Below are 144,179 nucleotides of genomic sequence, written 5' to 3' on the forward strand. Positions count from 1 at the left end.
ATAACATAGGAGAGGGGTAATGAAGAGACACGCTTATTGGGGCATGATCTGACATTACGATATCTTCCATGTTCGCATTTTGTACGAAAGAAAAACAAGGATTCTCCTATTAATATACAATCAATCTGTGATAAGGAACAGTGGACAGCAGAGAGGTGTGTATAAGAAAGATCGGTGGGATTAAGTATGCGCCAAGAATTGACTAGGTCACACGATGTCTTAAATCTAGTGAGGTGTTGCCAAGAAGAGCTTCGCAGTGAGGCAGGGGGGAGACTTATCGATATGTGGATCAGCCACTGTATTAAAGTCACCACTCACCATTAGGCCTGGGGTGTCTCATTGAGCTAAAAATTGGGACAATTCTACTAAAAATTCTGCCGGGTTATTTGGAGCATAGATGTTCAATAGAGTATATTTGACTTCATGAATATGTAAATCTAAAAGAATAAACCCACCCCCTGGATCTTAAAATTGATCTAATATCTGATAATTGCAATGAACAGTTCAGTAATATTGCAACTCCCCAATTTTAGTATAAAAAGGAGCAGAGATGCACTCCTGGATCCAACCACCCCTTAAAGTGGAGTTATCTCCAGCCCTCCAGTGAGTCTCCTGCAAAAATACTATCTGTGCCTTAAGGCATTTTACATGTGTGCTAACTCTCTTTCTTTTGTTAGGTGAGTTAATACCTTCCATGTTCCATGAAACTATATCAAGACCTGAGCTCTGAGGCAAAGATAACGGATCTTGCATCAAAGGACAGTATGTCATCCTACACCCTTAGAAGGGAAACAACCATTAAAGATAATTAATGTAAAGTAATACATCACCCCGACCAAGCTCTCGGGGAGATCCAGCCATGGTAAGGGGCCCACACAGCACATCACCCCAACAACAATAAAATTCCATAGAGAAAAATTATACAACAATACTATACAATGAATCCACAAAAAAATAATGCATGACCAGTAAAAAAATAAACATGTCTCTGAAAACACCAATTTTCTAGTTTTCCAACCAAAAAAATTGAAATGCCTCCCTCAAACAGGGAGAGAAAAATGATAGGTAACAGTATTACTAACAAAAAAACATAAAATTTTCCAAGTAATAAAGTACTGGCTGAGACCAGCCTGTAAAACATGAGATAGGAGCACTCCAGACTCCAAATATTAAAAAATCTAATACAGATACAATTATGAATACAATATATAGAACCATACAGAGTAGTAATAATTAAGATTAAGCTTCAGGGTGATGAGCAGGCGACCGCAATGTGGGAGGATTATGTAAAAAATTAGCTTTGGCCCTATCTGGGTCAGTGAAAAACTTTGTTTGGCCATCTATGTCAACTCGAAGTCTTGCAGGGAAGAGAAGAGCGAATCTAAGGTTGCTCTCTACTAAGTGGCAACAGACCGGAGAGAAGGCCTTCCTTTTCTGTGCCTCCGTGGCAGAGAAATCCTGAAAGATTAATATACGGTGATCTTCAACTATTATTTGAGGGCATTTTCTAGCAGCAGCTAAAATTTTCTCTTTGACCCTAAAGTCTAAAAATCTGGCAAAAACAGGATGTGGGCGGTCGTTGATTCCTTTCCTCTCCAGGCCTAAGCAGTGAGCCCTTTCAATTTGAGGTGGGGTGGCATCCGTAGAAAGGTTCAAAGCACGAAGTAATTTAGTGCTTAAATATTCCATTAGTTGCAGACTTTTTACTGATTCGGGGATCCCAATGAAACGCAAGTTGTTTCTTTGATTCCTATTTTCTAAGTTGTCTAGTTTGTCAGACATCGAGTTCTGGGATTGAGTTTGGGTTTCAACGGTGGCTTGTAGAGAGTGTATAGTGTCTACTGCATCACTCAAATGTTGTTCAAGGCCCGAAATGCTGGAGGTATTAGAGTCAACTTTAGTCATGGCCACATCTAAGAAGGCTTGCATAGCATCAAACTTCTTGTTTATTTGAGGAAGAAAGGTCTTGGTCATTGCCTCCACCATCTCTGCAATTGACGCAGAAGCCGCAACAACCCCCTGTTCTGAGTGAGTAGAATCTGAAGTGTTAGAGGAACCTGAAGCCCCTTGTGAGGATGAGGCTTTATTATTAGCTGTTTTATTTCTGCCCATTTTTTATGGAGTTTCCTGCGACAGATCACCGGGTTACGTTAGTTTATTAAAATATTTATCGATTCCACACTGACTGACCAAAAAGAGAAAAAAATATATATATTGTGGTCACCTGCTATAATTTTTTTTTTTTGAAAAGGTAAGAATTTATGGCATGACAAATATTAAATGAGACCTGGAGTATGAGCTCCCACCTAAATCTGTTAAATCACTTCATAGGTCTCGCTGTCAAAATACAAGACCACCTCATTTGGGTGCAGCAAAAGGGGTCTCCAGAGTAAAAGGTCAGGACATGAGGGGACCATCAGTATCAGCACAGTTCCGAGGGCTGCAGCAGACCTCCAGGTATGTATTACTCCTCAGCAGCTAACCACCGGTGAGAGGCAGCCAGATCCCCGGCTGTAATGGCAGCCAAGGTGGAGGTCTTTTATAGAAGCAGCAATGAAGGTGCCAAGATGTGTGTTCTGTAGCAGAGGCGCCATGAAGGAGGATCTCCCCGGTGAACAGCAATGCAGGGGATTCCCGGGTGCGCACCGGACAAGTGCGGCAGTCACCCCCACTGCCGATGCACCACGTGGACACCAGTCAGAGACTCCAGGCTTTCAGTCTTTGATGCACAGGTAAGTATATGGAGAGGGGAGCAGGTGTCTGGCTATGGAGACTCCCACTAACCACAGTATAATTCCGGAGAAAGCAGGGTAGTAGTCCAAAGCCGTCAGCTCCCAGGCAGAGTTGATTTATAAGCTCTCCACTCCAGGCAGTATATTAAGAGACTCTGGACACAAACTTCTATTAGGAGGAGAGAGGTCCGCCATTCACACTAAGGGGAGCAAGGACGCATGTCCAGCATAATAAGAGGGGCACTCCGAAGGCATCCACTCGGGGGTAGGAGCCCCTTACAAGCTTTTCAGAGCAGGTATTATATACATCACAGCGAACAGATCCTTGGTGTGTTATATCCCGCCAAAATGTGGGCAGTTCAGCTGCCTCACAGACCTTTTGCGCCAAAAACTTGGCCAGACTCCGGGGAATGAAAAAGCAGGCTCTGATCTGCAGAATGATTAGATCATCTGAATCCAGCAGATGTCTGCCACTAAATTCTGAGTTTCACAGGCAGCTATGCTAATTTTAAATCAGGAATAATAGCCTAAACCAGCAGTGAAAGACAGAGCCTGAATAAATAGTGGCCATCTTGGATGCCCCGTCCCAGGAAGTCGCCTTGGTACTTTTAAAAATTTGTTCGGTGTGCCACAAGTTCAAAAAGGTTGAAAATCACTGGTCAAGATGGTCATTATTATTTGATCGGTTCAATCTGGCAAATACCTACCATCCAGTTAACAAAAACACTAAAGCCAATGGTTTGTCCCGATCATTCAGTTCTGCTAAGGTTGAAAAGGAATGGGATTACAAGCCCATTTAGAACCCTGCAAACACCAGCAAGGTCAAGATTCCACCAGGGAAAACATTCATAGCAGTCAAACTTAGGCCTAAACCACTTCAGTGGGCACATTCATTACTCTTCACTGGTCATGCATGTGTGAGAAGAACTCTGGAACTAATTCTCAGGAACTATTGGTGGCCATCTGTGCATGGTGATGTCAAAGACTTTGTGCCAGCCTGTACTACCTGCACTCAACACAAGTTTACACCTCTTTCTTCCTCAGGATCTTTATGCCCACTATCAGTGCCTGATCACCTGTGGTCCCATATATCTATGGGCTTTGTCATTGATCTACCATCCTATCAAGGCTTCAGTACCATATGGGTGGTGGTGGATAGATTCCCTAAGGTTTCTCATTTTGTTCCATTAAAAGTCTAACCCTCAGCTCCAAAACTAGCTGATGTGTTCATACAGGAAATCAGACAATATCAGGGTAAGGAATGAAGCCATGGTCACACGGGTTCACCAAGGACATTGCTTTGGACTGTGGAAATTGACCTGTAAATTCTGGAGTTCATTATGTAAGTTCTTTGAGGTCAACCTAAGCATCTCACCACTCTTAGTTCAATGGTCATATGGAACAAGTAAATCAGAACCTGAAGAAGTTTATTCAGATGTATGTGTATACCAATCAGGGTAATTGGGTCTCCCTGTTGCTATGGGTTGAATTTGTCCACAATAATCTGTTTCATGAGATATCAGGTCATTCTCCATTTTTTATTCGGTACAGCCTGCATCCTGTTCTACCAGAGTTACTAGTCCGTATGTGATTGCATTTTGTATTAAACTTGGAAAATGTGGAAATGAAATTCGTGTAAAGTTAACCTTCTGTCATTTTGCTAAATCTCCACAGCTTTGGCAATGTTATCAGCGGTGGATGGTCTATTAGAATGCACTTCATCAGTCACTCGCATATTATCCTCTTCAAAGTACTTCCACCAACGAAATACTGCAACACGGCTCATTGTTTTTCCAATGTATGCTTGCCGTAACATTTCATGAGTTTCATTTCTGCTTTTTCCAAGTTTAATACAAAATTCAGTCACACATCTCAACGCATTTCTCCGCTGTGAATATTGGCGGTTTCATCAGACACCCTCTGACAAAACTGCCAATATTCACAGCGGAGAAACACGTAAGGGTTTCCCTTACATACCTACCAGCTGGTTTCTTCCACACTTTGCCAACAACGTATGTTCCAGCAATCTCCAGGGATACACGTGTGAGACCTGTCACATCAGCCCAACTGAGGTTAATGCGGCTTTGCGAGTGATGACTGGAGAATCCCGTCTGTTTTCTGCTGACGGCAGGACTTTTTGCGTAATGGCCAGCCGGCGGTAAGACACATTATTACAACTGATTTATGGGAACCAGTCTTTAACACACGTGTATGGACAGTACTTTATCTTACTGTGACTAAGGTTCATACCAATGAAGATATGCTGAAGAACCTCAGAATCACTTGCTACAGATGACAAACATTAATTGGTGCTTTGTTATTAAGTACCAACTTCAAAACAAACGTATTTATACCTTCAAGGGTGAGATTTAAATTATAGTGACTCTGATGTCTGAAACACATTACCTACCTGGATAATCAAAACCATATGGTGGAACTGTTTTTTCTTAGGGCAATTTTTGAGATACACCAACTGCAGAGGTGTACCCAATTTGCTTAGTTAGACTATTCTCATATTTATCACCAGCTTTGTGTAAGTTTATGTGTGTGTTATTGATGTGTTATTTTTATGTTATTTTTATCTAATTATTAGGGGTGTGCACCGGCCACTTTTCGTGTTTTGTGTTTTGGTTTTGGATCTGGATCTTTCTTTGTGTTTTGGATCTGGATTGGTTTTGCCAAAACCACCCTTCCGTGTTTGGGGTTCTGGGTTTTGTGTTTTGGATCTGTATTTTTTTTAAAAAAAGCATAAAAACAGCTAAAATCACAGATTTGTAGGTTTTTCTGCTCCTATGCTATTATTAACCTCAATAACCTTAATTTCCACTCATTTCCAGTCTATTCTGAACACCTCACACCTCACAATAGTGTTTTTATGTCCAAAAGGTTGCACCGAGGTAGCTGGATGACTATGCTAAGCGACACGAGTGGGCGGCACAAACACGTGACCCATCTAGGCGTGAAACTGCAGTGGCAGACAGGATGACAGTTTGAAAAACTAGGCCCCAAACTGTACATAATGCAAAGAAAAAAAAGAGGTGCAAGATGGAATTGTCCTTGGGCCCTCCCACCCACCCTTATGTTGTATAAACAGGACATGCACACTTTAACAAACCAATCATTTCAGCGCCAGGGTCTGCCACCCAACAGTGGCTGAAATGATTGGTTCGTTTGGGCCCCCACAAAACAAGCTGGCAATTAATCTGTCCCTGCACAAACTGGCTCTACGGAGGCAAGATGTCATCCTCATCCTCCTCATCCACCAATTCCTCACCCTCTTCAGTGTGTACATCCTCATCCTCACAGAGTATTAATTCATCCCCGCTGGAACCACAGGTCCCTCTGTACGTTCTGGAGGCTGGTCTCCCTGGAAGAGTTGATAATTCATTTTGTGAACATCATCTTCTCCACATTTTGTGGAAGCAACCTCCTACGCCTTTCGCTGACAAGGTTCCCGGCTGCACTAAACACTCTTTCGGAGTACACACTGGAGGGGGGGCAACACAGGTAAAATAGAGCCAGTTTGTACAGGGACCTCCAAATTGCTTCTTTTTCCTGCCAGTACAGGTATGGACTGTCTGACATGCCTACTTGGATGCTGTCACCGATTAAATCCTTTAACAGACAGACGCACGCTTGTTGCTGCTGCTTTGAGGTTGCAAGTGCGGCTACAGCCCACACAATTCACAAAGACAGAAGAAAAAAAAGAATATTTTTATTGTTTGTGGAGCGCACTTTGAGGGTTACACCACCCTTTAACAGACAGACGCAAGCTTGTCGCTGCTGCTTTGAGGATGCAAGTGCGGCTACAGCCAACACAATTCACAAAGACAGAAAAAAGAAGAAGAATATTTTTATTGTTTGTGTAGCACACTTTGAGGGTGTCACCACCCTTTAACAGACAAACGCACGCTTGTCGCTGCTGCTTTAAGGATGCAGGTGCGGCTACAGCCCACACATTTCACAAAGACCGAAAAAAAAGAACAATATTTTAATTGTTTGTGTAGCACACTTTGAGGGTGTCACCACCCTTTAACAGACAGATGCACGCTTATTGCGGCTGCTTTAAGGATGCAGGTGCGGCTACAGCCCACATATTTCACAAAGACTGAAAAAAAAAGAACAATATTTTTATTGTTTGTGCAGCACACTTTGAGGGTGTCACCACCCTTTAACAGACGGATGCACGCTTGTCGCTGCTACTTTAAGGATGCAGGTGCGGCTACAGCCCACACATTTCACAAAGACCGAAAAAAAAGAACAATATTTTAATTGTTTGTGTAGCACACTTTGAGGGTGTCACCACCCTTTAACAGACAGATGCACGCTTGTCGCGGATGCTTTAAGGATGCAGGTGCGGCTACTGCCCACATATTTCACAAAGACTGAAAAAAAAAGATCAATATTTTTATTGTTTGTGTAGCACACTTTGAGGGTGTCACCACCCTTTAACAGACGGATGCACGCTTGTCGCTGCTGCTTTGAGGATGCAAGTGCGGCTACAGCCCACACAATTCACAAAGACAGAAAAAAGAAGAATATTTTTATTGTTTGTGTAGCACACTTTGAGTGTGTCACCACCCTTTAACAGACAGACGCACGCTTGTCGCTGCTGCTTTAAGGATGCAGGTGCAGCTACAGCCCACACATTTCACAAAGACCGAAAAAAAAAGAAAAATATTTTTATTGTTTGTGTAGCACACTTTGAGGGTGTCACCACCCTTTAACAGACAGACGCATGCTTGTCGCTGCTGCTTTGAGGATGCAAGTGCGGCTACATCGGAAACAAGTCACAAACACATTACAAAAATAGTTTTTTATTTTTTGGAGCACTTTGAGAGTTACACCATCCTTTAACAGACAGACGCACGCTTGTCACTGCTGCTTTGAGGATGCAAGTGCGGCTACAGCCCACACAATTCACAAAGACAGAAAAAAAAGAACAATATTTTTATTGTTTGTGTAGCACACTTTGATGGTGTCAACACCCTTTAACAGACAGATGCATGCTTGTTGCTGCTGCTTTGAGGACAGTATCATATGCAGTGACAGTAGTCTTGTCAGAAATTGTTGGCACGTCCTTCAGTCCGGACCAGATGTCCAAACCAGCCCTTGACTTATGACACAGGCGCACGCTTGGCGCTGCTACTATGTTGATGCACGTGCGGCTACATCGCACACAAGTCACAAACACATTAAAAAATAGTTGGTTTTTTTTGGAGCACTTTGAGGGTTACACCACCCTTTAACAGACAGACGCATGCTTGTCGCTGCTCTTGAAGATGCAAGTGCGGCTACAGCCCACACAATTCACAAAGACAGAAAAAAAAGAACAATATTTTCTTGTTTGTGTAGCACACTTTGAGGGTGTCACCACCTTTTAACAGACAGACGCACGCTTGTCGCTGCTGCTTTAAGGATGCAGGTGCGGCTACAGCCCACACATTTCACAAAGACCGAAAAAAAAAGAACAATATTTTTATTGTTTGTGTAGCACACTTTCAGGGTGTCACCACCCTTTAACAGACAGACGCATGCTTGTCGCTGCTGCTTTGAGGATGCAGGTGGAATCTAGATGGGATTTGGAACCGGGGACACACTACCTCCATCAATTGTCTAAATCCCACTGCACTAATGGTGGATACCAGATGCACGTCTAACACCAACATAGCAGTCAAGGCCTCAGTTATACGTTTTGCTTCTGGATGACTGCTGTCGTACTTCATCCTCATTGCTAGGGACTGTTGGAGGGTCAATTGTTTAGTAAAAGTAGTGATGTTCCTTCTTCCTCTCTGGGATGATGAACAACTCCGAGTCTCGCGGGTTTTGGATCCTATATAAGGTACCGGCATCTGCGCCATTTTCTCACTCGGCTGTGGACAGTGAAGAGGGAGGGTGGGAGTTAGTGCTGGCTGGGCTGTGTAGTGTAGTGTAGTGTAGTGCAGAGTAGTGTTGTGCTGTGCTGCGCTGTGCTGATGTTGTCCACTACTTCAAAGTCCATAGGGGCTGGCTGTGTTGTGCTGTGCTGCTGTTGTTAATAGGGGCTGTGTCCACTACTTCAAAGTCCATAGGGGCTGGCTGGACTGTGTTGTGCAGTCAGTTCTCCATAGGGGCTGTGTCCACTCCAAAGTCCTGTGCAGTGTCCCAGTCCTAAAGGGGTGCTGTAGTGTTGTCCAGGGGGTGCTCTGTCCATCAGCGGTGCTCCCCCCAAGTGATAAAAAATTAATATTTTTTGTGTGTTTGTGAATTGTGTGCGCAGTAGCCACACATGCATCAACAAAGTAGTGCCAAGCGTGCGCCTGTGTCATAAGTAAAGGGCCAGCTGGCTTGACCGTTAAAGGGTGCTGTAACCCCCAAAGTACACTCCAGTCCAAACCAAAAAAAAAATTATTTTCTGTATTTGTGAATTGTGTGTGCAGTAGCAGCACGTGCATCAACAAAGTAGTGCCAAGCGTGCGCCTGTGTCATAAGTAAAGGGCCGGCTGGCTTGACTGTTAAAGGGTGCTGTAACCCCCAAAGTACACAACAAACCAAAAAAATATATATTTTCTGTGTTTGTGACTTGTGTGCACTGTGGCTGCACGTGCATCAACAAAGGAGCAGTGCCAAGCGTGCGCCTGTGTCCCATAAGTAAAGAGCCGGCTGGCTCATTTCTTAAAGGGTGGTGTAACCCACAAAGTGCACTACTCTCCAGCAAAAATAAAAAAATATTTTCTGTGTTTGTGTGCGCTTTAGCCGCACGTATATATCAATATAACATAAATGGAGGACCAAACTTTCTCCGATAAAAATAAAATAGGGAAAGATCAAGAACCACTTCCTCCTAGTGCTATTGCTGCTGCTGGGAGTTGTTCATCATCCCAGAGAGGAAGTAGGAACATCACTACTTTTACTAAACAATTGACCCTCCAACAGTCCCTAGCGATGAGGATGAAGTACGACAGCAGTCATCCTGAAGCAAAATGTATAACTGAGGCCTTGACTGCTATGTTGGTGTTAGACGTGCGTCCGGTATCCGCCATTAGTGCAGTGGGAATTAGACAATTGATGGAGGTAGTGTGTCCCCGGTTCCAAATCCCATCTAGATTCCACCTGCATCCTCAAAGCAGCAGCGACAAGCGTGCGTCTGTCTGTTAAAGGGTGGTGACACTTTCAAAGTGTGCTACACAAACAATAAAAATATTGTTATTTTTTTTCTGTCTTTGTGAATTGTGTGGGCTGTAGCCGCACTTGCATCCTCAAAGCAGCTGCGACAAGCATGCGTCTGTCTGTTAAAGTGTGGTGTAACCCTCAAAGTGCTCCAAAAAATAAAAAACTATTTTTTTAATGTGTTTGTGACTTGTGTGCGATGTAGCCGCACGTGCATCAACATAGTAGCAGCGCCAAGCGTGCGCCTGTGTCATAAGTCAAGGGCTGGTTTGGACATCTGGTCCGGACTGAAGGACGTGCCAACAATTTCTGACAAGTCTACTGTCACTGCATATGATACTGTCCTCAAAGCAGCAGCGACAAGCGTGCGTCTGTCTGTTAAAGGGTGGTGACACCCTCAAAGTGTGCTACACAAACAATAAAAATATTGTTCTTTTTTTCTGTCTTTGTGAATTGTGTGGGCTGTAGCCGCACTTGCATTCTCAAAGCAGCAGCGACAAGCGTGCGTCTGTCTGTTAAAGGGTGGTGACACCCTCAAAGTGTGCTACACAAACAATAAAAATATTCTTCTTCTTTTTTCTGTCTTTGTGAATTGTGTTGGCTGTAGCCGCACTTGCATCCTCAAAGCAGCAGCGACAAGCGTGCATCTGTCTGTTAAAGGATTACATCGGTGACAGCATCCAAGTAGGCATGTCAGACAGTCCGTACCTGTACTGGCAGGAAAAAGAAGCAATTTGGAGGTCCCTGTACAAACTGGCTCTATTTTACCTGAGTTGCCCCCCCTCCAGTGTGTACTCCGAAAGAGTGTTTAGTGCAGCCGGGAACCTTGTCAGCGAAAGGCGTAGGAGGTTGCTTCCACAAAATGTGGAGAAGATGATGTTCATAAAATGAATTATCAACTCTTCCAGGGAGACCAGCCTGCAGAACGTACAGAGGGACCTGTGGTTCCAGCGGGGACGAATTAATACTCTGTGAGGATGAGGATGTACACACTGAAGAGGGTGAGGAATCGGTGGATGAGGAGGATGAGGATGACATCTTGCCTCAGTAGAGCCAGTTTGTGCAGGGACAGATTAATTGCCAGCTTGTTTTGTGGGGGCCCAAACGAACCAATCATTTCAGCCACTGTTGGGTGGCAGACCCTGGTGCTGAAATGATTGGTTTGTTAAAGTGTGCATGTCCTGTTTATACAACATAAGGGTGGGTGGGAGGGCCCAAGGACAATTCCATCTTGCACCTCTTTTTTTTCTTTGCATTATGTACAGTTTGGGGCCTAGTTTTTCAAACTGCCATCCTGTCTGCCACTGCAGTTTCACGCCTAGATGGGTCACGTGTTTGTGCCGCCCACTCGTGTCGCTTAGCATAGTCATCCAGCTACCTCGGTGCAACCTTTTGGACATAAAAACACTATTGTGAGGTGTGAGGTGTTCAGAATAGACTGGAAATGAGTGGAAATTAAGGTTATTGAGGTTAATAATAGCATAGGAGCAGAAAAACCTACAAATTCTGTGATTTTAGCTGTTTTTATGCTTTTTTTAAAAAAAATACAGATCCAAAACACAAAACCCAGAACCCAAAACACGGAAGGGTGGTTTTGGCAAAACCAATCCAGATACAAAACACAAAGAAAGATCCAGATCCAAAACCAAAACACAAAACACGAAAAGTGGCCGGTGCACAACCCTACTAATTATGCATTAAATTGATTTTTATTAGAATTTAGTGCTCTTTGTTTGGCTGGTCAGAGTTGTCAATTACACTACTGATATATCAGTTTTTATTTATTCAATACTGACTATAGATACAGATTTTTATTGTTTTAGTATATTTAGGTGTGTAGTACAGATTACCACATTAGGAGCTGCTTTCTTCTTTTTAGACATCATCAAGTATATAGTTATTTTTTATGAGCGCCTGAATATTATAGACCTCTGGGGCAGCAGGTAAGTAACTGCTGGTGCACAAGAGATGACGTCATGATTCTAACATGTTGAGATTTCACCACTGTCTACATGATGAATGTTGACATGGACAATGTTGACATTATGACCAAGTTGACATTCTCCTGCCGACATCAAAAATGTTGGCATAGTATATCCAACCCGGACAATTATTGCAGTAAATATGTTCAACTATTAATAAGGGAGAAAAATTTAATGCACCCTTTATTTTTGCATCAACAAAATATGTTGCTGCCATAAATAATAATTTGGATTTCTGTTTTATACTCATTATACAATTGGTTGTATAAAACTGCTATAAGTTTAAAATAATTATGTGCAACTGTTAACAAGGGACAATTCATGTATAATTGATTTAGCATCATTTGAAATGCTTCTCTGTCATGAGAAATGATTGGGAAGCTCGGCTCAATAAACTCTCATACTTGCACATATTGAGAATGGAATAGGTTTGATATACCACTGGATGGGATGCCAGTGGCATACCACTGGATGGGATGCCAGCGGCATCCCGAACTTCAATAACCCAACGGGGGCATGTAAATACCCTGACCCTACTCTGATGGTGCCTAACACTAACCTCCCAAGTGGTGCCTAAAAATAACCCTCCCTTCCCCTACTCTATATCTAGCCCTCCCAGGGTGGTACCTATCCTCCTCCAAGTGGTGCCTAACCCTAACCCCCATTCCTGCAGCCTAACCCTCCCCTAACCATAACCTACCTCGGGAGGTCCCTAATCCTAACCCCCCCACCCCCAAACTAATGCTAGTATACTTATCTTCAGGATACTGGCATGCGGGATACCAGCGTTTGGGGTGTCGACATCAGTATCTTGATCCTTTCTGGATTGCGGCATCGGAATTTAAGCATCGGTATACCGACATCCAGCATCCCATCCACTGGCATCATAATCGCATCCTTTGGGAACAAGTAGTGATTTATTCATTGGGAATCCTATACCAGTGGGTCCCAAACTTATTTGAAACACTGCACCCTATAGTATCAGCATTTTTCTTATGACTCCCTTAGGCCAAAAGATTTTTTATTAAGAAATTCAGCAATAAATATTACATTAAGTAAATTGTTCTTAACTGTCATTGTTATGTTCACTTATGTTGTGAACTCATCCTTAGGTTTAGTTACTGTATGTGGTGGTAGACAAGGTTGCACTTCTCTTTGGACATGTATTTTATGATTGGCGGTCACCAACCCGTGGCATTCCTGCAAGTGCATCCAGTTTGGATCCACTGGTCTATACTCATTATAAAATTGGTTTTATAAAACTGCTATAAGTGTGAAATTATTATGTGCAACTTTGAAAAATTCATGCACAGTTTATTTTGCATCATTTGAAATGTATCTCTGTCATGATAATTGATTGGTAACCTTTGCCCTCACTCATAATTATATTATACTTTATTACTATTAAATATATGTAAGTAATGATTTACCTAATCTGTATATCTGCTCTCTGAAGTGGGATCCTCCCTTTATGTTGCTCAATACAGTGCTATTGCTGAAAGCAAATGTACATCTTTATATGTTTTGTTGTTTTCATTATATCACTGTCTATTTTTCTGCTAAATATTCTTGTCTGAAGTGGTACCCTCATTACTCATAGCTATAGAAAGTGGAATGAAGCTCACTCCTGCTTGTACATAATTGCTATGATTTTGTGACCATGTTTGAGCTCTCTATTTGATTTGCATATAGAGAAACACTTTTTTGTGATCTTTTTGTATGTGTCATATTTTTCCATTATAGATATTTATACATCCACGATAGAAAAATTACTTTTGCCACAATTCATTTGATGTATGATATTTTTCACTAATTATTGAGTAATTTTGTAAACAGCATTACATTTTCAAGCTGGATTTAAAATAATATAATTTTCTCTGTACAAAAAAATAAATGAGACGTGTTCATATTAAGAAATTATTGTATTATATATAACCGCCATTCACAAAACCTTTTTTTTCTTACCACTATTAAAAGTTGTTTTAATTAATTATTTATTTAAATAATTAATCAGGTAATCCCTTAGATCAATGTACAACCATGCTCCTAAAGCTGGCCATCCACTATTCAATTTTCTGTCAGATATCTGCCCAATCTGGCTGGTTGGAAAGAAAACCTGGTAATGTATTTGAGCAAATGACATTCGTCCATTTGCTCACAAACACTGGAAAATAGCCAAAAATGGTTGTTCAGACAAATTGGTTAAAACACACGAATGTAACCAATTTTGAATTATTTTTTTTATCCTTTTGTCAGTGTTTAAAACCTTATGATCGACTGTCATTTGCTCCCATACATTCCCAGGTTTTAATTCCAACCAGCCAGATTGGACAGATATCTGACAGAAAATTGTACAGTGGATGGCCAGCTTAACAAAGAGTCTTCTTTTGTCACCATGTCTGGAATCTCATATTCCTACTCTAGGGAACACCACCAACTACTTTATCTAATATTCACTGGGCATTTCTTATAATTATACATTTAATAGTTGTTTAGACCTAGAGGATTTTGTAGACAGAGTGCATTGAAAGGAGCTAGCATGCTGAAGACTAATTGAAACAGAGTCGAATATATGAAATGTCTTTTTTGAAAGGGATATTTTTGACCAGAGGGGCAGTGTGAGCTGTCATTGAGGCAAGTGATGCAGGTGAAAACTCTATTGGACCAAAAGTACAGTGCAATCCCAGCTTTCAGCCAGGAAGAAACATGGATTTTCAGATATGTGTGTAACAGGAGAGAAAGGAGTAAAGAGGTTGAATTTGCCAGTATCCTGACAGCCGCCATCCCGATCATAAGTATAGTGGTGCGCCTTAGTCGCTGGGGGGAGGGTTAGGTTTAGGCACCACAGGAGGGTTTGGGTTAGGCACAACTGTGGGTTGTTAGGCACTAAGGGGGGATGGTTAGGTTTAGGCATCAAGGTGGAAGTGTTAGGTTTAGGCACTAGTGGTGAAGGTTAGGGATAGGGTGTAGTCTGGGGAGGGTTAGGGTGCAAGAAGAGAGGGTTAAGGGAGAAGGGGGCAGGGTTAGTATAGTTACCTGACCCCTATCAGGATACTGAGCATCGGGATACCTCTGTCAGCATTTTGACAGCAGGCATCCCAACTCCCAGTATTTCATAGTCAATCCACACTGGGATTTGCATTACCAGTTATGCAGGATTTGCTGGTTTGAGCCAGGAATTGCTGGAGCTAACAATAGCATTAGAGTCTATAGGCATATCACTTGCTGGAGAGATTCCTAGTGCAGGCAGGGGTGTAGCGAGTGTGGTTCCAGTGGAGCACGAGCTCTGGGTGCCAAAATGGACAGAGGGCACCATCCAGGGTCCCGGAATTAATGGGGCGCTACTCAGTATGACGTCCAACTGTTAGTTTTATCTCGGTTTCTTTGCTCTATATCCTAAATGTTATGGATCTGAGATCCATTTCTACAATTCATGCTCCCTCAAACTGCTCAGATTGCCTCCCCTCCGGTCCTGCTTCCTCTGTGATCATCTTCTGTCACCTCTCTTTTCCTGTCAGATTGATTACATTCACTTCTCATCTCTTTAATTCCCTCCCTTCTCTACCCTGTGATCAGCTATTTGTCCCTGTCCACTCATTTCTTATTGGCTTCTGTCACCTCCTCTCTCCTATCCTTTCTTATTGGCCTCTCTCACCTCCCCTCTCTGATTGGCACTTTCTTCTCCCCTCTCCTCTTTGATCCCCTCCCTCCTTCTCTCCTCATTCTGTGCTTCAATGGACTTAATAGTTACACATCTGAGGTAAAATCCTAAACTTCAATTATAAGGCATGAGTTTAAAAAAAGTCACTGCTTTGCTATTTAAAGTAATAGAGGTGTTCCTAGGCATGACCAGAAGGTGTTATTTGAAAGGTCTGAAATAATAATAATGGTGGCAGACAGAACATGGGTAGTAGTACTCATATTAATATAGATGTACTGTATATTTGCAAAGTAGGAGCATGACTGATAAGGGACCTTCCCATAGGTGTTCCCACTCCAGTGATAGCTGCTCAGGGCAGTAATTAGCTGTGCACCCAGTGGAATCTCACTCTAGCACATGTATTCTGTCAATTTAAATTAAATGATCAGAATATATAATATAATCTCCTCTATTGACTAATAACTGATGCAAAGGAGATAAAAGTCAGATCCTAGGTGCTATACATTAATAAAGCAGTGCCAAAGGAGCTACCCCTTAATGTCAGATAGTGCATCACTGAATAATTCTATTCCCCCAATGGTACCTCAATGCCCAGCATGATACTGCCACTGTTTGCTGTTTTTCTCTTCACTTGCGTATTCCCCCACAGGCTGGCAATACCCCACTGGCACAGTTCAGTACAGGGAGGGGGATGCTATGACATGCTGTTTCTCCAGGCACCATGGTTCCACGTTACTCCTCTGAGTGCAGGATACAGGAGGACTAAAGACAACAAAGCACTGGCAAGCAGGAAGTGCAGTTGGACTTCCTTTATTACCCTGGGTCTCCAGTGATAGGCCACTCCCTTTTCTCCAGCCATCTGTCTCTCACCATTGGAGTACTGTGATCATTTGAGTCAGGACTAATGTAAAGATAAAAATACTCCCAGCACTGAATATACCCAAATGATGGGAACCTCCACTAAAGGGGCTAGATCAGTGTGATTGCAGCATAGACTACAAACAAACTCTGTATAGATTTGTAACAATCACAACCTTATAAATAAAAAAACAGTCTGCGCATCCACTGATACTTAACCCTCTGTATGTGCCCTGATATGTGTGGAAATCGATTGACAAAGGAAAATGTATCATGAACTGTTGTGACTATCTAATGGTGTCACAGTATTATTATTACTGTTATCCTTTATTTATATGGCGCCACAAGGGTTCCGCAGCGCCTTACATAGTACATAAACATAGTACATAAACATAGTACATAAACATAGTACATAAACAGTTGAGCAGAACAAGAAAACAGTGTCATACAGTTTAAGACAATGCAAGACAAGTACATGGTATATAAACATTGCTGCAACAGTAGCAGTATGGCAAATGTCACGGGTTAGGTGCTTTTGAGTATAGAGCAGATAATATAGGTAAAGAAAGGATAAGCACAAGAGGAAAGAGGGCCCTGCTCGTGAGAGCTTACATTCTAGAGGGGATGGGCAAACAGACAGGGTTGACACAGATGGGATAGACAGTGAGCATGGGACAGAGGGTTAGGATGACAGATGGGTGGATTCCTATTTTACAGTATGTGTGGAAGTCATTTGGATTAAGATTTACACCCCTGACATTCTACTTTAAGAAGCAGTTTTTGTAGGTGTCTGTGGAAAGTCACAGTTGTTATTTCAGTTTATGTGAAGTTTGACGGGTAGCTGAAGCCACTTCATGAAGGGCTATTTAGAGAGTTTGGTTAACGTGTGAACCAGCAGTCTCAGGTAAATGTAGAAAGTGGTGAAAGTAGTTATTGTAAAGAGATGTTCAGATGTAAAATAAAAAGTTGTGATCAAGTGTGAATTCTATAAGGCACATTTATTGATTTGGAGGGTGATGGGAGACATGTGAGGTTTGCAGGATATTTATTCCATAGTAAATCCGCTGTATGTGTGTGGGACCTGGATTTGGTGATATGTCACCAGATAATAAAAGCAGAAGGATGAAGAAGTAGAAATAGTTGTAGGTGTGTAAAAGTTTTTTATAGTGACACAGGGCCTAATTCAGACCCGCTCGTGAGCAAAGGATGCTCGCAAGCGGGTCGATGGTGCCCTAATGCACATGCGCACAATGGAGGGAGCTCCGTCGTGCGCATGCGTGAGACCCGGCAAGCGACGGAGAATCCGTCGCTCGGGGTCTCGCACCAAAGGGGGCGTGCTGTCGATGGTGAGTGACAGCATGCCCCCTTTGGTGGGCGTGCCGGGGGCATGGCTGCCAGACAGAGGCATTCCCATGGGAACGCCATCCGTCTGAGTCCGGCCCCATTGACATCAGTAGTGATGTCAGTGGGAGTGATTTTGGCACTGATAGAGCCAAAATCACTCCAGGGCTTGCGACAGCGAGACTCTACCACAGGGTCTCGTCGCAAGCCTGATGGTCGCGATGGTCTTGACCATCGCGACCATCATCATGGATGCTCGCTATAGCTGTGGGTGGTAACCCACAGCTATGTGAGCATCCATGAGGCCACTCCAAGAACAGGTAGGAGGGCCATGATTCAGAGCGAATGCTCTTGTCAGAGCGTTCGGCTCTGAATCAGGCCCACAGTGAGGCTGTAATAGTAAATTTTTGATGAAAAGAAAGCTCATTAGTTTTTAGAGGAGGTGAGTGAATCAATAGGGCTGTAATGTGCCCAGAGAGGTGAGATGCAGGGAGAGTTAAGGATTTTATATCCTTAGAGAAAATACAAAGGAGGGTGTTGATAAAAAGAAATGTGTAGTACATGGTGAGTTTTAGGTTTGTTATTTTTAGACAAATTTTTAAGCAATTAGTTTCTTAATCTGAAATTACCTTAGATGTTGGTCAATGTTTGTTCAACTGTTTGATTAACTGTTATGTAATCACACTTTGTGCCTTTAACACTTTGTGCTTTTAACCCCAGATGCCCCTAGACCAGGGGTGGGTTGGGAATTTAAATCAGCCATGGAAAAAACTGTAAAAGTGGCCCTTTGGTGCACCCAAAAAGTGGGTGTGGCCTAGCACAGCATGGTCCCATTCAGAGATCATCCCCCCTTAGCACAGTATAACCCCCCTCCCCCAGGAGATCATCATCTCCCCATAGCACATAATTACCCCTCCCCAGGTATAGATCATCATCAACCCTAGTAGAGCAGAACCCCATTCCCCTCAGACAATCATTTGTCCTTAGCAAAAAATAGATCCCTCCCCCACAGACAGATCATATTAATATAGAATAACCCCCCCCACTCAGATCAGCATTAATTCCCCCCACTCCCTCAGACTGATCTCTATCAGCCACAAAAAAAAAAGAGACCTGACTCCTGCATGCAGGTGCCGGTTTAAGTCTCCCAGCCAGCCAGCCCTCCCCCTTTTGTTTCCACTGTGCTGCAGTTAGTTTATTAAACCCAGGTCTCCCAGACAGCCAGCCCTGATTGTCTCCTCTTCACTCTGTCCCTTCCCCAGGCTGTGAAGTTGACACTTCACAGCCTGGGGAGGGGACAGAGTGCAGAGGAGACAATCGGGCTGGCTGCTTGAGCATCCATTAACTTACCCCACCTGCTGCTGGCTGCGAATCCGCGTGGCGCCTGAGCACTCTTCCTCCAAGGTGCTCGTGCGGGGTGTCTGACATAGTCAGTCCCTCCTGTAAAGCGGCAAAGCCTCTTCTTGCAATAGAGGCAGGCCGCAGGGAGTTGACAGCGGGGCTGTACAGTGAAAAAAAAAGAGCCGTGTGATGCGATTCTGGGGGCGGGGCACAGTTGAGAAGCGGCCCCAAAGACCAATCGGCCCACCGGGATTATCCCCGCTAAAGGTAACGGCCAATCCACCCCTGCCCTAGACTGAATATAAAGGAGTGGTATCCTTGGAGCAAAAACCAGGCCAGATATATGCCATAAACTATGCTTCACTGACCAATACAGACTATACAGGAAAAAAAAAACAAATCTATGCAAGAGAGACAGTCACATACATTTAAATCTGCACACGATTGCATGAAGTTCTATGCAGAATATAGATGCAATAAGCAGGATGAGACAGTCACATACATTTAAATCCGCACACGATTGCATGACGTTCATGATTCTATGAGTATATATAAGTAAAAATATCTAGTGTGCTTCACAACACAAACATAGGATTGTCAAGACATCAAAAAATATAATTTAATTTACCATAAAAACTAACATATAAAATAAAGAATGAATTAAAATAAAATAAAATAAGGAGAAAATACACAAGTAGTATCACATATTAAAAAACATATTACCCTAAAGACCTCTTGTAAATATTAATTGAAAAATTGTTGCAGATCTCATGAATAACAAGCAAAAAAGATCGCTCTCAGGATTAAAGTCCAGTCAATGTGGATACTTTTCTGTGAAAGTGTATCAAAGAGTACTCTCCAGCTATATACATATAAGTCAGACCAACAAATTGGTGAAGGTAACTTGTCACAGGTACATATAGGCCTTCCTTGCGAGTAAATTAGTGGAAATGTCAAGCATTGACCTATATAAGAGGTGTAAGGTTACTCATAGGATCTCCTCCAGTCTGGAACAGTGGTGACCGTTTACATCTATATACTTTAATATACTCACAGTTGCCGTGGCTCTGATCCTTATGTTAGGCAACTTCCCCCACCTCATCTCCCAAGTTAGAATTTAAAAAAGAACCCATGCAAGTTAATCGCTCTTGATTGTCTCAAGGAGAACGGCATAGATGTTGAACAGAGAATCTTTGCTTATATTGTGCTGCTCCATCTCATCAAATTAACACCTGTCCAAAGCGTTTGGGAAACTCCCGCTCCTAACTCAGCAAGGAGAGGCTAAGTTGGGAGTGATGCGATCCTCTCCAAAAAATAAAGACTGTAGCATTCCAGTTTCTATTCAAGTAAAAAAGACATTCAAGCAAATCTCAGCTTTATTAGATTCCGGTGCAGTTGCTTCGTTACATCTGAATGGGTTCAGTGATGGGCACTGCCGACTGAGAACTTGTCCAGTCCTATTTATCTCACTGCTGTGGATGGTATCCGTATTCCTGGAGGTAGTATTACTCAGAAAACACTCCAACTGCCTTTCAAAATTGGTGCTTTGCATTCTGAACTTTTACAATTCCTTGTGATACCCAGGGCTTCACATTCCATTGTTCTGGGCTTACCCTGGCTCCGTATACATAATCCGCAGATTAATTGGCAAACCTCTCAAATTACTGCGTGGGGACCTTCCTATTTTGATTCATGTCTTCAGAAAGTTCTTCCAGTGTTTTCTGTTGTACCATCTCATCCAGATGTTCCACCTTCTCCTTATCAAGAATTTACTGATGTTTTCAGCAAAAAAGCAGTTGATGTCCTTCCTCCACACCATGAATGGGATTGTCCTATTGTTTCTGGAAAATCTGCTCCTAGAGGATGTACCTATCCTCTATCTATACCAGAGACTAAAGCCATGTCCGATTATATTGTAGATAATCTAAAAAGGGGTTCATTTACCCCTCCACTTCTCCTGCTGGTGCAGAATTCTTTTTTGTCATGAAGAAGTATGGTAGACTACAGAGGATTATATGAAATCACCATTTCAAGCCGACACCCTCTTCCACGCATTTCAGAACTCTTTGATCAGGTCAGTGGTGCCACCATCTTTTCAAAATTGGACTTACACGGTGCCCTTTGGCCTCAGTAATGCTCCTGCAGTATTCCAGCATTATGTAAATGAAATCTTCCATGATCTACTATAAAAACATGTGGTTTTGTACCTTGATGATATTCTCATATTTGCCAACAAAATGAAAGAACATCGTCTTCAAGTCAAGGAAGTTTTGTCACGTCTTAGCACTCATCATCTCTATTGCAAGTTAGAAAAATGTGTCTTTGAAGTCAAGTCTGTTCCATTTCTGGGTTACATAATTTATGGCTCTGGTCTCAAAATGGATCACATTAAACTTCAACCAATTCAAGATTGGCCTTTACCCAATACACTCAGGGCTGTTCAATGCTTCTTGGGTTTTGCAAATTACTATCATAAATGTATAAATCATTGTTCTACTATCATTGCACCCATTACTGCCCTTACCCGAAAAGGTGCCAATCCATCTCATTGGTCAGAAAAGGCTATTGAGGTATTTCAAGAAATTAAACTACTTTTCATTTATGCTCCTGTTCTTTGACAGCCTGATATCACTTTGCCATTTGTCTTAGAAGTCGATGCTTCATCTGTTGGAGTTGGGGCAGTTCTCTCTCAACAGACAGCTGATAATCTTCTCCATCCTTGTCAGTTTTATTCCAGAAAGTTTACTCCAGATTAATGTAATTATTTCATCAGAGACCAAGAACTTCCTGCCATCAAGTTAGCCTTAGAAGAATGGTGCTTCCTGCGAGAAGACAAGCCAGGTGGGCCTTATTCTTTTCCAGGTTCAATTTGAAATGATCTTTCACCCAGGAGACCAAAATCAGAAGGTCGATGCTCTCTCTCGCTCTATGGATAAAGAGAATGATAATCAATCCAGTGAAAGACATCTAATCATTTATCCACTTGCATTTGTTCCTGTTGGGAAAACACTTGTTAAACCAGCCCTGCACAAAAAAACTGTTACATTTGGCTCATGCTTCCCATTTTGCTGTTCATGCGGGTATACAAAAGACTTTTGAATTTATTTCCAGATCTTATTGGTGGCCATCATTAAAAAAAGATGTTAAAGACTTTATTGCTTCTTGTAAAAAATGCACTCAGCATAAAATTCCTTGACAGTCTCCAGCTGGACAGTTTTTTACTCTCTAAATTTCATATCAACCCTGGTCTCATCTTTTAATGGATTCATTACCGGTCTCCCAGTTTCTAATAAATTCAATACCATATTGGTAGTGGTGGATTGGTTTACCAAAATGGCTCACTTCATACCTCTAATCGGTCTTCCATCAGCTCCCAATTTAGCTCAGATGCTCATTCAAGAATATTTTAGACTTCATGGCCTTCCTCAGGAAATAGTTTGAGACTGAGGAGTGCAAATCATGGCAAAGTTTTGGCTGTCCTTATGCTCAAATTCTCCACTGCATAATATCCTCAATCCAATGGTCAAATGGAAAGAGTCAATCAAGATCTGGAAGCTTTTCTTAGGCTGTACATTTCATCCTCACAAGATGACTGGGCTGAACTTCTTCCTTGTGCTGAAGTTTGTCATAATAATCAGTATCATTCTTCATCTGGAACCACACCTTTCTATGCCAATTATGGTCTCCACCCTAGAGTTCCTGTTTTTCAACCCCTCCCTGCATCTCAAGTTCCAGCTGCAGTTTTCAAAAGTTTGGAAAGAAATCCACTCTTCTTGGTGAAAGCTTCTAGCCTTTACAAAAAAATTGCTGAAAAACAGAGAAGAGCAGTTCCTAGTCTCAAAGAAGGTGATAAGGTTTGGCTTTCCACTAGAAATTTGCTTTTGAGAGTGCCATCCATGAAGTTTACACCCAGTTACATTGGACCATTTGCTATTGAACAGGTGATCAACCTAGTTTCCTTCAAACTCAAGTTACCATTTTTCCTGAAAATACCCAATTTGTTCCATATTTCTTTATTGAAACCACTCATACTCAACAGATTTCATTCTACACTTCCAAAGACTCCCAAAGTTCAAAGTCATCATGGAGTAGAGTACGAGGTTGCTAAGATTCTGGACTTTCATATTCATTATGGATTAATTCATTACTTGATTGATTGGTATGGTTATGGCCCTGAAGAATGCTCTTGGGTTTTTTTCTGATGTGTGTGCTTCTCAGCTGATCAAATCATCCCATGCCAAGTCTCCACACAAGCCTCAACGGTGTCCAGGGGCCATTCTTCAAGGGGGGCTGCCGTCATGATCCAGAATGTGGAAACATGCTATTTACCTTTGCGGTGTCTATCCTGGTGGGCACATAGGAGATCCCAGCTCTTGTGCTGCATCTGGATGGCTGCTGAGCATAGGCTTGGTGCTCTGCATTCCTGTAGTTCCAGGCATGCTTCTGTCTCCTGTCAGCATGTAGGCCACACGCTGGCCTTACCTTCAGAGCCAGGTCATGGGCATGGCCATCTTAGACTCTGTCACATTCACTCAGAGCATGGTCTGTGGGCCTACTGACTGTACTGACCTATCATCTGGAGTCCAGCCCTATAAATTCCTTCCATGGACTGGACTACTCTGCCAGTACACCATTGCCTCCACTGAAGTAACAGCCCCTGTGCAAATCTCCTTCTATTGCTATTCTGGATGGTGCAGTCCATCCAATTTGATTACCTTCATCTTCAATAAACTCCAGCATCAATTGTTGCAGTCTGGATTTGCCATTGGGAATTCTCTCTCATTTATTAGCTGCAGTTTGGATTTACCATCGGGAATTATCTTTCTGAGTTCAACCATTAGAGTTTGGTTACCACAGAACATTAATAAATTTATCATGAATTCTTTTCAAGCATTCATCTCACTTCTCATCAACCATCATGTCATGAGCCATATGGGAAAAGCCAGGGGGTAGGTTGGCTAGGGAATAAGCAAGTAATTGACAGCTAGGTCTCCCTATTGTGGCCAAATCCTGGTTTGGCTAGATCTGCCCAGAGGTGCAGAGTCTAACTCACTTGGTGGTCTTCACCAGTGTCCCCTCAGGTGGGATATGGGTTTCGCTGCACCAACTGAATACTTGAACACAGGAGTTGAACTGAATACTGGAACACCGGAGATTAACTGAATACTTGAACACAGGAGACAAACTGAATACTTGAACACGGGAGATGAACTGAATACTTGAATACATGAACCCAGGAGTTGAACTGAATACTTGAACTCAAGAATTGAACTGAATACTTGAATACAGGAGATGAACGGGATACTTGAACACAGGAGAATGTACTGGAATTGGTAGAGGTCCAGCTGAAAGCTATCTAGCAAAAACATGAAACCTGACACCACAGTAACATAAGGAGGCTGCAAGAAAGCCAAGCAGCACACTAAAAAACAACATAGGAAATTACAGGAAATCCAGGAGTTCTGTGAGAGCTGAAGTAATATGCAGGGAATTAGCATGGGAGCGAATATAAGTAACACTGGTGGTCAGCATGAGGGCTGAAACAACATACTGTAGATACTTCATGGGAAACACCAGAGAGCATGATAATCACTGGAACAGCAAAGTTGCACATCAGTTTCCTGTTCCTGGAGTCAGACTTAAATTCCCCTGGGTAGCTGGTCATTGGATCAGAGGATAAGATTAGTGACCACTGGACTACCATTGGGAGAAACAAGTCAGGTGATATGGACCAACATGGCAGCACCCATGCCCGGCACCCCAGAAACCAGGATGCATGCACGGAAGCCCTTGCAGACCCTGGGGAGAATACTCAGACACCAATCACCTCCACTCCAAGCGATTGAACACCTAAGCCCAAGGACACCAGCACAGAGGTGAGTAGTGGCCAATCCCTGCCTGCATCCTGACAGTACCCTCTCCTTTCAGGGTGGACTTCAAGAAGTGCACTGAAAAACTTCACATACTCAAAACTTGAGTCAATAGAAAAAAAAAGATTCCAGGAAAAAATGTAAGACTTGGTATGAGGAACTTGAAAGTTTACCAATCTTCAGCAAAACTTCAAAAACTCAAAAGTTTGATACACCAGAAAAAAAATAAATTTCAGACTTGGTATGAGGAATTTGTAGATTTACCAATCTTGAGCTGATATCTAGTATGAAAGGATGTTTTTTTTCTTCCGGACTGATAGATCCTGTACCATATTGTCTTGTAAAGGGAGATAAGCAGTATATCTGAGTTTGATGTCTATAGGTGGTGAAGTCAAACTAGAACCTTTGTCAGAAATGGTAACTGAAGACGTACCCAAAGGAGCAAATTGTTTAATCAGAGCTGAACTGAAGGCCATTACATCTTGTAGGATTGGATCCTTGGACTCAATAAGTGGGTTAGCCCACTCCAAAGTGATACCAAAAAATGGATCAGTTCTCACTAGTGTGTCATAATGCTTGAATAATGTGGTGTATTGGGGCACTTCTCCATCAAAGACTATAGGCACCAATGCAGCAGATGAGTCCTGAGTTACAGAATTCTCTTTAAAGACAAAACCACTTAGAGATTCCTTCAAGCAAAATTGGGTGACTCAACTAAACTTGATTGAAGCTCCTCACTCAAATCAACATAAGAACCAGAATGAGATTCAGGAGAATTGGAGTTGGTATTAGATGAAGAAGCCAAAGAACATCTAAGTAATGCAGAATTTGGACCAGAGACATCAGAAACTGTTGGAACTAGAGAAGGTAAACCTTCAAGAGCACTAGAATGGGTAGCACCCAGTGACAAGATAGAATTAGTATTAGACAATTTGTTGACCACTGAGATGAAATTCTCTAAAGATGACTTCCTGTTGAATGAGGTATTTATTAATTCAAATAAGCTGTTTTCATCTATAATTTTAGTCCCTAAGCTCTTTGCTTTCTTTCGGTTGGACTCTCCACCATCATGACCCATGATGAGGCAATTGATTTTACTACTAATATTCTCAAAGACTTTGCCTCCATAGCCTTCTATTAATGTCTTTGCTTTGTTTTTTGATATGGACTCCAAAACTCCTGTAAACATGAATGTTAGAACTTCCAAGCATTTATCTGCACCTTGGGGAATTTGCTTGGCATCGAAAGCTTTAGCTTTTGAACTAGTTTTTCTCTTCAGGAAAATGATCTGAAGAACATGAAATTTTCTTGGTCCTTAACCTAGAACCCTTTCCTTTCTGAAAAATGGATACTTCAGATGAAGTGGACATACAGACTGGAAAGGACAAGACACTTGAAACTTCCTTTAGGGGAGAGATGCTTGAAGACTTCTCCTGAAGAATAACACTTTTAACCCCCTCTTGGGGCATGATACTTGAAATCTCCTCCTGGAGAATGGCACTTGAAACCCCCTCCTGGGGTAAGACACTTGAAATCCCCTCCTGAGGTACCGCTTCAGATAACTTCTCTTGGGGTGAAAAGCTTGATACCCCCTCCTGGGGAATGACACTCTAAAGCTCCACCTGGGGTGTGAGACTTGAAATTCCCTTTTGGGGTATGACACTTGAAATCCCCACCTGGGGTGTGAAAATCAAAATGAAGGCCCCCTCCAGGGGCATGAAACTCAAAATGAAGGCCCCCTCCTGGGGCATGAAACTCAAAACGAAGGTCCCCTCCTGGGATATGAAACTCGAAATGAAAACCCATTCCTGGTATATGAAACTCGACAACTAGACCCCTTCTTGGGGTGTGAAACTCAAAACAAAAACCCCCTCCTGGGGTGTGAAACTTGTAACCCCCTTTTGGGGTGAGAGACTTGAAACCCCCTCTTGGGCTATGGGACTTGAAACCCCCTCTTGGGATGAGACTTGAGACCCCATCCTGGGATGAGAAACTAGAAACCCCCTCCCGGGGTGAGAGACCTGAGACCCCTCCTGGGGTATGAAACTTGTAACCCCCTCTTGGGGTATGAAATTTGAAACAGACCCCCCTTCTGGGGTATGAGACTTGAAACCATGTGCTGGGATGCGAGACATGAAACCCCCTCTTGGGGTGAAAGATCTGAGACCCCCTCCTGGGGTATGAAACTTGTAACCCCCTCTTGGGGTATGAAACTTGAAACCGAGACCCCCTCCTAGGATACCAGACTTGAAATGCCCTGCTTGGATGTGAGACTTGAAACTCCCTCATGGGGTGATAAGCTTGAGAACCCCTGCTGGTGTGAGAAACTAGAGACCCCCTCCTGGGGTACAACACTCAAAAACCCCTCCTGGGGTATAGCACCTGAAGACCCATCCTGGGGTAAGACACTTGGAAACCCCTCCTGGGGCACAACTTCAGATAACTTCTCTTTGGGTGAGAAGCTTGCAAGTCACTCCTGAAGTGAGCAAGTAGAAACCCCCTCTGATGGTGAGGACACAGGAATGGTTCCTGGAGTTAGCTGAATGGATTTGACCACAGAAGATATCTGCTCAGATGTTTCCTCCAAAACCTTTAAATCAGATTATTTTTCCATGGTTAAAGAAACTGGCATCTTACAGAAACTGAGAGAAACACAATCATCACCGGAGTTGGAACTAGAAGAAGCTTTACCTGGACTGTGACCGGAATATACTGGAGAAGATATACTAACTTTAGGTGGTTGGAATATTCTGCCTAACTTCCCAAAATGAGAGTAGATGCATCTTGTAACAGGACCCCAATCGTAGACTCGAACCTTAGCCTGTGGAGATAATGTCTCCTCCTTGCCCTGAGCAGAAGAAAGAGAAGCTGCAGAAGGCTGCGGGCTGGAACCGAGAGTGTTGACATAGGAAGTTTTACAGTAATTATCCTTACTGGGCTGACAAAGGAGTCAGGGCATAATTCAGACCCGCCCGTGAGCACTGAGCGCTCACAAGCAGGTCGATGTTGGCCCAGTGCGCATGCACACGATGGACCCGGCTCCGTTGTGTGCATGCGCGAGACCCGGATTGCGACGGAGAAGCCGTTGTTCCAGGTCTCGCTACAAAGGGGGCATGCTGTCGATGTTGAGTAACCCACAGCTATGCAAGTAGCCAAAAGCCTGCACTATTAAAAAAAAAATGCCCTGAATCAGAGCGGGCGCTCGTTCAGAGCATCCGGCTCTGAATCAGGCTCTCAGTCCTTAATATAGTGATCTGCCTTTCCACAAAATAAACAAAGAAAAAATTCCCAGTGTCGCTGTCGTTCTGCCTCAGTAAGCTTCGGGCATGGGAAGCTACGATGTCTTACTTTATCTTCCATGAAAGGAGGCACAGAAGGCACAATTGAAACAGGGATGGCACTTGACAGCTTGGAAAATATTTGGAAAAATTTAGGGAGGAGATCTTGAAGTTGCCCTAGAAGCTGGTAGAAACAAATGAACTGCACCGGAGTACAGAAACTGGAGGATTCAGAGACCAGTGGACTACTGGAAGGTTGGTTTGTACAGTCAGGAAGGTATTCTGCAGTCAGAGTAAACATTTCTTGGGAACTAGGCTCAGGAGGAAGGGGCCTAGAAGAATTTACAGATGAAACCTAAGATGAGGTTGGGGATGAAGTGGTAGCAACAGAATGAATGGAACTTAATTGAGAAAAAAATAATTTTAACTGTAGACCCATGAGTTGCTGGGCTGTCTCTTGTGCAGTCACATGAAGGAGTAGATTTTGAAAACTTGCTTCACCCTGGAACCCGGCGGCTTGCATATTTGGGCTGTTCAAACTGTCACGAACTGTATGGGAAAAGCGAGGGGGTAGGGTTCTAGGGAATAAGCAGGTGAGTGACAGCTAGGTCTCCCTATTACAGCCAAACCCAGGTTTGGCTAGACCTGGCCAGAGGCGCAGAGTCTAACTCACTTGGTTTTCTTTACCAGTGACCCCCCCCAGTTTGGATATGGATTTTGCTGTACCAAGTGAGCAGGTCGCGACCCTCTGGACAGGTACCTGGGAGTGGAAGGAAGACCGGAACTATATTAGAATGAATGCTTGAACACAAGAGAGGAACTGAATACTTGAACACAGGAGTTGAACTGAATACTTGAACACAGGAGTTGAACTGAATACTTGAACACAAGAGATGAACTGAGTACTTGAACACAGGAGTTGAACTGAATACTTGAACACAGGAGATGAACTGAGTACTAGAAAACAGGAGTTGAACTGAATACTTGAACACAGGAGATGAAGTGGATACTTGAACACAGGAGAATGTACTGGAATTGCTAGAGGTCCAGCTGAAAGCTATCTAGCAATTAGCATGCAAGCTGGCACCTCAGTAACATAGGGAGGCTGCAAGAGAGCAAAGCAGCACACTAAAAAATAACATGGGAAATTACAGGAAACACTGGAGATCTGTGGGAAACACCGAAAAGCACGATAATCACTGGAATGGCGAAGATGAACAGCAATTTCCTGTTCCTGGAGTCAGACTTAAATACTCCTGGGTAGCTGGTCATTAGATCAGAGGAGTGACCAAAGGACTACCATTGGGAGAGACTAGTCAGGTGATATGGATCAACATGGCTGCACCCATGCCCAGCACCCTGGAAACCAGTATGCACGCACATAAGCCCTAGTAGACCCCAGGGGAGAATACTCCCAGGCCACATCCCGACACATCAATATCAAGTTCATTCACCGGTCACTATCCAGTGCCAACATCGGTCTTTATCGATTGTTATGCTGATCCAGTATATTTTACTATGGACTTTTACTATTATTATCAAGTTAGCTACTCTTGTGGACTATTATCATTGTCATTGTCTCTTCTTGACATCACAGTCATCACCTCTACCTCATGTTCCTCTATGAGAAAGACCTGGGTTCATCCACCCAGTTTTGTGCTTTCCTCTTCAGTTACAAATGCCTTCTCCAAGCCAGATCTTACTGCAGGTGTGACACTGGGTTTCTGCAACTTCTATCATCAGTTCATTGGGATCTACTCTTATTTTGCAGCTCCCATCACTGCTCTTACCAAGAAGGTTCATGACACTCGTCTGTGGCCTCCCGAGGCAGAGGAAGCTTTTTGACACTTCTAAAACAGTGTTTTATTTCAGCATTCATTCTAAGACAACCTTACTGTAACCAACCTTTTACCTGAAAATAGACGCTTCCATGTTTGGAGATGGGGCAGTCCTTTTTCAGACAGCTGAAGAGGGCAAGTGGTATTCCTGTGGGTTATTTTTCCATAAGTTCTCCAGAGAAGAATTATGCTGTTGTGGATAACCAACTATTAGCCATCAAGTTGGCCCTTCAGGAATAGTGAAACCTGTTGGAGGGTGCAACATTTCTGGTGACAGTTTATACAGATCACAAAAATCTGACTTTTCTCAAAACAGCTCTCTGCCTCAATTACCATCAGTCTAGGTGATCATTATTATTTGATTGGTTCAATCTGGCAAATACCTACCATCCAGGTAACAATAACACTAAAGCCAATGCTTTGTCCTGAGCATTAAAATCTGCTGAGGTGGAAAATCATGCTGAGTGTTTGTTTTTAAGCAAACACTGGCAAGATGAAGATTCCACCAGACAAAACATGGCCTAAACTACTTCAGTGGTCACATTCATCACTCTTCACTGGCCATCTGAGCATGGTGATGTCAATGTCTTTATGGCAGATTGTACTACCTGCACTCAACACAAGTTTCCACCTAATTTTCCCTAAGGATCTTTATGCCCACTATCGGTGCCTGATCACCTGTGGTCCCATATATCTATGGTCTTTGTCACTGATCTACCATCCTGTCAAGGCTTAAATACTATATAGGTGGTGGTTGTGGACAGATTCCCCAAGGTTGCACATTTTGATTCATTAAAAGGCTTATAATCAGCTCCAAAACTAGCTGATGTGTTCATACAGAAAATCTGACAATATCATGGTAAGGAACGAAGCCAAGGTCACAAGGGTTCCCCAAGGACATTGTTTCGGACCGTGGGGTGAAATTAATCTCTAAATTCTGGAGGTCATTATGTAAGTGCTTTGTGTTCAATCTAAGCTACTCACCACCCTGAGTGTAATGGCCAGGTGAAATGAGTAAGTTATGACCTGGAGTAGTTTATTCAGATGTTTGTGTATGCCAATCAGTGATTGGGTCTCCCTGTTGCCATGGGCTTAATTTGCCCACAATAATCTGTTTCATGAGACTTCAGGTCGTTCTCCATTCTTTATTCAGTACGGCCTGCATCTTGTTCTTCTGGAGTTACCAGTCCTTGGGTCAGTGTCATTTTCAGCCGTCTGTGGTATGGTGAACCAGTTCTTCAAGAAATGGAAGGAGGTAAAAAGGAATCTGTGCAAAGTATAAATTGCGGTCCTTAGCTGAGGGCTGGTGACAAAGTGTAGTTGTCAACTGAACACATGCGATTAAAAGTTCCTATCATGAAGTTCACTCCCAGATTCATTGGTCCCTTTCAGATTCTGCAGGTGATCAATCCAGTGACATTCAGTCTAAAACTTCCTGGCACTCTCAGAATACCTAATGTATTTCATGTCTCTCTTCTCAAACCTCTGGTGCTTAGTCGATTTTCAACACCTTGCAACTCTTCCTCTGCAATTCCAGTAGACCATCAGCTGGAATACAAAGTGAAGCAGGTCTTGGACTCCAGGGTTTCTTGAGGATCCTGGTGGATTGGAAGTGGTATGGTCCTGAGGAGTGATGCTAGGTCATGGATTCATATATTCATGCGTCTCAGCTCCTCCAGAAGTTCCACTGGATGTTTCCTAACAAACCTTTTGTGGGGTTTTCGGTGCCCACCCATAGAGGAGGGGGTAATGTTGCAGTCCACAAAACACCGGCTGTTACTTTCCAAGTCTGACAGTGCTAGGGTCCCAGCCAGCGACAAGCAGCAGGTGGTGAATCCCCGGCACCCTCTGCTGGTGTCCGCACTACTGACTCCCTCCTTCAGCAGCATCAGTGTACAGGAAGCAGCAGCTCCCTAAGGGATGTGCGCACTGCTGTGTGTAAAATTTAATGGGAGAGACGCACCAATGAGGAGTGCAAATTCTCTCACTGTGACTTCTCCCTATATGAGGGCTGATTGTATAGTAATGAGACTGCCTCTGTTTTTCTGTCCAATAGGTAGAAGTGACAACACTATGCTGGTTATTGTGAAGCTCATACATTGATGTGTCTGTACCTGCGGTTGGACTGCCACAGTCTTCTTTGTTTGGTCACAGTGAGTGGAAGATCTTCGTGCATTTCATCATGAGGGTGAGAAAGACTTTTTTCTGTGAGATTATGTCAGAGATATGTGATTGCATTTTATGTTAAACTTTGAAAAGCGGAAATGAAACTCATGAAAATTTACAGTAAGCATACGGTGGGGAAACAATTAGACATGCTGCAGTATTTTGCATCAGAAGCACTTCAGAGAGGAGAATATGCGAGTGACGGATGAAGCATGTTCTGGGAGACCATCTACTGCAGTTACAGATGTCATTATTGACAAAACTGCGGAGATGTTGCACAATGACAGAAGATTAACTTTACATGAACTCTCATCACATGTCACAATTGATATCAGGAAATAGGCTATCCTATTAGACATTTGAAAAGAGGGCCTGATTCAGACCTGGTCGCAAGCGCTGTGCGCTCGCAAACCGGGTCGATGATGGGCCAGTGTGCATGTGCTCGACGGAGCTGGCTCTGTCATGCGCATGCGCGAGACCCGAATAGCAATGGGCACTCCGTTGCTCTGGGTCTCGCAACAAAGGGGGCGTGCTGTCAATGTTGAGTGACAGCACGCCACCCTTTGGTGGGCAGGCCGGGGGAGTGGCTGCCCAAACTGAGGTGTTCCCATGTGAACACCTCTGTTTGGGGCAGCCCCACTGACATCACAAGTGATGTCAGTGGGAGAGATTTTGGCTCTGTTAGAGCCGAAATCTCTCTGGGGCTTGCGGCAGCGAGACCCTACCACAAGCTATGTGAGCGGCCAGGGGGCCGTTCTAAAAAAAAAAAGACCAGCCCTGATTCAGAGCGAGTGCTCTGTCAGAGCGTCCGCCTCTGAATCAGGGCCAGTGTTCTTGCACGATTCAACTCGTCATTGCATCTGCTCTTCTGTGAGAATTCTGGGTACCCACCTGGCACACACGCCATACATTTTCAGTTCCATTGTTGCAATATTCTGAACCTGTTTGAATGAGATGCCAAATGAAGCTGAAAGTTTGCATAAAGTTTTGCTAAATCCCCACAGCTTTTTGTAATGTTGATATCTGTAACCGTGGTGGATGGTCTCCTAGAATGTGCTGCATCAGTCACTCATTTATTACACTCTTTGAAGTACTTACACCAAAGAAATACTGCAACACGGCTAAGTGTTTCTGCAGGTTCCGACACATCGATGTATGAGCTTCACAATAACATGAAAAGTGTTACCACATCTACCTATGAGACAGAAAATCAGAGGCACTCTCATTACTTTTCATTCAGCACTGATATATAGGAGTCTCTGACCACTGAACAGTGCTGGATTATAGGCTCCCAACCATACACCAGCGTTCCTTAATCATGTGATTCTTACTGCTCATCCCTGACCTTTGGCTTGTCCGTGACCTGATTCCACCTCCTCCCTGGTACTGCGCTTGGTAGTCCAATTCTGACCTTGGCTTTGTTCATGACACTGATATTGTCAGATTCCTGGTACAGTCTTGTCTGTTTGGTTTTGATCCTGCTTGTCAACTATGTTTTGTATGTCTTTATTGTACACCAGTGTAATCCAGAGTAAACCAGCATCTGCACTAGGGAACCAGGTCTGAGGGCCATGACCTGCTTGTCAGATGCACTTAACTCCAAACCTTCTTGTGGGGGTCCATGGTGTATACCGCTGGCACATTAGACTCAGTGCCTCAGCAATCCACTACCTATCAGTGAGTTGTGAGGCACTAGAGCAAGGGTGGGAAATAAGCGGCCCTCCAGCTGTTTGCTGAACTACAATTCCCAGCATACCTTGCAACAGTTTTAGCATGGCCAAATAGCAAAACTGTTTCAGTGCATGCTGGGATGTGTAGTTCTTCAATATCTGGGGGGGGGCACGAATTGTCCACCTCTACACTAAAGCAAGGGTTCAGAGTAGGAATTAGGGATAGGGAAGAAATACTCACCCAAACGCTGGGTGATTGGTGGTCTGACACGAAACTGACATTCACATTACTGCTAGTACCCAGGAGACACCTATTGGGCAGCTGCAGCCAATGAGAGCAGGTAAGTAACCGCTGGGCCACAAGAGATGATATGTCAACATTCTAACATGTTGACATTTCACCACCATCTACATAATGAATGTTGACATGGACAATGTTGACATTATGACCAATTTGACATTCTCTTGTCGACATGATAAATGTCGGCATATTATTCCCAACCCAGACAATTATTGCAGGAAATATATTTAACTATTAATAAGGGAGAAAATGTTCACATGATTTATTTTTGCATCAACAAAATGTATTGCTGCCATACATAATAATTGGGAATTTCTATTCTTATACTCATTATATAATTGGTTGTGTAAAACTCCTATACTGTAAGTGTAAAATTATTATGTGCATTTGTTAACACGGGAAAATGCATGCACAATTTATTTTGCATCATTTGAAATGATTCTCTGCAATGAGAAATGATTGGTAAGGTTTGTCCTCACTCATAAGTATATTATGTTGCAATAAACGCTCATACATGCACATATTGAGAAGGGAATCGGTATGCTATACCGTTGGATGGGATTTTGGTGGCATTCCTATCTTTAATATTCCGACAGGGGCTGGTAAGTACAGTAACCCTCCCCCCCTAACCCTCCCCTGGTTGTGCCTAACTCTAACCTCCCCCTGGTGCCTAACCCCAACTTCCATAAAGTGGTGCCTAACCCTTACCCCTCCTCTCTGCAACCTAACCCTAACCCACCCTGGGAGGTCCCGTAATCCTAACCCCCCCCATCCCCGAGCTAATGCTAGTATACTAACTTTCGGGATGCCGGCATTCTGGATTCCTATGTCGGGATTGCGGCGTCCTCTTCCTGATGGGTGCCATGATTTTGGCTTCTGTATACTGACATCTGGCATCTTAACTGCATCCCTTGAGAATAAGTAGTGATATATTAATTGGGAATCCTATACAATAATAGTACCAGTGGTTCCCAAACTTTGTTGAATCACTGTGCCCTATAGTATCAGCATTTTTGTCATGGCTACCTTAGGCCAAACGTTTTTTTATTAAGAAATTCAGCAATAATTATTAAATTAATAAAATTGTGCTTAACTGTCATCCTTAGGTTCAGTTATGTGGTTGTAGACAAGTTTGCACTTCTGTTTGGCCATGTATTTTATGATTGGCAGTCAACAACCTATGGCATTCCGGCAAGTGCATCCAGTTTGAGATCCACTAATCTATACTCATTATAAAATTGGTTTTATAAAACTGCTTTAAGTGTGAAATTATTATGTGCAACTTTTAAACATTCATGCACAATTTTTTTTTATCACCTAACATGAATATCTGCTCTCTAGAGTGGTACCGTCCCTTTATGTTGCTCAATAGAGTGTTATTGCTGACATCAAAATGTTCATCTTTATATCTTATGTTGTTTTCAATATATTACTGTCTATTTTTCTGGGCTGAAGTGGAACCCTCATTACGCATAGCTATAGAAAGTGAAATTAAACTGACTTCTACTTGTATATGATTGCTATGATTTTGTGACAATGTTTGAGCTCTGATTTGAATATAGAAGCACTAATTTTTGTGTTCCTTTTATAGGTGTGTGTCATATATTTTCATTATAAATATTTATTTTATACATCTATTATTGAAAAGTTACTTTTGCCACAATTCATTTGATGTATGATATTTTTAACTAATTATTGTTTCAATTGTTTTTGTAAACAGCGTTATATTTTCGAGCTGGATTTAAAAAAAATATAATTTTCTCTGTACAAAAAAATAAATGAGATGTGTTCATATTGAGAAATGATTTTATTGAATATAACCTTCGTTCACAAAACCTTTTTTTTCTTACAACTAATAAAAGTTAAGTTTTAATTAATTAATTAGTCAATCCCTTCATCCAATGTACAACCGTGCCCCTAACAAAGAGTCATCTCTTCTTGCCATTTCTGGAATTCCATATTCTGATACAAGGGAACACCACCACCTACTTTATCTAATATTTATTGGGCATTTCTTCTAATTATACATTCAATAGTTGTTTAGACCAAGATGATATTGTAGATACAGCACATTGAATGGAGTCATCATGCTAAAGACTAATTGAAACAGAAGTCAATATATGGAGTGTCTATTTTGAAAGAGATATTTTTGACCAGAGGGGCTGTGTGAACTGTCAGTGATGCAGGTGATAACTCTATCAGACCAAAGTGCAGTGCAATCCCAGCTTTCTGCCAGGAAATTATTTATTATTACCAGTTATTTATATAGCGCACACATATTCCACAGCGCTTTACAGAGATTATTTGGCCATTCACATCTGTCCCTGCCCCAGTGGGGCTTACAATCTATATTCCCTATCACATGCGCACACACATACACACTAGCGTTAATTTGTGTTGGGAGCCAATTAACCTACCAGTATATTTTTTGGAGTGTGGGAGGAAACCAGAGTACCTGGAGGAAACCCACGCAAGCACAGGGAGAATATACAAACTCCGCACAGGTAGGGCCTTGGTGAGAATCGAACCCACGACCTCAGTGCTGTGAGGCAGTAACGCTAACCATTACACCATCTGTGCTGCCCAATGATTTGCAGATATGTGTGTAACAGGAGAGAAAGAAGTAGAGAGGTTGAATTTAGCCGCATGTGTGTCCTGCACGTTTAGTGCAAACCTGGAAATGGGCAAAAGAGTGACATACTATATGCACAAGGTTCTGGAAGGCTCCACATGAAAAAAGGTAGGTTATAGATATATGATGAGCTGGTGGTCATATCATCTGGAAATTTGTGCATGGAAATACAGAGCAAGATTCCAATGTTACGTTAGGGAGGTCCAGTACTGTCATGTCCTGGTCAGATTTCTCATGTTAATTCTGGGCACTGCATTCTTTCTGTATCTCAGGTCCCAGGTGAAGCTAACAGTTCCTATTTTTTATTTATAGGGCGCCACAAGTGGTCTGCAGCACCGTACATACAGTAAAGGGTACACAGAACATTACATTACAATACAGTAACCAAAATATGAACAGAACACAAGTAACAATTAGCAACACAATTCTCCATACACAGTACAGCTCTGAAGGTGAAGGCTGTCATAGAAGTCCTAGAGAAGAAGGCTGTGAGACAGTGGGGAGGAGGACCCTGCTCCTAGGAGCTTACAATCTAGGGGAGACAGACAGATGACATGAGGCATGAATGTAGGAAGTCTGCAAGGTAGAGATGGCTGAGGCAGGAGGGACAGATCTGTTAACATGGTTATGTGGTGGAAGGGAATGCTTTGGTGAACAGGTGGGTTTTCAGTGCACGTTTGAAGCTCTGCAAGGTCAGGGAGAGCCTGAACGAGCATGGAAGCTCATTCCAGTGGAGAGGAGCTTCATGGGCAAAATCTTGGACACGAGCATGAGATGAAGAAACCAGGGTGGAGGAGAGTTAACAGTCATTGGCAGACCGCAGTGAGCGGAAGGGAGTGTGTAAGGAAATGAGGTTAGAGATGTAGGGAGCAGTAGAGTTAGAGAGGGCCTTGTATGTGAAGGTGAGGAGTTTGAAGAGGATTCTATAGGGGAATGGGAGCCAGTGAAGGTTTTGGCATAGGGGAGCAGCAGAAGTGGAACAGCAGGAGAGGAAGATAAGTCTAGCTGCAGCATTGAGAACAGACTGGAGGGGGGCAAAGATGGCAATGTGAGAGGCCAGTAAGAAGGTTGCAGTAGTCAAGCCGAGAAATGATTACTGAATGAATAATCAGTTTACTTGGAGTTCCAGGAATGATGATGTTCGTCCATGCAAGATGACGTTTTGCCTCTTTCTGAGTTCCATTTTTTTGGAGGGAAAAATCCAAACTCAACGTGCAAACTCGAACCTATCCGAGCCTGCACATCCCTAATATAAATACATAATAAATATTTAATATCCACTAAAGATGCCACATAAAATCAATAGCAAAAATAAATACATATAACACTTTAAAAAATCAATCTAATATTGTACTTTGAAATAATTATAACACTGTAACTATTAAATGTATTGAAACAAAAGTTGCCAATAGCTGTAGTCCAGCACAATAGAATAAAACACGTATAATAGATGCTGAGAGCTGTTTGGTGTTTCTACAGGCCAGATAGTAAATGCTTCCACAATGAAGATAATGATGGCTAATTGATTTAGCAGGTGGAGAAAAACAGTCCTCAGTGTTTTTAAATAAGAAAAGTCACATATGGTCATATGCAGTGACCCGTAAACTTAAAATATTGTGAGGCACATAAATGATATCGATCTCATGCTGTAGTCACCAGCTCCAAGTATGATTGCGCAAAAATACAGCTGTATAAAATACTCCAAGAAGCAACCACTTAGCCAGGCTATAGAAGGGCTATAGAGGAGGCACATGTTTGGGGGGGGCTCGGCGCGGGCCTTGTGCTCTACGTACACTATATTGATTATTTATTTTTTGTTTGGGATTGTGCTGCACATTCACTGTCACTTTTTATTACACAGTTAAATTCTAATAATTTTAATTTAACTTTCACTAGCACTTATCACCCCTCTAGTATATCTTTCCTGGATATCACACTCTATGTAGAGAATGCTAACGTTCTTACAAAAACATTCAGGAAGTATGTCAACACTTAATTATTTACATTATAAAAGCTTGCATTATCAGCCCTGGTTACAAAATACACCATATGGACAACTGAGGAGAATACATCGCAACTGCTCAAGCGATGCTGTTTTTGAGAGTCAAGCGGTGGAGATGCTTGATTCTTTCAGAGAAAGGGAATACCCTGATACCCTTTTAAAAGTAGCACTCGAGAAAACCAGATCACTTGATAAAATGACCTTTTGGCAACTAAACCGAGATGTACTTGCGGGTCAGATCACCCCAAATTCATATCTAAATACAATAGCTGTTCCAACAAAATCAGAAGGATCATAGCATCACATTTTCAGATCCTGCTTTCAGATAACATACTAAAAGACAACATTCCAGTTAATCCATTGATTGTTTTTAGGAAAGCTGACAATCTAAGAGACATATTAGCACCTAGTTTTTTTAAAAAACAGCTGCTCCATGTCAATAGCACTATTGATAAGAATGGCTGGTTGACTGGTAAACCCAAAGGCTGTTATAAGTGTGGATGCCCTTTGTGTATCACCTGTGATTATATTGTTAATAGATGTTGCGAGATAACATCAAACTATTCGAATGAAAAATTTCTGATAAAGAGTTTTATTAATTGCAACACATCTTATGTGGTATATATGTTGGAATGTACTTGTGCGACCTAGTATATTGGGAGAACCATAAGACCACTTAGATGCAGATTTCTTGAACACAGGAGACTTATTATGAAAAGTAACACCATGCATAGCATCCCTAGACATTTTACCTGTACCCATCGGTCCAACCCGAAAGACATTAAAATCACATGTATAGAGTATATTCCACAGACAGATCTGGGAGGGGATAGGTTCTCCAAACTCAGCCTGAGTGAAAATTTCTGGATACATAAGATGGGCACGTTATCCCTTGAAGGTTTAAACGAGAACATTGAAATTGACCTTTAGATCTGGATTATCTATCCTTCATTATGCCACAATGTTTGATGTGCCGTCTGGGACGGTCGAGGGTGGGGGTGGGATTTGTTTGTCGGGGACCCTTGGTCCAGAGGGACCTGAGATACATTCTCCTTATCCCATCTTTTGTTATTCCTACAAGAGCACACTGAGAATCTTAGTCTTTTACTGGATCTGGTGTTTGTATTAGTACCAACCATTGGTATCACCTAGTGCAATATTTTCTCCCATTATTGGTTTTGTTAAATCTATCCCTAGCATTTTTTTGTTTCTCCTCTCTTCCCCTTATTTATTATTTCTTAATTTCTTTTTTAGATATATTTATAATATATTTATATAGCGTTGCACTGAGATATATGTTATTATAAATATTTGATTATAGGTTTAACATCAATGATGGTCTCTATGAGTCCTAAAGGCTCAGGTACATTACTACACCTCTACTGCCATGATTGATACCCTTATCTCAGCAGGTGTAGCATTTTTTGCTCACATTGATTGAGTATATATGGGACATTCTTAGAACAGGCTAACTTTCTAAAATTTTTGATTCATAACTTTTAGGATTTATAGACTGGATTACCTAGCAACTCTCAAGGCTGTATTATTGTTCTTTGCCTCGCTTTCTTGTTCACCTCATTTAGCACCTATATTATCATGCTGCTGTGACCAATGAGGCATACAACAGCTACTTTTTCCTGTTAAAATGTGTTATTTACTATAGTATTTTTTTCTTAGATTATATTTTGATACTTTAACCTCATTGGGTAAATATAATTTAAAGTTAAGGCTGAGCTTTCATTATTCAGTACTTTATATTATTAAGAACTATTTTGTAATGTCCGATCTATATCTGTAGGATGTTAATATTATATTTGTATTATTGGTCAAATATTAGAAATTGGTTATGATCTAGGTGAGCATACATTATTATGATTATTATTTTTATATTTCAACATTACGTTTGTATTTATTTATTATATTATTTCACTATATATATTCCTTATTTTAATTTAAATGTATTTTAATTTAATTTTTTTATATATATTTTTTTTCATCTATGTTTATATGCGATATGATTATACTAAATGTTCGCAAAGCTGTGATCACTTATAATATCAAATATATTTTCATACATAGAATTGCAGTACTATATTTACACACTGTTATGCTGGAAATTGTGCAATGTTCATAAAGAATACAAACACTGATATATAACAATGCGTGATATTAAAAAGCAATATTTAAGTATATGAAAATTATAAAATATGATTTTAACATACAGAAAGTTTTTTATTATTGCACTTTATTCAGTTTTGGTATTTGACTTTGACAAAGCAACAAAGCAATGGTGTTAATACACATAAAAATCTCATGCAGTTTAGGAAATCAGTCACACAAAAAAATTGAACCCTAGCTGCCACATTCCACTCCTGACTTATTTCCTCACAGAGCATCATAATTCTGAAAAATACTTAATTTTCATGCCAAAGCTTCAGCAGTTTGATCTCGGCATTTATCAAACATTTAAGCATAATCTTAACTACATTGTAAATACAAATTCTAAATGTTACTCTAGGGTATATAACTTCACTCTAACCCTGTTTATGTGTCCTTTGATGTTAGTAGAGCTCAGTCCAATAATCTGTAGGTGAGTATGTGGATCAAACAAGGAATTTATGACTCAAGTATATGAACAGAACATACTGTACAAAAGTGCTTGGTTTGTATATTTTAAAGATTATAAAATTCATCATAGAACCCAACCCAAGGTACATGGGAATGCATTTCCTAATTAGTAATGCTATATAAGGAGATTCCAGGAACCACCAAGCACATCTTGATAAAGGCAGCGCAAAACACGTTGGTGGTAAGAGTAAAAAGCACTACTGCTCCCACGGTTTGTTAAAGGAGTCCACAGCTTCAAGGAAGAGGTGATACACCCAGGTTTTTACCATTTTACCCTCATGCTTAATTATGTGCCTTCTCTAAAGGCCATTTGCAGTACGCAGTAACTTTTTAAGTCTGGTGGTTCATTTATGATTTTAAAAGTGTTAATACTTGTTTTACACTAGGAGAGGCTCTTTTCTATTCTTTTGAGGGACCATCTTACTGTATATCTGAAATCATTAAGAGGAGTGGAAAATTTAGAAATAATAACACCTCTAATGAAGGGTCTTGAAAGGAACTTTAATGAAACTGTTGGAACTGTCTGACCTAAGCAATTGAAACGTTTATAGATTGGTATTATGTGTACTTATTATATATTCCATAATTGGTGAAGTGCTTGGTGAGATTTTTATATTTCATGTAATTGTATGGAGGGTGATCACCATTGTATGAATGCAGTTGCACTCTGTCTTTGAGCAATGGCGGTACACTTTTTGTTTTTTTTTGTATTACAATCAATGTTGCCAATGAGCTTTTATCCACCAGCCAGAAGCCAGGAATCTAGGGCACATATAACTCCCATTTATAACTTTTCCTATGTTTTTATCAAAATATATGTGAACCTTCTTATTCACTTAACAAAACATTCATTCACGGAATCACACTTGCAGCTTGTGAATGCCAAGAAACATAGAAAACCCAGTGTGCTCCATCTTCTTTTCTGTACAGTACATCTCAATCTTCTTGAATCTTCTTGGACATCACATAATATAAACAAGTCTCAAAGCATTTGTTACAACTTCAGTATAGTCACTGGGCTTCTAAAACTTGATACATGTCCACTTCTGAATAAAAATCTCTGTATCTGTTCAATACAGCATTTGTCCTCCAACTTCTTGGTAGCAAGGTATCAATCAATATTTTCTTACTTGTGCAGCTGTTCATTCAAAGTACAGTACATATGACCTTCTTCAATAGCTAGCAGGGTATTCCAATATTTTAGCTGACAACCTTTTCAGCTCTGCATAATGTATCTGGCTATGTTTGAATAAAGGAAATCCCTTTAACTTCAGCTTGTTGAAATGTAGCTCCAGTTTCTTCACGGCTTAACAGTTCTTTCAGTCCTTGAATCCTAGCACCATCAGAGATTTCTCTGCAGCAACTTGCTCACCATGTAGTGTAATCAGTTAATTTGCTTGCTCTTATTGGTGTGTGCATCAGCATGTCCAAAATCAATCTTCCAATGATGGACATCAGTCCATACAGGTTTGACAATTGTCCAAATTTCATTGTGAAGGGCTAGAGGGGCTTTAGTCTTTTTAGCGACTTGGCAAATAGCCGGTAGTTGAATGAGTTGGTTAGCCCCTTCTTTAGCAGTCTGAAATAAAACAGTATTGATAGATAGCTGCATTACTGCAACAGAGGTCCACAAAAGTTCTTTATCTGTGACTGCAGCACAATATTCCATTAGCAAATACTGTTCTCTGTCTTCTTCCCACAATGGAACTTTGCTCATAGAGGAATCCAATATATTGTAGACAGATCTGGTGTATTCTGGTATCATTGGCTTGAATATCATACGTTCAGGAGCTATCTGCGGTACAATATAGGTGTCTTGACCTTATATCTGTCCCCTTTCTTATGAGTACTATCTTCCATTCATTGATGTGTATTTCTGTGCCATTCTGTTATGCACAATCAGTCTCTCCTCCCTGAACATTTGATATATCAGATCTTTCTGTTGCTGGTGGTAACATCCAGGGGCATAGAGAGCCGGCCCAGTGGAGATGTGGCCCACTTGTGGGAGATGTGGCTACACCCCATTAGAGGGAAAAAAAACCAAAACACTTTTTGCAATGCTGCATAGCTCTGTGAGCCCCTCAGCCTGGTGCAAAGCCTGGGGAGGGGGGTGAGATTAGTGTGCTTGCTCCCCCCCTGGCTTCAGGGTTACAAAAAATGTAAACTATCAGTTTACCAGTGCTTGGGGACCCATGTTTCTTCTCTATTGCAAAGTACCAATATTAGATTTTTTTTTCATTTACAGCACAAAATGTCTCTCACAGACATTCTGCCTGCTAAGAACATAGAGGCTGCACTGAAGAGTGTAGAGAGTAAGTTACAGACTTCAACTTCTTCTAAAACACAACCAAAAAGTGATGCATATTGCTTACATTATAGTAGTAAAGGAAGCTTTAATTTAATTGCAATATATTTTGATGTAATTTTGATGTAATACACTATTTGTCTTGATAAACCATGATTGATTAAAATAAAATATGCATATATGGAAAGGTTGTATTAGCTCTGTGCTTATAGTACACTAGAAAGATAGTCTAAATAATTTTATATTTCATAGTTTTATTTTACTACGTTACAGTGATAGATATCACACTAATTGAAAATACTTTAGATTTTTTTTATTTTTAATGGTAAATAATGCCTAAAAAAACTGCTTATTTTCGCAGTGGAGGCATTATGTCATTATAGATCAGACTTACATTATATTTATAATTTTCATGTAAACATAATACAGCACCTAGAAAGTCTCCAGAAAATACAATCAGTTTATTTCTGATGGTATTAAAGGGTTGGTTGTGAAGATGCTTACTGTATGTGGAATAAAACTTTATTTTTTATCAGAAGAAGACTCATTTGAGTACAAGGAGTTCTTTACGTCAGTTGGTCTTAGTGGCAAGTCTCCTGACCATGCCAGAAGGGTTTTTGAAATGCTTTATAGAGACCTCAGTGGATCCATTACGGAAGAGACAGCTGGGTAAGGATATTAATTTGAATTGCAATTTATCTCAAAATAAATCCATCTCTAATGATTACACCAGTTGGCCTGTAAACAGAACACTTAAAGTCTAGTCTAGAATACCTGAAAATGTTATTTGCAGACACAAAATAAAATATAAATAGGAAATTTTTTTTTTTTTAAATGCATCACACTAATGCCTAACCATAATCCACACAATACTGCAATATCAGGCATACAGACATAGAGATATCTGACAACTCAAATGTGATAGCTTATACATCCTTCTTTTTACCATTAGAGACTTCCTGCAGAACTTTTCCGATAAAGCCAGAAAATTGACTCCGCAGGAAATCAAAAAGTTCATGAAGGATGGTGACTTTGATAGAGATGGCAAGATTGGAATAGATGGTAATCTTAAGATTACAGTTTTCCAAATTGATTTCTTGATTCTTCTTTAATAAGGCCCATAGGAGCTCTTTTAACAATGGTGATTCAGCAATTGCTAATTTTTATGTGGGCCCTCTCCCTCTGAAAAATTATGCATGTGCAGAAGATAGTAAAGACTTTGCCAAAGTTATTGCTATCTTCTAAACATGCGTGAAATTTCCCAGGATTTATCCACAAATATCTATGAAAAATTGCAGGAAAAGTGGCATCTGTTTCAGCATCTGGATCCCCATCTTGGGTGCAGGGTGAACCAGGAGCCCTTGTGCACCACAATCCCTATACGCATTATAGATATGCTTATGTCTTGTAAGCATATAGTATATATTTGCTGCTTAGCAATGAGTTTTGAATATTCTCAAAAAGTTTACGGCTCAGACAAATCAATTTTGTAGTCACAATTGCTTTGCACATGTACACTATAAAGTTCCAATTTAAGTCTTATAAAAATATAAAAAACAGATGTTTATTCTAGCTATAATGCTATGCTAATTTAAAAAAAAAACTCAAGGATCTCTGCTTGAAACTGTCCTTTGGTGCTAGGGAATAGAAATCCTTCTGCTGAATAGGTTTTACTATTATACTTCTTTCTATTGTTTTGAGTATACCTCTGCTCTTATATTTCATCTTGGTTCTACAATCTTAAATTTAGAGCAGAATCCAACTTTTAAAAAAAATAATTAATTCAGTCAAAATGTGAAAAAACCTCTATTTTATTTAGAATGTAATTTGTAGCACAAATAGACAAAAATGCATGTTAAGAGGTATTTAAAGAATGGTCTTCCCCCCACCCCCTACCCCCTCTCATTTCAGATTTTCAAGCTATGGCAAACAATTAAAACAGCCAAAGATTAAAAAACAAGGACTGAACCCTCAATTTTCATACATGGCTGGCACTTGTTTGTTAAATTTTATACTGTTTCATGTTATTGGAAAAATGCTTGCTTGTTTACGGTTTTGAGGACTATTGCAATAACTAACAATGTTCAGGTATTTTGGTCATTTATGGCGCTTGGTGATTTTGACCAATCACAATGTTAAAATTGGTTTTCTTTGTCTCTGGTAGCATAAAAGAGCGTCTCAGACCGCACTAGCTATCCACACTGTGAATCTGCTACTTAACTGTACGGACTTGCTGCTCGGATTGTCTCATCGGCACGTATCAACAGTACGAACAATTGAGATACTGTACTACTACCTGCAACGCTGCCTGACTTCTAAGTCGCTGTTGTTGCTGCTCATTACCGTGATCTACCTCTGCAACACTGCCTGACTTCCGAGTCACGTTTGTTGCTGTACCGTGAGCTTCTACAGCTGTTTCCTACAGTATCAACTCACTGGTACTTTAAGTACGGTAGCTTGCTATGTTTTTGCAGTTTGCTGTGTTAGACGCTGATTTGCGTTTCCCGTGACTGACCGCCGCCATCTTGTTTTGCTCGGCGGCCATTTGTTTTTTCAGTCGCAATATTGCTGTGTTTATTGTCCCGCTGCCTCGGTATGCCCCGTCCTTCACCCATCCCCGTAGAGGCTTACTTGTGAATCCAGTAACTATCACACACACATACCGATCGTTCCTAGCCTCCCGTTGCCCCTCATAGTTTCCCGTGACTGACCGCCACCATCTTGTTTTGCTCGGCGGCCATTTGTTTTTTCAGTCGCAATATTGCTGTGTTTATTGTCCCGCTGCCTCGGTATGCCCCGTCTTCACCCATCCCCGTAGAGGCTTACTTGTGAATCAAGTAACTATCACACACAAATACCGATCGTTCCTAGCCTCCTGTTGCCCCTCATAGTTTCCCGTGACTGACCACCACCATCTTGTTTTGCTCGGCAGCCATTTGTTTTTTCAGTCGCAATATTGCTGTGTTTATCATCCCGCTGCCTCGGTATGCGCCGTCCTTCACCCATCCCCGTAGAGGCTTTCTTGTGAATCCTGTAACTATCACACACACATACCGATCGTTCCTAGCCCCCCATTGCCCCTCATTGTTTCCCGTGACTGACCGCCGCCATCTTGTTTTGCTCGGCGGCCATTTGTTTTTTCAGGCGCAATATTGCTGTGTTTATTGTCCCGCTGCCTCGGTATGCCACGTCCTTCACCCATCCCCGTAGAGGCTTACTTGTGAATCCAGTAACTATCACACACACATACCGATTGTTCCTAGCCTCCCGTTGCCCCTCATAGTTTCCCGTGACTGACCACCGCCATCTTGTTTTGCTCATTGGCCATTTGTTTTTTCAGTCGCAATATTGCTGTGTTTATTGTCCCGCTGCCTCGGTATGCCCCGTCCTTCACCTATCCCCATAGAGGCTTACTTGTGAATCCAGTAACTATCACACACACATACCGATCGTTCCTAGCCTCCCATTGCCCCTCATAGGTTCCCGTGACTGACCGCCGCCATCTTGTTTTGCTCGGCTGCCATTGGTTTTTTCACTCGCAATATTGCTGTGTTTAACGTGTGTTTGCATTATTGCACCAGTTTGCACATTTAACTTTGAGACTAATGGTTTTAATGGTCATGTACACACTAAGTTTTGATTTATGTAATAAAAATAGCAAATTTGGCGCTGTACTTTACAGTACTGTACTGTATATCAGTTGAGATATTCACACATTTTATTACTGTTGAGCTGACACCTACTGTACCTTACCGTACAGTATATAATTACGGAGTGTTTTTTATATACCTGTATTTATCATATTTATTATCTTGTGCCTCTATACAATCTCACAATAGTGGTTAGTGCTTTAACAGTTTTAGCGCTGTGTAATCTCCTATATTTACCTGTATATACTGTATAACACACGAACAGTCTTAGGAGACAGAAAGAGTACTGCAATTGTTTACAGTGTTGTAATGTGAAACATTTACTGTATACAGTACATGTACAGTATTTCCAGTATTTTACTTAACATTGTATTTAGTGTCTTTATACTTGTGTATTTCAGAGTGCACTGAACTGTCAACAAGGTGAAGAGCAAAGGTTTTTACAACGGAAACAAATCTTGCCCACTTCCACTGACCAAAAGGCTGAGTGCACTGGTCCCACAACGGTCTACCAGCAAACCTTCCAAGAAGAAAACAGGTAAGGAAAATTTACAGGTACCTCTTCTAGTCAAGGCAAGGAAGAATGCAAAGGTGAAGAACAACACTTTGCAAGTGGACATCAGAGAAAATGGACCAGGGAACGTGGAGCAACCCATGAACGTCCCGAACCAGGAGGAAACACCAGTCATTTATGGGCCAGAAGAATTGGACAACTTTGAGCCTCTTGTTGAAGATGTATATTGCTCACCAACTCAGCAAAAACTGTCATTCCAAGAAGATAACGCATGCAAATGTAGCTGTGCCAGGATGGTGAGAGACCTCGTCGGAAAAGTTGGTCAACTGGAAGCTAAAATTGACAACTTGAAAGAAGAGCTGAAGGAAGGACTGATGGACACCATTGCAGAAGCAATGAAAGAAGCAATCCAGCAAAGTAAAGAAGAATGGCAAGAGGCCGCTGCCCAGAGTACCAGGAAGAGACATGACCAGGCAATCAAGTATGAAATGGTCACACCGGATGAATTTGAGCCTGAGGAGAACGACGATGATTTCAACTTGGAGACTGACCCATCCTTCCACTTGCTACATATGGACAATACAGTGGCCTCAGAGCACTTGGACATGACACCAGTGCCATCATACAGCCTGCCTCAGTGGGAGAGTACACCAGTGGCATCACATCGCCTTCCTGAACGGTCAGTTGAGGAATCAAGGATCAACAATGCAAGCATGCCTGTACTTTCACCAGGAATGCCTGTCATGTCGAGCACGCCAGCACCACTGACTGTATTTGGAACACCATTACCGGATATACCACTGGCTGTGATCAACGTTGAGAAGGACAATGAAATTTACAGAGCTGTGAATTGTGATATGCGCAAGCAATATTTCAGGAACACGTACCCTACGACCTGTATTGCAATTGGATGAAGCGGGTGAACTTTGATGGAAGTTGGAAGAAAGTGCCAGTCCCCAACAATTAGAGAAGATATCCTCTCAAGATGCCGGACAAGATTCAGGATTGGAAAAGAAGAACTTACTCTTATAAAGGACATGCTGAATGGGGTGCTGCGCATGCCAAGGAAACATGCATGGAGGACAGTCACGCATACAAGTACAGATCTGCATTCAACAAACACGACTTGAAGGGACTTGTCAGAAGACAGGAAGACCCAGCACCGCCGCTGTCCTGGACGTGGCAGCGGCAGAAGAAAGAAGCTGAGGACTGGAGAGGACTAAAGAGGTGGAAAGCAAAAGAGCTAAAGAAGTTCCCCCCCTCAAAGCCTCTTCCACCATAACAGATAGGCCCTATGTGAGGCCAACAGAACATTAAACCAACCTACAGTAGACCAACAGGTCTGAAGAGAGGAAGACCCATGTGAAGAGAAAAGCGGAGGACAGGAGAGGACTAAAGGGGTGGAAAGCAAAAGAGCTAAAGAAGTTCCACCCCTCAAAGCCTCTTCCACCATAACAGGTACCGTTAGGCCCTCTGTACTGTACATTAATTTATATTGTAGTTTGTTAGGCTGCTGAGATACAGTAAGGATGATATTAATGTTACAGTAGATTAGTGTGACACTATTAGAGCAGGAAAGGGCCTTGCATGGCATATTGTCTTTCCTACAGGGACCTCTGTGTGGGATTGAGCGGAACAAAGAACAAGAGTATCTCCAGTGATTACTGTACCTGTGTGTCTGTCTTTTACTGTCTGTTTGTCTCTGCCTATCCTCCTTTCTTCCGGGCGTACAGTGGACCTTGCACTCTGATACAAGGTAGAGTCTGCACCTGGTATAGGTGAAACTCTGCATCTGAGGCCAAAAGTGCCAGTGATGATTTTAACTTAAAAGCAAACTCTTTTTGTGTAATCATCGGTCCAGTAGGGCATATCGGTTGGCATTGAGTAAGGACTGTTCTCACGTCATCTCTTTCCTCCTAGGTACTGAAGAGTAGTCATGTCCGTGTCCAGCTTGGAACTCCATGACATGCCAGCGGCAGAAGAAAGAAGCATGTGACAGTAGAGGACTACAGGGGTGGAAAGCTAAAGAAGTTCCCCCCCTCTGTAAAGCATGTTACTGTAGGTTAAATAAAAATTGTCATTAATTTATACAATTGGTGTTTGTACTGTATGTAATTCAGTCTTTAAGTGCGCCTGAGACCCAACACGTGCATCTGTAATTAAAAAGGTACAAAAAGTCAATAACACACAGATGCAGAGGTGTATCGTCCTATTTGCCAGGATTTCACTCACAAGGGGCGCGCAAAAACACGTGATTGGCTAAAAAAAGTTTACTGTTGTCGTGTATTTATTAAGTTAAAGCTCAGACAGAGATAAAATTGTAGATACAGTAAATAGCACCAAACAATCAGATCCTAACTGTCACTGTACAGGGTGTGTTTGAAAAATGACAGTTACAGTAGTAGCTAATTGGTTGGTGCTACTGTATTTACAGTTTCTCCAATTTTATCTCTCTCCAAGCTTTATGAAATCACCCCTTAAGAGTGGTGTGCAATTAATAAAAGTACAGAATGGGTGACTTACTTTTTAGTTGCTACCGTATCAATAAATTTCAATACAGTATACTGTACTTTATCCACAGAACCAAGTAAAGACAGAAAACGTTGTACTAAATAAAAGAAATTTTAATAAAAATCGAAAATAAACAAAAATAAAGTGAACAAAAAATTAAAAAATAAATCCACCAGGTGGTGGGCCATCTGGCGATATAATGCCAAAAACATGATTATTTGTTCTGTAGGGAGAAAAAAAAGGGTACAGTATTACAACACTAATATACAGTACAATATTGTACAATCTTGACACTACCATAAATACTGTACTCTACCTCGAGTCAGGCATGGTCCCTGCCTCCCTTGGGGTCCCTGCCTCCCTTGGGGTCCCTTACTGAAGACTGTATTGGAAAAAAATATATTCACATTAATAGTCCTATATTTACTGTACAGTCTAAACATTGCTACACCAAAGGTCATTATACTGACTGAAGCTTCAGGCTGGCAGATAGAGGGATACTTTAGGTGCAGTGTAGATACAGTACAGTAATGATTGATGACCCTGCACTGAACTACTGCTTGTTCAGAGTAGGCTCATCACTTACTGTACTGACAAACGACTGCACGATTAAAATGTCATAATCATGCAGTGGTTGTCATACCGGTATTTTTAAGTGGATGGGCACCTTTTAGAGTAATGTCCTTTATAAAAAAAAAAAAAAACACAAAGTGTGGAAGGAGAAGAGGTTGGAGATGCATCTTTGTAGTACAGAAGAGAGAGAGAGAAGCTGTGAAAACAAAAAAAGGATAGAGAGAGACAGTACAGAAGAAGACAATGTACAGTTGTGTAGGGTACAGTACTTACACGGCCTGTGAGGCCTGCTTCGCCCTGCTTCCAGCAACTGGCCGGTGGGGTGTTGTGGATATGGCCTTCCACGTTCCCACACTGTGGGGAAAAAAAAAATATTCCAGTAACACAAGTAGAGAAACAATTAGTGTGTAAGGAGAAGAGGTTGGACATGGGTCTTTGGAGTACAGGACGAACAGAGAGGCAGTGAAAAAAGGAGAGCACAATGTACAGTAGTGCACGGTACTTACTCAGGGCGGCAAGCCGCATTCTAAATGATGAAAATGAAACACCCCTGGAGGGTGGAGGTGCTGCTGTTTCTGCCGCGGTTGGTGGTGGTGGTGGTGGTAGGACTGTGGAAAAAGAACAGTTTCCATCAAAACCATTTGGAAACACATAAACTGTGTAATGGTGCGTACACACTACACGATATGCTCCCTGAGTCGTCCACTTTATCGCCTAGTGTGTACGCACCATAAATCTTGAACAGAGCCTCTATAACAACAAAAAACAAACACAGACAGAGGGAGAAAAAGAGAGAGGGAGGGGGAGAGAGAGGGGGATAGGGAAGGAGAGAAAGAAAGAGGGAGAGAGACAGAGAAGGAGAATATGAAAAGAGATAGAGAGAACAATGCACTGTACTTACGCAAACTGTCGCTGGGGCTGGGTGGGGGTACGGTCTCTGGTGATGCTGTTGAAAAAAATGACAGTACAGTATGTTACAGAAAAGAGAGAAGACGTTGGAGATGTTTTAAGAGAGAGAGAGAGAGAAACACAGGGAGACAGGGAGAGGGAGGGTTAGAGGAAGAGAGAAAGACAGAGAGAGAGAGAGAGACTGACAAGGTTAAAAAGGAGAGCGATACAGGGCTGTACAAAACAATGTTGTGTACTTTACTTACGCGGCATGGAGACGCGAGTCGGTAGGGGTGGTGGTGGTGGTGTTGCCACCATTGTTGGCGGTGGAATGACTCTGGACAAAGAACAGTTTCCATCAAAACCATTTGGAAACACATAAACTGTGTAATGGTGCGTACACACTACACGATATGCTCCCTGAGTCGTCCACTTTATCGCCTAGTGTGTACACACCATAAATCTTGAACAGAGCCTCTATAACAACAAAAAACAAACACAGACAGAGGGAGAAAAAGAGAGAGGGAGGGGGAGAGAGAGGCGGATAGGGAAGGAGAGAAAGAAAGAGGGAGAGAGACAGAGAGAGAGAATGAAAAGAGATAGAGAGAACAATGCACTGTACTTACGCAAACTGTCGCTGGGGCTGGGTGGGGGTACGGTCTCTGGTGATGCTGTTGAAAAAAATGACAGTAAAGTATGTTACAGAAAAGAGAGAAGAGATTGGAGATGTTTTAAGAGAGAGAGAAACACAGGGAGAGGGAGGGTTAGAGGAAGAGAGAAAGACAGAGAGAGAGAGAGAGACTGACAAGGTTAAAAAAGGAGAGCGATACAGTGCTGTACAAAACAATGTGGTGTACTTTACTTACACAGCATGGAGACGCGAGTCGGTGGGGGTGGTGGTGGTGGTGTTGCCACCATTGTTGGCGGTGGAATGACTCTGGACAAAAGAACAGTTTCCATCAAAACCATTTGGAAACACATAAACTGTGTAATGGTGCGTACAGACTACACGATATGCTCCCTGAGTCATCCACTTTATCGCCTAGTGTGTACGCACCATAAATCTTGAACAGAGCCTCTATAACAACAAAAAACAAACACAGACAGAGGGAGAAAAAGAGAGAGGGAGGGGGAGAGAGAGGGGGATAGGGAAGGAGAGAAAGAAAGAGGGAGAGAGACAGAGAAGGGGAATATGAAAAGAGATAGACAGAACAATGCACTATACTTACGCAAACTGTCGCTTGGGCTGGGTGGGGGTACGGTCTCTTGTGATGCTGTTGAAAAAAATGACAGTACAGTATGTTACAGAAAAGAGAGAAGACGTTGGAGATGTTTTAAGAGAGAGAGAGAAACACAGGGAGACAGGGAGAGGGAGGGTTAGAGGAAGAGAGAAAGACAGAGAGAGAGAGAGAGAGAGACTGACAAGGTTAAAAAAGGAGAGCGATACAGTGCTGTAGAAAACAATGTGGTGTACTTTACTTACGCGGCATGGAGACGCGAGTCGGTGGGGGTGGTGGTGGTGGTGTTGCCACCATTGTTGGTGGTGGAATGACTGTGGACAAAGAACAGTTTCCATCAAAACCATTTGGAAACACATAAACTGTGTAATGGTGCGTACACACTACACGATATGCTCCCTGAGTCGTCCACTTTATCGCCTAGTGTGTACGCACCATAAATCTTGAACAGAGCCTCTATAACAACAAAATGCAAACACAGACAGAGGGAGAAAAATAGAGAGGGAGGGGGAGAGAGAGGGGGATAGGGAAGGAGAGAAAGAAAGAGGGAGAGAGACAGAGAGAGAGAATGAAAAGAGATAGAGAGAACAATGCACTGTACTTACGCAAACTGTCGCTGGGGCTGGGTGGGGGTACGGTCTCTGGTGATGCTGTTGAAAAAAATGACAGTACAGTATGTTACAGAAAAGAGAGAAGACGTTGGAGATGTTTTAAGAGAGAGAGAGAGAGAAACACAGGGAGACTGGGAGAGGGAGGGTTAGAGGAAGAGAGAAAGACAGAGAGAGAGAGAGAGACTGACAAGGTTAAAAAAGGAGAGCGATACAGTGCTGTAGAAAACAATGTGGTGTACTTTACTTATGCGGCATGGAGATGCGAGTCGGTGGGGGTGGAGGTGGTGGTGTTGTCACCATTGTTGGCAGTGGAATGACTCTGGACAAAGAACAGTTTCCATCAAAACCATTTGGAAACACATAAACTGTGTAATGGTGCGTACACACTACACGATATGCTCCCTGAGTCGTCCACTTTATCGCCTAGTGTGTACGCACCATAAATCTTGAACAGAGCCTCTATAACAACAAAAAACAAACACAGACAGAGGGAGAAAAAGAGAGAGGGAGGGGGAGAGAGAGGGGGATAAGGAAGGAGAGAAAGAAAGAGTTAGAGAGACAGTGAGAGAGAATGAAAAGAGATAGAGAGAACAATGCACTGTACTTACGCAAACTGTCACTGGGGCTGGGTGGGGGTACGGTCTCTGGTGATGCTGTTGAAAAAAATGACAGTAAAGTATGTTACAGAAAAGAGAGAAGACATTGGAGATGTATTAAGAGAGAGAGAGAGAGAGAGAAACACAGGGAGAGGGAGGGTTAGAGGAAGAGAGAAAGACAGAGAGAGAGAGAGACTGACAAGGTTAAAAAAGGAGAGCGATACAGTGCTGTACAAAACAATGTGGTGTACTTTACTTACACGGCATGGAGACGCGAGTCGGTGGGGGTGGTGGTGTTGCCACCATTGTTGGCGGTGGAATGACTGTGGACAAAGAACAGTTTCCATCAAAACCATTTGGAAACACATAAACTGTGTAATGGTGCGTACACACTACACGATATGCTCCCTGAGTCGTCCACTTTATCGCCTAGTGTGTACGCACCATAAATCTTGAACAGAGCCTCTATAACAACAAAAAACAAACACAGACAGAGGGAGAAAAAGAGAGAGGGAGGGAGAGAGAGAGGAGGATAGGGAAGGAGAGAAAGAAAGAGGGAGAGAGACAGAGAGAGAGAATGAAAAGAGATAGAGAGAACAATGCACTGTACTTACGCAAACTGTCGCTGGGGCTGGGTGGGGTTACGGTCTCTGGTGATGCTGTTGAAAAAAATGACAGTACAGTATGTTACAGAAAAGAGAGAAGACATTGGAGATGTTTTAAGAGAGAGAGAGAGAGAAACACAGGGAGACAGGGAGAGGGAGGGTTAGATGAAGAGAGAAAGACAGAGAGAGAGAGAGAGACTGACAAGGTTAAAAAAGGAGAGCGATACAGTGCTGTACAAAACAATGTGGGTTACTGTTTTAAGAGAGAGAGAGAGAGAAACACAGGGAGACAGGGAGAGGGAGGGTTAGAGGAAGAGAGAAAGACAGAGAGAGAGAATGAAAAGAGATAGAGAGAACAATGCACTGTATGTACGCAAACTGTCACTGGGGCTGGGTGGGGGTACGGTCTCTGGTGATGCTGTTGAAAAAAATGACAGTACAGTATGTTACAGAAAAGAGAGAAGACGTTGGAGATGTTTTAAGAGAGAGAGAGAGAGAAACACAGGGAGACAGGGAGAGGGAGGGTTAGAGGAAGAGAGAAAGACAGAGAGAGAGAGAGAGAGACTGACAAGGTTAAAAAGGAGAGCGATACAGGGCTGTACAAAACAATGTTGTGTACTTTACTTACGCGGCATGGAGACGCGAGTCGGTGGGGGTGGTGGTGGTGGTGTTGCCACCATTGTTGGCGGTGGAATGACTCTGGACAAAGAACAGTTTCCATCAAAACCATTTGGAAACACATAAACTGTGTAATGGTGCGTACACACTACACGATATGCTCCCTGAGTCGTCCACTTTATCGCCTAGTGTGTACGCACCATAAATCTTGAACAGAGCCTCTATAACAACAAAAAACAAACACAGACAGAGGGAGAAAAAGAGAGAGGGAGGGGGAAAGAGAGGGGGATAGGGAAGGAGAGAAAGAAAGAGGAAGAGAGACAGAGAGAGAGAATGAAAAGAGATATAGAGAACAATGCACTGTACTTACGCAAACTGTCGCTGGGGCTGGGTGGGGGTACGGTCTCTGGTGATGCTGTTGAAAAAAATGACAGTAAAGTATGTTACAGAAAAGAGAGAAGAGATTGGAGATGTTTTAAGAGAGAGAGAAACACAGAGAGAGGGAGGGTTAGAGGAAGAGAGAAAGACAGAGAGAGAGAGAGAGAGAGAGACTGACAAGGTTAAAAAAGGAGAGCGATACAGTGCTGTACAAAACAATGTGGTGTACTTTACTTACACAGCATGGAGACGCGAGTCGGTGGGGGTGGTGGTGGTGGTGTTGCCACCATTGTTGGCGGTGGAATCACTCTGGACAAAGAACAGTTTCCATCAAAACCATTTGGAAACACATAAACTGTGTAATGGTGCGTACAGACTACACGATATGCTCCCTGAGTCATCCACTTTATCGCCTAGTGTGTACGCACCATAAATCTTGAACAGAGCCTCTATAACAACAAAAAACAAACACAGACAGAGGGAGAAAAAGAGAGAGGGAGGGGGAGAGAGAGGGGGATAGGGAAGGAGAGAAAGAAAGAGGGAGAGAGACAGAGAAGGGGAATATGAAAAGAGATAGACAGAACAATGCACTATACTTACGCAAACTGTCGCTGGGGCTGGGTGGGGGTACGGTCTCTTGTGATGCTGTTGAAAAAAATGACAGTACAGTATGTTACAGAAAAGAGAGAAGACGTTGGAGATGTTTTAAGAGAGAGAGAGAGAAACACAGGGAGACAGGGAGAGGGAGGGTTAGAGGAAGAGAGAAAGACAGAGAGAGAGAGAGAGAGAGACTGACAAGGTTAAAAAAGGAGAGCGATACAGTGCTGTAGAAAACAATGTGGTGTACTTTACTTACGCGGCATGGAGACGCGAGTCGGTGGGGGTGGTGGTGGTGGTGTTGCCACCATTGTTGGTGGTGGAATGACTGTGGACAAAGAACAGTTTCCATCAAAACCATTTGGAAACACATAAACTGTGTAATGGTGCGTACACACTACACGATATGCTCACTGAGTCGTCCACTTTATCGCCTAGTGTGTACGCACCATAAATCTTGAACAGACCCTCTATAACAACAAAAAGCAAACACAGACAGAGGGAGAAAAATAGAGAGGGAGGGGGAGAGAGAGGGGGATAGGGAAGGAGAGAAAGAAAGAGGGAGAGAGACAGAGAGAGAGAATGAAAAGAGATAGAGAGAACAATGCACTGTACTTACGCAAACTGTCGCTGGGGCTGGGTGGGGGTACGGTCTCTGGTGATGCTGTTGAAAAAAATGACAGTACAGTATGTTACAGAAAAGAGAGAAGACGTTGGAGATGTTTTAAGAGAGAGAGAGAGAGAAACACAGGGAGACTGGGAGAGGGAGGGTTAGAGGAAGAGAGAAAGACAGAGAGAGAGAGAGAGACTGACAAGGTTAAAAAAGGAGAGCGATACAGTGCTGTAGAAAACAATGTGGTGTACTTTACTTATGCGGCATGGAGATGCGAGTCGGTGGGGGTGGAGGTGGTGGTGTTGTCACCATTGTTGGCGAGGGAATGACTCTGGACAAAGAAAAGTTTCCATCAAAACCATTTGGAAACACATAAACTGTGTAATGGTGCATACACACTACACGATATGCTCCCTGAGTCGTCCACTTTATCGCCTAGTGTGTACGCACCATAAATCTTGAACAGAGCCTCTATAACAACAAAAAACAAACACAGACAGAGGGAGAAAAAGAGAGAGGGAGGGGGAGAGAGAGGGGGATAGGGAAGGAGAGAAAGACAGAGTTAGAGAGACAGTGAGAGAGAATGAAAATAGATAGAGAGAACAATGCACTGTACTTACGCAAACTGTCGCTGGGGCTGGGTGGGGGTACGGTCTCTGGTGATGCTGTTGAAAAAAATGACAGTAAAGTATGTTACAGAAAAGAGAGAAGACATTGGAGATGTATTAAGAGAGAGAGAGAGAGAGAGAAACACAGGGAGAGGGAGGGTTAGAGGAAGAGAGAAAGACAGAGAGAGAGAGAGAGAGACTGACAAGGTTAAAAAAGGAGAGCGATACAGTGCTGTACAAAACAATGTGGTGTACTGAACTTACACGGCATGGAGACGCGAGTCGGTGGGGGTGGTGGTGTTGCCACCATTGTTGGCGGTGGAATGACTCTGGACAAAGAACAGTTTCCATCAAAACCATTTGGAAACACATAAACGGTGTAATGGTGCGTACAGACTACACGATATGCTCCCTGAGTCATCCACTTTATCGCCTAGTGTGTACGCACCATAAATCTTGAACAGAGCCTCTATAACAACAAAAAACAAACACAGACAGAGGGAGAAAAAGAGAGAGGGAGGGGGAGAGAGAGGGGGATAGGGAAGGAGAGAAAGAAAGAGGGAGAGAGACAGAGAAGGGGAATATGAAAAGAGATAGACAGAACAATGCACTATACTTACGCAAACTGTCGCTTGGGCTGGGTGGGGGTACGGTCTCTAGTGATGCTGTTGAAAAAAATGACAGTACAGTATGTTACAGAAAAGAGAGAAGACGTTGGAGATGTTTTAAGAGAGAGAGAGAGAAACACAGGGAGACTGGGAGAGGGAGGGTTAGAGGAAGAGAGAAAGACAGAGAGAGAGAGAGAGACTGACATGGTTAAAAAAGGAGAGCGATACAGTGCTGTAGAAAACAATGTGGTGTACTTTACTTATGCGGCATGGAGATGCGAGTCGGTGGGGGTGGAGGTGGTGGTGTTGTCACCATTGTTGGCGGTGGAATGACTCTGGACAAAGAACAGTTTCCATCAAAACCATTTGGAAACACATAAACTGTGTAATGGTGCGTACACACTACACGATATGCTCCCTGAGTCGTCCACTTTATCGCCTAGTGTGTACGCACCATAAATCTTGAACAGAGCCTCTATAACAACAAAAAACAAACACAGACAGAGGGAGAAAAAGAGAGAGGGAGGGGGAGAGAGAGGGGGATAGGGAAGGAGAGAAAGAAAGAGATAAAGAGACAGTGAGAGAGAATGAAAAGAGATAGAGAGAACAATGCACTGTACTTACGCAAACTGTCGCTGGGGCTGGGTGGGGGTACGGTCTAAGGTGATGCTGTTGAAAAAAATGACAGTAAAGTATGTTACAGAAAAGAGAGAAGACATTGGAGATGTATTAAGAGAGAGAGAGAGAGAGAAACACAGGGAGAGGGAGGGTTAGAGGAAGAGAGAAAGACAGAGAGAGAGAGAGAGAGACTGACAAGGTTAAAAAAGGAGAGCGATACAGTGCTGTACAAAACAATGTGGTGTACTTTACTTACACGGCATGGAGACGCGAGTCGGTGGGGGTGGTGGTGTTGCCACCATTGTTGGCGGTGGAATGACTGTGGACAAAGAACAGTTTCCATCAAAACCATTTGGAAACACATAAACTGTGTAATGGTGCGTACACACTACACGATATGCTCCCTGAGTCGTCCACTTTATCGCCTAGTGTGTACGCACCATAAATCTTGAACAGAGCCTCTATAACAACAAAAAACAAACACAGACAGAGGGAGAAAAAGAGAGAGGGAGGGGGAAAGAGAGGAGGATAGGGAAGGAGAGAAAGAAAGAGGTAGAGAGACAGAGAGAGAGAATGAAAAGAGATAGAGAGAACAATGCACTGTACTTACGCAAACTGTCGCTGGGGCTGGGTGGGGTTACGGTCTCTGGTGATGCTGTTGAAAAAAATGACAGTACAGTATGTTACAGAAAAGAGAGAAGACATTGGAGATGTTTTAAGAGAGAGAGAGAGAGAAACACAGGGAGACAGGGAGAGGGAGGGTTAGATGAAGAGAGAAAGACAGAGAGAGAGAGAGAGAGACTGACAAGGTTAAAAAAGGAGAGCGATACAGTTCTGTACAAAACAATGTGGGTTACTGTTTTAAGAGAGAGAGAGAGAGAAACACAGGGAGACAGGGAGAGGGAGGGTTAGAGGAAGAGAGAAAGACAGAGAGAGAGAGAGAGAGACTGAAGGTTAAAAAAGGAGAGCGATACAGGGCTGTACAAAACAATGTTGTGTACTTTACTTACGCGGCATGGAGACGCGAGTCGGTGGGGGTGGTGGTGGTGGTGTTGCCACCATTGTTGGCGGTGGAATGACTCTGGACAAAGAACAGTTTCCATCAAAACCATTTGGAAACACATAAACTGTGTAATGGTGCGTACACACTACACGATATGCTCCCTGAGTCGTCCACTTTATCGCCTAGTGTGTACGCACCATAAATCTTGAACAGAGCCTCTATAACAACAAAAAGCAAACACAGACAGAGGGAGAAAAATAGAGAGGGAGGGGGAGAGAGAGGGGGATAGGGAAGGAGAGAAAGAAAGAGGGAGAGAGACAGAAAGAGAGAATGAAAAGAGATAGAGAGAACAATGCACTGTATGTACGCAAACTGTCACTGGGGCTGGGTGGGGGTACGGTCTCTGGTGATGCTGTTGAAAAAAATGACAGTAAAGTATGTTACAGAACAGAGAGAAGACATTGGAGATGTTTTAAGAGAGAGAGAAACACAGGGAGAGGGAGGGTTAGAGGAAGAGAGAAAGACAGAGAGAGAGAGAGATAGAGAGACTGACAAGGTTAAAAAAGGAGAGCGATACAGTGCTGTACAAAACAATGTGGTGTACTTTACTAACACAGCATGGAGACGCGAGTCGGTGGGGGTGGTGGTGGTGGTGTTGCCACCATTGTTGGCGGTGGAATGACTCTGGACAAAGAACAGTTTCCATCAAAACCATTTGGAAACACATAAACTGTGTAATGGTGCGTACACACTACACGATATGCTCCCTGAGTCGTCCACTTTATCGCCTAGTGTGTACGCACCATAAATCTTGAACAGAGCCTCTATAACAACAAAAAACAAACACAGACAGAGGGAGAAATAGAGAGAGGGAGGGGGAGAGAGAGGGGGATAGGGAAGGAGAGAAAGAAAGAGGGAGAGAGACAGAGAGAGAGAATGAAAAGAGATAGAGAGAAAAATGCACTGTACTTACGCAAACTGTCGCTGGGGCTGGGTGGGGGTACGGTCTCTGGTGATGCTGTTGAAAAAAATGACAGTAAAGTATGTTACAGAAAAGAGAGAAGAGATTGGAGATGTTTTAAGAGAGAGAGAGAGAGAAACACAGGGAGACAGGGAGAGGGAGGGTTAGATGAAGAGAGAAAGACAGAGAGAGAGAGAGAGAGACTGACAAGGTTAAAAAAGGAGAGCGATACAGTGCTGTACAAAACAATGTGGGTTACTGTTTTAAGAGAGAGAGAGAGAGAAACACAGGGAGACAGGGAGAGGGAGGGTTAGAGGAAGAGAGAAAGACAGAGAGAGAGAGAGAGACTGACAAGGTTAAAAAAGGAGAGCGATACAGGGCTGTACAAAACAATGTTATGTACTTTACTAACACGGCATGGAGACGCGAGTCGGTGGGGGTGGTGATGGTGGTGTTGCCACCATTGTTGGTGGTGGAATGACTCTGGACAAAGAACAGTTTCCATCAAAACCATTTGGAAACACATAAACTGTGTAATGGTGCATACACACTACACGATATGCTCCCTGAGTCGTCCACTTTATCGCCTAGTGTGTACGCACCATAAATCTTGAACAGAGCCTCTATAACAACAAAAAGCAAACACAGACAGAGGGAGAAAAATAGAGAGGGAGGGGGAGAGAGAGGGTGATAGGGAAGGAGAGAAAGAAAGAGGGAGAGAGACAGAGAGAGAGACTGAAAAGAGATAGAGAGAACAATGCACTGTACTTACGCAAACTGTCGCTGGGGCTGGGTGGGGGTACGGTCTCTGGTGATGCTGTTGAAAAAAATGACAGTAAAGTATGTTACAGAACAGAGAGAAGACATTGGAGATGTTTTAAGAGAGAGAGAAACACAGGGAGAGGGAGGGTTAGAGGAAGAGAGAAAGACAGAGAGAGAGAGAGAGAGAGAGAGAGACTGACAAGGTTAAAAAAGGAGAGCGATACAGTGCTGTACAAAACAATGTGGTGTACTTTACTTACACAGCATGGAGACGCGAGTCGGTGGGGGTGGTGGTGGTGGTGTTGCCACCATTGTTGGCGGTGGAATGACTCTGGACAAAGAACAGTTTCCATCAAAACCATTTGGAAACACATAAACTGTGTAATGGTGCGTACACACTACACGATATGCTCCCTGAGTCGTCCACTTTATCGCCTAGTGTGTACGCACCATAAATCTTGAACAGAGCCTCTATAACAACAAAAAACAAACACAGACAGAGGGAGAAAAAGAGAGAGAGAGGGGGAGAGAGAGGAGGATAGGGAAGGAGAGAAAGAAAGAGGTAGAGAGACAGAGAGAGAGAATGAAAAGAGATAGAGAGAACAATGCACTGTACTTACGCAAACTGTCGCTGGGGCTGGGTGGGGTTACGGTCTCTGGTGATGCTGTTGAAAAAAATGACAGTACAGTATGTTACAGAAAAGAGAGAAGACATTGGAGATGTTTTAAGAGAGAGAGAGAGAGAAACACAGGGAGACAGGGAGAGGGAGGGTTAGATGAAGAGAGAAAGACAGAGAGAGAGAGAGAGAGACTGACAAGGTTAAAAAAGGAGAGCGATACAGTTCTGTACAAAACAATGTGGGTTACTGTTTTAAGAGAGAGAGAGAGAGAAACACAGGGAGACAGGGAGAGGGAGGGTTAGAGGAAGAGAGAAAGACAGAGAGAGAGAGAGAGAGACTGACAAGGTTAAAAAAGGAGAGCGATACAGGGCTGTACAAAACAATGTTGTGTACTTTACTTACGCGGCATGGAGACGCGAGTCGGTGGGGGTGGTGGTGGTGGTGTTGCCACCATTGTTGGCAGTGGAAAGACTCTGGACAAAGAACAGTTTCCATCAAAACCATTTGGAAACACATAAACTGTGTAATGGTGCGTACACACTACACGATATGCTCCCTGAGTCATCCACTTTATCGCCTAGTGTGTACGCACCATAAATCTTGAACAGAGCCTCTATAACAACAAAAAGCAAACACAGACAGAGGGAGAAAAATAGAGAGGGAGGGGGAGAGAGAGGGGGATAGGGAAGGAGAGAAAGAAAGAGGGAGAGAGACAGAGAGAGAGAATGAAAAGAGATAGAGAGAACAATGCACTGTATGTACGCAAACTGTCACTGGGGCTGGGTGGGGGTACGGTCTCTGGTGATGCTGTTGAAAAAAATGACAGTAAAGTATGTTACAGAACAGAGAGAAGACATTGGAGATGTTTTAAGAGAGAGAGAAACACAGGGAGAGGGAGGGTTAGAGGAAGAGAGAAAGACAGAGAGAGAGAGAGATAGAGAGACTGACAAGGTTAAAAAAGGAGAGCGATACAGTGCTGTACAAAACAATGTGGTGTACTTTACTAACACAGCATGGAGACGCGAGTCGGTGGGGGTGGTGGTGGTGGTGTTGCCACCATTGTTGGCGGTGGAATGACTCTGGACAAAGAACAGTTTCCATCAAAACCATTTGGAAACACATAAACTGTGTAATGGTGCGTACACACTACACGATATGCTCCCTGAGTCGTCCACTTTATCGCCTAGTGTGTACGCACCATAAATCTTGAACAGAGCCTCTATAACAACAAAAAACAAACACAGACAGAGGGAGAAATAGAGAGAGGGAGGGGGAGAGAGAGGGGGATAGGGAAGGAGAGAAAGAAAGAGGGAGAGAGACAGAGAGAGAGAATGAAAAGAGATAGAGAGAAAAATGCACTGTACTTACGCAAACTGTCGCTGGGGCTGGGTGGGGGTACGGTCTCTGGTGATGCTGTTGAAAAAAATGACAGTAAAGTATGTTACAGAAAAGAGAGAAGAGATTGGAGATGTTTTAAGAGAGAGAGAGAGAGAAACACAGGGAGACAGGGAGAGGGAGGGTTAGATGAAGAGAGAAAGACAGAGAGAGAGAGAGAGAGAGAGAGAGACTGACAAGGTTAAAAAAGGAGAGCGATACAGTGCTGTAGAAAACAATGTGGTGTACTTTACTTACGCGGCATGGAGACGCGAGTCGGTGGGGGTGGTGGTGGTGGTGTTGCCACCATTGTTGGTGGTGGAATGACTGTGGACAAAGAACAGTTTCCATCAAAACCATTTGGAAACACATAAACTGTGTAATGGTGCATACACACTACACGATATGCTCCCTGAGTCGTCCACTTTATCGCCTAGTGTGTACGCACCATAAATCTTGAACAGAGCCTCTATAACAACAAAAAACAAACACAGACAGAGGGAGAAAAAGAGAGAGGGAGGGGGAGAGAGAGGGGGATAGGGAAGGAGAGAAAGAAAGAGTTAGAGAGACAGTGAGAGAGAATGAAAAGAGATAGAGAGAACAATGCACTGTACTTGCGCAAACTGTCGCTGGGGCTGGGTGGGGGTACGGTCTCTGGTGATGCTGTTGAAAAAAATGACAGTAAAGTATGTTACAGAAAAGAGAGAAGACATTGGAGATGTTTTAAGAGAGAGAGAGAGAGAGAAACACAGGGAGAGGGAGGGTTAGAGGAAGAGAGAAAGACAGAGAGAGAGAGAGAGAGAGAGACTGACAAGGTTAAAAAAGGAGAGCGATACAGTGCTGTACAAAACAATGTGGTGTACTTTACTTACACGGCATGGAGACGCGAGTCGGTGGGGGTGGTGGTGTTGCCACCATTGTTGGCGGTGGAATGACTCTGGACAAAGAACAGTTTCCATCAAAACCATTTGGAAACACATAAACTGTGTAATGGTGCGTACAGACTACACGATATGCTCCCTGAGTCATCCACTTTATCGCCTAGTGTGTACGCACCATAAATCTTGAACAGAGCCTCTATAACAACAAAAAACAAACACAGACAGAGGGAGAAAAAGAGAGAGGGAGGGGCAGAGAGAGGGGGATAGGGAAGGAGAGAAAGAAAGAGGGAGAGAGACAGAGAAGGGGAATATGAAAAGAGATAGACAGAACAATGCACTATACTTACGCAAACTGTCGCTGGGGCTGGGTGGGGGTACGGTCTCTAGTGATGCTGTTGAAAAAAATGACAGTACAGTATGTTACAGAAAAGAGAGAAGACGTTGGAGATGTTTTAAGAGAGAGAGAGAGAAACACAGGGAGACAGGGAGAGGGAGGGTTAGAGGAAGAGAGAAAGACAGAGAGAGAGAGAGAGACTGACAAGGTTAAAAAAGGAGAGCGATACAGTGCTGTAGAAAACAATGTGGTGTACTTTACTTACGCGGCATGGAGACGCGAGTCGGTGGGGGTGGTGGTGGTGGTGTTGCCACCATTGTTGGTGGTGGAATGACTGTGGACAAAGAACAGTTTCCATCAAAACCATTTGGAAACACATAAACTGTGTAATGGTGCGTACACACTACACGATATGCTCCCTGAGTCGTCCACTTTATCGCCTAGTGTGTACGCACCATAAATCTTGAACAGAGCCTCTATAACAACAAAAAGCAAACACAGACAGAGGGAGAAAAATAGAGAGGGAGGGGGAGAGAGAGGGGGATAGGGAAGGAGAGAAAGAAAGAGGGAGAGAGACAGAGAGAGAGAATGAAAAGAGATAGAGAGAACAATGCACTGTACTTACGCAAACTGTCACTGGGGCTGGGTGGGGGTATGGTCTCTGGTGATGCTGTTGAAAAAAATGACAGTACAGTATGTTACAGAAAAGAGAGAAGACGTTGGAGATGTTTTAAGAGAGAGAGAGAGAGAAACACAGGGAGACTGGGAGAGGGAGGGTTAGAGGAAGAGAGAAAGACAGAGAGAGAGAGAGAGACTGTCAAGGTTAAAAAAGGAGAGCGATACAGTGCTGTAGAAAACAATGTGGTGTACTTTACTTATGCGGCATGGAGATGCGAGTCGGTGGGGGTGGAGGTGGTGGTGTTGTCACCATTGTTGGCGGTGGAATGACTCTGGACAAAGAACAGTTTCCATCAAAACCATTTGGAAACACATAAACTGTGTAATGGTGCGTACACACTACACGATATGCTCCCTGAGTCGTCCACTTTATCGCCTAGTGTGTACGCACCATAAATCTTGAACAGAGCCTCTATAACAACAAAAAACAAACACAGACAGAGGGAGAAAAAGAGAGAGGGAGGGGGAGAGAGAGGGGGATAGGGAAGGAGAGAAAGAAAGAGTTAGAGAGACAGTGAGAGAGAATGAAAAGAGATAGAGAGAACAATGCACTGTACTTACGCAAACTGTCGCTGGGGCTGGGTGGGGGTACGGTCTCTGGTGATGCTGTTGAAAAAAATGACAGTAAAGTATGTTACAGAAAAGAGAGAAGACATTGGAGATGTATTAAGAGAGAGAGAGAGAGAGAGAGAGAAACACAGGGAGAGGGAGGGTTAGAGGAAGAGAGAAAGACAGAGAGAGAGAGAGAGAGACTGACAAGGTTAAAAAAGGAGAGCGATACAGTGCTGTACAAAACAATGTGGTGTACTTTACTTACACGGCATGGAGACGCAAGTCGGTGGGGGTGGTGGTGTTGCCACCATTGTTGGTGGTGGAATGACTGTGGACAAAGAACAGTTTCCATCAAAACCATTTGGAAACACATAAACTGTGTAATGGTGCGTACACACTACACGATATGCTCCCTGAGTCGTCCACTTTATCGCCTAGTGTGTACGCACCATAAATCTTGAACAGAGCCTCTATAACAACAAAAAACAAACACAGACAGAGGGAGAAAAAGAGAGAGGGAGGGGGAGAGAGAGGAGGATAGGGAAGGAGAGAAAGAAAGAGGGAGAGAGACAGAGAGAGAGAATGAAAAGAGATAGAGAGAACAATGCACTGTACTTACGCAAACTGTCGCTGGGGCTGGGTGGGGTTACGGTCTCTGGTGATGCTGTTGAAAAAAATGACAGTACAGTATGTTACAGAAAAGAGAGAAGACATTGGAGATGTTTTAAGAGAGAGAGAGAGAGAGAAACACAGGGAGACAGTGAGAGGGAGGGTTAGAGGAAGAGAGAAAGACAGAGAGAGAGAGAGAGACTGACAAGGTTAAAAAAGGAGAGCGATACAGTGCTGTAGAAAACAATGTGGTGTACTTTACTTATGCGGCATGGAGATGCGAGTCGGTGGGGGTGGAGGTGGTGGTGTTGTCACCATTGTTGGCGGTGGAATGACTCTGGACAAAGAACAGTTTCCATCAAAACCATTTGGAAACACATAAACTGTGTAATGGTGCGTACACACTACACGATATGCTCCCTGAGTCGTCCACATTATCGCCTAGTGTGTACGCACCATAAATCTTGAACAGAGCCTCTATAACAACAAAAAACAAACACAAACAGAGGGAGAAAAAGAGAGAGGGAGGGGGAGAGAGAGGGGGATAGGGAAGGAGAGAAAGAAAGAGTTAGAGAGACAGTGAGAGAGAATGAAAAGAGATAGAGAGAACAATGCACTGTACTTACGCAAACTGTCGCTGGGGCTGGGTGGGGGTACGGTCTCTGGTGATGCTGTTGAAAAAAATGACAGTAAAGTATGTTACAGAAAAGAGAGAAGACATTGGAGATGTATTAAGAGAGAGAGAGAGAGAGAGAGAGAGAGAGAGAAACACAGGGAGAGGGAGGGTTAGAGGAAGAGAGAAAGACAGAGAGAGAGAGACTGACAAGGTTAAAAAAGGAGAGCGATACAGTGCTGTACAAAACAATGTGGTGTACTTTACTTACACGGCATGGAGACGCGAGTCGGTGGGGGTGGTGGTGTTGCCACCATTGTTGGCGGTGGAATGACTGTGGACAAAGGACAGTTTCCATCAAAACCATTTGGAAACACATAAACTGTGTAATGGTGCGTACACACTACACGATATGCTCCCTGAGTCGTCCACTTTATCGCCTAGTGTGTACGCACCATAAATCTTGAACAGAGCCTCTATAACAACAAAAAGCAAACACAGACAGAGGGAGAAAAATAGAGAGGGAGGGGGAGAGAGAGGGTGATAGGGAAGGAGAGAAAGAAAGAGGGAGAGAGACAGAGAGAGAGAATGAAAAGAGATAGAGAGAACAATGCACTGTACTTACGCAAACTGTCGCTGGGGCTGGGTGGGGGTACGGTCTCTGGTGATGCTGTTGAAAAAAATGACAGTAAAGTATGTTACAGAACAGAGAGAAGACATTGGAGATGTTTTAAGAGAGAGAGAAATACAGGGAGAGGGAGGGTTAGAGGAAGAGAGAAAGACAGAGAGAGAGAGAGAGAGAGAGACTGACAAGGTTAAAAAAGCAGAGCGATACAGTGCTGTACAAAACAATGTGGTGTACTTTACTTACACAGCATGGAGACGCGAGTTGGTGGGGGTGGTGGTGGTGGTGTTGCCACCATTGTTGGCGGTGGAATGACTCTGGACAAAGAACAGTTTAAATCAAAACCATTTGGAAACACATAAACTGTGTAATGGTGCGTACACACTACACGATATGCTCCCTGAGTCGTCCACTTTATCGCCTAGTGTGTACGCACCATAAATCTTGAACAGAGCCTCTATAACAACAAAAAACAAACACAGACAGAGGGAGAAAAAGAGAGAGGGAGGGGGAGAGAGAGGGAGATATTGAAGGAGAGAAAGAAAGAGGGAGAGAGACAGAGAAGGGGAATATGAAAAGAGAAAGAGAGAACAATGCACTGTACTTACGCAAACTGTCGCTGGGGCTGTGTGGGGGTACGGTCTCTTGTGATGCTGTTGAAAAAAATGACAGTACAGTATGTTACAGAAAAGAGAGAAGACGTTGGAGATGTTTTAAGAGAGAGAGAGAGAAAAACAGGGAGACAGGGAGAGGGAGGGTTAGAGGAAGAGAGAAAGACAGAGACAGAGAGAGAGAGAGAGAGAGAGAGAGAGAGAGAGACTGACAAGGTTAAAAAAGGAGAGCGATACAGTGCTGTAGAAAACAATGTGGTGTACTTTACTTACGCGGCATGGAGACGCGAGTTGGTGGGGGTGGTGGTGGTGGTGTTGTCACCATTGTTGGCGGTGGAATGACTGTGGACAAAGAACAGTTTCCATCAAAACCATTTGGAAACACATAAACTGTGTAATGGTGCGTACACACTACACGATATGCTCCCTGAGTCATCCACTTTATCGCCTAGTGTGTACGCACCATAAATCTTGAACAGAGCCTCTATAACAACAAAAAGCAAACACAGACAGAGGGAGAAAAATAGAGAGGGAGGGGGAGAGAGAGGGGGATAGGGAAGGAGAGAAAGAAAGAAGGAGAGAGACAGAGAGAGAGAATGAAAAGAGATAGAGAGAACAATGCACTGTACTTACGCAAACTGTTGCTGGGGCTGGGTGGGGGTACGGACTCTGGTGATGCTGTTGAAAAAAATGACAGTACAGTATGTTACAGAATAGAGAGAAGACGTTGGAGATGTTTTAAGAGAGAGAGAGAGAGAAACACAGGGAGACTGGGAGAGGGAGGGTTAGAGGAAGAGAGAAAGACAGAGAGAGACTAACAAGGTTAAAAAAGGAGAGCGATACAGTGCTGTAGAAAACAATGTGGTGTACTTTACTTATGCGGCATGAAGATGCGAGTCGGTGGGGGTGGTGGTGGTGGTGTTGTCACCATTGTTGGCTGTGGAATGACTCTGGAAAAGGACAGTTTCCATCAAAACCATTTGGAAACACATAAACTGTGTAATGGTGCATACACACTACACGATATGCTCCCTGAGTCGTCCACTTTATCGCCTAGTGTGTACGCACCATAAATCTTTAACATAGCCTCTATAACAACAAAAAACAAACACAGACAGAGGGAGAAAAAGAGAGAGGGAGGGGGAGAGAGAGGGGGATAGGGAAGGAGAGAAAGAAAGAGTTAGAGAGACAGTGAGAGAGAATGAAAAGAGATAGAGAGAACAATGCACTGTACTTACGCAAACTGTCGCTGGGGCTGGGTGGGGGTATGGTATCTGGTGATGCTGTTGAAAATAATGACAGTAAAGTATGTTACAGAAAAGAGAGAAGACATTGGAGATGTATTAAGAGAGAGAGAGAGAGAAACACAGGGAGAGGGAGGGTTAGAGGAAGAGAGAAAGAAAGAGAGAGAGAGAGAGAGAGACTGACAAGGTTAAAAAAGGAGAGCGATACAGTGCTGTACAAAACAATGTGGTGTACTTTACTTACACGGCATGGAGACGCGAGTCGGTGGGGGTGGTGGTGTTGCCACCATTGTTGGCAGTGGAATGACTGTGGACAAAGAACAGTTTCCATCAAAACCATTTGGAAACACATAAACTGTGTAATGGTGCGTACACACTACACGATATGCTCCCTGAGTCGTCCACTTTATCGCCTAGTGTGTACGCACCATAAATCTTGAACAGAGCCTCTATAACAACAAAAAACAAACACAGACAGAGGGAGAAAAAGAGAGAGGGAGGGGGAGAGAGAGGAGGATAGGGAAGGAGAGAAAGAAAGAGGGAGAGAGACAGAGAGAGAGAATGAAAAGAGATAGAGAGAACAATGCACTGTACTTACGCAAACTGTCGCTGGGGCTGGGTGGGGTTACAGTCTCTGGTGATGCTGTTGAAAAAAATGACAGTACAGTATGTTACAGAAAAGAGAGAAGACATTGGAGATGTTTTAAGAGAGAGAGAGAGAGAGAGACACAGGGAGACAGGGAGAGGGAGGGTTAGATGAAGAGAGAAAGACAGAGAGAGAGAGAGAGAGACTGACAAGGTTAAAAAAGGAGAGCGATACAGTTCTGTACAAAACAATGTGGGTTACTGTTTTAAGAGAGAGAGAGAGAAACACAGGGAGACAAGGAGAGGGAGGGTTAGAGGAAGAGAGAAAGACAGAGAGAGAGAGAGACTGACAAGGTTAAAAAAGGAGAGCGATACAGGGCTGTACAAAACAATGTTGTGTACTTTACTTACGCGGCATGGAGACGCGAGTCGGTGGGGGTGGTGGTGGTGGTGTTGCCACCATTGTTGGCGGTGGAATGACTCTGGACAAAGAACAGTTTCCATCAAAACCATTTGGAAACACATAAACTGTGTAATGGTGCGTACACACTACACGATATGCTCCCTGAGTCGTCCACTTTATCGCCTAGTGTGTACGCACCATAAATCTTGAACAGAGCCTCTATAACAACAAAAAGCAAACACAGACAGAGGGAGAAAAATAGAGAGGGAGGGGGAGAGAGAGGGGGATAGGGAAGGAGAGAAAGAAAGAGGGAGAGAGACAGAGAGAGAGAATGAAAAGAGATAGAGAGAACAATGCACTGTATGTACGCAAACTGTCACTGGGGCTGGGTGGGGTACGGTCTCTGGTGATGCTGTTGAAAAAAATGACAGTACAGTATGTTACAGAAAAGAGAGAAGACGTTGGAGATGTTTTAAGAGAGAGAGAGAGAGAAACACAGGGAGACAGGGAGAGGGAGGGTTAGAGGAAGAGAGAAAGACAGAGAGAGAGAGAGAGAGAGAGACTGACAAGGTTAAAAAGGAGAGCGATACAGGGCTGTACAAAACAATGTTGTGTACTTTACTTACGCGGCATGGAGACGTGAGTCGGTGGGGGTGGTGGTGTTGCCACCATTGTTGGCGGTGGAATGACTCTGGACAAAGAACAGTTTCCATCAAAACCATTTGGAAACACATAAACTGTGTAATGGTGCGTACACACTACACGATATGCTCCCTGAGTCGTCCACTTATCGGCCTAGTGTGTACGCACCATAAATCTTGAACAGAGCCTCTATAACAACAAAAAACAAACACAGACAGAGGGAGAAAAAGAGAGAGGGAGGGGGAGAGAGAGGGGGATAGGGAAGGAGAGAAAGAAAGAGGGAGAGAGACAGAGAGAGAGAATGAAAGAGATAGAGAGAACAATGCACTGTACTTACGCAAACTGTCGCTGGGGCTGGGTGGGGGTACGGTCTCTGGTGATGCTGTTGAAAAAAATGACAGTAAAGTATGTTACAGAAAAGAGAGAAGAGATTGGAGATGTTTTAAGAGAGAGAGAAACACAGGGAGAGGGAGGATTAGAGGAAGAGAGAAAGACAGAGAGAGAGAGAGAGAGAGAGAGACTGACAAGGTTAAAAAAGGAGAGCGATACAGTGCTGTACAAAACAATGTGGTGTACTTTACTTACACAGCATGGAGACGCGAGTCGGTGGGGGTGGTGGTGGTGGTGTTGCCACCATTGTTGGCGGTGGAATGACTCTGGACAAAGAACAGTTTCCATCAAAACCATTTGGAAACACATAAACTGTGTAATGGTGCGTACAGACTACACGATATGCTCCCTGAGTCATCCACTTTATCGCCTAGTGTGTACGCACCATAAATCTTGAACAGAGCCTCTATAACAACAAAAAACAAACACAGACAGAGGGAGAAAAAGAGAGAGGGAGGGGGAGAGAGAGGGGGATAGGGAAAGAGAGAAAGAAAGAGGGAGAGAGACAGAGAAGGGGAATATGAAAAGAGATAGACAGAACAATGCACTATACTTACGCAAACTGTCGCTGGGGCTGGGTGGGGGTACGGTCTCTTGTGATGCTGTTGAAAAAATGACAGTACAGTATGTTACAGAAAAGAGAGAAGACGTTGGAGATGTTTTAAGAGAGAGAGAGAGAAACACAGGGAGACAGGGAGAGGGAGGGTTAGAGGAAGAGAGAAAGACAGAGAGAGAGAGAGAGACTGACAAGGTTAAAAAAGGAGAGCGATACAGTGCTGTAGAAAACAATGTGGTGTACTTTACTTATGCGGCATGGAGATGCGAGTCGGTGGGGGTGGAGGTGGTGGTGTTGTCACCATTGTTGGCGGTGGAATGACTCTGGACAAAGAACAGTTTCCATCAAAACCATTTGGAAACACATAAACTGTGTAATGGTGCGTACACACTACACGATATGCTCCCTGAGTCGTCCACTTTATCGCCTAGTGTGTACGCACCATAAATCTTGAACAGAGCCTCTATAACAACAAAAAACAAACACAAACAGAGGGAGAAAAAGAGAGAGGGAGGGGGAGAGAGAGGGGGATAGGGAAGGAGAGAAAGAAAGAGTTAGAGAGACAGTGAGAGAGAATGAAAAGAGATAGAGAGAACAATGCACTGTACTTACGCAAACTGTCGCTGGGGCTGGGTGGGGGTACGGTCTCTGGTGATGCTGTTGAAAAAAATGACAGTAAAGTATGTTACAGAAAAGAGAGAAGACATTGGAGATGTATTAAGAGAGAGAGAGAGAGAGAGAGAGAGAAACACAGGGAGAGGGAGGGTTAGAGGAAGAGAGAAAGACAGAGAGAGAGAGAGAGAGACTGACAAGGTTAAAAAAGGAGAGCGATACAGTGCTGTACAAAACAATGTGGTGTACTTTACTTACACGGCATGGAGACGCGAGTCGGTGGGGGTGGTGGTGTTGCCACCATTGTTGGCGGTGGAATGACTGTGGACAAAGGACAGTTTCCATCAAAACCATTTGGAAACACATAAACTGTGTAATGGTGCGTACACACTACACGATATGCTCCCTGAGTCGTCCACTTTATCGCCTAGTGTGTACGCACCATAAATCTTGAACAGAGCCTCTATAACAACAAAAAGCAAACACAGACAGAGGGAGAAAAATAGAGAGGGAGGGGGAGAGAGAGGGTGATAGGGAAGGAGAGAAAGAAAGAGGGAGAGAGACAGAGAGAGAGAATGAAAAGAGATAGAGAGAACAATGCACTGTACTTACGCAAACTGTCGCTGGGGCTGGGTGGGGGTACGGTCTCTGGTGATGCTGTTGAAAAAAATGACAGTAAAGTATGTTACAGAACAGAGAGAAGACATTGGAGATGTTTTAAGAGAGAGAGAAACACAGGGAGAGGGAGGGTTAGAGGAAGAGAGAAAGACAGAGAGAGAGAGAGAGAGAGAGAGACTGACAAGGTTAAAAAAGCAGAGCGATACAGTGCTGTACAAAACAATGTGGTGTACTTTACTTACACAGCATGGAGACGCGAGTTGGTGGGGGTGGTGGTGGTGGTGTTGCCACCATTGTTGGCGGTGGAATGACTCTGGACAAAGAACAGTTTAAATCAAAACCATTTGGAAACACAAAAACTGTGTAATGGTGCGTACACACTACACGATATGCTCCCTGAGTCGTCCACTTTATCGCCTAATGTGTACGCACCATAAATCTTGAACAGAGCCTCTATAACAACAAAAAACAAACACAGACAGAGGGAGAAAAAGAGAGAGGGAGGGGGAGAGAGAGGGGGATAGGGAAGGAGAGAAAGAAAGAGGGAGAGAGACAGAGAAGGGGAATATGAAAAGAGAAAGAGAGAACAATGCACTGTACTTACGCAAACTGTCACTGGGGCTGGGTGGGGGTACGGTCTCTTGTGATGCTGTTGAAAAAAATGACAGTACAGTATGTTACAGAAAAGAGAGAAGACGTTGGAGATGTTTTAAGAGAGAGAGAGAAACACAGGGAGACAGGGAGAGGGAGGGTTAGAGGAAGAGAGAAAGACAGAGAGAGAGAGAGAGAGAGAGAGAGACTGACAAGGTTAAAAAAGGAGAGCGATACAGTGCTGTAGAAAACAATGTGGTGTACTTTACTTACGCGGCATGGAGACGCGAGTTGGTGGGGGTGGTGGTGGTGGTGTTGTCACCATTGTTGGCGGTGGAATGACTGTGGACAAAGAACAGTTTCCATGAAAACCATTTGGAAACACATAAACTGTGTAATGGTGCGTACACACTACACGATATGCTCCCTGAGTCATCCACTTTATCGCCTAGTGTGTACGCACCATAAATCTTGAACAGAGCCTCTATAACAACAAAAAGCAAACACAGACAGAGGGAGAAAAATAGAGAGGGAGGGGGAGAGAGAGGGGGATAGGGAAGGAGAGAAAGAAAGAAGGAGAGAGACAGAGAGAGAGAATGAAAAGAGATAGAGAGAACAATGCACTGTACTTACGCAAACTGTTGCTGGGGCTGGGTGGGGGTACGGACTCTGGTGATGCTGTTGAAAAAAATGACAGTACAGTATGTTACAGAATAGAGAGAAGACGTTGGAGATGTTTTAAGAGAGAGAGAGAGAGAGAAACACAGGGAGACTGGGAGAGGGAGGGTTAGAGGAAGAGAGAAAGACAGAGAGAGACTGACAAGGTTAAAAAAGGAGAGCGATACAGTGCTGTAGAAAACAATGTGGTGTACTTTACTTATGCGGCATGAAGATGCGAGTCGGTGGGGGTGGTGGTGGTGGTGTTGTCACCATTGTTGGCAGTGGAATGACTCTGGAAAAGGACAGTTTCCATCAAAACCATTTGGAAACACATAAACTGTGTAATGGTGCATACACACTACACGATATGCTCCCTGAGTCGTCCACTTTATCGCCTAGTGTGTACGCACCATAAATCTTTAACATAGCCTCTATAACAACAAAAAACAAACACAGACAGAGGGAGAAAAAGAGAGAGGGAGGGGGAGAGAGAGGGGGATAGGGAAGGAGAGAAAGAAAGAGTTAGAGAGACAGTGAGAGAGAATGAAAAGAGATAGAGAGAACAATGCACTGTACTTATGCAAACTGTCGCTGGGGCTGGGTGGGGGTATGGTCTCTGGTGATGCTGTTGAAAATAATGACAGTAAAGTATGTTACAGAAAAGAGAGAAGACATTGGAGATGTATTAAGAGAGAGAGAGAGAGAAACACAGGGAGAGGGAGGGTTAGAGGAAGAGAGAAAGACAGAGAGAGAGAGAGAGATACTGACAAGGTTAAAAAAGGAGAGCGATACAGTGCTGTACAAAACAATGTGGTGTACTTTACTTACACGGCATGGAGACGCGAGTCGGTGGGGGTGGTGGTGTTGCCACCATTGTTGGCAGTGGAATGACTGTGGACAAAGAACAGTTTCCATCAAATCCATTTGGAAACACATAAACTGTGTAATGGTGCGTACACACTACACGATATGCTCCCTGAGTCGTCCACTTTATCGCCTAGTGTGTACGCACCATAAATCTTGAACAGAGCCTCTATAACAACAAAAAACAAACACAGACAGAGTGAGAAAAAGAGAGAGGGAGGGGGAGAGAGAGGAGGATAGGGAAGGAGAGAAAGAAAGAGGGAGAGAGACAGAGAGAGAGAATGAAAAGAGATAGAGAGAACAATGCACTGTACTTACGCAAACTGTCGCTGGGGCTGGGTGGGGTTACGGTCTCTGGTGATGCTGTTGAAAAAAATGACAGTACAGTATGTTACAGAAAAGAGAGAAGACGTTGCAGATGTTTTAAGAGAGAGAGAGAGAGAAACACAGGGAGACTGGGAGAGGGAGGGTTAGATGAAGAGAGAAAGAGAGAGAGAGAGAGAGAGAGACTGACAAGGTTATAAAAGGAGAGCGATACAGTGCTGTACAAAACAATGTGGGTTACAGTTTTAAGAGAGAGAGAGAGAGAAACACAGGGAGACAGGGAGAGGGAGGGTTAGAGGAAGAGAGAAAGACAGAGAGAGAGAGAGAGAGACTGACAAGGTTAAAAAAGGAGAGCGATACAGTGCTGTACAAAACAATGTGGTGTACTTTACTTACGTGGCATGGAGACGCGAGTTGGTGGGGGTGGTGGTGGTGGTGTTGCCACCATTGTTGGCGGTGGAATGACTGTGTACAAAGAACAGTTTCCATCAAAACCATTTGGAAACACATAAACTGTGTAATGGTGCGTACACACTACACGATATGCTCCCTGTGTCGTCCACTTTATTGCCTAGTGTGTACGCACCATAAATCTTGAACAGAGCCTCTATAACAACAAAAAACAAACACAGACAGAGGGAGAAAAAGAGAGAGGGAGGGGGAGAGAGAGGGGGATAGGGAAGGAGAGAAAGAAAGAGGGAGAGAGACAGAGAGAGAGAATGAAAAGAGATAGAGAGAACAATGCACTGTACGTACGCAAACTGTCGCTGGGGCTGGGTGGGGGTACGGTCTCTGGTGATGCTGTTGAAAAAAATGACAGTACAGTATGTTACAGAAAAGAGAGAAGACGTTGGAGATGTTTTAAGAGAGAGAGAGAGAGAAACACAGGGAGACAGGGAGAGGGAGGGTTAGAGGAAGAGAGAAAGACAGAGAGAGAGAGAGACTGACAAGGTTAAAAAAGGAGAGCGATACAGGGCTGTACAAAACAATGTTGTGTACTTTACTTACGAGGCATGGAGACGCGAGTCGGTGGGGGTGGTGGTGGTGGTGTTGCCACCATTGTTGCCGGTGGAATGACTCTGGACAAAGAACAGTTTCCATCAAAACCATATGGAAACACATAAACTGTGTAATGGTGCGTACACACTACACGATATGCTCCCTGAGTCGTCCATTTTATCGCCTAGTGTGTACGCATCATAAATCTTGAACAGAGCCTCTATAACAAAAAAAAAACAAACACAGACAGAGGGAGAAAAAGAGAGAGGGAGGGGGAGAGAGAGGGGGATAGGGAAGGAGAGAAAGAAAGAGGGAGAGAGACAGAGAAGGGGAATATGAAAAGAGATAGAGAGAACAATGCACTGTACTTACGCAAACTGTCGCTGGGGCTGGGTGGGGGTACGGTCTCTTGTGATGCTGTTGAAAAAAATGACAGTACAGTATGTTACAGAAAAGAGAGAAGACGTTGGAGATGTTTTAAGAGAGAGAGAGAGAGAGAAACACAGGGAGACAGGGAGAGGGAGGGTTAGAGGAAGAGAGAAAGACAGAGAGAGAGAGAGAGACTGACAAGGTTAAAAAAGGAGAGCGATACAGTGCTGTAGAAAACAATGTGGTGTACTTTACTTACGCGGCATGGAGACGCGAGTCGGTGGGCGTGGTGGTGATGGTGTTGCCACCATTGTTGGCGGTGGAATGACTGTGGACAAAGAACAGTTTCCATCAAAACCATTTGGAAACACATAAACTGTGTAATGGTGCATACACACTACACGATATGCTCCCTGAGTCGTCCACTTTATCGCCTAGTGTGTACGCACCATAAATCTTGAACAGAGCCTCTATAACAACAAAAAACAAACACAGACAGAGGGAGAAAAAGAGAGAGGGAGGGGGAGAGAGAGGGGGATAGGGAAGGAGAGAAAGAAAGAGGGAGAGAGACAGAGAAGGGTAATATGAAAAGAGATAGACAAAACAATGCACTATACTTACGCAAACTGTCGCTGGGGCTGGGTGGGGGTACGGTCTCTTGTGATGCTGTTGAAAAAAATGACAGTACAGTATGTTACAGAAAAGAGATAAGACGTTGGAGATGTTTTAAGAGAGAGAGAAACACAGGGAGAGGGAGGGTTAGAGGAAGAGAGAAAGACAGAGAGAGAGAGAGAGAGACTGACAAGGTTAAAAAAGGAGAGCGATACAGTGCTGTACAAAACAATGTGGTGTACTTTACTTACATAGCATGGAGACGCGAGTCGGTGGGGGTGGTGGTGGTGGTGTTGCCACCATTGTTGGCAGTGGAATGACTGTGGACAAAGAACAGTTTCCATCAAAACCATTTGGAAACACATAAACTGTGTAATGGTGCGTACACACAACACGATATGCTTCCTGAGTCGTCCACTTTATCGCCTAGTGTGTACGCACCATAAATCTTGAACAGAGCCTCTATAACAACAAAAAACAAACACAGACAGAGGGAGAAAAAGAGAGAGGGAGGGGGAGAGAGAGGGGGATAGGGAAGGGGAGAAAGAAAGAGGGAGAGAGACAGAGAGAGAGAATGAAAAGAGATAGAGAGAACAATGCACTGTATGTACGCAAACTGTCACTGGGGCTGGGTGGGGGTACGGTCTCTGGTGATGCTGTTGAAAAAAATGACAGTACAGTATGTTACAGAAAAGAGAGAAGACGTTGGAGATGTTTAAAGAGAGAGAGAGAGAGAAACACAGGGAGACAGGGAGAGGGAGGGTTAGAGGAAGAGAGAAAGACAGAGAGAGAGAGAGACTGACAAGGTTAAAAAAGGAGAGCGATACAGGGCTGTACAAAACAATGTTGTGTACTTTACTTACGCGGCATGGAGACGCGAGTCGCTGGGGGTGGTTGTGGTGGTGTTGCCACCATTGTTGGCGGTGGAATGACTCTGGACAAAGAACAGTTTCCATCAAAACCATTTGGAAACACATAAACTGTGTAATGGTGCGTACACACTATACGATATGCTCCCTGAGTCGTCCACTTTATCGCCTAGTGTGTACGCACCATAAATCTTGAACAGAGCCTCTATAACAACAAAAAACAAACACAGACAGAGGGAGAAAAAGAGAGAGGGAGGGGGAGAGAGAGGGGGATAGGGAAGGAGAGAAAGAAAGAGGGAGAGAGACAGAGAAGGGGAATATGAAAAGAGATAGAGAAAACAATGCACTGTACTTACGCAAACTGTCGCTGGGGCTGGGTGGGGGTACGGTCTCTTGTGATGCTGTTGAAAAAAATGACAGTACAGTATGTTACAGAAAAGAGAGAAGACGTTGGAGATGTTTTAAGAGAGAGAGAGAGAGAAACACAGGGAGACAGGGAGAGGGAGGGTTAGAGGAAGAGAGAAAGACAGAGAGAGAGAGAGAGAGAGAGACTGACAAGGTTAAAAAAGGAGAGCGATACAGTGCTGTAGAAAACAACGTGGTGTACTTTACTTACGCGGCATGGAGACACGAGTCGGTGGGGGTGGTGGTGATGGTGTTGCCACCATTGTTGGCGGTGGAATGACTGTGGACAAAGAACAGTTTCCATCAAAACCATTTGGAAACACATAAACTGTGTAATGGTGCGTACACACTACACGATATGCTCCCTGAGTCGTCCACTTTATTGCCTAGTGTGTACGCACCATAAATCTTGAACAGAGCCTCTATAACAACAAAAAGCAAACACAGACAGAGGGAGAAAAATAGAGAGGGAGGGGGAGAGAGAGGGGGATAGGGAAGGAGAGAAAGAAAGAGGGAGAGAGACAGAGAGAGAGAATGAAAAGAGATAGAGAGAACAATGCACTGTACTTACGCAAACTGTCGCTGGGGCTGGGTGGGGGTACGGTCCCTGGTGATGCTGTTGAAAAAAATGACAGTACAGTATGTTACAGAATAGAGAGAAGACGTTGGAGATGTTTTTAGAGAGAGAGAGAGAGAAACACAGGGAGACTGGGAGAGGGAGGGTTAGAGGAAGAGAGAAAGACAGAGAAGAGAGAGAGAGACTGACAAGGTTAAAAAAGGAGAGCGATATAGTGCTGTAGAAAACAATGTGGTGTACTTTACTTATGCGGCATGGAGATGCGAGTCGGTGGGGTTGGTGGTGGTGGTGTTGTCACCATTTTTGGCGGTGGAATGACTCTGGACAAAGAACAGTTTCCATCAAAACCATTTGGAAACACATAAACTGTGTAATGGTGCGTACACACTACACGATATGCTCCCTGAGTCGTCCACTTTATCGCCTAGTGTGTACGCACCATAAATCTTGAACAGAGCCTCTATAACAACAAAAAACAAACACAAACAGAGGGAGAAAAAGAGAGAGGGAGGGGGAGAGAGAGGGGGATAGGGAAGGAGAGAAAGAAAGAGTTAGAGAGACAGTGAGAGAGAATGAAAAGAGATAGAGAGAACAATGCACTGTACTTACGCAAACTGTCGCTTGGGCTGGGTGGGGGTACGGTCTCTGGTGATGCTGTTGAAAAAAATGACAGTAAAGTATGTTACAGAAAAGAGAGAAGACATTGGAGATGTATTAAGAGAGAGAGAGAGAGAAACACAGGGAGAGGGAGGGTTAGAGGAAGAGAGAAAGACAGAGAGAGAGAGAGAGAGACTGACAAGGTTAAAAAAGGAGAGCGATACAGTGCTGTACAAAACAATGTGGTGTACTTTACTTACACAGCATGGAGACGCGAGTCGGTGGGGGTGGTGGTGTTGCCACCATTGTTGGCGGTGGAATGACTGTGGACAAAGAACAGTTTCCATCAAAACCATTTGGAAACACATAAACTGTGTAATGGTGCGTACACACTACACGATATGCTCCCTGAGTCGTCCACTTTATCGCCTAGTGTGTACGCACCATAAATCTTGAACAGAGCCTCTATAACAACAAAAAGCAAACACAGACAGAGGGAGAAAAATAGAGAGGGAGGGGGAGAGAGAGGGTGATAGGGAAGGAGAGAAAGAAAGAGGGAGAGAGACAGAGAGAGAGAATGAAAAGAGATAGAGAGAACAATGCACTGTACTTACGCAAACTGTCGCTGGGGCTGGGTGGGGGTACGGTCTCTTGTGATGCTGTTGAAAAAAATGACAGTACAGTATGTTACAGAAAAGAGAGAAGACGTTGGAGATGTTTTAAGAGAGAGAGAAACACAGGGAGAGGGAGGGTTAGAGGAAGAGAGAAAGACAGAGAGAGAGAGAGAGAGACTGACAAGGTTAAAAAAGGAGAGCGATACAGTGCTGTACAAAACAATGTGGTGTACTTTACTTACATAGCATGGAGACGCGAGTCGGTGGGGGTGGTGGTGGTGGTGTTGCCACCATTGTTGGCAGTGGAATGACTGTGGACAAAGAACAGTTTCCATCAAAACCATTTGGAAACACATAAACTGTGTAATGGTGCGTACACACAACACGATATGCTTCCTGAGTCGTCCACTTTATCGCCTAGTGTGTACGCACCATAAATCTTGAACAGAGCCTCTATAACAACAAAAAACAAACACAGACAGAGGGAGAAAAAGAGAGAGGGAGGGGGAGAGAGAGGGGGATAGGGAAGGAGAGAAAGAAAGAGGGAGAGAGACAGAGAGAGAGAATGAAAAGAGATAGAGAGAACAATGCACTGTATGTACGCAAACTGTCACTGGGGCTGGGTGGGGGTACGGTCTCTGGTGATGCTGTTGAAAAAAATGACAGTACAGTATGTTACAGAAAAGAGAGAAGACGTTGGAGATGTTTAAAGAGAGAGAGAGAGAGAAACACAGGGAGACAGGGAGAGGGAGGGTTAGAGGAAGAGAGAAAGACAGAGAGAGAGAGAGACTGACAAGGTTAAAAAAGGAGAGCGATACAGGGCTGTACAAAACAATGTTGTGTACTTTACTTACGCGGCATGGAGACGCGAGTCGCTGGGGGTGGTGGTGGTGGTGTTGCCACCATTGTTGGCGGTGGAATGACTCTGGACAAAGAACAGTTTCCATCAAAACCATATGGAAACACATAAACTGTGTAATGGTGCGTACACACTACACGATATGCTCCCTGAGTCGTCCACTTTATCGCCTAGTGTGTACGCACCATAAATCTTGAACAGAGCCTCTATAACAACAAAAAACAAACACAGACAGAGGGAGAAAAAGAGAGAGGGAGGGGGAGAGAGAGGGGGATAGGGAAGGAGAGAAAGAAAGAGGGAGAGAGACAGAGAGAGAGAATGAAAAGATATAGAGAGAACAATGCACTGTACTTACGCAAACTGTCGCTGGGGCAGGGTGGGGGTACGGTCTCTGGTGATGCTGTTGAAAAAAATGACAGTACAGTATGTTACTGAAAAGAGAGAAGATGTTGGAGATGTTTTAAGAGAGAGAGAGAGAGAAACACAGGGAGACAGGGAGAGGGAGGGTTAGAGGAAGAGAGAAAGACAGAGAGAGAGAGACTGGCAAGGTTAAAAAAGGAGAGCGATACAGGGCTGTACAAAACAATGTTGTGTACTTTACTTACGCGGCATGGAGACGCGAGTCGGTGGGGGTGGTGGTGATGGTGTTGCCACCATTGTTGGCGGTGGAATGACTGTGGACAAAGAACAGTTTCCATCAAAACCATTTGGAAACACATAAACTGTGTAATGGTGCGTACACACTACACGATATGCACCCTGAGTCGTCCACTTTATCGCCTAGTGTGTACGCACCATAAATCTTGAACAGAGCCTTTATAACAACAAAAAACAAACACAGACAGAGGGAGAAAAAGAGAGAGGGAGGGGGAGAGAGAGGGGGATAGGGAAGGAGAGAAAGAAAGAGGGAGAGAGACAGAGAAGGGGAATATGAAAAGAGATAGACAGAACAATGCACTATACTTACGCAAACTGTCGCTGGGGCTGGGTGGGGGTACAGTCTCTTGTGATGCTGTTGAAAAAAATGACAGTACAGTATGTTACAGAAAAGAGAGAAGACGTTGGAGATGTTTTAAGACAGAGAGAGAGAAACACAGGGAGACAGGGAGAGGGAGGGTTAGAGGAAGAGAGAAAGACAGAGAGAGAGAGAGAGAGAGAGAGAGAGAGAGACTGACAAGGTTAAAAAAGGAGAGCGATACAGTGCTGTAGAAAACAATGTGGTGTACTTTACTTATGCGGCATGGAGATGCGAGTCGGTGGGGGTGGAGGTGGTGGTGTTGTCACCATTGTTGGCGGTGGAATGACTCTGGACAAAGAACAGTTTCCATCAAAACCATTTGGAAACACATAAACTGTGTAATGGTGCGTACACACTACACGATATGCTCCCTGAGTCGTCCACTTTATCGCCTAGTGTGTACGCACCATAAATCTTGAACAGAGCCTCTATAACAACAAAAAACAAACACAGACAGAGGGAGAAAAAGAGAGAGGGAGGGGGAGAGAGAGGGGGATAGGGAAGGAGAGAAAGAAAGAGTTAGAGAGACAGTGAGAGAGAATGAAAAGAGATAGAGAGAACAATGCACTGTACTTACGCAAACTGTCGCTGGGGCTGGGTGGGGGTATGGTCTCTGGTGATGCTGTTGAAAAAAATGACAGTAAAGTATGTTACAGAAAAGAGAGAAGACATTGGAGATGTATTAAGAGAGAGAGAGAGATAGAGAGAAACACAGGGAGAGGGAGGGTTAGAGGAAGAGAGAAAGACAGAGAAAGAGAGAGAGAGACTGACAAGGTTAAAAAAGGAGAGCGATACAGTGCTGTACAAAACAATGTGGTGTACTTTACTTACACGGCATGGAGACGCGAGTCGGTGGGGGTGGTGGTGTTGCCACCATTGTTGGCGGTGGAATGACTGTGGACAAAGAACAGTTTCCATCAAAACCATTTGGAAACACATAAACTGTGTAATGGTGCGTACACACTACACGATATGCTCCCTGATTCGTCCACTTTATCGCCTAGTGTGTACGCACCATAAATCTTGAACAGAGCCTCTATAACAACAAAAAACAAACACAGACAGAGGGAGAAAAAGAGAGAGGGAGGGGGAGAGAGAGGAGGATAGGGAAGGAGAGAAAGAAAGACGGAGAGAGACAGAGAGAGAGAATGAAAAGAGATAGAGAGAACAATGCACTGTACTTACGCAAACTGTCGCTGGGGCTGGGTGGGGGTACGGTCTCTGGTGATGCTGTTGAAAAAAATGACAGTACAGTATGTTACAGAAAAGAGAGAAGACATTGGAGATGTTATAAGAGAGAGAGAGAGAGAAACACAGGGAGACAGGGAGAGGGAGGGTTAGATGAAGAGAGAAAGACAGAGAGAGAGAGAGAGAGACTGACAAGGTTAAAAAAGGAGAGCGATACAGTGCTGTACAAAACAATGTGGCTTACTGTTTTAAGAGAGAGAGAGAGAGAAACACAGGGAGACAGGGAGAGGGAGGGTTAGAGGAAGAGAGAAAGACAGAGAGAGAGAGAGAGACTGACAAGGTTAAAAAAGGAGAGCGATACAGGGCTGTACAAAACAATGTTGTGTACTTTACTTACGTGGCATGGAGATGCGAGTCGGTGGGGGTGGTGGTGGTGGTGTTGCCACCATTGTTGGCGGTGGAATGACTCTGGACAAAGAACAGTTTCCATCAAAACCATTTGGAAACACATAAACTGTGTAATGGTGCGTACACACTATACGATATGCTCCCTGAGTCGTCCACTTTATCGCCTAGTGTGTACGCACCATAAATCTTGAACAGAGCCTCTATAACAACAAAAAACAAACACAGACAGAGGGAGAAAAAGAGAGAGGGAGGGGGAGAGAGAGGGGGATAGGGAAGGAGAGAAAGAAAGAGGGAGAGAGACAGAGAAGGGGAATATGAAAAGAGATAGAGAAAACAATGCACTGTACTTACGCAAACTGTCGCTGGGGCTGGGTGGGGGTACGGTCTCTTGTGATGCTGTTGAAAAAAATGACAGTACAGTATGTTACAGAAAAGAGAGAAGACGTTGGAGATGTTTTAAGAGAGAGAGAGAGAGAAACACAGGGAGACAGGGAGAGGGAGGGTTAGAGGAAGAGAGAAAGACAGAGAGAGAGAGAGAGAGAGAGAGACTGACAAGGTTAAAAAAGGAGAGCGATACAGTGCTGTAGAAAACAACGTGGTGTACTTTACTTACGCGGCATGGAGACGCGAGTCGGTGGGGGTGGCGGTGATGGTGTTGCCACCATTGTTGGCGGTGGAATGACTCTGGACAAAGAACAGTTTCCATCAAAACCATTTGGAAACACATAAACTGTGTAATGGTGCGTACACACTACACGATATGCTCCCTGAGTCGTCCACTTTATTGCCTAGTGTGTACGCACCATAAATCTTGAACAGAGCCTCTATAACAACAAAAAGCAAACACAGACAGAGGGAGAAAAATAGAGAGGGAGGGGGAGAGAGAGGGGGATAGGGAAGGAGAGAAAGAAAGAGGGAGAGAGACAGAGAGAGAGAATGAAAAGAGATAGAGAGAACAATGCACTGTACTTACGCAAACTGTCGCTGGGGCTGGGTGGGGGTACGGTCCCTGGTGATGCTGTTGAAAAAAATGACAGTACAGTATGTTACAGAATAGAGAGAAGACGTTGGAGATGTTTTTAGAGAGAGAGAGAGAGAAACACAGGGAGACTGGGAGAGGGAGGGTTAGAGGAAGAGAGAAAGACAGAGAAGAGAGAGAGAGACTGACAAGGTTAAAAAAGGAGAGCGATATAGTGCTGTAGAAAACAATGTGGTGTACTTTACTTATGCGGCATGGAGATGCGAGTCGGTGGGGGTGGTGGTGGTGGTGTTGTCACCATTTTTGGCGGTGGAATGACTCTGGACAAAGAACAGTTTCCATCAAAACCATTTGGAAACACATAAACTGTGTAATGGTGCGTACACACTACACGATATGCTCCCTGAGTCGTCCACTTTATCGCCTAGTGTGTACGCACCATAAATCTTGAACAGAGCCTCTATAACAACAAAAAACAAACACAAACAGAGGGAGAAAAAGAGAGAGGGAGGGGGAGAGAGAGGGGGATAGGGAAGGAGAGAAAGAAAGAGTTAGAGAGACAGTGAGAGAGAATGAAAAGAGATAGAGAGAACAATGCACTGTACTTACGCAAACTGTCGCTGGGGCTGGGTGGGGGTACGGTCTCTGGTGATGCTGTTGAAAAAAATGACAGTAAAGTATGTTACAGAAAAGAGAGAAGACATTGGAGATGTATTAAGAGAGAGAGAGAGAGAAACACAGGGAGAGGGAGGGTTAGAGGAAGAGAGAAAGACAGAGAGAGAGAGAGAGAGACTGACAAGGTTAAAAAAGGAGAGCGATACAGTGCTGTACAAAACAATGTGGTGTACTTTACTTACACAGCATGGAGACGCGAGTCGGTGGGGGTGGTGGTGTTGCCACCATTGTTGGCGGTGGAATGACTGTGGACAAAGAACAGTTTCCATCAAAACCATTTGGAAACACATAAACTGTGTAATGGTGCGTACACACTACACGATATGCTCCCTGAGTCGTCCACTTTATCGCCTAGTGTGTACGCACCATAAATCTTGAACAGAGCCTCTATAACAACAAAAAGCAAACACAGACAGAGGGAGAAAAATAGAGAGGGAGGGGGAGAGAGAGGGTGATAGGGAAGGAGAGAAAGAAAGAGGGAGAGAGACAGAGAGAGAGAATGAAAAGAGATAGAGAGAACAATGCACTGTACTTACGCAAACTGTCGCTGGGGCTGGGTGGGGGTACGGTCTCTTGTGATGCTGTTGAAAAAAATGACAGTACAGTATGTTACAGAAAAGAGAGAAGACGTTGGAGATGTTTTAAGAGAGAGAGAAACACAGGGAGAGGGAGGGTTAGAGGAAGAGAGAAAGACAGAGAGAGAGAGAGAGAGACTGACAAGGTTAAAAAAGGAGAGCGATACAGTGCTGTACAAAACAATGTGGTGTACTTTACTTATGCGGCATGGAGACGCGAGTCGGTGGGGGTGGTGGTGGTGGTGTTGCCACCATTGTTGGCAGTGGAATGACTGTGGACAAAGAACAGTTTCCATCAAAACCATTTGGAAACACATAAACTGTGTAATGGTGCGTACACACAACACGATATGCTTCCTGAGTCGTCCACTTTATCGCCTAGTGTGTACGCACCATAAATCTTGAACAGAGCCTCTATAACAACAAAAAACAAACACAGACAGAGGGAGAAAAAGAGAGAGGGAGGGGGAGAGAGAGGGGGATAGGGAAGGAGAGAAAGAAAGAGGGAGAGAGACAGAGAGAGAGAATGAAAAGAGATAGAGAGAACAATGCACTGTATGTACGCAAACTGTCACTGGGGCTGGGTGGGGGTACGGTCTCTGGTGATGCTGTTGAAAAAAATGACAGTACAGTATGTTACAGAAAAGAGAGAAGACGTTGGAGATGTTTTAAGAGAGAGAGAGAGAGAAACACAGGGAGACAGGGAGAGGGAGGGTTAGAGGAAGAGAGAAAGACAGAGAGAGAGAGAGACTGACAAGGTTAAAAAAGGAGAGCGATACAGGGCTGTACAAAACAATGTTGTGTACTTTACTTACGCGGCATGGAGACGCGAGTCGCTGGGGGTGGTGGTGGTGGTGTTGCCACCATTGTTGGCGGTGGAATGACTCTGGACAAAGAACAGTTTCCATCAAAACCATATGGAAACACATAAACTGTGTAATGGTGCGTACACACTACACGATATGCTTCCTGAGTCGTCCACTTTATCGCCTAGTGTGTACGCACCATAAATCTTGAACAGAGCCTCTATAACAACAAAAAACAAACACAGACAGAGGGAGAAAAAGAGAGAGGGAGGGGGAGAGAGAGGGGGATAGGGAAGGAGAGAAAGAAAGAGGGAGAGAGACAGAGAGAGAGAATGAAAAGATATAGAGAGAACAATGCACTGTACTTACGCAAACTGTCGCTGGGGCAGGGTGGGGGTACGGTCTCTGGTGATGCTGTTGAAAAAAATGACAGTACAGTATGTTACTGAAAAGAGAGAAGATGTTGGAGATGTTTTAAGAGAGAGAGAGAGAGAAACACAGGGAGACAGGGAGAGGGAGGGTTAGAGGAAGAGAGAAAGACAGAGAGAGAGAGACTGACAAGGTTAAAAAAGGAGAGCGATACAGGGCTGTACAAAACAATGTTGTGTACTTTACTTACGCGGCATGGAGACGCGAGTCGGTGGGGGTGGTGGTGATGGTGTTGCCACCATTGTTGGCGGTGGAATGACTGTGGACAAAGAACAGTTTCCATCAAAACCATTTGGAAACACATAAACTGTGTAATGGTGCGTACACACTACACGATATGCTCCCTGAGTCGTCCACTTTATCGCCTAGTGTGTACGCACCATAAATCTTGAACAGAGCCTCTATAACAACAAAAAACAAACACAGACAGAGGGAGAAAAAGAGAGAGGGAGGGGGAGAGAGAGGGGGATAGGGAAGGAGAGAAAGAAAGAGGGAGAGAGACAGAGAAGGGGAATATGAAAAGAGATAGACAGAACAATGCACTATACTTACGCAAGCTGTCGCTGGGGCTGGGTGGGGGTACAGTCTCTTGTGATGCTGTTGAAAAAAATGACAGTACAGTATGTTACAGAAAAGAGAGAAGACGTTGGAGATGTTTTAAGAGAGAGAGAGAGAAACACAGGGAGACAGGGAGAGGGAGGGTTAGAGGAAGAGAGAAAGACAGAGAGAGAGAGAGAGAGAGAGAGACTGACAAGGTTAAAAAAGGAGAGCGATACAGTGCTGTAGAAAACAATGTGGTGTACTTTACTTATGCGGCATGGAGACGCGAGTCGGTGGGGGTGGTGGTGGTGGTGTTGCCACCATTGTTGGCGGTGGAATGACTGTGGACAAAGAACAGTTTCCATCAAAACCATTTGGAAACATAAACTGTGTAATGGTGCGTACACACTACACGATATGCTCCCTGAGTCGTCCACTTTATCGCCTAGTGTGTACGCACCATAAATCTTGAACAGAGCCTCTATAACAACAAAAAACAAACACAGACAGAGGGAGAAAAAGAGAGAGGGAGGGGGAGAGAGAGGGGGATAGGGAAGGAGAGAAAGAAAGAGTTAGAGAGACAGTGAGAGAGAATGAAAAGAGATAGAGAGAACAATGCACTGTACTTACGCAAACTGTCGCTGGGGCTGGGTGGGGGTACGGTCTCTGGTGATGCTGTTGAAAAAAATGACAGTAAAGTATGTTACAGAAAAGAGAGAAGACATTGGAGATGTATTAAGAGAGAGAGAGAGAAACACAGGGAGAGGGAGGGTTAGAGGAAGAGAGAAAGACAGAGAGAGAGAGAGAGAGACTGACAAGGTTAAAAAAGGAGAGCGATACAGTGCTGTACAAAACAATGTGGTGTACTTTACTTACACGGCATGGAGACGCGAGTCGGTGGGGGTGGTGGTGTTGCCACCATTGTTGGCGGTGGAATGACTGTGGACAAAGAACAGTTTCCATCAAAACCATTTGGAAACACATAAACTGTGTAATGGTGCGTACACACTACACGATATGCTCCCTGAGTCGTCCACTTTATTGCCTAGTGTGTACGCACCATAAATCTTGAACAGAGCCTCTATAACAACAAAAAGCAAACACAGACAGAGGGAGAAAAATAGAGAGGGAGGGGGAGAGAGAGGGGGATAGGGAAGGAGAGAAAGAAAGAGGGAGAGAGACAGAGAGAGAGAATGAAAAGAGATAGAGAGAACAATGCACTGTACTTACGCAAACTGTCGCTGGGGCTGGGTGGGGGTACGGTCCCTGGTGATGCTGTTGAAAAAAATGACAGTACAGTATGTTACAGAATAGAGAGAAGACGTTGGAGATGTTTTTAGAGAGAGAGAGAGAGAAACACAGGGAGACTGGGAGAGGGAGGGTTAGAGGAAGAGAGAAAGACAGAGAAGAGAGAGAGAGACTGACAAGGTTAAAAAAGGAGAGCGATATAGTGCTGTAGAAAACAATGTGGTGTACTTTACTTATGCGGCATGGAGATGCGAGTCGGTGGGGGTGGTGGTGGTGGTGTTGTCACCATTTTTGGCGGTGGAATGACTCTGGACAAAGAACAGTTTCCATCAAAACCATTTGGAAACACATAAACTGTGTAATGGTGCGTACACACTACACGATATGCTCCCTGAGTCGTCCACTTTATCGCCTAGTGTGTACGCACCATAAATCTTGAACAGAGCCTCTATAACAACAAAAAACAAACACAAACAGAGGGAGAAAAAGAGAGAGGGAGGGGGAGAGAGAGGGGGATAGGGAAGGAGAGAAAGAAAGAGTTAGAGAGACAGTGAGAGAGAATGAAAAGAGATAGAGAGAACAATGCACTGTACTTACGCAAACTGTCGCTGGGGCTGGGTGGGGGTACGGTCTCTGGTGATGCTGTTGAAAAAAATGACAGTAAAGTATGTTACAGAAAAGAGAGAAGACATTGGAGATGTATTAAGAGAGAGAGAGAGAGAAACACAGGGAGAGGGAGGGTTAGAGGAAGAGAGAAAGACAGAGAGAGAGAGAGAGAGAGAGAGAGAGAGACTGACAAGGTTAAAAAAGGAGAGCGATACAGTGCTGTAGAAAACAATGTGGTGTACTTTACTTATGCGGCATGGAGACGCGAGTCGGTGGGGGTGGTGGTGGTGGTGTTGCCACCATTGTTGGCGGTGGAATGACTGTGGACAAAGAACAGTTTCCATCAAAACCATTTGGAAACATAAACTGTGTAATGGTGCGTACACACTACACGATATGCTCCCTGAGTCGTCCACTTTATCGCCTAGTGTGTACGCACCATAAATCTTGAACAGAGCCTCTATAACAACAAAAAACAAACACAGACAGAGGGAGAAAAAGAGAGAGGGAGGGGGAGAGAGAGGGGGATAGGGAAGGAGAGAAAGAAAGAGTTAGAGAGACAGTGAGAGAGAATGAAAAGAGATAGAGAGAACAATGCACTGTACTTACGCAAACTGTCGCTGGGGCTGGGTGGGGGTACGGTCTCTGGTGATGCTGTTGAAAAAAATGACAGTAAAGTATGTTACAGAAAAGAGAGAAGACATTGGAGATGTATTAAGAGAGAGAGAGAGAGAGAGAGAGAAACACAGGGAGAGGGAGGGTTAGAGGAAGAGAGAAAGACAGAGAGAGAGAGAGAGAGACTGACAAGGTTAAAAAAGGAGAGCGATACAGTGCTGTACAAAACAATGTGGTGTACTTTACTTACACGGCATGGAGACGCGAGTCGGTGGGGGTGGTGGTGTTGCCACCATTGTTGGCGGTGGAATGACTGTGGACAAAGAACAGTTTCCATCAAAACCATTTGGAAACACATAAACTGTGTAATGGTGCGTACACACTACACGATATGCTCCCTGAGTCGTCCACTTTATCGCCTAGTGTGTACGCACCATAAATCTTGAACAGAGCCTCTATAACAACAAAAAACAAACACAGACAGAGGGAGAAAAAGAGAGAGGGAGGGGGAGAGAGAGGAGGATAGGGAAGGAGAGAAAGAAAGAGGGAGAGAGACAGAGAGAGAGAATGAAAAGAGATAGAGAGAACAATGCACTGTACTTACGCAAACTGTCGCTGGGGCTGGGTGGGGGTACGGTCTCTGGTGATGCTGTTGAAAAAAATGACAGTACAGTATGTTACAGAAAAGAGAGAAGACATTGGAGATGTTTTAAGAGAGAGAGAGAGAGATACACAGGGAGACAGGGAGAGGGAGGGTTAGATGAAGAGAGAAAGACAGAGAGAGAGAGAGAGAGAGAGAGACTGACAAGGTTAAAAAAGGAGAGCGATACAGTGCTGTACAAAACAATGTGGGTTACTGTTTTAAGAGAGAGAGAGAGAGAGAGAAACACAGGGAGACAGGGAGAGGGAGGGTTAGAGGAAGAGAGAAAGACAGAGAGAGAGAGAGAGAGAGAGAGAGACTGACAAGGTTAAAAAAGGAGAGCGATACAGGGCTGTACAAAACAATGTTGTGTACTTTACTTACGCGGCATGGAGACGCGAGTCGGTGGGGGTGGTGGTGGTGGTGTTGCCACCATTGTTGGCAGTGGAATGACTCTGGACAAGGAACAGTTTCCATCAAAACCATTTGGAAACACATAAACTGTGTAATGGTGCGTACACACTACACGATATGCTCCCTGAGTCGTCCACTTTATCGCCTAGTGTGTAAGCACCATAAATCTTGAACAGAGCCTCTATAACAACAAAAAACAAACACGGACAGAGGGAGAAAAAGAGAGAGGGAGGGGGAGAGAGAGGGGTATAGGGAAGGAGAGAAAGAAAGAGGGAGAGAGACAGAGAGAGAGAATGAAAAGAGATAGAGAGAACAATGCACTGTACTTACGCAAACTGTCGCTGGGGCTGGGTGGGGGTACGGTCTCTGGTGATGCTGTTGAAAAAAATGAAAGTACAGTATGTTACTGAAAAGAGAGAAGATGTTGGAGATGTTTTAAGAGAGAGAGAGAGAGAAACACAGGGAGACAGGGAGAGGGAGGGTTAGAGGAAGAGAGAAAGACAGAGAGAGAGAGACTGACAAGGTTAAAAAAGGAGAGCGATACAGTGCTGTACAAAACAATGTGGTGTACTTTACTTACGTGGCATGGAGATGCGAGTCGGTGGGGGTGGTGGTGGTGGTGTTGCCACCATTGTTGGCGGTGGAATGACTCTGGACAAAGAACAGTTTCCATCAAAACCATTTGGAAACACATAAACTGTGTAATGGTGTGTACACACTATACGATATGCTCCCTGAGTCGTCCACTTTATCGCCTAGTGTGTACGCACCATAAATCTTGAACAGAGCCTCTATAACAACAAAAAACAAACACAGACAGAGGGAGAAAAAGAGAGAGGGAGGGGGAGAGAGAGGGGGATAGGGAAGGAGAGAAAGAAAGAGGGAGAGAGACAGAGAAGGGGAATATGAAAAGAGATAGAGAAAACAATGCACTGTACTTACGCAAACTGTCGCTGGGGCTGGGTGGGGGTACGGTCTCTTGTGATGCTGTTGAAAAAAATGACAGTACAGTATGTTACAGAAAAGAGAGAAGACGTTGGAGATGTTTTAAGAGAGAGAGAGAGAAACACAGGGAGACAGGGAGAGGGAGGGTTAGAGGAAGAGAGAAAGACAGAGAGAGAGAGAGAGAGAGAGAGAGACTGACAAGGTTAAAAAAGGAGAGCGATACAGTGCTGTAGAAAACAATGTGGTGTACTTTACTTATGCGGCATGGAGACGCGAGTCGGTGGGGGTGGTGGTGGTGGTGTTGCCACCATTGTTGGCGGTGGAATGACTGTGGACAAAGAACAGTTTCCATCAAAACCATTTGGAAACATAAACTGTGTAATGGTGCGTACACACTACACGATATGCTCCCTGAGTCGTCCACTTTATCGCCTAGTGTGTACGCACCATAAATCTTGAACAGAGCCTCTATAACAACAAAAAACAAACACAGACAGAGGGAGAAAAAGAGAGAGGGAGGGGGAGAGAGAGGGGGATAGGGAAGGAGAGAAAGAAAGAGTTAGAGAGACAGTGAGAGAGAATGAAAAGAGATAGAGAGAACAATGCACTGTACTTACGCAAACTGTCGCTGGGGCTGGGTGGGGGTACGGTCTCTGGTGATGCTGTTGAAAAAAATGACAGTAAAGTATGTTACAGAAAAGAGAGAAGACATTGGAGATGTATTAAGAGAGAGAGAGAGAGAGAGAGAGAGAAACACAGGGAGAGGGAGGGTTAGAGGAAGAGAGAAAGACAGAGAGAGAGAGAGAGAGACTGACAAGGTTAAAAAAGGAGAGCGATACAGTGCTGTACAAAACAATGTGGTGTACTTTACTTACACGGCATGGAGACGCGAGTCGGTGGGGGTGGTGGTGTTGCCACCATTGTTGGCGGTGGAATGACTGTGGACAAAGAACAGTTTCCATCAAAACCATTTGGAAACACATAAACTGTGTAATGGTGCGTACACACTACACGATATGCTCCCTGAGTTGTCCACTTTATCGCCTAGTGTGTACGCACCATAAATCTTGAACAGAGCCTCTATAACAACAAAAAACAAACACAGACAGAGGGAGAAAAAGAGAGAGGGAGGGGGAGAGAGAGGAGGATAGGGAAGGAGAGAAAGAAAGAGGGAGAGAGACAGAGAGAGAGAATGAAAAGAGATAGAGAGAACAATGCACTGTACTTACGCAAACTGTCGCTGGGGCTGGGTGGGGGTACGGTCTCTGGTGATGCTGTTGAAAAAAATGACAGTACAGTATGTTACAGAAAAGAGAGAAGACATTGGAGATGTTTTAAGAGAGAGAGAGAGAGAAACACAGGGAGACAGGGAGAGGGAGGGTTAGATGAAGAGAGAAAGACAGAGAGAGAGAGAGAGAGAGAGACTGACAAGGTTAAAAAAGGAGAGCGATACAGTGCTGTACAAAACAATGTGGGTTACTGTTTTAAGAGAGAGAGAGAGAGAAACACAGGGAGACAGGGAGAGGGAGGGTTAGAGGAAGAGAGAAAGACAGAGAGAGAGAGAGAGAGACTGACAAGGTTAAAAAAGGAGAGCGATACAGGGCTGTACAAAACAATGTTGTGTACTTTACTTATGCGGCATGGAGACGTGAGTCAGTGGGGGTGGTGGTGGTGGTGTTGCCACCATTGTTGGCAGTGGAATGACTCTGGACAAGGAACAGTTTCCATCAAAACCATTTGGAAACACATAAACTGTGTAATGGTGCGTACACACTACACGATATGCTCCCTGAGTCGTCCACTTTATCGCCTAGTGTGTACGCACCATAAATCTTGAACAGAGCCTCTATAACAACAAAAAACAAACACGGACAGAGGGAGAAAAAGAGAGAGGGAGGGGGAGAGAGAGGGGTATAGGGAAGGAGAGAAAGAAAGAGGGAGAGAGACAGAGAGAGAGAATGAAAAGAGATAGAGAGAACAATGCACTGTACTTACGCAAACTGTCGCTGGGGCTGGGTGGGGGTACGGTCTCTGGTGATGCTGTTGAAAAAAATGAAAGTACAGTATGTTACTGAAAAGAGAGAAGATGTTGGAGATGTTTTAAGAGAGAGAGAGAGAGAAACACAGGGAGACAGGGAGAGGGAGGGTTAGAGGAAGAGAGAAAGACAGAGAGAGAGAGACTGACAAGGTTAAAAAAGGAGAGCGATACAGTGCTGTACAAAACAATGTGGTGTACTTTACTTACGTGGCATGGAGATGCGAGTCGGTGGGGGTGGTGGTGGTGGTGTTGCCACCATTGTTGGCGGTGGAATGACTCTGGACAAAGAACAGTTTCCATCAAAACCATTTGGAAACACATAAACTGTGTAATGGTGCGTACACACTATACGATATGCTCCCTGAGTCGTCCACTTTATCGCCTAGTGTGTACGCACCATAAATCTTGAACAGAGCCTCTATAACAACAAAAAACAAACACAGACAGAGGGAGAAAAAGAGAGAGGGAGGGGGAGAGAGAGGGGGATAGGGAAGGAGAGAAAGAAAGAGGGAGAGAGACAGAGAAGGGGAATATGAAAAGAGATAGAGAAAACAATGCACTGTACTTACGCAAACTGTCGCTGGGGCTGGGTGGGGGTACGGTCTCTTGTGATGCTGTTGAAAAAAATGACAGTACAGTATGTTACAGAAAAGAGAGAAGACGTTGGAGATGTTTTAAGAGAGAGAGAGAGAGAAACACAGGGAGGCAGGGAGAGGGAGGGTTAGAGGAAGAGAGAAAGACAGAGAGAGAGAGAGAGAGAGAGAGACTGACAAGGTTAAAAAAGGAGAGCGATACAGTGCTGTAGAAAACAATGTGGTGTACTTTACTTATGCGGCATGGAGACGCGAGTCGGTGGGGGTGGTGGTGGTGGTGTTGCCACCATTGTTGGCGGTGGAATGACTGTGGACAAAGAACAGTTTCCATCAAAACCATTTGGAAACATAAACTGTGTAATGGTGCGTACACACTACACGATATGCTCCCTGAGTCGTCCACTTTATCGCCTAGTGTGTACGCACCATAAATCTTGAACAGAGCCTCTATAACAACAAAAAACAAACACAGACAGAGGGAGAAAAAGAGAGAGGGAGGGGGAGAGAGAGGGGGATAGGGAAGGAGAGAAAGAAAGAGTTAGAGAGACAGTGAGAGAGAATGAAAAGAGATAGAGAGAACAATGCACTGTACTTACGCAAACTGTCGCTGGGGCTGGGTGGGGGTACGGTCTCTGGTGATGCTGTTGAAAAAAATGACAGTAAAGTATGTTACAGAAAAGAGAGAAGACATTGGAGATGTATTAAGAGAGAGAGAGAGACAGAGAAACACAGGGAGAGGGAGGGTTAGAGGAAGAGAGAAAGACAGAGAGAGAGAGAGAGAGAGAGACTGACAAGGTTAAAAAAGGAGAGCGATACAGTGCTGTACAAAACAATGTGGTGTACTTTACTTACACGGCATGGAGACGCGAGTCGGTGGGGGTGGTGGTGTTGCCACCATTGTTGGCGGTGGAATGACTGTGGACAAAGAACAGTTTCCATCAAAACCATTTGGAAACACATAAACTGTGTAATGGTGCGTACACACTACACAATATGCTCCCTGAGTCGTCCACTTTATCGCCTAGTGTGTACGCACCATAAATCTTGAACAGAGCCTCTATAACAACAAAAAACAAACACAGACAGAGGGAGAAAAAGAGAGAGGGAGGGGGAGAGAGAGGAGGATAGGGAAAGAGAGAAAGAAAGAGGGAGAGAGACAGAGAGAGAGAATGAAAAGAGATAGAGAGAACAATGCACTGTACTTACGCAAACTGTCGCTGGGGCTGGGTGGGGGTACGGTCTCTGGTGATGCTGTTGAAAAAAATGACAGTACAGTATGTTACAGAAAAGAGAGAAGACATTGGAGATGTTTTAAGAGAGAGAGAGAGAGAAACACAGGGAGACAGGGAGAGGGAGGGTTAGATGAAGAGAGAAAGACAGAGAGAGAGAGAGAGAGAGAGAGACTGACAAGGTTAAAAAAGGAGAGCGATACAGTGCTGTACAAAACAATGTGGGTTACTGTTTTAAGAGAGAGAGAGAGAGAAACACAGGGAGACAGGGAGAGGGAGGGTTAGAGGAAGAGAGAAAGACAGAGAGAGAGAGAGAGAGACTGACAAGGTTAAAAAAGGAGAGCGATACAGGGCTGTACAAAACAATGTTGTGTACTTTAATTACGCGGCATGGAGATGCGAGTCGGTGGGGGTGGTGGTGGTGGTGTTGCCACCATTGTTGGCAGTGGAATGACTCTGGACAAGGAACAGTTTCCATCAAAACCATTTGGAAACACATAAACTGTGTAATGGTGCGTACACACTACACGATATGCTCCCTGAGTCGTCCACTTTATCGCCTAGTGTGTACGCACCATAAATCTTGAACAGAGCCTCTATAACAACAAAAAACAAACACGGACAGAGGGAGAAAAAGAGAGAGGGAGGGGGAGAGAGAGGGGGATAGGGAAGGAGAGAAAGAAAGAGGGAGAGAGACAGAGAGAGAGAATGAAAAGAGATAGAGAGAACAATGCACTGTACTTACGCAAACTGTCGCTGGGGCTGGGTGGGGGTACGGTCTCTGGTGATGCTGTTGAAAAAAATGAAAGTACAGTATGTTACTGAAAAGAGAGAAGATGTTGGAGATGTTTTAAGAGAGAGAGAGAGAGAAACACAGGGAGACAGGGAGAGGGAGGGTTAGAGGAAGAGAGAAAGACAGAGAGAGAGAGACTGACAAGGTTAAAAAAGGAGAGCGATACAGTGCTGTACAAAACAATGTGGTGTACTTTACTTATGTGGCATGGAGATGCGAGTCGGTGGGGGTGGTGGTGGTGGTGTTGCCACCATTGTTGGCGGTGGAATGACTCTGGACAAAGAACAGATTCCATCAAAACCATTTGGAAACACATAAACTGTGTAATGGTGCGTACACACTATACGATATGCTCCCTGAGTCGTCCACTTTATCGCCTAGTGTGTACGCACCATAAATCTTGAACAGAGCCTCTATAACAACAAAAAACAAACACAGACAGAGGGAGAAAAAGAGAGAGGGAGGGGGAGAGAGAGGGGGATAGGGAAGGAGAGAAAGAAAGAGGGAGAGAGACAGAGAAGGGGAATATGAAAAGAGATAGAGAAAACAATGCACTGTACTTACGCAAACTGTCGCTGGGGCTGGGTGGGGGTACGGTCTCTTGTGATGCTGTTGAAAAAAATGACAGTACAGTATGTTACAGAAAAGAGAGAAGACGTTGGAGATGTTTTAAGAGAGAGAGAGAGAGAAACACAGGGAGACAGGGAGAGGGAGGGTTAGAGGAAGAGAGAAAGACAGAGAGAGAGAGAGAGAGACTGACAAGGTTAAAAAAGGAGAGCGATACAGTGCTGTAGAAAACAACGTGGTGTACTTTACTTATGCGGCATGGAGACGTAAGTCGGTGGGGGTGGTGGTGATGGTGTTGCCACCATTGTTGGCGGTGGAATGACTGTGGACAAAGAACAGTTTCCATCAAAACCATTTGGAAACACATAAACTGTGTAATGGTGCGTACACACTACACGATATGCTCCCTGAGTCGTCCACTTTATTGCCTAGTGTGTACGCACCATAAATCTTGAACAGAGCCTCTATAACAACAAAAAGCAAACACAGACAGAGGGAGAAAAATAGAGAGGGAGGGGGAGAGAGAGGGGGATAGGGAAGGAGAGAAAGAAAGAGGGAGAGAGACAGAGAGAGAGAATGAAAAGAGATAGAGAGAACAATGCACTGTACTTACGCAAACTGTCGCTGGGGCTGGGTGGGGGTACGGTCCCTGGTGATGCTGTTGAAAAAAATGACAGTACAGTATGTTACAGAATAGAGAGAAGACGTTGGAGATGTTTTTAGAGAGAGAGAAACACAGGGAGACTGGGAGAGGGAGGGTTAGAGGAAGAGAGAAAGACAGAGAAGAGAGAGAGAGACTGACAAGGTTAAAAAAGGAGAGCGATATAGTGCTGTAGAAAACAATGTGGTGTACTTTACTTATGCGGCATGGAGATGCGAGTCGGTGGGGGTGGTGGTGGTGGTGTTGTCACCATTTTTGGCGGTGGAATGACTCTGGACAAAGAACAGTTTCCATCAAAACCATTTGGAAACACATAAACTGTGTAATGGTGCGTACACACTACACGATATGCTCCCTGAGTTGTCCACTTTATCGCCTAGTGTGTACGCACCATAAATCTTGAACAGAGCCTCTATAACAACAAAAAACAAACACAAACAGAGGGAGAAAAAGAGAGAGGGAGGAGGAGAGAGAGGGGGATAAGGAAGGAGAGAAAGAAAGAGTTAGAGAGACAGTGAGAGAGAATGAAAAGAGATAGAGAGAACAATGCACTGTACTTACGCAAACTGTCGCTGGGGCTGGGTGGGGGTACGGTCTCTGGTGATGCTGTTGAAAAAAATGACAGTAAAGTATGTTACAGAAAAGAGAGAAGACATTGGAGATGTATTAAGAGAGAGAGAGAGAGAAAAACAGGGAGAGGGAGGGTTAGAGGAAGAGAGAAAGACAGAGAGAGAGAGAGAGAGAGACTGACAAGGTTAAAAAAGGAGAGCGATACAGTGCTGTACAAAACAATGTGGTGTACTTTACTTACACAGCATGGAGACGCGAGTCGGTGGGGGTGGTGGTGTTGCCACCATTGTTGGCGGTGGAATGACTGTGGACAAAGAACAGTTTCCATCAAAACCATTTGGAAACACATAAACTGTGTAATGGTGCGTACACACTACACGATATGCTCCCTGAGTCGTCCACTTTATCGCCTAGTGTGTACGCACCATAAATCTTGAACAGAGCCTCTATAACAACAAAAAACAAACACAGACAGAGTGAGAAAAAGAGAGAGGGAGGGGGAGAGAGAGGAGGATAGGGAAGGAGAGAAAGAAAGAGGGAGAGAGACAGAGAGAGAGAATGAAAAGAGATAGAGAGAACAATGCACTGTACTTACGCAAACTGTCGCTGGGGCAGGGTGGGGGTATGGTCTCTGGTGATGCTGTTGAAAAAAATGACAGTACAGTATGTTACTGAAAAGAGAGAAGACGTTGGAGATGTTTTAAGAGAGAGAGAGAGAGAGAAACACAGGGAGACAGGGAGAGGGAGGGTTAGAGGAAGAGAGAAAGACAGAGAGAGAGAGAGACTGACAAGGTTAAAAAAGGAGAGTGATACAGTGCTGTACAAAACAATGTGGTGTACTTTACTTACGCGGCATGGAGATGCGAGTCGGTGGGGGTGGTGGTGGTGGTGTTGCCACCATTGTTGGCGGTGGAATGACTCTGGACAAAGAACAGTTTCCATCAAAACCATTTGGAAACACATAAACTGTGTAATGGTGCGTACACACTATACGATATGCTCCCTGAGTCGTCCACTTTATCGCCTAGTGTGTACGCACCATAAATCTTGAACAGAGCCTCTATAACAACAAAAAACAAACACAGACAGAGGGAGAAAAAGAGAGAGGGAGGGGGAGAGAGAGGGGGATAGGGAAGGAGAGAAAGAAAGAGGGAGAGAGACAGAGAAGGGGAATATGAAAAGAGATAGAGAGAAAAATGCACTGTACTTACGCAAACTGTCGCTGGGGCTGGGTGGGGGTACGGTCTCTTGTGATGCTGTTGAAAAAAATGACAGTACAGTATGTTACAGAAAAGAGAGAAGACGTTGGAGATGTTTTAAGAGAGAGAGAGAGAAACACAGGGAGACAGGGAGAGGGAGGGTTAGAGGAAGAGAGAAAGATAGAGAGAGAGAGAGAGAGACTGACAAGGTTAAAAAAGGAGAGCGATACAGTGCTGTAGAAAACAATGTGGTGTACTTTACTTACGCGGCATGGAGACGCGAGTCAGTGGGGGTGGTGGTGGTGGTGTTGCCACCATTGTTGGCGGTGGAATGACTGTGGACAAAGAACAGTTTCCATCAAAACCATTTGGAAACACATAAACTGTGTAATGGTGCGTACCCACTACACGATATGCTCCCTGAGTCGTCCACTTTATCGCCTAGTGTGTACGCACCATAAATCTTGAACAGAGCCTCTATAACAACAAAAAGCAAACACAGACAGAGGGAGAAAAATAGAGAGGGAGGGGGAGAGAGAGGGGGATAGGGAAGGAGAGAAAGAAAGAGGGAGAGAGACAGAGAGAGAGAATGAAAAGAGATAGAGAGAACAATGCACTGTACTTACGCAAACTGTCGCTGGGGCTGGGTGGGGGTACGGTCTCTGGTGATGCTGTTGAAAAAAATGACAGTACAGTATGTTACAGAAAAGAGAGAAGACGTTGGAGATGTTTTAAGAGAGAGAGAGAAACACAGGGAGACAGGGAGAGGGAGGGTTAGAGGAAGAGAGAAAGACAGAGAGAGAGAGAGAGAGACTGACAAGGTTAAAAAAGGAGAGCGATATAGTGCTGTAGAAAACAATGTGGTGTACTTTACTTATGCGGCATGGAGATGCGAGTCGGTGGGGGTGGTGGTGGTGGTGTTGTCACCATTTTTGGCGGTGGAATGACTCTGGACAAAGAACAGTTTCCATCAAAACCATTTGGAAACACATAAACTGTGTAATGGTGCGTACACACTACACGATATGCTCCCTGAGTCGTCCACTTTATCGCCTAGTGTGTACGCACCATAAATCTTGAACAGAGCCTCTATAACAACAAAAAACAAACACAAACAGAGGGAGAAAAAGAGAGAGGGAGGGGGAGAGAGAGGGGGATAAGGAAGGAGAGAAAGAAAGAGTTAGAGAGACAGTGAGAGAGAATGAAAAGAGATAGAGAGAACAATGCACTGTACTTACGCAAACTGTCGCTGGGGCTGGGTGGGGGTACGGTCTCTGGTGATGCTGTTGAAAAAAATGACAGTAAAGTATGTTACAGAAAAGAGAGAAGACGTTGGAGATGTTTTAAGAGAGAGAGAGAGAAACACAGGGAGACAGGGAGAGGGAGGGTTAGAGGAAGAGAGAAAGATAGAGAGAGAGAGAGAGAGACTGACAAGGTTAAAAAAGGAGAGCGATACAGTGCTGTAGAAAACAATGTGGTGTACTTTACTTACGCGGCATGGAGACGCGAGTCAGTGGGGGTGGTGGTGGTGGTGTTGCCACCATTGTTGGCGGTGGAATGACTGTGGACAAAGAACAGTTTCCATCAAAACCATTTGGAAACACATAAACTGTGTAATGGTGCGTACACACTACACGATATGCTCCCTGAGTCGTCCACTTTATCGCCTAGTGTGTACGCACCATAAATCTTGAACAGAGCCTCTATAACAACAAAAAACAAACACAGACAGAGTGAGAAAAAGAGAGAGGGAGGGGGAGAGAGAGGAGGATAGGGAAGGAGAGAAAGAAAGAGGGAGAGAGACAGAGAGAGAGAATGAAAAGAGATAGAGAGAACAATGCACTGTACTTACGCAAACTGTCGCTCGGGCTGGGTGGGGGTACGGTCTCTGGTGATGCTGTTGAAAAAAATGACAGTAAAGTATGTTACAGAAAAGAGTGAAGACATTGGAGATGTTTTAAGAGAGAGAGAAACACAGGGAGAGGGAGGGTTAGAGGAAGAGAGAAAGACAGAGAGAGAGAGAGAGAGAGAGAGAGAGAGACTGACAAGGTTAAAAAAGGAGAGCGATACAGTGCTGTACAAAACAATGTGGTGTATTTTCTTACACAGCATGGAGACGCGAGTCGGTGGGGGTGGTGGTGGTGGTGTTGCCACCATTGTTGGCAGTGGAATGACTGTGGACAAGAACAGTTTCCATCAAAACCATTTGGAAACACATAAACTGTGTAATGGTGCGTACACACAACACGATATACTCCCTGAGTCGTCCACTTTATCGCCTAGTGTGTACGCACCATAAATCTTGAACAGAGCCTCTATAACAACAAAAAACAAACACAGACAGAGGGAGAAAAAGAGAGAGAGAGGGGGAGAGAGAGGGGGATAGGAAAGGAGAGAAAGAAAGAGAGAGAGACAGAGAGAGAGAATGAAAAGAGATAGAGAGAACAATGCACTGTACTTACGCAAACTGTCGCTGGGGCAGGGTGGGGGTATGGTCTCTGGTGATGCTGTTGAAAAAAATGACAGTACAGTATGTTACTGAAAAGAGAGAAGACGTTGGAGATGTTTTAAGAGAGAGAGAGAGAGAGAAACACAGGGAGACAGGGAGAGGGAGGGTTAGAGGAAGAGAGAAAGACAGAGAGAGAGAGAGACTGACAAGGTTAAAAAAGGAGAGCGATACAGTGCTGTACAAAACAATGTGGTGTACTTTACTTACGCGGCATGGAGATGCGAGTCGGTGGGGGTGGTGGTGGTGGTGTTGCCACCATTGTTGGCGGTGGAATGACTCTGGACAAAGAACAGTTTCCATCAAAACCATTTGGAAACACATAAACTGTGTAATGGTGCGTACACTCTATACGATATGCTCCCTGAGTCGTCCACTTTATCGCCTAGTGTGTACGCACCATAAATCTTGAACAGAGCCTCTATAACAACAAAAAACAAACACAGACAGAGGGAGAAAAAGAGAGAGGGAGGGGGAGAGAGAGGGGGATAGGGAAGGAGAGAAAGAAAGAGGGAGAGAGACAGAGAAGGGGAATATGAAAAGAGATAGAGAGAAAAATGCACTGTACTTACGCAAACTGTCGCTGGGGCTGGGTGGGGGTACGGTCTCTTGTGATGCTGTTGAAAAAAATGACTGTACAGTATGTTACAGAAAAGAGAGAAGACGTTGGAGATGTTTTAAGAGAGAGAGAGAGAAACACAGGGAGACAGGGAGAGGGAGGGTTAGAGGAAGAGAGAAAGATAGAGAGAGAGAGAGAGAGACTGACAAGGTTAAAAAAGGAGAGCGATACAGTGCTGTAGAAAACAATGTGGTGTACTTTACTTACGCGGCATGGAGACGCGAGTCGGTGGGGGTGGTGGTGGTGGTGTTGCCACCATTGTTGGCGGTGGAATGACTGTGGACAAAGAACAGTTTCCATCAAAACCATTTGGAAACACATAAACTGTGTAATGGTGCGTACCCACTACACGATATGCTCCCTGAGTCGTCCACTTTATCGCCTAGTGTGTACTCACCATAAATCTTGAACAGAGCCTCTATAACAACAAAAAGCAAACACAGACAGAGGGAGAAAAATAGAGAGGGAGGGGGAGAGAGAGGGGGATAGGGAAGGAGAGAAAGAAAGAGGGAGAGAGACAGAGAGAGAGAATGAAAAGAGATAGAGAGAACAATGCACTGTACTTACGCAAACTGTCGCTGGGGCTGGGTGGGGGTACGGTCTCTGGTGATGCTGTTGAAAAAAATGACAGTACAGTATGTTACAGAAAAGAGAGAAGACGTTGGAGATGTTTTAAGAGAGAGAGAGAAACACAGGGAGACAGGGAGAGGGAGGGTTAGAGGAAGAGAGAAAGACAGAGAGAGAGAGAGAGAGACTGACAAGGTTAAAAAAGGAGAGCGATACAGTGCTGTACAAAACAATGTGGTGTACTTTACTTACGCGGCATGGAGACGCGAGTCGGTGGTGGTGGTGGTGATGGTGTTGCCACCAATGTTGGCGGTGGAATGACTGTGGACAAAGAACAGTTTCCATCAAAACCATTTGGAAACACATAAACTGTGTAATGGTGCGTACACACTACACGATATGCTCCCTGAGTCGTCCACTTTATTGCCTAGTGTGTACGCACCATAAATCTTGAACAGAGCCTCTATAACAACAAAAAGCAAACACAGACAAAGGGAGAAAAATAGAGAGGGAGGGGGAGAGAGAGGGGGATAGGGAAGGAGAGAAAGAAAGAGGGATAGAGACAGAGAGAGAGAATGAAAAGAGATAGAGAGAACAATGCACTGTACTTACGCAAACTGTCGCTGGGGCTGGGTGGGGGTACGGTCTCTGGTGATGCTGTTGAAAAAAATGACAGTACAGTATGTTACAGAATAGAGAGAAGACGTTGGAGATGTTTTTAGAGAGAGAGAGAAACACAGGGAGACTGGGAGAGGGAGGGTTAGAGGAAGAGAGAAAGACAGAGAAGAGAGAGAGAGAGACTGACAAGGTTAAAAAAGGAGAGCGATATAGTGCTGTAGAAAACAATGTGGTGTACTTTACTTATGCGGCATGGAGATGCGAGTCGGTGGGGGTGGTGGTGGTGGTGTTGTCACCATTTTTGGCGGTGGAATGACTCTGGACAAAGAACAGTTTCCATCAAAACCATTTGGAAACACATAAACTGTGTAATGGTGCGTACACACTACACGATATGCTCCCTGAGTCGTCCACTTTATCGCCTAGTGTGTACGCACCATAAATCTTGAACAGAGCCTCTATAACAACAAAAAACAAACACAAACAGAGGGAGAAAAAGAGAGAGGGAGGGGGAGAGAGAGGGGGATAGGGAAGGAGAGAAAGAAAGAGTTAGAGAGACAGTGAGAGAGAATGAAAAGAGATAGAGAGAACAATGCACTGTACTTACGCAAACTGTCGCTGGGGCTGGGTGGGGGTACGGTCTCTGGTGATGCTGTTGAAAAAAATGACAGTAAAGTATGTTACAGAAAAGAGAGAAGACATTGGAGATGTATTAAGAGAGAGAGAGAGAGAAACACAGGGAGAGGGAGGGTTAGAGGAAGAGAGAAAGACAGAGAGAGAGAGAGAGACTGACAAGGTTAAAAAAGGAGAGCGATACAGTGCTGTACAAAACAATGTGGTGTACTTTACTTACACGGCATGGAGACGCGAGTCGGTGGGGGTGGTGGTGTTGCCACCATTGTTGGCGGTGGAATGACTGTGGACAAAGAACAGTTTCCATCAAAACCATTTGGAAACACATAAACTGTGTGATGGTGCGTACACACTACACGATATGCTCCCTGAGTCGTCCACTTTATCGCCTAGTGTGTACGCACCATAAATCTTGAACAGAGCCTCTATAACAACAAAAAACAAACACAGACAGAGTGAGAAAAAGAGAGAGGGAGGGGGAGAGAGAGGAGGATAGGGAAGGAGAGAAAGAAAGAGGGAGAGAGACAGAGAGAGAGAATGAAAAGAGATAGAGAGAACAATGCACTGTACTTACGCAAACTGTCGCTGGGGCTGGGTGGGGGTACGGTCTCTGGTGATGCTGTTGAAAAAAATGACAGTAAAGTATGTTACAGAAAAGAGTGAAGACATTGGAGATGTTTTAAGAGAGAGAGAAACCCAGGGAGAGGGAGGGTTAGAGGAAGAGAGAAAGACAGAGAGAGAGAGAGAGACTGACAAGGTTAAAAAAGGAGAGCGATACAGTGCTGTACAAAACAATGTGGTGTATTTACTTACACAGCATGGAGACGCGAGTCGGTGGGGGTGGTGGTGGTGGTGTTGCCACCATTGTTGGCAGTGGAATGACTGTGGACAAAGAACAGTTTCCATCAAAACAATTTGGAAACACATAAACTGTGTAATGGTGCGTACACACAACACGATATGCTCCCTGAGTCGTCCACTTTATCGCCTAGTGTGTACGCACCATAAATCTTGAACAGAGCCTCTATAACAACAAAAAACAAACACAGACAGAGGGAGAAAAAGAGAGAGAGAGGGGGAGAGAGAGGGGGATAGGAAAGGAGAGAAAGAAAGAGGGAGAGAGACAGAGAGAGAGAATGAAAAGAGATAGAGAGAACAATGCACTGTACTTACTCAAACTGTCGCTGGGGCAGGGTGGGGGTATGGTCTCTGGTGATGCTGTTGAAAAAAATGACAGTACAGTATGTTACTGAAAAGAGAGAAGACGTTGGAGATGTTTTAAGAGAGAGAGAGAGAGAGAAACACAGGGAGACAGGGAGAGGGAGGGTTAGAGGAAGAGAGAAAGACAGAGAGAGAGAGAGACTGACAAGGTTAAAAAAGGAGAGCGATACAGTGCTGTACAAAACAATGTGGTGTACTTTACTTAGGCGGCATGGAGATGCGAGTCGGTGGGGGTGGTGGTGGTGGTGTTGCCACCATTGTTGGCGGTGGAATGACTGTGGACAAAGAACAGTTTCCATCAAAACCATTTGGAAACACATAAACTGTGTAATGGTGCGTACCCACTACACGATATGCTCCCTGAGTCGTCCACTTTATCGCCTAGTGTGTACGCACCATAAATCTTGAACAGAGCCTCTATAACAACAAAAAGCAAACACAGACAGAGGGAGAAAAATAGAGAGGGAGGGGGAGAGAGAGGGGGATAGGGAAGGAGAGAAAGAAAGAGGGAGAGAGACAGAGAGAGAGAATGAAAAGAGATAGAGAGAACAATGCACTGTACTTACGCAAACTGTCGCTGGGGCTGGGTGGGGGTACGGTCTCTGGTGATGCTGTTGAAAAAAATGACAGTACAGTATGTTACAGAAAAGAGAGAAGACATTGGAGATGTTTTAAGAGAGAGAGAGAGAGAAACACAGGGAGACAGGGAGAGGGAGGGTTAGAGGAAGAGAGGAAGACAGAGAGAGAGAGAGAGAGAGACTGACAAGGTTAAAAAAGGAGAGCGATACAGTGCTGTAGAAAACAATGTGGTGTACTTTACTTACGCGGCATGGAGACGCGAGTCGGTGGGGGTGGTGGTGATGGTGTTGCCACCATTGTTGGCGGTGGAATGACTGTGGACAAAGAACAGTTTCCATCAAAACCATTTGGAAACACATAAACTGTGTAATGGTGCGTACACACTACACGATATGCTCCCTGAGTCGTCCACTTTATTGCCTAGTGTGTACGCACCATAAATCTTGAACAGAGCCTCTATAACAACAAAAAGCAAACACAGACAGATGGAGAAAAATAGAGAGGGAGGGGGAGAGAGAGGGGGATAGGGAAGGAGAGAAAGAAAGAGGGAGAGAGACAGAGAGAGAGAATGAAAAGAGATAGAGAGAACAATGCACTGTACTTACGCAAACTATCGCTGGGGCTGGGTGGGGGTACGGTCTCTGGTGATGCTGTTGAAAAAAATGACAGTACAGTATGTTACAGAATAGAGAGAAGACGTTGGAGATGTCTTTAGAGAGAGAGAGAGAGAAACACAGGGAGAGGGAGGGTTAGAGGAAGAGAGAAAGACAGAGAGAGAGAGAGAGAGAGACTGACAAGGTTAAAAAAGGAGAGCGATACAGTGCTGTACAAAACAATGTGGTGTACTTTACTTACACGGCATGGAGACGCGAGTCGGTGGGGGTGGTGGTGTTGCCACCATTGTTGGCGGTGGAATGACTGTGGACAAAGAACAGTTTCCATCAAAACCATTTGGAAACACATAAACTGTGTAATGGTGCGTACACACTACACGATATGCTCTCTGAGTCGTCCACTTTATCGCCTAGTGTGTACGCACCATAAATCTTGAACAGAGCCTCTATAACAACAAAAAACAAACACAGACAGAGTGAGAAAAAGAGAGAGGGAGGGGGAGAGAGAGGAGGATAGGGAAGGAGAGAAAGAAAGAGGGAGAGAGACAGAGAGAGAGAATGAAAAGAGATAGAGAGAACAATGCACTGTACTTACGCAAACTGTCGCTGGGGCTGGGTGGGGGTACGGTCTCTGGTGATGCTGTTGAAAAAAATGACAGTAAAGTATGTTACAGAAAAGAGTGAAGACATTGGAGATGTTTTAAGAGAGAGAGAAACACAGGGAGAGGGAGGGTTAGAGGAAGAGAGAAAGACAGAGAGAGAGAGAGAGAGAGAGAGACTGACAAGGTTAAAAAAGGAGAGCGATACAGTGCTGTACAAAACAATGTGGTGTATTTACTTACACAGCATGGAGACGCGAGTCGGTGGGGGTGGTGGTGGTGGTGTTGCCACCATTGTTGGCAGTGGAATGACTGTGGACAAAGAACAGTTTCCATCAAAACCATTTGGAAACACATAAACTGTGTAATGGTGCGTACACACAACACGATATGCTCCCTGAGTCGTCCACTTTATCGCCTAGTGTGTACGCACCATAAATCTTGAACAGAGCCTCTATAACAACATAAAACAAACACAGACAGAGGGAGAAAAAGAGAGAGAGAGGGGGAGAGAGAGGGGGATAGGAAAGGAGAGAAAGAAAGAGGGAGAGAGACAGAGAGAGAGAATGAAAAGAGATAGAGAGAACAATGCACTGTACTTACGCAAACTGTCGCTGGGGCAGGGTGGGGGTATGGTCTCTGGTGATGCTGTTGAAAAAAATGACAGTACAGTATGTTACTGAAAAGAGAGAAGACGTTGGAGATGTTTTAAGAGAGAGAGAGAGAGAGAAACACAGGGAGACAGGGAGAGGGAGGGTTAGAGGAAGAGAGAAAGACAGAGAGAGAGAGAGACTGACAAGGTTAAAAAAGGAGAGCGATACAGTGCTGTACAAAACAATGTGGTGTACTTTACTTACGCGGCATGGAGATGCGAGTCGGTGGGGGTGGTGGTGGTGGTGTTGCCACCATTGTTGGCGGTGGAATGACTCTGGACAAAGAACAGTTTCCATCAAAACCATTTGGAAACACATAAACTGTGTAATGGTGCGTACACACTATACGATATGCTCCCTGAGTCGTCCACTTTATCGCCTAGTGTGTACGCACCATAAATCTTGAACAGAGCCTCTATAACAACAAAAAACAAACACAGACAGAGGGAGAAAAAGAGAGAGGGAGGGGGAGAGAGAGGGGGATAGGGAAGGAGAGAAAGAAAGAGGGAGAGAGACAGAGAAGGGGAATATGAAAAGAGATAGAGAGAACAATGCATTGTACTTACGCAAACTGTCGCTGGGGCTGGGTGGGGGTACGGTCTCTGGTGATGCTGTTGAAAAAAATGACAGTACAGTATGTTACAGAAAAGAGAGAAGACGTTGGAGATGTTTTAAGAGAGAGAGAGAGAGAAACACAGGGAGACAGGGAGAGGGAGGGTTAGAGGAAGAGAGAAAGACAGAGAGAGAGAGAGAGAGAGAGACTGACAAGGTTAAAAAAGGAGAGCGATACAGTGCTGTAGAAAACAATGTGGTGTACTTTACTTACGCGGCATGGAGACGCGAGTCGGTGGGGGTGGTGGTGATGGTGTTGCCACCATTGTTGGCGGTGGAATGACTGTGGACAAAGAACAGTTTCCATCAAAACCATTTGGAAACACATAAACTGTGTAATGGTGCGTACACACTACACGATATGCTCCCTGAGTCGTCCACTTTATTGCCTAGTGTGTACGCACCATAAATCTTGAACAGAGCCTCTATAACAACAAAAAGCAAACACAGACAGAGGGAGAAAAATAGAGAGGGAGGGGGAGAGAGAGGGGGATAGGGAAGGAGAGAAAGAAAGAGGGAGAGAGACAGAGAGAGAGAATGAAAAGAGATAGAGAGAACAATGCACTGTACTTACGCAAACTGTCGCTGGGGCTGGGTGGGGGTATGGTCTCTGGTGATGCTGTTGAAAAAAATGACAGTACAGTATGTTACAGAATAGAGAGAAGACGTTGGAGATGTCTTTAGAGAGAGAGAGAGAGAAACACAGGGAGACTGGGAGAGGGAGGGTTAGAGGAAGAGAGAAAGACAGAGAAGAGAGAGAGAGACTGACAAGGTTAAAAAAGGAGAGCGATATAGTGCTGTAGAAAACAATGTGGTGTACTTTACTTATGCGGCATGGAGATGCGAGTCGGTGGGGGTGGTGGTGGTGGTGTTGTCACCATTTTTGGCGGTGGAATGACTCTGGACAAAGAACAGTTTCCATCAAAACCATTTGGAAACACATAAACTGTGTAATGGTGCGTACCCACTACACGATATGCTCCCTGAGTCGTCCACTTTATCGCCTAGTGTGTACGCACCATAAATCTTGAACAGAGCCTCTATAACAACAAAAAGCAAACACAGACAGAGGGAGAAAAATAGAGAGGGAGGGGGAGAGAGAGGGGGATAGGGAAGGAGAGAAAGAAAGAGGGAGAGAGACAGAGAGAGAGAATGAAAAGAGATAGAGAGAACAATGCACTGTACTTACGCAAACTGTCGCTGGGGCTGGGTGGGGGTACGGTCTCTGGTGATGCTGTTGAAAAAAATGACAGTACAGTATGTTACAGAAAAGAGAGAAGACGTTGGAGATGTTTTAAGAGAGAGAGAGAAACACAGGGAGACAGGGAGAGGGAGGGTTAGAGGAAGAGAGAAAGACAGAGAGAGAGAGAGAGAGACTGACAAGGTTAAAAAAGGAGAGCGATATAGTGCTGTAGAAAACAATGTGGTGTACTTTACTTATGCGGCATGGAGATGCGAGTCGGTGGGGGTGGTGGTGGTGGTGTTGTCACCATTTTTGGCGGTGGAATGACTCTGGACAAAGAACAGTTTCCATCAAAACCATTTGGAAACACATAAACTGTGTAATGGTGCGTACCCACTACACGATATGCTCCCTGAGTCGTCCACTTTATCGCCTAGTGTGTACGCACCATAAATCTTGAACAGAGCCTCTATAACAACAAAAAGCAAACACAGACAGAGGGAGAAAAATAGAGAGGGAGGGGGAGAGAGAGGGGGATAGGGAAGGAGAGAAAGAAAGAGGGAGAGAGACAGAGAGAGAGAATGAAAAGAGATAGAGAGAACAATGCACTGTACTTACGCAAACTGTCGCTGGGGCTGGGTGGGGGTACGGTCTCTGGTGATGCTGTTGAAAAAAATGACAGTACAGTATGTTACAGAAAAGAGAGAAGACATTGGAGATGTTTTAAGAGAGAGAGAGAGAGAAACACAGGGAGACAGGGAGAGGGAGGGTTAGAGGAAGAGAGGAAGACAGAGAGAGAGAGAGAGAGAGACTGACAAGGTTAAAAAAGGAGAGCGATACAGTGCTGTAGAAAACAATGTGGTGTACTTTACTTACGCGGCATGGAGACGCGAGTCGGTGGGGGTGGTGGTGATGGTGTTGCCACCATTGTTGGCGGTGGAATGACTGTGGACAAAGAACAGTTTCCATCAAAACCATTTGGAAACACATAAACTGTGTAATGGTGCGTACACACTACACGATATGCTCCCTGAGTCGTCCACTTTATTGCCTAGTGTGTACGCACCATAAATCTTGAACAGAGCCTCTATAACAACAAAAAGCAAACACAGACAGATGGAGAAAAATAGAGAGGGAGGGGGAGAGAGAGGGGGATAGGGAAGGAGAGAAAGAAAGAGGGAGAGAGACAGAGAGAGAGAATGAAAAGAGATAGAGAGAACAATGCACTGTACTTACGCAAACTATCGCTGGGGCTGGGTGGGGGTACGGTCTCTGGTGATGCTGTTGAAAAAAATGACAGTACAGTATGTTACAGAATAGAGAGAAGACGTTGGAGATGTCTTTAGAGAGAGAGAGAGAGAAACACAGGGAGAGGGAGGGTTAGAGGAAGAGAGAAAGACAGAGAGAGAGAGAGAGAGAGACTGACAAGGTTAAAAAAGGAGAGCGATACAGTGCTGTACAAAACAATGTGGTGTACTTTACTTACACGGCATGGAGACGCGAGTCGGTGGGGGTGGTGGTGTTGCCACCATTGTTGGCGGTGGAATGACTGTGGACAAAGAACAGTTTCCATCAAAACCATTTGGAAACACATAAACTGTGTAATGGTGCGTACACACTACACGATATGCTCTCTGAGTCGTCCACTTTATCGCCTAGTGTGTACGCACCATAAATCTTGAACAGAGCCTCTATAACAACAAAAAACAAACACAGACAGAGTGAGAAAAAGAGAGAGGGAGGGGGAGAGAGAGGAGGATAGGGAAGGAGAGAAAGAAAGAGGGAGAGAGACAGAGAGAGAGAATGAAAAGAGATAGAGAGAACAATGCACTGTACTTACGCAAACTGTCGCTGGGGCTGGGTGGGGGTACGGTCTCTGGTGATGCTGTTGAAAAAAATGACAGTAAAGTATGTTACAGAAAAGAGTGAAGACATTGGAGATGTTTTAAGAGAGAGAGAAACACAGGGAGAGGGAGGGTTAGAGGAAGAGAGAAAGACAGAGAGAGAGAGAGAGAGAGAGAGACTGACAAGGTTAAAAAAGGAGAGCGATACAGTGCTGTACAAAACAATGTGGTGTATTTACTTACACAGCATGGAGACGCGAGTCGGTGGGGGTGGTGGTGGTGGTGTTGCCACCATTGTTGGCAGTGGAATGACTGTGGACAAAGAACAGTTTCCATCAAAACCATTTGGAAACACATAAACTGTGTAATGGTGCGTACACACAACACGATATGCTCCCTGAGTCGTCCACTTTATCGCCTAGTGTGTACGCACCATAAATCTTGAACAGAGCCTCTATAACAACATAAAACAAACACAGACAGAGGGAGAAAAAGAGAGAGAGAGGGGGAGAGAGAGGGGGATAGGAAAGGAGAGAAAGAAAGAGGGAGAGAGACAGAGAGAGAGAATGAAAAGAGATAGAGAGAACAATGCACTGTACTTACGCAAACTGTCGCTGGGGCAGGGTGGGGGTATGGTCTCTGGTGATGCTGTTGAAAAAAATGACAGTACAGTATGTTACTGAAAAGAGAGAAGACGTTGGAGATGTTTTAAGAGAGAGAGAGAGAAACACAGGGAGACAGGGAGAGGGAGGGTTAGAGGAAGAGAGAAAGACAGAGAGAGAGAGAGACTGACAAGGTTAAAAAAGGAGAGCGATACAGTGCTGTACAAAACAATGTGGTGTACTTTACTTACGCGGCATGGAGATGCGAGTCGGTGGGGGTGGTGGTGGTGGTGTTGCCACCATTGTTGGCGGTGGAATGACTCTGGACAAAGAACAGTTTCCATCAAAACCATTTGGAAACACATAAACTGTGTAATGGTGCGTACACACTATACGATATGCTCCCTGAGTCGTCCACTTTATCGCCTAGTGTGTACGCACCATAAATCTTGAACAGAGCCTCTATAACAACAAAAAACAAACACAGACAGAGGGAGAAAAAGAGAGAGGGAGGGGGAGAGAGAGGGGGATAGGGAAGGAGAGAAAGAAAGAGGGAGAGAGACAGAGAAGGGGAATATGAAAAGAGATAGAGAGAACAATGCATTGTACTTACGCAAACTGTCGCTGGGGCTGGGTGGGGGTACGGTCTCTGGTGATGCTGTTGAAAAAAATGACAGTACAGTATGTTACAGAAAAGAGAGAAGACGTTGGAGATGTTTTAAGAGAGAGAGAGAGAGAAACACAGGGAGACAGGGAGAGGGAGGGTTAGAGGAAGAGAGAAAGACAGAGAGAGAGAGAGAGAGAGAGACTGACAAGGTTAAAAAAGGAGAGCGATACAGTGCTGTAGAAAACAATGTGGTGTACTTTACTTACGCGGCATGGAGACGCGAGTCGGTGGGGGTGGTGGTGATGGTGTTGCCACCATTGTTGGCGGTGGAATGACTGTGGACAAAGAACAGTTTCCATCAAAACCATTTGGAAACACATAAACTGTGTAATGGTGCGTACACACTACACGATATGCTCCCTGAGTCGTCCACTTTATTGCCTAGTGTGTACGCACCATAAATCTTGAACAGAGCCTCTATAACAACAAAAAGCAAACACAGACAGAGGGAGAAAAATAGAGAGGGAGGGGGAGAGAGAGGGGGATAGGGAAGGAGAGAAAGAAAGAGGGAGAGAGACAGAGAGAGAGAATGAAAAGAGATAGAGAGAACAATGCACTGTACTTACGCAAACTGTCGCTGGGGCTGGGTGGGGGTATGGTCTCTGGTGATGCTGTTGAAAAAAATGACAGTACAGTATGTTACAGAATAGAGAGAAGACGTTGGAGATGTCTTTAGAGAGAGAGAGAGAGAAACACAGGGAGACTGGGAGAGGGAGGGTTAGAGGAAGAGAGGAAGACAGAGAGAGAGAGAGAGAGAGACTGACAAGGTTAAAAAAGGAGAGCGATACAGTGCTGTAGAAAACAATGTGGTGTACTTTACTTACGCGGCATGGAGACGCGAGTCGGTGGGGGTGGTGGTGATGGTGTTGCCACCATTGTTGGCGGTGGAATGACTGTGGACAAAGAACAGTTTCCATCAAAACCATTTGGAAACACATAAACTGTGTAATGGTGCGTACACACTACACGATATGCTCCCTGAGTCGTCCACTTTATTGCCTAGTGTGTACGCACCATAAATCTTGAACAGAGCCTCTATAACAACAAAAAGCAAACACAGACAGATGGAGAAAAATAGAGAGGGAGGGGGAGAGAGAGGGGGATAGGGAAGGAGAGAAAGAAAGAGGGAGAGAGACAGAGAGAGAGAATGAAAAGAGATAGAGAGAACAATGCACTGTACTTACGCAAACTATCGCTGGGGCTGGGTGGGGGTACGGTCTCTGGTGATGCTGTTGAAAAAAATGACAGTACAGTATGTTACAGAATAGAGAGAAGACGTTGGAGATGTCTTTAGAGAGAGAGAGAGAGAAACACAGGGAGAGGGAGGGTTAGAGGAAGAGAGAAAGACAGAGAGAGAGAGAGAGAGAGAGAGACTGACAAGGTTAAAAAAGGAGAGCGATACAGTGCTGTACAAAACAATGTGGTGTACTTTACTTACACGGCATGGAGACGCGAGTCGGTGGGGGTGGTGGTGTTGCCACCATTGTTGGCGGTGGAATGACTGTGGACAAAGAACAGTTTCCATCAAAACCATTTGGAAACACATAAACTGTGTAATGGTGCGTACACACTACACGATATGCTCTCTGAGTCGTCCACTTTATCGCCTAGTGTGTACGCACCATAAATCTTGAACAGAGCCTCTATAACAACAAAAAACAAACACAGACAGAGTGAGAAAAAGAGAGAGGGAGGGGGAGAGAGAGGAGGATAGGGAAGGAGAGAAAGAAAGAGGGAGAGAGACAGAGAGAGAGAATGAAAAGAGATAGAGAGAACAATGCACTGTACTTACGCAAACTGTCGCTGGGGCTGGGTGGGGGTACGGTCTCTGGTGATGCTGTTGAAAAAAATGACAGTAAAGTATGTTACAGAAAAGAGTGAAGACATTGGAGATGTTTTAAGAGAGAGAGAAACACAGGGAGAGGGAGGGTTAGAGGAAGAGAGAAAGACAGAGAGAGAGAGAGAGAGAGAGACTGACAAGGTTAAAAAAGGAGAGCGATACAGTGCTGTACAAAACAATGTGGTGTATTTACTTACACAGCATGGAGACGCGAGTCGGTGGGGGTGGTGGTGGTGGTGTTGCCACCATTGTTGGCAGTGGAATGACTGTGGACAAAGAACAGTTTCCATCAAAACCATTTGGAAACACATAAACTGTGTAATGGTGCGTACACACAACACGATATGCTCACTGAGTCGTCCACTTTATCGCCTAGTGTGTACGCACCATAAATCTTGAACAGAGCCTCTATAACAACATAAAACAAACACAGACAGAGGGAGAAAAAGAGAGAGAGAGGGGGAGAGAGAGGGGGATAGGAAAGGAGAGAAAGAAAGAGGGAGAGAGACAGAGAGAGAGAATGAAAAGAGATAGAGAGAACAATGCACTGTACTTACGCAAACTGTCGCTGGGGCAGGGTGGGGGTATGGTCTCTGGTGATGCTGTTGAAAAAAATGACAGTACAGTATGTTACTGAAAAGAGAGAAGACGTTGGAGATGTTTTAAGAGAGAGAGAGAGAGAGAAACACAGGGAGACAGGGAGAGGGAGGGTTAGAGGAAGAGAGAAAGACAGAGAGAGAGAGAGACTGACAAGGTTAAAAAAGGAGAGCGATACAGTGCTGTACAAAACAATGTGGTGTACTTTACTTACGCGGCATGGAGATGCGAGTCGGTGGGGGTGGTGGTGGTGGTGTTGCCACCATTGTTGGCGGTGGAATGACTCTGGACAAAGAACAGTTTCCATCAAAACCATTTGGAAACACATAAACTGTGTAATGGTGCGTACACACTATACGATATGCTCCCTGAGTCGTCCACTTTATCGCCTAGTGTGTACGCACCATAAATCTTGAACAGAGCCTCTATAACAACAAAAAACAAACACAGACAGAGGGAGAAAAAGAGAGAGGGAGGGGGAGAGAGAGGGGGATAGGGAAGGAGAGAAAGAAAGAGGGAGAGAGACAGAGAAGGGGAATATGAAAAGAGATAGAGAGAACAATGCATTGTACTTACGCAAACTGTCGCTGGGGCTGGGTGGGGGTACGGTCTCTGGTGATGCTGTTGAAAAAAATGACAGTACAGTATGTTACAGAAAAGAGAGAAGACGTTGGAGATGTTTTAAGAGAGAGAGAGAGAGAAACACAGGGAGACAGGGAGAGGGAGGGTTAGAGGAAGAGAGAAAGACAGAGAGAGAGAGAGAGAGAGAGAGAGACTGACAAGGTTAAAAAAGGAGAGCGATACAGTGCTGTAGAAAACAATGTGGTGTACTTTACTTACGCGGCATGGAGACGCGAGTCGGTGGGGGTGGTGGTGATGGTGTTGCCACCATTGTTGGCGGTGGAATGACTGTGGACAAAGAACAGTTTCCATCAAAACCATTTGGAAACACATAAACTGTGTAATGGTGCGTACACACTACACGATATGCTCCCTGAGTCGTCCACTTTATTGCCTAGTGTGTACGCACCATAAATCTTGAACAGAGCCTCTATAACAACAAAAAGCAAACACAGACAGAGGGAGAAAAATAGAGAGGGAGGGGGAGAGAGAGGGGGATAGGGAAGGAGAGAAAGAAAGAGGGAGAGAGACAGAGAGAGAGAATGAAAAGAGATAGAGAGAACAATGCACTGTACTTACGCAAACTGTCGCTGGGTCTGGGTGGGGGTATGGTCTCTGGTGATGCTGTTGAAAAAAATGACAGTACAGTATGTTACAGAATAGAGAGAAGACGTTGGAGATGTCTTTAGAGAGAGAGAGAGAGAAACACAGGGAGACTGGGAGAGGGAGGGTTAGAGGAAGAGAGAAAGACAGAGAAGAGAGAGAGAGACTGACAAGGTTAAAAAAGGAGAGCGATATAGTGCTGTAGAAAACAATGTGGTGTACTTTACTTATGCGGCATGGAGATGCGAGTCGGTGGGGGTGGTGGTGGTGGTGTTGTCACCATTTTTGGCGGTGGAATGACTCTGGACAAAGAACAGTTTCCATCAAAACCATTTGGAAACACATAAACTGTGTAATGGTGCGTACACACTACACGATATGCTCCCTGAGTCGTCCACTTTATCGCCTAGTGTGTACGCACCATAAATCTTGAACAGAGCCTCTATAACAACAAAAAACAAACACAAACAGAGGGAGAAAAAGAGAGAGGGAGGGGGAGAGAGAGGGGGATAGGGAACGAGAGAAAGAAAGAGTTAGAGAGACAGTGAGAGAGAATGAAAAGAGATAGAGAGAACAATGCACTGTACTTACGCAAACTGTCGCTGGGGCTGGGTGGGGGTACGGTCTCTGGTGATGCTGTTGAAAAAAATGACAGTAAAGTATGTTACAGAAAAGAGAGAAGACATTGGAGATGTATTAAGAGAGAGAGAGAGAGAAACTCAGGGAGAGGGAGGGTTAGAGGAAGAGAGAAAGACAGAGAGAGAGAGAGAGAGAGAGACTGACAAGGTTAAAAAAGGAGAGCGATACAGTGCTGTACAAAACAATGTGGTGTACTTTACTTACACGGCATGGAGACGCGAGTCGGTGGGGGTGGTGGTGTTGCCACCATTGTTGGCGGTGGAATGACTGTGGACAAAGAACAGTTTCCATCAAAACCATTTGGAAACACATAAACTGTGTAATGGTGCGTACACACTACACGATATGCTCCCTGAGTCGTCCACTTTATCGCCTAGTGTGTACGCACCATAAATCTTGAACAGAGCCTCTATAACAACAAAAAACAAACACAGACAGAGGGAGAAAAAGAGAGAGGGAGGGGGAGAGAGAGGAGGATAGGGAAGGAGAGAAAGAAAGAGGGAGAGAGACAGAGAGAGAGAATGAAAAGAGATAGAGAGAACAATGCACTGTACTTACGCAAACTGTCGCTGGGGCTGGGTGGGGTTACGGTCTCTGGTGATGCTGTTGAAAAAAATGACAGTACAGTATGTTACTGAAAAGAGAGAAGATGTTGGAGATGTTTTAAGAGAGAGAGAAACACAGGGAGAGGGAGGGTTAGAGGAAGAGAGAAAGACAGAGAGAGAGAGAGAGAGACTGACAAGGTTAAAAAAGGAGAGCGATACAGTGCTGTACAAAACAATGTGGTGTATTTACTTACACAGCATGGAGACGCGAGTTGGTGGGGGTGGTGGTGGTGGTGTTGACACCATTGTTGGCAGTGGAATGACTGTGGACAAAGAACAGTTTCCATCAAAACCATTTGGAAACACATAAACTGTGTAATGGTGCGTACACACAACTCGATATGCTCCCTGAGTCGTCCACTTTATCGCCTAGTGTGTACGCACCATAAATCTTGAACAGAGCCTCTATAACAACAAAAAACAAACACAGACAGAGGGAGAAAAAGAGAGAGAGAGGGGGAGAGAGAGGGGGATAGGAAAGGAGAGAAAGAAAGAGGGAGAGAGACAGAGAGAGAGAATGAAAAGAGATAGAGAGAACAATGCACTGTACTTACGCAAACTGTCGCTGGGGCTGGGTGGGGGTATGGTCTCTGGTGATGCTGTTGAAAAAAATGACAGTACAGTATGTTACTGAAAAGAGAGAAGACGTTGGAGATGTTTTAAGAGAGAGAGAGAGAGAGAAACACAGGGAGACAGGGAGAGGGAGGGTTAGAGGAAGAGAGAAAGACAGAGAGAGAGAGAGACTGACAAGGTTAAAAAAGGAGAGCGATACAGTGCTGTACAAAACAATGTGGTGTACTTTACTTACGCGGCATGGAGATGCGAGTCGGTGGGGGTGGTGGTGGTGGTGTTGCCACCATTGTTGGCGGTGGAATGACTCTGGACAAAGAACAGTTTCCATCAAAACCATTTGGAAACACATAAACTGTGTAATGGTGCGTAAACACTATACGATATGCTCCCTGAGTCGTCCACTTTATCGCCTAGTGTGTACGCACCATAAATCTTGAACAGAGCCTCTATAACAACAAAAAACAAACACAGACAGAGGGAGAAAAAGAGAGAGGGAGGGGGAGAGAGAGGGGGATAGGGAAGGAGAGAAAGAAAGAGGGAGAGAGACAGAGAAGGGGAATATGAAAAGAGATAGAGAGAACAATGCACTGTACTTACGCAAACTGTCACTGGGGCTGGGTGGGGGTACGGTCTCTTGTGATGCTGTTGAAAAAAATGACAGTACAGTATGTTACAGAAAAGAGAGAAGACGTTGGAGATGTTTTAAGAGAGAGAGAGAGAAACACAGGGAGACAGGGAGAGGGAGGGTTAGAGGAAGAGAGAAAGATAGAGAGAGAGAGAGAGAGACTGACAAGGTTAAAAAAGGAGAGCGATATAGTGCTGTAGAAAACAATGTGGTGTACTTTACTTATGCGGCATGGAGATGCGAGTCGGTGGGGGTGGTGGTGGTGGTGTTGTCACCATTGTTGGCGGTGGAATGACTCTGGACAAAGAACAGTTTCCATCAAAACCATTTGGAAACACATAAACTGTGTAATGGTGCGTACACACTACACGATATGCTCCCTGAGTCGTCCACTTTATCGCCTAGTGTGTACGCACCATAAATCTTGAACAGAGCCTCTATAACAACAAAAAACAAACACAGACAGAGGGAGAAAAAGAGAGAGGGAGGGGGAGAGAGAGGGGGATAGGGAAGGAGAGAAAGAAAGAATTAGAGAGACAGTGAGAGAGAATGAAAAGAGATAGAGAGAACAATGCACTGTACTTACGCAAACTGTCGCTGGGGCTGGGTGGGGGTAAGGTCTCTGGTGATGCTGTTGAAAAAAATGACAGTAAAGTATGTTACAGAAAAGAGAGCAGACATTGGAGATGTATTAAGAGAGAGAGAGAGAGAAACACAGGGAGAGGGAGGGTTAGAGGAAGAGAGAAAGAGAGAGAGAGAGAGAGAGAGACTGACAAGGTTAAAAAAGGTGAGCGATACAGTGCTGTACAAAACAATGTGGTGTACTTTACTTACACAGCATGGAGACGCGAGTCGGTGGGGGTGGTGGTGGTGGTGGTGTTGCCACCATTGTTGGCAGTGGAATGACTGTGGACAAAGAACAGTTTCCATCAAAACCATTTGGAAACACATAAACTGTGTAATGGTGCGTACACACAACACGATATGCTCCCTGAGTCGTCCACTTTATCGCCTAGTGTGTACGCACCATAAATCTTGAACAGAGCCTCTATAACAACAAAAAACAAACACAGACAGAGGGAGAAAAAGAGAGAGGGAGGGGGAGAGAGAGGGAGATAGGGAAGGAGAGAAAGAAAGAGGGAGAGAGACAGAGAGAGAGAATGAATAGAGATAGAGAGAACAATGCACTGTATGTACGCAAACTGTCACTGGGGCTGGGTGGGGGTACGGTCTCTGGTGATGCTGTTGAAAAAAATGACAGTACAGTATGTTACAGAAAAGAGAGAAGACGTTGGAGATGTTTTAAGAGAGAGAGAGAGAGAAACACAGGGAGACAGGGAGAGGGAGGGTTAGAGGAAGAGAGAAAGACAGAGAGAGAGAGAGACTGACAAGGTTAAAAAAGGAGAGCGATACAGGGCTGTACAAAACAATGTTGTGTACTTTACTTACGCGGCATGGAGACGCGAGTTGGTGGGGGTGGTGGTGGTGGTGTTGCCACCATTGTTGGCGGTGGAATGACTCTGGACAAAGAACAGTTTCCAACAAAACCATATGGAAACACATAAACTGTGTAATGGTGCGTACACACTACACGATATGCTCCCTGAGTCGTCCACTTTATCGCCTAGTGTGTACGCACCATAAATCTTGAACAGAGCCTCTATAACAACAAAAAACAAACACAGACAGAGGGAGAAAAAGAGAGAGGGAGGGGGAGAGAGAGGGGGATAGGGAAGGAGAGAAAGAAAGAGGGAGAGAGACAGAGAGAGAGAATGAAAAGAGATAGAGAGAACAATGCACTGTACTTACGCAAACTGTCGCTGGGGCTGGGTGGGGGTACGGTCTCTGGTGATGCTGTTGAAAAAAATGACAGTACAGTATGTTACTGAAAAGAGAGAAGATGTTGGAGATGTTTTAAGAGAGAGAGAGAGAGAAACACAGGGAGACAGGGAGAGGGAGGGTTAGAGGAAGAGAGAAAGATAGAGAGAGAGAGAGACTGACAAGGTTAAAAAAGGAGAGCGATACAGTGCTGTAGAAAACAATGTGGTGTACTTTACTTACCGGCATGGAGACGCGAGTCGGTGGGGGTGGTGGTGATGGTGTTGCCACCATTGTTGGCGGTGGAATGACTGTGGACAAAGAACAGTTTCCATCAAAACCATTTGGAAACACATAAACTGTGTAATGGTGCGTACACACTACACGATATGCTCCCTGAGTCGTCCACTTTATTGCCTAGTGTGTACGCACCATAAATCTTGAACAGAGCCTCTATAACAAAAAAAGCAAACACAGACAGAGGGAGAAAAATAGAGAGGGAGGGGGAGAGAGAGGGGGATAGGGAAGGAGAGAAAGAAAGAGGGAGAGAGACAGAGAGAGAGAATGAAAAGAGATAGAGAGAACAATGCACTGTACTTACGCAAATTGTCGCTGGGGCTGGGTGGGGGTACGGTCTCTGGTGATGCTGTTGAAAAATATGACAGTACAGTATGTTACAGAATAGAGAGAAGACATTGGAGATGTCTTTAGAGAGAGAGAGAGAGAAACACAGGGAGACTGGGAGAGGGAGGGTTAGAGGAAGAGAGAAAGACAGAGAAGAGAGAGAGAGACTGACAAGGTTAAAAAAGGAGAGCGATATAGTGCTGTAGAAAACAATGTGGTGTACTTTACTTATGCGGCATGGAGATGCGAGTCGGTGGGGGTGGTGGTGGTGGTGTTGTCACCATTTTTGGCGGTGGAATGACTCTGGACAAAGAACAGTTTCCATCAAAACCATTTGGAAACACATAAACTGTGTAATGGTGCGTACACACTACACGATATGCTCCCTGAGTCGTCCACTTTATCGCCTAGTGTGTACGCACCATAAATCTTGAACAGAGCCTCTATAACAACAAAAAACAAACACAAACAGAGGGAGAAAAAGAGAGAGGGAGGGGGAGAGAGAGGGGGATAGGGAAGGAGAGAAAGAAAGAGTTAGAGAGACAGTGAGAGAGAATGAAAAGAGATAGAGAGAACAATGCACTGTACTTACGCAAACTGTCGCTGGGGCTGGGTGGGGGTACGGTCTCTGGTGATGCTGTTGAAAAAAATGACAGTAAAGTATGTTACAGAAAAGAGAGAAGACATTGGAGATGTATTAAGAGAGAGAGAGAGAGAAACACAGGGAGAGGGAGGGTTAGAGGAAGAGAGAAAGACACAGAGAGAGAGAGAGAGACTGACAAGGTTAAAAAAGGAGAGCGATACAGTGCTGTACAAAACAATGTGGTGTACTTTACTTACACGGCATGGAGACGCGAGTCGGTGGGGGTGGTGGTGTTGCCACCATTGTTGGCGGTGGAATGACTGTGGACAAAGAACAGTTTCCATCAAAACCATTTGGAAACACATAAACTGTGTAATGGTGCGCACACACTACACGATATGCTCCCTGAGTCGTCCACTTTATCGCCTAGTGTGTACGCACCATAAATCTTGAACAGAGCCTCTATAACAACAAAAAATAAACACAGACAGAGGGAGAAAAAGAGAGAGGGAGGGGGAGAGAGAGGAGGATAGGGAAGGAGAGAAAGAAAGAGGGAGAGAGACAGAGAGAGAGAATGAAAAGAGATAGAGAGAACACTGCACTGTACTTACGCAAACTGTCGCTGGGGCTGGGTGGGGTTATGGTCTCTGGTGATGCTGTTGAAAAAAATGACAGTACAGTATGTTACTGAAAAGAGAGAAGATGTTGGAGATGTTTTAAGAGAGAGAGAAACACAGGGAGAGGGAGGGTTAGAGGAAGAGAGAAAGACAGAGAGAGAGAGAGAGAGACTGACAAGGTTAAAAAAGGAGAGCGATACAGTGCTGTACAAAACAATGTGGTGTATTAACTTACACAGCATGGAGACGAGAGTCGGTGGGGGTGGTGGTGGTGGTGTTGCCACCATTGTTGGCAGTGGAATGACTGTGGACAAAGAACAGTTTCCATCAAAACCATTTGGAAACACATAAACTGTGTAATGGTGCGTACACACAACACGATATGCTCCCTGAGTCGTCCACTTTATCGCCTAGTGTGTACGCACCATAAATCTTGAACAGAGCCTCTATAACAACAAAAAACAAACACAGACAGAGGGAGAAAAAGAGAGAGAGAGGGGGAGAGAGAGGGGGATAGGAAAGGAGAGAAAGAAAGAGGGAGAGAGACAGAGAGAGAGAATGAAAAGAGATAGAGAGAACAATGCACTGTACTTACGCAAACTGTCGCTGGGGCAGGGTGGGGGTATGGTCTCTGTGATGCTGTTGAAAAAAATGACAGTACAGTATGTTACTGAAAAGAGAGAAGACGTTGGAGATGTTTTAAGAGAGAGAGAGAGAGAGAAACACATGGAGACAGGGAGAGGGAGGGTTAGAGGAAGAGAGAAAGACAGAGAGAGAGAGAGACTGACAAGGTTAAAAAAGGAGAGCGATACAGTGCTGTACAAAACAATGTGGTGTACTTTACTTACGCGGCATGGAGATGCGAGTCAGTGGGGGTGGTGGTGGTGGTGTTGCCACCATTGTTGGCGGTGGAATGACTCTGGACAAAGAACAGTTTCCATCAAAACCATTTGGAAACACATAAACTGTGTAATGGTGCGTAAACACTATACGATATGCTCCCTGAGTCGTCCACTTTATCGCCTAGTGTGTACGCACCATAAATCTTGAACAGAGCCTCTATAACAACAAAAAACAAACACAGACAGAGGGAGAAAATGAGAGAGGGAGGGGGAGAGAGAGGGGGATAGGGAAGGAGAGAAAGAAAGAGGGAGAGAGACAGAGAAGGGGAATATGAAAAGAGATAGAGAGAACAATGCACTGTACTTACGCAAACTGTCGCTGGGGCTGGGTGGGGGTACGGTCTCTTGTGATGCTGTTGAAAAAAATGACAGTACAGTATGTTACAGAAAAGAGAGAAGACGTTGGAGATGTTTTAAGAGAGAGAGAGAGAAACACAGGGAGACAGGGAGAGGGAGGGTTAGAGGAAGAGAGAAAGATAGAGAGAGAGAGAGAGAGAGAGAGAGAGAGAGACTGACAAGGTTAAAAAAGGAGAGCGATATAGTGCTGTAGAAAACAATGTGGTGTACTTTACTTATGCGGCATGGAGATGCGAGTCGGTGGGGGTGGTGGTGGTGGTGTTGTCACCATTGTTGGCGGTGGAATGACTCTGGACAAAGAACAGTTTCCATCAAAACCATTTGGAAACACATAAACTGTGTAATGGTGCGTACACACTACACGATATGCTCCCTGAGTCGTCCACTTTATCGCCTAGTGTGTACGCACCATAAATCTTGAACAGAGCCTCTATAACAACAAAAAACAAACACAGACAGAGGGAGAAAAAGAGAGAGGGAGGGGGAGAGAGAGGGGGATAGGGAAGGAGAGAAAGAAAGAATTAGAGAGACAGTGAGAGAGAATGAAAAGAGATAGAGAGAACAATGCACTGTACTTACGCAAACTGTCGCTGGGGCTGGGTGGGGGTAAGGTCTCTGGTGATGCTGTTGAAAAAAATGACAGTAAAGTATGTTACAGAAAAGAGAGAAGACCATGGAGATGTATTAAGAGAGAGAGAGAGAGAAACACAGGGAGAGGGAGGGTTAGAGGAAGAGAGAAAGAGAGAGAGAGAGAGAGAGAGAGAGAGAGAGACTGACAAGGTTAAAAAAGGAGAGCGATACAGTGCTGTACAAAACAATGTGGTGTACTTTACTTACACAGCATGGAGACGCGAGTCGGTGGGGGTGGTGGTGGTGGTGTTGCCACCATTGTTGGCAGTGGAATGACTGTGGACAAAGAACAGTTTCCATCAAAACCATTTGGAAACACATAAACTGTGTAATGGTGCGTACACACAACACGATATGCTCCCTGAGTCGTCCACTTTATCGCCTAGTGTGTACGCACCATAAATCTTGAACAGAGCCTCTATAACAACAAAAAACAAACACAGACAGAGGGAGAAAAAGAGAGAGGGAGGGGGAGAGAGAGGGGGATAGGGAAGGAGAGAAAGAAAGAGGGAGAGAGACAGAGAGAGAGAATGAAAAGAGATAGAGAGAACAATGCACTGTATGTACGCAAACTGTCACTGGGGCTGGGTGGGGGTACGGTCTCTGGTGATGCTGTTGAAAAAAATGACAGTACAGTATGTTACAGAAAAGAGAGAAGACGTTGGAGATGTTTTAAGAGAGAGAGAGAGAGAAACACAGGGAGACAGGGAGAGGGAGGGTTAGAGGAAGAGAGAAAGACAGAGAGAGAGAGAGACTGACAAGGTTAAAAAAGGAGAGCGATACAGGGCTGTACAAAACAATGTTGTGTACTTTACTTACACGGCATGGAGACGCGAGTCGGTGGGGGTGGTGGTGGTGGTGTTGCCACCATTGTTGGCGGTGGAATGACTCTGGACAAAGAACAGTTTCCAACAAAACCATATGGAAACACATAAACTGTGTAATGGTGCGTACACACTACACGATATGCTCCCTGAGTCGTCCACTTTATCGCCTAGTGTGTACGCACCATAGATCTTGAACAGAGCCTCTATAACAACAAAAAACAAACACAGACAGAGGGAGAAAAAGAGAGAGGGAGGGGGAGAGAGAGGGGGATAGGGAAGGAGAGAAAGAAAGAGGGAGAGAGACAGAGAGAGAGAATGAAAAGAGATAGAGAGAACAATGCACTGTACTTACGCAAACTGTCGCTGGGGCTGGGTGGGGGTACGGTCTCTGGTGATGCTGTTGAAAAAAATGACAGTACAGTATGTTACTGAAAAGAGAGAAGATGTTGGAGATGTTTTAAGAGAGAGAGAGAGAGAAACACAGGGAGACAGGGAGAGGGAGGGTTAGAGGAAGAGAGAAAGATAGAGAGAGAGAGAGACTGACAAGGTTAAAAAAGGAGAGCGATACAGTGCTGTAGAAAACAATGTGGTGTACTTTACTTACCGGCATGGAGACGCGAGTCGGTGGGGGTGGTGGTGATGGTGTTGCCACCATTGTTGGCGGTGGAATGACTGTGGACAAAGAACAGTTTCCATCAAAACCATTTGGAAACACATAAACTGTGTAATGGTGCGTACACACTACACGATATGCTCCCTGAGTCGTCCACTTTATTGCCTAGTGTGTACGCACCATAAATCTTGAACAGAGCCTCTATAACAAAAAAAGCAAACACAGACAGAGGGAGAAAAATAGAGAGGGAGGGGGAGAGAGAGGGGGATAGGGAAGGAGAGAAAGAAAGAGGGAGAGAGACAGAGAGAGAGAATGAAAAGAGATAGAGAGAACAATGCACTGTACTTACGCAAATTGTCGCTGGGGCTGGGTGGGGGTACGGTCTCTGGTGATGCTGTTGAAAAAAATGACAGTACAGTATATTACAGAATAGAGAGAAGACATTGGAGATGTCTTTAGAGAGAGAGAGAGAGAAACACAGGGAGACTGGGAGAGGGAGGGTTAGAGGAAGAGAGAAAGACAGAGAAGAGAGAGAGAGACTGACAAGGTTAAAAAAGGAGAGCGATATAGTGCTGTAGAAAACAATGTGGTGTACTTTACTTATGCGGCATGGAGATGCGAGTCGGTGGGGGTGGTGGTGGTGGTGTTGTCACCATTTTTGGCGGTGGAATGACTCTGGACAAAGAACAGTTTCCATCAAAACCATTTGGAAACACATAAACTGTGTAATGGTGCGTACACACTACACGATATGCTCCCTGAGTCGTCCACTTTATCGCCTAGTGTGTACACACCATAAATCTTGAACAGAGCCTCTATAACAACAAAAAACAAACACAGACAGAGGGAGAAAAAGAGAGAGAGAGGGGGAGAGAGAGGGGGAAAGGAAAGGAGAGAAAGAAAGAGGGAGAGAGACAGAGAGAGAGAATGAAAAGAGATAGAGAGAACAATGCACTGTACTTACGCAAACTGTCGCTGGGGCAGGGTGGGGGTATGGTCTCTGTGATGCTGTTGAAAAAAATGACAGTACAGTATGTTACTGAAAAGAGAGAAGACGTTGGAGATGTTTTAAGAGAGAGAGAGAGAGAGAGAGAAACACAGGGAGACAGGGAGAGGGAGGGTTAGAGGAAGAGAGAAAGACAGAGAGAGAGAGAGACTGACAAGGTTAAAAAAGGAGAGCGATACAGTGCTGTACAAAACAATGTGGTGTACTTTACTTACGCGGCATGGAGATGCGAGTCGGTGGGGGTGGTGGTGGTGGTGTTGCCACCATTGTTGGCGGTGGAATGACTCTGGACAAAGAACAGTTTCCATCAAAACCATTTGGAAACACATAAACTGTGTAATGGTGCGTACACACTATACGATATGCTCCCTGAGTCATCCACTTTATCGCCTAGTGTGTACGCACCATAAATCTTGAACAGAGCCTCTATAACAACAAAAAACAAACACAGACAGAGGGAGAAAAAGAGAGAGGGAGGGGGAGAGAGAGGGGGATAGGGAAGGAGAGAAAGAAAGAGGGAGAGAGACAGAGAAGGGGAATATGAAAAGAGATAGAGAGAACAATGCACTGTACTTACGCAAACTGTCGCTGGGGCTGGGTGGGGGTACGGTCTCTTGTGATGCTGTTGAAAAAAATGACAGTACAGTATGTTACAGAAAAGAGAGAAGACGTTGGAGATGTTTTAAGAGAGAGAGAGAGAAACACAGGGAGACAGGGAGAGGGAGGGTTAGAGGAAGAGAGAAAGACAGAGAGAGAGAGAGACTGACAAGGTTAAAAAAGGAGAGCGATACAGGGCTGTACAAAACAATGTTGTGTACTTTACTTACGCGGCATGGAGAAGCAAGTCGGTGGGGGTGGTGGTGGTGGTGTTGCCACCATTGTTGGCGGTGGAATGACTCTGGACAAAGAACAGTTTCCAACAAAACCATATGGAAACACATAAACTGTGTAATGGTGCGTACATACTACACGATATGCTCCCTGAGTCGTCCACTTTATCGCCTAGTGTGTACGCACCATAAATCTTGAACAGAGCCTCTATAACAACAAAAAACAAACACAGACAGAGGGAGAAAAAGAGAGAGGGAGGGGGAGAGAGAGGGGGATAGGGAAGGAGAGAAAGAAAGAGGGAGAGAGACAGAGAGAGAGAATGAAAAGAGATAGAGAGAACAATGCACTGTACTTACGCAAACTGTCGCTGGGGCTGGGTGGGGGTACGGTCTCTGGTGATGCTGTTGAAAAAAATGACAGTACAGTATGTTACTGAAAAGAGAGAAGATGTTGGAGATGTTTTAAGAGAGAGAGAGAGAGAAACACAGGGAGACAGGGAGAGGGAGGGTTAGAGGAAGAGAGAAAGATAGAGAGAGAGAGAGAGAGACTGACAAGGTTAAAAAAGGAGAGCGATACAGTGCTGTAGAAAACAATGTGGTGTACTTTACTTACCGGCATGGAGACGCGAGTCGGTGGGGGTGGTGGTGATGGTGTTGCCACCATTGTTGGCGGTGGAATGACTGTGGACAAAGAACAGTTTCCATCAAAACCATTTGGAAACACATAAACTGTGTAATGGTGCGTACACACTACACGATATGCTCCCTGAGTCGTCCACTTTATTGCCTAGTGTGTACGCACCATAAATCTTGAATAGAGCCTCTATAACAAAAAAAGCAAACACAGACAGAGGGAGAAAAATAGAGAGGGAGGGGGAGAGAGAGGGGGATAGGGAAGGAGAGAAAGAAAGAGGGAGAGAGACAGAGAGAGAGAATGAAAAGAGATAGAGAGAACAATGCACTGTACTTACGCAAACTGTCGCTGGGGCTGGGTGGGGGTACGGTCTCTGGTGATGCTGTTGAAAAAAATGACAGTACAGTATGTTACAGAATAGAGAGAAGACGTTGGAGATGTCTTTAGAGAGAGAGAGAGAGAAACACAGGGAGACTGGGAGAGGGAGGGTTAGAGGAAGAGAGAAAGACAGAGAAGAGAGAGAGAGACTGACAAGGTTAAAAAAGGAGAGCGATATAGTGCTGTAGAAAACAATGTGGTGTACTTTACTTATGCGGCATGGAGATGCGAGTCGGTGGGGGTGGTGGTGGTGGTGTTGTCACCATTTTTGGCGGTGGAATGACTCTGGACAAAGAACAGTTTCCATCAAAACCATTTGGAAACACATAAACTGTGTAATGGTGCGTACACACTACACGATATGCTCCCTGAGTCGTCCACTTTATCGCCTAGTGTGTACGCACCATAAATCTTGAACAGAGCCTCTATAACAACAAAAAACAAACACAGACAGAGGGAGAAAAAGAGAGAGGGAGGGGGAGAGAGAGGGGGATAGGGAAGGAGAGAAAGAAAGAGTTAGAGAGACAGTGAGAGAGAATGAAAAGAGATAGAGAGAACAATGCACTGTACTTGCGCAAACTGTCGCTGGGGCTGGGTGGGGGTACGGTCTCTGGTGATGCTGTTGAAAAAAATGACAGTAAAGTATGTTACAGAAAAGAGAGAAGACATTGGAGATGTTTTAAGAGAGAGAGAGAGAGAAACACAGGGAGAGGGAGGGTTAGAGGAAGAGAGAAAGACATAGAGAGAGAGAGAGAGACTGACAAGGTTAAAAAAGGAGAGCGATACAGTGCTGTACAAAACAATGTGGTGTACTTTACTTACACGGCATGGAGACGCGAGTCGGTGGGGGTGGTGGTGTTGCCACCATTGTTGGTGGTGGAATGACTGTGGACAAAGAACAGTTTCCATCAAAACCATTTGGAAACACATAAACTGTGTAATGGTGCGTACACACTACACGATATGCTCCCTGAGTCGTCCACTTTATCGCCTAGTGTGTACGCACCATAAATCTTGAACAGAGCCTCTATAACAACAAAAAACAAACACAGACAGAGGGAAAAAAAGAGAGAGGGAGGGGGAGAGAGAGGAGGATAGGGAAGGAGAGAAAGAAAGAGGGAGAGAGACAGAGAGAGAGAATGAAAAGAGATAGAGAGAACAATGCACTGTACTTACGCAAACTGTCGCTGGGGCTGGGTGGGGTTACGGTCTCTGGTGATGCTGTTGAAAAAAATGACAGTACAGTATGTTACAGAAAAGAGAGAAGACATTGTAGATGTTTTAAGAGAGAGAGAGAGAGAGAAACACAGGGAGACAGGGAGAGGGAGGGTTAGAGGAAGAGAGAAAGACAGAGAGAGAGAGAGACTGACAAGGTTAAAAAAGGAGAGCGATACAGGGCTGTACAAAACAATGTTGTGTACTTTACTTACGCGGCATGGAGACGCGAGTCGGTGGGGGTGGTGTTGCCACCATTGTTGGCGGTGGAATGACTCTGGACAAAGAACAGTTTCCATCAAAACCATTTGGAAACACATAAACTGTGTAATGGTGCGTACACACTACACGATATGCTCCCTGAGTCGTCCACTTTATCGCCTAGTGTGTACGCACCATAAATCTTGAACAGAGCCTCTATAACAACAAAAAGCAAACACAGACAGAGGGAGAAAAATAGAGAGGGAGGGGGAGAGAGAGGGGGATAGGGAAGGAGAGAAAGAAAGAGGGAGAGAGACAGAGAGAGAGAATGAAAAGAGATAGAGAGAACAATGCACTGTATGTACGCAAACTGTCACTGGGGCTGGGTGGGGGTACGGTCTCTGGTGATGCTGTTGAAAAAAATGACAGTACAGTATGATACAGAAAAGAGAGAAGACGTTGGAGATGTTTTAAGAGAGAGAGAGAGAGAAACACAGGGAGACAGGGAGAGGGAGGGTTAGAGGAAGAGAGAAAGACAGAGAGAGAGAGAGACTGACAAGGTTAAAAAGGAGAGCGATACAGGGCTGTACAAAACAATGTTGTGTACTTTACTTACGCGGCATGGAGACGCGAGTCGGTGGGGGTGGTGGTGTTGCCACCATTGTTGGCGGTGGAATGACTCTGGACAAAGAACAGTTTCCATCAAAACCATTTGGAAACACATAAACTGTGTAATGGTGCGTACACACTACACGATATGCTCCCTGAGTCGTCCACTTTATCGCCTAGTGTGTACGCACCATAAATCTTGAACAGAGCCTCTATAACAACAAAAAACAAACACAGACAGAGGGAGAAAAAGAGAGAGGGAGGGGGAGAGAGAGGGGGATAGGGAAGGAGAGAAAGAAAGAGGGAGAGAGACAGAGAGAGAGAATGAAAAGAGATAGAGAGAACAATGCACTGTACTTACGCAAACTGTCGCTGGGGCTGGGTGGGGGTACGGTCTCTGGTGATGCTGTTGAAAAAAATGACAGTAAAGTATGTTACAGAAAAGAGAGAAGAGATTGGAGATGTTTTAAGAGAGAGAGAAACACAGGGAGAGGGAGGGTTAGAGGAAGAGAGAAAGACAGAGAGAGAGAGAGAGAGAGAGAGAGAGACTGACAAGGTTAAAAAAGGAGAGCGATACAGTGCTGTACAAAACAATGTGGTGTACTTTACTTACACAGCATGGAGACGCGAGTCGGTGGGGGTGGTGGTGGTGGTGTTGCCACCATTGTTGGCGGTGGAATGACTCTGGACAAAGAACAGTTTCCATCAAAACCATTTGGAAACACATAAACTGTGTAATGGTGCGTACAGACTACACGATATGCTCCCTGAGTCATCCACTTTATCGCCTAGTGTGTACGCACCATAAATCTTGAACAGAGCCTCTATAACAACAAAAAACAAACACAGACAGAGGGAGAAAAAGAGAGAGGGAGGGGGAGAGAGAGGGGGATAGGGAAAGAGAGAAAGAAAGAGGGAGAGAGACAGAGAAGGGGAATATGAAAAGAGATAGACAGAACAATGCACTATACTTACGCAAACTGTCGCTGGGGCTGGGTGGGGGTACGGTCTCTTGTGATGCTGTTGAAAAAAATGACAGTACAGTATGTTACAGAAAAGAGAGAAGACGTTGGAGATGTTTTAAAAGAGAGAGAGAGAAACACAGGGAGACAGGGAGAGGGAGGGTTAGAGGAAGAGAGAAAGACAGAGAGAGAGAGAGAGAGAGACTGACAAGGTTAAAAAAGGAGAGCGATACAGTGCTGTAGAAAACAATGTGGTGTACTTTACTTATGCGGCATGGAGATGCGAGTCGGTGGGTGTGGAGGTGGTGGTGTTGTCACCATTGTTGGCGGTGGAATGACTCTGGACAAAGAACAGTTTCCATCAAAACCATTTGGAAACACATAAACTGTGTAATGGTGCGTACACACTACACGATATGCTCCCTGAGTCGTCCACTTTATCGCCTAGTGTGTACGCACCATAAATCTTGAACAGAGCCTCTATAACAACAAAAAACAAACACAAACAGAGGGAGAAAAAGAGAGAGGGAGGGGGAGAGAGAGGGGGATAGGGAAGGAGAGAAAGAAAGAGTTAGAGAGACAGTGAGAGAGAATGAAAAGAGATAGAGAGAACAATGCACTGTACTTACGCAAACTGTCGCTGGGGCTGGGTGGGGGTACGGTCTCTGGTGATGCTGTTGAAAAAAATGACAGTAAAGTATGTTACAGAAAAGAGAGAAGACATTGGAGATGTATTAAGAGAGAGAGAGAGAGAGAGAGAGAGAGAGAGAGAAACACAGGGAGAGGGAGGGTTAGAGGAAGAGAGAAAGACAGAGAGAGAGAGAGAGAGACTGACAAGGTTAAAAAAGGAGAGCGATACAGTGCTGTACAAAACAATGTGGTGTACTTTACTTACACGGCATGGAGACGCGAGTCGGTGGGGGGGGTGGTGTTGCCACCATTGTTGGCGGTGGAATGACTGTGGACAAAGGACAGTTTCCATCAAAACAATTTGGAAACACATAAACTGTGTAATGGTGCGTACACACTACACGATATGCTCCCTGAGTCGTCCACTTTATCGCCTAGTGTGTACGCACCATAAATCTTGAACAGAGCCTCTATAACAACAAAAAACAAACACAGACAGAGGGAGAAAAAGAGAGAGGGAAGGGGAGAGAGAGGAGGATAGGGAAGGAGAGAAAGAAAGAGGGAGAGAGACAGAGAGAGAGAATGAAAAGAGATAGAGAGAACAATGCACTGTACTTACGCAAACTGTCACTGGGGCTGGGTGGGGTTACGGTCTCTTGTGATGCTGTTGAAAAAAATGACAGTACAGTATGTTACAGAAAAGAGAGAAGACATTGGAGATGTTTTAAGAGAGAGAGAGAGAGAAACACAGGGAGACAGGGAGAGGGAGGGTTAGATGAAGAGAGAAAGACAGAGAGAGAGAGAGAGAGACTGACAAGGTTAAAAAAGGAGAGCGATACAGTGCTGTACAAAACAATGTGGGTTACTGTTTTAAGAGAGAGAGAGAGAGAAACACAGGGAGACAGGGAGAGGGAGGGTTAGAGGAAGAGAGATAGACAGAGAGAGAGAGAGAGAGACTGACAAGGTTAAAAAAGGAGAGCGATACAGGGCTGTACAAAACAATGTTATGTACTTTACTTACACGGCATGGAGACGCGAGTCGGTGGGGGTGGTGGTGGTGGTGTTGCCAACATTGTTGGCGGTGGAATGACTCTGGACAAAGAACAGTTTCCATCAAAACCATTTGGAAACACGTAAACTGTGTAATGGTGCGTACACACTACACGATATGCTCCCTGAGTCGTCCACTTTATCGCCTAGTGTGTACGCACCATAAATCTTGAACAGAGCCTCTATAACAACAAAAAGCAAACACAGACAGAGGGAGAAAAATAGAGAGGGAGGGGGAGAGAGAGGGTGATAGGGAAGGAGAGAAAGAAAGAGGGAGAGAGACAGAGAGAGAGAATGAAAAGAGATAGAGAGAACAATGCACTGTACTTACGCAAACTGTCGCTGGGGCTGGGTGGGGGTACAGTCTCTGGTGATGCTGTTGAAAAAAATGACAGTAAAGTATGTTACAGAACAGAGAGAAGACATTGGAGATGTTTTAAGAGAGAGAGAAACACAGGGAGAGGGAGGGTTAGAGGAAGAGAGAAAGACAGAGAGAGAGAGAGAGAGAGAGAGACTGACAAGGTTAAAAAAGCAGAGCGATACAGTGCTGTACAAAACAATGTGGTGTACTTTACTTACACAGCATGGAGACGCGAGTCGGTGGGGGTGGTGGTGGTGGTGTTGCCACCATTGTTGGCGGTGGAATGACTCTGGACAAAGAACAGTTTAAATCAAAACCATTTGGAAACACATAAACTGTGTAATGGTGCGTACACACTACACGATATGCTCCCTGAGTCGTCCACTTTATCGCCTAGTGTGTACGCACCATAAATCTTGAACAGAGCCTCTATAACAACAAAAAACAAACACAGACAGAGGGAGAAAAAGAGAGAGGGAGGGGGAGAGAGAGGGGGATAGGGAAGGAGAGAAAGAAAGAGGGAGAGAGACAGAGAAGGGGAATATGAAAAGAGAAAGAGAGAACAATGCACTGTACTTACGCAAACTGTCGCTGGGGCTGGGTGGGGGTACGGTCTCTTGTGATGCTGTTGAAAAAAATGACAGTACAGTATGTTACAGAAAAGAGAGAAGACGTTGGAGATGTTTTAAGAGAGAGAGAGAGAGAGAAACACAGGGAGACAGGGAGAGGGAGGGTTAGAGGAAGAGAGAAAGACAGAGAGAGAGAGAGAGAGAGAGACTGACAAGGTTAAAAAAGGAGAGCGATACAGTGCTGTAGAAAACAATGTGGTGTACTTTACTTACGCGGTATGGAGACGCAAGTTGGTGGGGGTGGTGGTGGTGGTGTTGTCACCATTGTTGGCGGTGGAATGACTGTGGAAAAAGAACAGTTTCCATCAAAACCATTTGGAAACACATAAACTGTGTAATGGTGCGTACACACTACACGATATGCTCCCTGAGTCATCCACTTTATCGCCTAGTGTGTACGCACCATAAATCTTGAACAGAGCCTCTATAACAAAAAAAAGCAAACACAGACAGAGGGAGAAAAATAGAGAGGGAGGGGGAGAGAGAGGGGGATAGGGAACGAGAGAAAGAAAGAAGGAGAGAGACAGAGAGAGAGAATGAAAAGAGATAGAGAGAACAATGCACTGTACTTACGCAAACTGTCGCTGGGGCTGGGTGGGGGTACGGACTCTGATGATGCTGTTGAAAAAAATGACAGTACAGTATGTTACAGAATAGAGAGAAGACTTTGGAGATGTTTTAAGAGAGAGAGAGAGAGAGAGAAACACAGGGAGACTGGGAGAGGGAGGGTTAGAGGAAGAGAGAAAGACAGAGAGAGACTGACAAGGTTAAAAAAGGAGAGCGATACAGTGCTGTAGAAAACAATGTGGTGTACTTTACTTATGCGGCATGAAGATGCGAGTCGGTGGGGGTGGTGGTGGTGGTGTTGTCACCATTGTTGGCAGTGGAATGACTCTGGAAAAGGACAGTTTCCATCAAAACCATTTGGAAACACATAAACTGTGTAATGGTGCATACACACTACACGATATGCTCCCTGAGTCGTCCACTTTATCGCCTAGTGTGTACGCACCATAAATCTTTAACATAGCCTCTATAACAACAAAAAACAAACACAGACAGAGGGAGAAAAAGAGAGAGGGAGGGGGAGAGAGAGGGGGATAGGGAAGGAGAGAAAGAAAGAGTTAGAGAGACAGTGAGAGAGAATGAAAAGAGATAGAGAGAACAATGCACTGTACTTACGCAAACTGTCGCTGGGGCTGGGTGGGGGTATGGTCTCTGGTGATGCTGTTGAAAAAAATGACAGTACAGTATGTTACAGAAAAGAGAGAAGACGTTGCAGATGTTTTAAGAGAGAGAGAGAGAGAAACACAGGGAGACTGGGAGAGGGAGGGTTAGATGAAGAGAGAAAGAGAGAGAGAGAGAGAGAGAGAGAGAGACTGACAAGGTTATAAAAGGAGAGCGATACAGTGCTGTACAAAACAATGTGGGTTACAGTTTTAAGAGAGAGAGAGAGAGAAACACAGGGAGACAGGGAGAGGGAGGGTTAGAGGAAGAGAGAAAGACAGAGAGAGAGAGAGAGAGAGACTGACAAGGTTAAAAAAGGAGAGCGATACAGTGCTGTACAAAACAATGTGGTGTACTTTACTTACGTGGCATGGAGACGCGAGTTGGTGGGGGTGGTGGTGGTGGTGTTGCCACCATTGTTGGCGGTGGAATGACTGTGTACAAAGAACAGTTTCCATCAAAACCATTTGGAAACACATAAACTGTGTAATGGTGCGTACACACTACACGATATGCTCCCTGAGTCGTCCACTTTATTGCCTAGTGTGTACGCACCATAAATCTTGAACAGAGCCTCTATAACAACAAAAAACAAACACAGACAGAGGGAGAAAAAGAGAGAGGGAGGGGGAGAGAGAGGGGGATAGGGAAGGAGAGAAAGAAAGAGGGAGAGAGACAGAGAGAGAGAATGAAAAGAGATAGAGAGAACAATGCACTGTATGTACGCAAACTGTCACTGGGGCTGGGTGGGGGTACGGTCTCTGGTGATGCTGTTGAAAAAAATGACAGTACAGTATGTTACAGAAAAGAGAGAAGACATTGGAGATGTTTTAAGAGAGAGAGAGAGAGAGAAACACAGGGAGACAGGGAGAGGGAGGGTTAGAGGAAGAGAGAAAGACAGAGAGAGAGAGAGACTGACAAGGTTAAAAAAGGAGAGCGATACAGGGCTGTACAAAACAATGTTGTGTACTTTACTTACGAGGCATGGAGACGCGAGTCGGTGGGGGTGGTGGTGGTGGTGTTGCCACCATTGTTGGCGGTGGAATGACTGTGTACAAAGAACAGTTTCCATCAAAACCATTTGGAAACACATAAACTGTGTAATGGTGCGTACACACTACACGATATGCTCCCTGAGTCGTCCACTTTATTGCCTAGTGTGTACGCACCATAAATCTTGAACAGAGCCTCTATAACAAAAAAAAAACAAACACAGACAGAGGGAGAAAAAGAGAGAGGGAGGGGGAGAGAGAGGGGGATAGGGAAGGAGAGAAAGAAAGAGGGAGAGAGACAGAGAAGGGGAATATGAAAAGAGATAGAGAGAACAATGCACTGTACTTACGCAAACTGTCGCTGGGGCTGGGTGGGGGTACGGTCTCTTGTGATGCTGTTGAAAAAAATGACAGTACAGTATGTTACAGAAAAGAGAGAAGACGTTGGAGATGTTTTAAGAGAGAGAGAGAGAGAGAAACACAGGGAGACAGGGAGAGGGAGGGTTAGAGGAAGAGAGAAAGACAGAGAGAGAGAGAGACTGACAAGGTTAAAAAAGGAGAGCGATACAGTGCTGTAGAAAACAATGTGGTGTACTTTACTTACGCGGCATGGAGACGCGATTCGGTGGGCGTGGTGGTGATGGTGTTGCCACCATTGTTGGCGGTGGAATGACTGTGGACAAAGAACAGTTTCCATCAAAACCATTTGGAAACACATAAACTGTGTAATGGTGCGTACACACTACACGATATGCTCCCTGAGTCGTCCACTTTATCGCCTAGTGTGTACGCACCATAAATCTTGAACAGAGCCTCTATAACAACAAAAAACAAACACAGACAGAGGGAGAAAAAGAGAGAGGGAGGGGGAGAGAGAGGGGGATAGGGAAGGAGAGAAAGAAAGAGGGAGAGAGACAGAGAAGGGTAATATGAAAAGAGATAGACAAAACAATGCACTATACTTACGCAAACTGTCGCTGGGGCTGGGTGGGGGTACGGTCTCTGGTGATGCTGTTGAAAAAAATGACAGTACAGTATGTTACAGAAAAGAGAGAAGACGTTGGAGATGTTTTAAGAGAGAGAGAAACACAGGGAGAGGGAGGGTTAGAGGAAGAGAGAAAGACAGAGAGAGAGAGAGAGAGACTGACAAGGTTAAAAAAGGAGAGCGATACAGTGCTGTACAAAACAATGTGGTGTACTTTACTTACATAGCATGGAGACGCGAGTCGGTGGGGGTGGTGGTGGTGGTGTTGCCACCATTGTTGGCAGTGGAATGACTGTGGACAAAGAACAGTTTCCATCAAAACCATTTGGAAACACATAAACTGTGTAATGGTGCGTACACACAACACGATATGCTTCCTGAGTCGTCCACTTTATCGCCTAGTGTGTACGCACCATAAATCTTGAACAGAGCCTCTATAACAACAAAAAACAAACACAGACAGAGGGAGAAAAAGAGAGAGGGAGGGGGAGAGAGAGGGGGATAGGGAAGGAGAGAAAGAAAGAGGGAGAGAGACAGAGAGAGAGAATGAAAAGAGATAGAGAGAACAATGCACTGTATGTACGGAAACTGTCACTGGGGCTGGGTGGGGGTACGGTCTCTGGTGATGCTGTTGAAAAAAATGACAGTACAGTATGTTACAGAAAAGAGAGAAGACGTTGGAGATGTTTTAAGAGAGAGAGAGAGAGAGAAACACAGGGAGACAGGGATAGGGAGGGTTAGAGGAAGAGAGAAAGACAGAGAGAGAGAGAGACTGACAAGGTTAAAAAAGGAGAGCGATACAGGGCTGTACAAAACAATGTTGTGTACTTTACTTACGCGGCATGGAGACGCGAGTCGCTGGGGGTGGTGGTGGTGGTGTTGCCACCATTGTTGGCGGTGGAATGACTCTGGACAAAGAACAGTTTCCATCAAAACCATATGGAAACACATAAACTGTGTAATGGTGCGTACACACTACACGATATGCTCCCTGAGTCGTCCACTTTATCGCCTAGTGTGTACGCACCATAAATCTTGAACAGAGCCTCTATAACAACAAAAAACAAACACAGACAGAGGGAGAAAAAGAGAGAGGGAGGGGGAGAGAGAGGGGGATAGGGAAAGAGAGAAAGAAAGAGGGAGAGAGACAGAGAGAGAGAATGAAAAGATATAGAGAGAACAATGCACTGTACTTACGCAAACTGTCGCTGGGGCAGGGTGGGGGTACGGTCTCTGGTGATGCTGTTGAAAAAAATGACAGTACAGTATGTTACTGAAAAGAGAGAAGATGTTGGAGATGTTTTAAGAGAGAGAGAGAGAGAAACACAGGGAGACAGGGAGAGGGAGGGTTAGAGGAAGAGAGAAAGACAGAGAGAGAGAGACTGACAAGGTTAAAAAAGGAGAGCGATACAGGGCTGTACAAAACAATGTTGTGTACTTTACTTACGCGGCATGGAGACGCGAGTCGGTGGGGGTGGTGGTGATGGTGTTGCCACCATTGTTGGCGGTGGAATGACTGTGGACAAAGAACAGTTTCCATCAAAAACATTTGGAAACACATAAACTGTGTAATGGTGCGTACACACTACACGATATGCTCCCTGAGTCGTCCACTTTATCGCCTAGTGTGTACGCACCATAAATCTTGAACAGAGCCTCTATAACTACAAAAAACAAACACAAACAGAGGGAGAAAAAGAGAGAGGGAGGGGGAGAGAGAGGGGATAGGGAAGGAGAGAAAGAAAGAGTTAGAGAGACAGTGAGAGAGAATGAAAAGAGATAGAGAGAACAATGCACTGTACTTACGTAAACTGTCGCTGGGGCTGGGTGGGGGTACGGTCTCTGGTGATGCTGTTGAAAAAAATGACAGTAAAGTATGTTACAGAAAAGAGAGAAGACATTGGAGTTGTATTAAGAGAGAGAGAGAGAGAGAGAGAGAGAAACACAGGGAGAGGGAGGGTTAGAGGAAGAGAGAAAGACAGAGAGAGAGAGAGAGAGACTGACAAGGTTAAAAAAGGAGAGCGATACAGTGCTGTACAAAACAATGTGGTGTACTTTACTTACACGGCATGGAGACGCGAGTCGGTGGGGGTGGTGGTGTTGCCACCATTGTTGGCGGTGGAATGACTGTGGACAAAGGACAGTTTCCATCAAAACCATTTGGAAACACATAAACTGTGTAATGGTGCGTACACACTACACGATATGCTCCCTGAGTCGTCCACTTTATCGCCTAGTGTGTACACACCATAAATCTAGAACAGAGCCTCTGTAACAACAAAAAACAAACACAGACAGAGGGAGAAAAAGAGAGAGGGAAGGGGAGAGAGAGGAGGATAGGGAAGGAGAGAAAGAAAGAGGGAGAGAGACAGAGAGAGAGAATGAAAAGAGATAGAGAGAACAATGCACTGTACTTACGCAAACTGTCACTGGGGCTGGGTGGGGTTACGGTCTCTTGTGATGCTGTTGAAAAAAATGACAGTACAGTATGTTACAGAAAAGAGAGAAGACATTGGAGATGTTTTAAGAGAGAGAGAGAGAGAAACACAGGGAGACAGGGAGAGGGAGGGTTAGATGAAGAGAGAAAGACAGAGAGAGAGAGAGAGAGAGAGACTGACAAGGTTAAAAAAGGAGAGCGATACAGTGCTGTACAAAACAATGTGGGTTACTGTTTTAAGAGAGAGAGAGAGAGAAACACAGGGAGACAGGGAGAGGGAGGGTTAGAGGAAGAGAGATAGACAGAGAGAGAGAGAGAGAGACTGACAAGGTTAAAAAAGGAGAGCGATACAGGGCTGTACAAAACAATGTTATGTACTTTACTTACACGGCATGGAGACGCGAGTCGGTGGGGGTGGTGGTGGTGGTGTTGCCACCATTGTTGGCGGTGGAATGACTCTGGACAAAGAACAGTTTCCATCAAAACCATTTGGAAACACATAAACTGTGTAATGGTGCGTACACACTACACGATATGCTCCCTGAGTCGTCCACTTTATCGCCTAGTGTGTACGCACCATAAATCTTGAACAGAGCCTCTATAACAACAAAAAGCAAACACAGACAGAGGGAGAAAAATAGAGAGGGAGGGGGAGAGAGAGGGGGATAGGGAAGGAGAGAAAGAAAGAGGGAGAGAGACAGAGAGAGAGAATGAAAAGAGATAGAGAGAACAATGCACTGTACTTACGCAAATTGTCGCTGGGGCTGGGTGGGGGTACGGTCTCTGGTGATGCTGTTGAAAAAAATGACAGTAAAGTATGTTACAGAACAGAGAGAAGACATTGGAGATGTTTTAAGAGAGAGAGAAACACAGGGAGAGGGAGGGTTAGAGGAAGAGAGAAAGACAGAGAGAGAGAGAGAGAGAGAGAGACTGACAAGGTTAAAAAAGCAGAGTGATACAGTGCTGTACAAAACAATGTGGTGTACTTTACTTACACAGCATGGAGACGCGAGTCGGTGGGGGTGGTGGTGGTGGTGTTGCCACCATTGTTGGCGGTGGAATGACTCTGGACAAAGAACAGTTTAAATCAAAACCATTTGGAAACACATAAACTGTGTAATGGTGCGTACACACTACACGATATGCTCCCTGAGTCGTCCACTTTATCGCCTAGTGTGTACGCACCATAAATCTTGAACAGAGCCTCTATAACAACAAAAAACAAACACAGACAGAGGGAGAAAAAGAGAGAGGGAGGGGGAGAGAGAGGGGGATAGGGAAGGAGAGAAAGAAAGAGGGAGAGAGACAGAGAAGGGGAATATGAAAAGAGAAAGAGAGAACAATGCACTGTACTTACGCAAACTGTCGCTGGGGCTGGGTGGGGGTACGGTCTCTTGTGATGCTGTTGAAAAAAATGACAGTACAGTATGTTACAGAAAAGAGAGAAGACGTTGGAGATGTTTTAAGAGAGAGAGAGAGAGAAACACAGGGAGACAGGGAGAGGGAGGGTTAGAGGAAGAGAGAAAGACAGAGAGAGAGAGAGAGAGAGAGAGACTGACAAGGTTAAAAAAGGAGAGCGATACAGTGCTGTAGAAAACAATGTGGTGTACTTTACTTACGCGGTATGGAGACGCGAGTTGGTGGGGGTGGTGGTGGTGGTGTTGTCACCATTGTTGGCGGTGGAATGACTGTGGACAAAGAACAGTTTCCATCAAAACCATTTGGAAACACATAAACTGTGTAATGGTGCGTACACACTACACGATATGCTCCCTGAGTCATCCACTTTATCGCCTAGTGTGTACGCACCATAAATCTTGAACAGAGCCTCTATAACAACAAAAAGCAAACACAGACAGAGGGAGAAAAATAGAGAGGGAGGGGGAGAGAGAGGGGGATAGGGAAGGAGAGAAAGAAAGAAGGAGAGAGACAGAGAGAGAGAATGAAAAGAGATAGAGAGAACAATGCACTGTACTTACGCAAACTGTCGCTGGGGCTGGGTGGGGGTACGGACTCTGGTGATGCTGTTGAAAAAAATGACAGTACAGTATGTTACAGAATAGAGAGAAGACTTTGGAGATGTTTTAAGAGAGAGAGAGAGAGAGAAACACAGGGAGACTGGGAGAGGGAGGGTTAGAGGAAGAGAGAAAGACAGAGAGAGACTGACAAGGTTAAAAAAGGAGAGCGATACAGTGCTGTAGAAAACAATGTGGTGTACTTTACTTATGCGGCATGAAGATGCGAGTCGGTGGGGGTGGTGGTGGTGGTGTTGTCACCATTGTTGGCAGTGGAATGACTCTGGAAAAGGACAGTTTCCATCAAAACCATTTGGAAACACATAAACTGTGTAATGGTGCATACACACTACACGATATGCTCCCTGAGTCGTCCACTTTATCGCCTAGTGTGTACGCACCATAAATCTTTAACATAGCCTCTATAACAACAAAAAACAAACACAGACAGAGGGAGAAAAAGAGAGAGGGAGGGGGAGAGAGAGGGGGATAGGGAAGGAGAGAAAGAAAGAGTTAGAGAGACAGTGAGAGAGAATGAAAAGAGATAGAGAGAACAATGCACTGTACTTACGCAAACTGTCGCTGGGGCTGGGTGGGGGTATGGTCTCTGGTGATGCTGTTGAAAATAATGACAGTAAAGTATGTTACAGAAAAGAGAGAAGACATTGGAGATGTATTAAGAGAGAGAGAGAGAGAAA

Source organism: Taudactylus pleione, unplaced genomic scaffold (assembly GCF_031769625.1).
Source record: "Taudactylus pleione unplaced genomic scaffold, aTauple2 ptg000032l, whole genome shotgun sequence".
NCBI classification, from domain to species: domain Eukaryota; kingdom Metazoa; phylum Chordata; class Amphibia; order Anura; family Myobatrachidae; genus Taudactylus; species Taudactylus pleione.